At 38.3% G+C, this 144,179-nt stretch overlaps 4 protein-coding genes and 1 long non-coding RNA gene across 7 annotated transcripts; 2 read left to right on the forward strand and 3 right to left on the reverse strand.

Annotated features, from left to right (window-relative positions):
• The first annotated feature begins 5,273 nt into the window (after positions 1-5,273).
• Positions 5,274-60,588, forward strand: DAPP1 (dual adaptor of phosphotyrosine and 3-phosphoinositides 1). Of its 2 annotated transcripts, none has more exons than XM_070452169.1 (9): positions 5,274-5,519; positions 27,442-27,564; positions 29,929-30,062; positions 46,957-47,087; positions 51,823-51,870; positions 53,449-53,511; positions 54,221-54,306; positions 57,428-57,515; positions 59,028-60,588. In XM_070452169.1, the coding sequence occupies exons 1-9, from the start codon at positions 5,419-5,421 to the stop codon at positions 59,082-59,084; spliced, it is 831 nt and encodes a 276-aa protein (XP_070308270.1). In that variant the 5' UTR covers positions 5,274-5,418; the 3' UTR covers positions 59,085-60,588. The 2 variants fall into 2 exon arrangements, with proteins under 2 accessions (XP_070308270.1, XP_020739890.1); XM_020884231.2 differs by having other exon boundaries at positions 5,275-5,519; positions 58,848-60,588.
• Positions 60,589-64,501: 3,913 nt separating this feature from the next.
• On the reverse strand, positions 64,502-76,046 carry LAMTOR3 (late endosomal/lysosomal adaptor, MAPK and MTOR activator 3). Its single transcript, XM_020884232.2, has 7 exons — positions 75,937-76,046; positions 75,581-75,626; positions 72,666-72,700; positions 70,354-70,412; positions 68,712-68,845; positions 67,245-67,308; positions 64,502-65,507 (listed from the first exon to the last, which is right to left on the reverse strand). The coding sequence occupies exons 2-7, from the start codon at positions 75,587-75,589 to the stop codon at positions 65,434-65,436; spliced, it is 375 nt and encodes a 124-aa protein (XP_020739891.1). The 5' UTR covers positions 75,590-75,626; positions 75,937-76,046; the 3' UTR covers positions 64,502-65,433.
• A 56-nt stretch (positions 76,047-76,102) lies between these two features.
• Positions 76,103-78,163, forward strand: LOC139030229 (uncharacterized). The gene is made up of 2 exons (XR_011482522.1): positions 76,103-77,120; positions 77,317-78,163. It is a non-coding gene; the product is annotated as an uncharacterized lncRNA (long non-coding RNA).
• A 3,259-nt stretch (positions 78,164-81,422) lies between these two features.
• On the reverse strand, positions 81,423-123,683 carry DNAJB14 (DnaJ heat shock protein family (Hsp40) member B14). 2 transcript variants are annotated; one of them, XM_020884239.2, is made up of 8 exons: positions 123,249-123,681; positions 107,623-107,794; positions 102,467-102,612; positions 95,039-95,224; positions 93,407-93,501; positions 91,707-91,816; positions 90,699-90,871; positions 81,423-86,332 (listed from the first exon to the last, which is right to left on the reverse strand). In XM_020884239.2, exons 1-8 carry the CDS (start codon positions 123,379-123,381, stop codon positions 86,208-86,210), a joined length of 1,140 nt encoding a protein of 379 aa, XP_020739898.1. In that variant the 5' UTR covers positions 123,382-123,681; the 3' UTR covers positions 81,423-86,207. The 2 variants fall into 2 exon arrangements, with proteins under 2 accessions (XP_020739898.1, XP_020739899.1); XM_020884240.2 differs by lacking the exon at positions 107,623-107,794 and having other exon boundaries at positions 123,249-123,683.
• Positions 123,684-124,985: 1,302 nt separating this feature from the next.
• On the reverse strand, positions 124,986-127,235 carry H2AZ1 (H2A.Z variant histone 1). The gene is made up of 5 exons (XM_020884226.2): positions 127,078-127,235; positions 126,549-126,626; positions 126,157-126,270; positions 125,676-125,805; positions 124,986-125,422 (listed from the first exon to the last, which is right to left on the reverse strand). Exons 1-5 carry the CDS (start codon positions 127,078-127,080, stop codon positions 125,361-125,363), a joined length of 387 nt encoding a protein of 128 aa, XP_020739885.1. The 5' UTR covers positions 127,081-127,235; the 3' UTR covers positions 124,986-125,360.
• Positions 127,236-144,179: the final 16,944 nt, after the last annotated feature.

Consider the following 144,179-nt stretch of genomic DNA (forward strand, 5'->3'; position numbering starts at 1 on the left):
TTGTGAAACCAAACCATCTCTAGATGCTGCCAAACTGGATGGCAAAATTGCCCCTGTTGAGAACCATAGTTTTAAGGCCTATGGACACTGTATTAGGATTCTCCAGAGAAACAGAGTCAATAGCATACGTATGTATATATCTATATATCTCTCTATATCTGTGTCTATTTATCTATCTACCTATCTATATTTATAAAGGGATTTATTTTAAGTAGTTGGCTCACCTGATATTGGAGGCTGGAAAATCAAAAGTCTGTAGGATGAGCTGGCAGGCTGGAGACAGGAAAATTGATGTTCCAGTTTGAGTTTGAAGTTTGTCTGCTGTGGAGTCAGGGAGAATGCTGTTATGGATGAAGTCTAAGGGCAATCTGCTGGAGAATTGTCTTGCTTTTGTTCTGTTCAGAACTTCAACTGACTAGATGAAGCCTGCCAAATTCGAAAAAGCATTTTACTTTACTCAAAATCCACCAATTTAAATGTTAATCTCACTAAAAAAAAAATGCACTCACTAAAACACTCAGAATAATATTTGACCAAATATCTGAGCAACTTATTGCCCATTCATGCTGACGCATGAAATTAACCATCATAGATGTATAGCTCACATGCATATGAAGACAGAGATCACATTCTGGGCAGTGACCCAGAGGGTAAACAAGTGTTTCAGTTATTGATCCCTGGGTAACACATCACCCCAAACTCGGGGGCTTAAAACAGCAGCCTTCTTATCATGTGTGTGTGTTCCTTAGATCTGAAATTCAAACAGGGAGTAGAGGGGAGGGTTTATCTCTGCTCTTCAGCATCTGGGACTCAGTTAGTGAGACACAGATCCCTGGGACTGACAGTTGGATGGAGGCTGGGGTCATCTGGAGGTTCTTCAGTACTGTTTGGAACTGGGACTGAGATAGCTTGAGCTGGGTCTCCTGGGACTGTAAACAGACCACAGTCAGGAAGAATTTGGGCTTCCTGACTCACGTTTCTCCCAGTGTTACTGCTGGGTTCCACAAGGGAACACTCTGGGAAGGATGTCTGGAGAATGGGTGTTCGAGAGACCAGGCTGAAGCTGCAAGGCTTCTGATGATCGCCCCTCGAAAGTCATGCAGTGTCACCCTCACCACATGCCTAGCTAACATCTTCACTTGCCTGCTTTGTAACTCGCAACAACTAAAATTTATCTCTATGTAATATTTCCTAAGCAACTTGGAGCCCACACCAAGGGCCTGCTGATCTTATTTTTTCAGAATGTTAAGTTACCCAGGAAAGCATGTTTTCTCTAGGAGTACACTAGGAAAGTAAAATCCAACATGTTTATATTCTTCCTTTCCCTTTCAAGAGAAAGCTCTTTTTATTTGTTTCATTTCCTGCTCTCCTGAGAAAGGAAAGGGATAGAGTGAATTTTATACCTTGATGTTGGTGAGTTATGGCCACAGGTGTGTGCTCAGTCGTGTCAGTTGTATCTGACTCTTTGTGATCCCATGGACTATATATAGCCTGCCAGGCTCCTATGTCCATGGGGATTCTCCAGGCAAGACTACTGAATGAGGTTGCCATGCCCTCCTCCAGGGGATCTTCCTGACCCAGGGATCAAATCCACGTCTCCTATGCCTCATGCATTGATGTGGTGCTGAGCCAGCAGGGAACCCCAAGTTAAAGCCACTTACAGACAGCTTTATCCAACAAAGAAGCTAGTACTGCTTATCTAGACAAGAGAAGAAAATGAAAAGGTCCCAGTTAATTCACATGACCTTTGATATTGTATTAAGTGATCACATAATTGTGGCAGAGGACACAGAGATGGTGGCTTGAAATAAAACTCCAACTGACATAGTTTTAAAAGCAATATGGCAGCACTGAGCTTGCCACAGAGTTAGAAAGAGAGTGAGAAGCCTTCCCTGTTGGAAAGCTGGCCAGCAGCCGAAAAACCAGTGGTTAGTTCTTTCTTCCTCTACTGTTCCTCTCTTCCAATCTTATATGAAATGATCATTTGTTCTTTCTCATGAGTGGGAAGAACAGCCAGCAAGAAATAGAGTTAGGGTTCCCCAAGCCCAAGCTATGGTAACCTCAGTCCATGGTAATCCCATATATTGTTTCCTTTTCCAGAATGTGTTATTTATTTCCCACCGACATAAATGATGGAGATCATGCTTATGTAACAGTTAATCAACCAAAGGAACCAAAGGACCATTCCCCTTGCACTCTGAAGAGCATGGGTAAGGTTGCTATTGCCAGGTAACTAGGTGCAAAGCAGCATTGTGACATTTGAGCTTTCCGTAGAGAAAAATAAATTCGGAAAAGATTTAAGTTTCTTCAACCACATGGAGTCATTTCTTTTTTAAAACTTCTTAAGGGTAGTCCCAACTGTTAGAAAGCTATTTTTCTAATAAATAAATTCAAATCTGGACAAAATAACTCTCCCTGAATCCTCTTAATGAGAATATAGACGATTTGAATGTGATAGTCATCCTGATGAAGGTTGATAAAGAAAATAACTTTCCATCAAAGAATAAGATGTTCCAAAATCGTCAAAACAGCTCAAGACTTTTGTGCCCATTTCTATGTCCAATACAGTGTGGAAAGAATTCACTTCTATGGACCAGCATCATTGAAAAGAGAATAATGAAATAAATACGAAATGAGCTATGTGCTTTTAAAAAATATTCTTTGTGCCTGTTTGGAAGGTGTTTGAAAGCAAAAGTTGCAGTTTCTTTGATAAATATATATGCGTGTTCTTGCTATTATTTAGTTACTAAATCGTATCTAACTGTTTTGTGACCCTATGGACTGTAGCCCGTCAGGCTCCTCTGTCCATGGGATTTCCCAGGCAAGAGTCCTGGAGTGGGTTGCCATTTTCTTCTCCAGGAGATCTTCCCAACCCAGGGAGTGAGCCCATGTCTCCTGCATTGGCAGGCTGATTCTTTACCACTGAGCTACCAGGGAAGCCCAAATATATATTATATATTATTAATATATATAAATATACAAATATATGTAAGCCTATATATATGGCATGTGACCAATTTAATATAAAAAATTACAAATATTTTATGACTGTTCAGCATTTTGTTGAAACCAACTAGTGATGTTGGGGGAACTGGTCTCCCTACAATGCTTAATGCCATCTCAGTGGAGCATGGGTACGGTAAGGATGAGAGGGGTCTTGGAGAACATGGGATACGTGACCAAAAAAAGTATGACATCAAAGGCAAGAGCAATGGATGGGACAGTAAGATCAGAAAGGGAGAGGGGAAGAGAGAGTGAAAAGAGGAAGACAGTCATCTTAGTGAATGCTGCTACTTTCCTAAAAATTAAAAAAAAAAAAAGATTAAGCGAAAGGAAAACCAGAATTTGCTAAAATGGGGTCAGAATAGATACTAAAACCCTGAACAAAGAGCAGTCGAAAGGGAATAGGAACTCTGCCCGACTGTCCCCCATCTCTGCGGTGTTCACGTCCAGCGCCTCCCTGGCCAGGGCTGGCCTCTGTTCCAAGCGGACACTGTGCTTCTCTCTGAACAAACTGTAGCTAAAGGAATTTTAAATATAGATGTACCACTCACTCCTGTGTGTTATCAGAGCTTAGTCTCCCCCAGGCTATCTCAAGACACACAGGAATCCCTCCGCGGCAGGCAGGGTAAGTCAAGATCTCAGACAACAGGGATGAGCAGAGGCCAGAGGGAAGGCCTGCGGGGGAAAGCTAGAACAATGTCAGGTGCAGACTGACCTCTTCTTGCTGGTGGTGGTGGTTTAGTCCCTCCGTCGTGTCTGACTCTACGACTCATGGACTCTAGCCTTTCAGGCTCCTCTGTCCACGGAGTTTTCCAGGAAAGAATACTGGAGTGGGTTGTCATGCCCTTCTCCAGGGGATCTTTTCAACCCAGGGATGGAACCTGGGTCTCTTGCATTGCAGGCAGATTTTTTTTTAATAATTTAATTAATTGATTTATGGCTGTGCAGGGTCTTCGTCGCTGCACGGGCTTCCTCTAGCTGTAGTGAGTGGGGGCTACTCTGGTTGTGGTGCGCTGGCTTCTCACAGCAGTGGCTTCTCTTGATGAGCACCACAGGCTGTAGGATGCTAGGGCTTCAGTAGTTGCGGTGTATGGGCTTCGTTGTTCTGCAGCATGTGGCTTTTCCTGGATCAGGGGTTGAACCTGCGTCTCCTACAATTGGCAAGTGGATTCTTTATCACTGAGCCACCAGGAAAGCCCCTGCAGGCAGATTCTTTACCAATGGAGCACCAGGGAAGCCCTTCTTGCTATCTTGGTTTCCTATAAAGCAGTCTCCTCAAACTTTAAGGCACTCCCGTCAGCTTAGGGATATTGTTCAAATGTCGATACTGGTTCGGTAGCGCTGGGATGAACCCAGATGCTACATTCTAACAAGCTTCTGGTGATGCTGCTGGTCTTCAGACAGCACTGGGAGGAGTGATTTATAGAGCACCCTGACGAACCTGGATTGAGTCTGGTGTCACAAGAGGAAGGGAGAGAAAGAGAGACTCTTTCCTGCAGGTTCCTATAGAGAGTATGCGGGGAGCAACATATGTTTTTCTTTGTTCCCTTATTACAGTACTTCGTCCACTTCCCCAGGATTCAGAGTGATGACAGTTTCCCTTTAGAACTTTCAGGCAACTGTCATTCTCTGCCAGTGAGACTGGACACAGAGCAATACCAGATGTGAGTCACCCAGGGAAGGAATCGGAACTCAGAGATTCTGGGAGCTCTAACCTGCCCTCTTAGATGGGCACCTGGCTGGCCCCTGCAGCTTTTCTATTTTGTCCTCACTTAATCCTTCTTCCATGGAGGAACAATAATTATCTGAATCACGCTCAACCTGAACATCAGGTGTATGTTGGAAAGCCTGAACAATGGAAGCAGAAATATTGAGAAAGTGATAAAAATCAGACTTCAGGACAGAGGCTAGTGGTTTGAGTCTGATTCCTTTAACCGCTTGAAAGATGTTTCTGATCTAGAAGCTACCTCCATGCTCCTTGTGCGTGAGACAGAAGGCAGGGGTGATGGAATGCATCCTCTACAAACCAGAGGCAAACAGCATTAAGAAAAACGATGGTTTGGCCTCCCGAGGAGAGTCAGAGTTACTAGTCAATCTCAGTTGGAGTACTTTCATCTTTATTTCCTTTGACAGAAACTGCATGCTTCCTGAGGCAGTGTGGGTGTCCTCGGGGTGGCTACCTAGCTTTGCATGTTTCCTGACTGACACAACACTCCTGCCGTGCCTCAGGGCCGGGGTGGTGAGTGTCAGTGGGAGGAGTAACCAAGTTTCACTTCCTTGCTGGTTGGAGACTTGCAGCTACAGCCGGCTTGGGTCTCACCAAGGAGGGGAGACTGTGAGGAACAGCAGAGCCGTCCCTCTCTGCCTCTTACCCAGAGCACCTTGGCAGGGGCTTCGTGGACGTGAGGGGCGTGAATGGGCAGAGCAGAATCTCCAGAAGGGAAGATGAGCACCCAGGATCCTTCAGATCTGTGGAACAGGTCGTATGGAGAAGCGGAGCTGCTCCAGGACTTGGGGTAAGAGGGCAGGTCCCCATCTCCAAGTGTTTCTTGGGTGACCCTTAACTCACTGCTTCTACCTGAATGCTCAACTTGATGAGTGATTATCCTTAGTACTGTCTCTCTCTGCCTCCCCAGTCTTCTATCCTTTTTACTTAAAAGACAGTAGATACTCATCTCTGTGTGGGGCCAATTCCACTGTGAAAGCATGTATCATCTTTGCAGATCTAAAAATAAGTAGGTGGAGAAAATGGGACAAAAATAAAATATTGGACATTCTTTGAGATTACGGACAGAACTGGGGTGTGGTCACTGATGTTGCTGGGTTTCCTTGCTGTTATTGATCTGGTTTATAAATAAATGTGCTGTTAAACAGTTCTGAGCTCCAAGCTGTGAAATAAACAGAAAGCCTAGACCCTGCTGTAAGGGACAGGGACTTTTTCAAAAGAGAAAGAATGAGGAAGTGTGTGCAGCCGTGTCCCATATGTGTTTCTTTCTCCCGACAATGCACTTGTGACCTCTTGTATGCATGCATGTCTGGAAGGGCAACTTTGAGCCTTTCAAATACTAACAAGTCAAGAAGGGGATAAACTTTCTGCTCCAAACAGGCTGTACATTTAAGTAGGTGAAGTCATCATAGTCCCATCTTTAGAAAGGGACCAGATGAGACAGTTCATCAGGATACTTAATAAAAGAAGCTAGTATTGCACAAGAGAAGGGTGGGGGATTTCCTAGAGAAACTGCCCCTTTCCCCGGATGCACCAGGAATAGACTGGCGAGGCTGGTTTTGACACCTGTGATTCCAGAGAGGCAAGCCCTGCACCTGCTGTGCTACTAAACAGCTCTAATCTTCACAAACACCCAAGGACAGAGGGCCTTCACTAGTCTCCATCTTACAAAGGCAGATAAGTTCCAGTGGTCACCCATCAATTACAAGTCAGTTTTCCAATCTGCCAGGTCTATGTTCTTAATCAGAGAAAAACTAAAGTAGGGATGAATTCTCTCTCCATGAAGACTGCAGAGATTGTATCTTTTGGAGTTGTATTACTAGAAGAGTTCTCAACAAGTCCTGTCTTTATTAATAGATTTTAAATTTGAGGTCTCAGAATGGAACTCTACCTTCACAAGGTAGATCAGACATAACAGCTAGACTTTTCAGTAAAGTGGAATGGAGTCAGAGCTCCAGGACACTTCTAGCCTCCTGGACCAAATCCCCAAACAGCAGAGGTAAAATGCCCCCTGAGCATCCAAAACAGTCATCACAAAGCCAAGGCACGAAAGCTGGAAGCTGAGCTCTCACTTAGACCTTTATTAACTTATTAAACTATCATTCTTTATGTGATGGGTTATCTAGATTCCCAGCCCACGATTGGTAGGAAGCCCCAAAGGAGAAGAGACAAAGGAAATACTCCGCTCTGCTCCCTTAATTCAACAATCCTTGAACCTAGGCTCTGTGACTGAGTACCCTTGGCACTCACTTCAATGACAAAGATGAGCTAATGCTGTCTCTCTCCCCACCTTAGTGCCCATAGCAGGAAATGACTGCAGGTAAAACCCACAAGGAAACAGGTGTCTTTCCTCTACGTGTGGAGATGGACATCCACTACAACCCACAATTACCCCCAAAAGTCCAGACCTTTTATTTCCAGACCTCTCTATTTCAGGAGGCCTGGAAATGTCTTAAATACTGGAGGATGGTTTCTGTAACAACAGGCCAGCTACAGTTGTCTAGGGAAATCGCTCTACAGTTGCGTTTCTTAACCTTGGCCATGAACTAGAATAACCTAAGGAGTTTAAAAAAATTCCCTGCCCAGGTCACCCATCAGACAAATGACATCAGTGTCTTGGGAGGTGAGCGTTTTCTTTGTAAAGTTTCCAAGTGATTCCAGAGGGAGACTGAAGTTGAGAATCACTGCACAGAAAAGAAACCCGTCAGAAGCACTGAGTCAGTGTGCCCTTGTTTTTCATTTGTTGAGTATGTACATTAGGAATCTTAAAGCCATGAATAAATAGATACTGACATTTCATTTGTGGGTTTGGGAGCATTTTGTTTATCAGTTGTTTACAGATGTATTTAACAGATCATAGAGTTCACTCATTACTAGTGTACAGTTCAATAATTTGTAGTGGCTTTAAAGAGTGCTACAACCATCACCATAAACCAATTTTATAACATTTTCATCATCCTGATAAGAAACCACAAGAGCATTTTTTTTTTAATACTCAGTGTTGGGTTAATATATAACCTGGCTGATGGATGGTCCTTTTTCCCAGGTATAAATACTCTGATCATGGGCATTTTCTTTTTTTTTTTTTCATTTATTTTTATTAGTTGGAGGCTAATTACTTTACAATATTGTAGTGGTTTTTGTCATACATTGACATGAATTAGCCATGGATTTACATGTATTCCCCATCCCGATCCCCCCTCCCACCTCCCTCTCCACCCGATGATCATGGGCATTTTCAAGCTGCCGATGGTTTAACAACAAGCTTACAAAATTCCTGAGAATTTAATAATGGACTTGAGCTCTTGTCCCTCTAGGACAATCCTGATACACTTCTCGTAGGTCATAGGATCTGAGACAACTTGAAAATAACTTGTTGTCTCTGGCGGAATTCTGAATAAAACGAAACTTCTTCTTTGAACCTATAAGCTACTGGTTAGGTAGAATCCACCGCTCAAGTGGAATGTGGAGGCTCAGTGATGTCTGATTCTTTGCAACTCCATGGACTGTAGCCCACCAGACTCTTCTGTCCTTGGAATTTTCCAGGCAAGAATACTGGAGGAGTTGCCATATATTACTCTAAGGGATCTTCCTGACTCAAGGATTGATCTAACCTGTATCTCTTGCATCACCTACATTGGCATGCATATTCTTTACTACTGTGCCACCTGAGAATCAAGCTACCCCTAAACTTCTAATTAATTCAGTTTTTCAAATGCTCCCTAAAAACAAAATGATTTAATGCACTTGATAGATTAAAAAAAAGGGTGATTTTATTGCCTTCATTTAAAAGTTGTTTTTAAAAGGATTATTTGAGTAGTTAGGTAGATTCTTAATGTTTGTATTTTTGATATAGACAAACAGATAAGGTGATGGTTAAATGGAAGAGATGTCATGCAGCTTTGTTCTTCGGTCCCTATTTTCCTCCGGGCTCTGGAATCTGTCAGTTTTGCAAATTAAACCTTGAACTGCAGCAGCTCCATCCCCTGCCTTCCTAGGACACACATGACTTGTACACAAGACATGTTTATTCTCTCTAAAGTACCTAAATCAAGCCACTTGGATACAGTTCTGCGTCTCATTTGTCGAGTGTCAGCCTAAAAGCAATTTTTTTTTTCATCCTAAACACGTTCACACAGCCAGAAGCAAAGGGGAAATAACACAAGCTGCAAAGGTTGCTCACTTCACTTACACACCAGCTGAAAGGGGGTGGGGGGAGGTGGGAAGGGAGGGGCAAGGCCCTGGAGGATAGTCCGTGTGAAGGGGAAGGCGGACAGGGAGCAGAGGGCAGGCTGTGTGAGGCTTTCAAAATTAAATGATGGGGAAAGGAAACAAATAATGACTGTTTGAGATACCACCTAAGGACCAAACTAGGCTAGAATTACTAATCGGTTTTGTGTTGTCCCACTCTTTGGGACCCCATGGACTGTAGGCCCCCGCCAAGCGCCTCTGTCTGTGGAATTTTCCAGGCAAGAATACAAGAGTGAGTATTCCCTTCTCCAGGGGATCTTGCCCATTTAAAGGCTTCCCTGGTGGCTTAGACGGTAAAGAATCTGCCTTCAGTGCCTGAAACCCAGGATCGATCCCTGGGTCGGGAAGATGCCCTGGAGAAGGGAATGGCAGCTCACTCCAATATTCTTGCCTGGAGAATTCCAAGGACAGAGGAGGAGCCTGGTGGACTACAGTCCATGGGGTGGAAATGAGTCAGACAAACAAAGTGATTAACAGTTTCACTTTCATTTTAACCATTTAAAATTCCTACAATTCTTTTATTATAACAGAAGTTCCTACAAAACAATGTAGAAATGGTGTAAGTGTATAGTTTGTTTAAGGATGCACCCTTGCAAACAGTATAACTACAGACACAAAAGGGATACAATGAAATAAAACTATTTTAGGATATTTTAAAACTAAATATTCATGGGGACTTCCCTGGTGGTCCAGAGATTACAAAGGATGTGGGCTTAATCCCTGGTTGCAGAACTAAAATCCCACATGCTATGGGGCCAAAATGTAAAAAGAAAAGAAAAAATTATTCAAATTACCTAGTCATACATATTCCTTCAAGTGAGAAATATAGTAAATATTCCTTTAAAAATATTCTTTTCTTACATATACTTTCCCAATTCTAAAATCTGTAAGAAAGTATCTGTGTGTGGCTGTGTTGGTCAATGTCAAGAAAGTAGATTCTAAGCTCTGGATATTAAAATAAATTCATTAAAAAGTCTCTCACTTCTCACCTCTAAGAGAAGTTTAGACCAGATGAAGGGTCAGTAAACATTTTTGTCAAAACGCAGGTTATAAATATTTTAGACTTTGCAGGCTTTATGACTTATGCTTCGGCTACTCACATCTGGCCCTGTGGGGTAAAAACAGCCATAGATAACACAAAAACAAATGATTGTGCTCGTGTGCAAACACAATGTTATTTAAGGACCTACCCTAAAATTTGAATTTCATATAATTTTCATGAGTCACAAAATATTCTTTTTTTCCCCCTTAACTGTTTAAGTATAAAACTCCACTTGGCTCACAGTCGAAACAAAATCTTGTACCTTGGCAGGAATTGGCCCTCGGATGATGACTTGCTGACTTAGGGAATGAGTAATAACAACTAAAGCAAGTTCTTACGGCAAGGCAGGCATTTTACATACATTCGCTCTGGTCTTTGAATGATACTGATGTTCCAGCTCTACATCCAAGGAGACTCATCAGCAGAGCAATCAGACTGCCTGGCGTCCTAGAGAATCTGGGTCCCCAGTCCATGCTTATCCCAAGGAACCAGGTTGCTCTCCTGTTCTAAGGGTCATGTGCCAACCCCAGGCCATTCACATCATTTGACCTTCACAATACCACCATCAGCACAGTGTGGTTGTGCTCATTTCATAAATGCAGGAGGTGACTTCAAGTCAGTCAAGTGAACTGTCTCTAGGTCACAGACCTCATGGCATGTGCCCTGACAGTGCCTAGGAACTTGCTCCAAAGCTGCTAGTCCTTCACGAGATGAAAGAAGGTAAATGTTCTAAGAATGGCAATTAGTCATTGCTGGATGCTCACCATATACCAGGCATTATTTTAAGCCCTTTGTTTGTGTGACTTATTAAACTCACACATCACTGTGAGATAGATACTACCACTCATGTCATTCTTATTTGCAAACGGAGAAATGAAGGACAGAGCTTTTATTAATATCACATGCCCAAGTTTACAAGGTCACAGAACTTCGAATCCAGGAGTTTGGCTCCAGAGCACACATTTTTCTCCACTAATATCACTTCCTAATTTCTGTCAAACTTCTCTCTTCTTATACCTGCACTATTAGTGCTAGTGAGAACTGAGAGAAAAAAAAAAAGTTCTGTGATGACTACCACCAAAACATTTTTGTTTTTTACTAAAAGACATTATTCTTTCACATTCTTCATATAATAAATATGTACACAAAGCCAGATCAATACCCTAATTCATCAGAACTTTTAAAAATTGAGGGTAGATTCCTTTCTTCTAGGCTAGACAAATTGAGTAGGCTAAGAAAAATATGGTCGAGTCAAAGCTTTAAAGGAACCTGTTTACTTGATACCAAGTAGAGCAATGAAGCTTGTTCCTCTTCTGGCACAATTCTGTAATTTCTTGGGCTCTAAAAATGAGGGTGATTCTCTTGTGGCTGAGCAAGAGTATGTAACTTGTAGTGCACAGTTCGATCTCTGCTTGAAGCAATCGAATTTCCTCTTCAGTTGTTGTGTTTCTGTTCCTCTGTGGGTAACGGTGACTTCCTCCTACTTACATGTGGAAGTCTGGCCACACAGGTTCTCCACACTGAGTGGGGTCACTTTGTTTCACTCATTCTCCCTTCTATTTCTTCATAGATCCGTCTGTTGAATGATGATATTATGCAAGGCACTGTGGGAGATGCTGGCATTAAGAAGTGGCTATTCCCTGGAGGAGTTTGCAGCGCAGAGGACAGGGAGTGCTGGTGTGGGTGGAGTTAGAAGGCAGGGTAGCGGGCCGGGGGTTATCACTGTGTCTACGTAAGGCATGCAGCAGATGGCCTGAAGGAAGGAGATCCATAGGATTTCTGTCAGTTGAAGGCAGAGAGACAATTTCTAAAGAGAAAATGTCATGAATAACACAGTAGAAGTGGAAAAACATGTGAATATTCAGAAAATGAAAACCGTCCACATGGACTCAGACCCTCCCAGCCCCTGGGACCCAGTCATGACTCAGCGTTCAGCCTGACTCTGGTCTCCTCCTCTGAGAGACCCCACCTTCAGCTACTTTCTATGAGAACACTTAACCTGGCTGTCCTCCTCTGGTTTCTAGTGTCACAACCTTACCCTTTTTTTTTTTTTTTTTTCAAACCTGGGTTAATTTCTTGTTCCCACCAACTCCCTCCCCACAACTGTCCCATCAGCTAGGATAAAGTCCTGGTCTGATCCCACACAGTCTGGCTCCTGCTCCCTGATGCGAGCCGTATCTGAACCCACCGCGGCCGGGTCGCTGAGTCTTAGCTGTCGCTTCCTCACCTCTAGGCTCTCTGTGGTCCTGTCCTCCCAACTCCCTGCCCACGAGGGTCTGCTCCCATTGTCTCTTGTTAGAACTGCTTTGTTTAAAATCCTTAAAGTTTAAAAAGCATAAAGGCAAGAGTTCAATTTGTTTTAAGAAAAATATAGCTATGTCAGACAAGGTTACTTTTTGGTGGCACGTGCCGAATTACTTCAGATTAAAGTCCTGTGATTTCTGTAATTTACTTTTAAATGGTCACCCAAAACCATCAGAAGAAAATATGGCAAAAAGATAAAAATTATTTTACCTAAAATATGGATATTATTTAAATATGTGGGTATTATTTATACTATTTTTCTACTTTCTTATATATCTGATATTATTCATCACAGTTTAAAATAATAATAAATGCATTAATTATTGAAAATTTGGGGAACAAAGAAAAGCACCCAAAATGACCCCCAAAATGACATATTATTCAACTCCTCTCCAGTCTTTTAAAAGCAGTTTTCTGTAAACACACACAGATGGAATTGTGGTCATACCAGGTATATAATTTTGCTCTGGCTTTCTGCTACCGTATATCTTCTTCATCTACTTGTTCTTTCTCAAAGTGGATTCTGGGTCTGGTCTTTCCTCAGGCAACCTGTTTCTCTATTTTAAAATCTGAATATTTAGACTGGTCCAAATTCCAGAAAGCCTTAAATAGATTAGGAGTTTGGACTTCAGTCAAACTTCATTTGACAGTATGGAAATATTGAACATTTACAGGAACATGGAATTGTGTGGCCACCATGCTTCGTTTTGGGATAGATTAACCCGGGAGTTGAGCATGATGCATAACATTGAGTTCAGAGCCAAGAAAGCTAACAAGTGAGGGAGTTTACAGATCTGTGAATAAGAAACTAGAGTGAGGACCTGGGAATAGTAAGGAAGGAACAGGAGTGGAAGCCAGTAATTCCACTAAGCTAAAAACATAAGGGATTCATGTCCAAATAAGAATGAGTTCTGCTTTTGTATAGTTTTTCAAAATGACATCAAAAAATTTTTGACAGCCTTAATGTCATGAATGTCTTCTAATTCATCCATTGTTTGCTCTATCATTAGAAAAATCTAAAGTTGCCTGGGTCTCATTTTACTACTCATAGGATTCTGACTCACCACCAGTTTTGTCTATGTTTTGGATAATTCTCCACATAGTCTTAGAACCTTTTCCAGATGTCAGTCCTAAGGCCCTAAGAGGTTTAGACAGCTGCTCCAGGGCTGAACGCTGAGTACTCTTTTTGACAATGAGCACCCTAGGGGCAGGGCTGTAGGTTACACATCTTTGTCTATTCCATCCAAGCCCAGCACTTGACAAAGAGCAGATACCTAAATATCTGAATTGTCTCAAGTTGGGTCAGAACCAAGACAAGAACTCAAGGTCCCTGACTTCAGTTTTCCACACCAACACTGGTCATGTACTTGTATGTCAGACTCACTCAGTGCTCTTAACAAATGATTTATCTGCTGGGAAAAATTGACCTCAGTTGGAGGCATCATCTAAACAATGAAACAGACAGGAGATAATGAAACAAGGATCTTTCTTTTTTACATTCCCCCAAAGTTTGGGACTTTTTCCCTATAGATATAGCTTCCTGAAAGTGGCCGTCTCTGTCTCCTGTCCCAGCCCACAATGGTAGGTTGTCAATGGCAACTACAGTGTGAGGACAATTACCCATCCTGAAGCAGCATTTCATGATGTTTAGGTTGTTAAGGGTAACCAGACTAAGTGCAGAGTCAAGCTTGCTTCCACTCAGATATGAGCCTTCTTGGGAGAGCCTCTGGTTTGGGATGTCTGCCCAGTCATTCAAGTCCCCCTCAAGCTCTTATCCATGAAATAGTTTTTCTAGTCAGTCCCTGAAATTTGGTTCCAGGTCCAAATCACACATTCCCTGATCCCCAGCCACGGGGAGAACAATGATGCTCTTTCAGTTTTACAGCCATTTGTGCACACTGCAGGCGGACCTGGGGACTGGGCAGGATCTCCGCTGGGGTGAGATGCACTTTCCTCTCATCCCCCACCCTCCCCACGCCTGGTGGCTCTGCCCTAGGGTCTCACATGCCTCTGACCTTCCTGGGTCCGCTGACCCACGTCGGGCTCTGTGGGTCTGCGTCCTTCTGGCACTTGGGGTTCTCTACTTCTGTGTCCTGGATCACTCCTGTGTCCAGATCACTCTGGGTGGGTCTCTGTTAGTCCCTATGTGTTTCTGGCTACCTGTGTGAGCCTCTAATGTGCCTTTCTTGGTTTCCAGGTCCTGTATCTCTCGTTCTACAGTTCTTGGCTTTTATGTCTCTGACCCTTTGTGTCCCTCTGTGTCTCTGGATTTCTGAGTCTCTGTCTCTCTTTCTGTGTTTCCACCTCTCAGGACTTCTTGTCTCACTCCTCGGGCTCCTTCAAGAACAGGTTTAGCCTGGTTTCCAACTCCCACAGAATTATCACACCCCTTCAGTCTGTTTCCTTTCAGCTGGGCCTTGACTCCACAAAAAAACACTGAGGCCCCACGTTTAGTGCGTTGTGTGACAGATACCTACTCTGGCTCTGTCATCACTCAGGTATGCTTCCTCAAGCCTGGGGCAGCTGGCTGCCCCATTTAGCCCTGCTAGTATCATTTGTAAATGTGGACATTTAGAATGGCAATGGCCAGTGCCTCGAACCAGCTGGTTCCATCACAGAAAACTCCTGATTGGAAAGACAGTGTTGAGTCTTTCTACAACTGCCCCCTGTATCACACTATGATACACAGAACTTTCAAACTTCTTTGCCAAGCCTCTGCTTGGTTCTTTTTATTTGGATGGGATCCTTTGCTATGATCAATGGAAAGATGAGCGCATGTCTGTGCACAGTGGACTTAACATGCTTATGTGGACAATACCACATTGTTACATAAAATATGCCACGGCCTGACTATGGTACCAGTTTCACTACTGACATCTTCTGAGCTGATCAGACATTTCCTTCTCCTTAACCCATGATTTCTAATGGCCAAGTGCTTCATTTTTTCAGGAAATCAAAGTATCTAGCACTAACCCTATGAAAAAATGAATACAAAAACAATCCCATGGAGTGACTCAAGCACTGAGGATGAAATAGCCTGAGTTAAGATGGCTTAGATTGAGATTGCCCAATAGATTCATTTTTTTTGTTGTTCTATCATCACTGTGTTCAGAAGGATTCTGAGGCCAAGCATAAGCTTAGCAAGGAAGAAGACAGATTAATGAGCTATGTTATCCGTGGACGTAAGAAAAGGAGAGTGCAGAGATTTCCATGGTGGTCCCGTGTCTAAGACTCCGTGCTCCCAATGCAGGGGGCTGGCTCTATTCCTGGTCAGGGAATTAGATCCCACAGGCTACAACTAAGAGTTTGTGTGCTTCACTAAAGATTTCAGATGCTGCAACGAAGAATGAAGATCCTGAGGGCCTCAGCTAAGACCTGCACAGCCAAATAAATTTTAAAAAAGAAAGAAAGAAGAGGGGAGTGCATCATATGTTATAAATGTGCAATCTTTGGTCTAGAGAGTTCAGAAAGCATGTCAGGGCCATTCAAAAGTGAGAATAATTTCCAGAACTGTTTCTTTTGCATTCTAAAGCTTCTCAAATATAATATATTTAAGTTTTTGATTAAGAAGGCTTGCCATCTTACTTTTTGTCTAAAAAAAAAGAATTCTTGTCATGAACACACAAAAAAAGTGAGCGTAATTTTGAAAATGAATAAAAAGTGAAAATTCTCTAAAGAAGAGTGCTTTTGTTGGCTGTTCAACTCCAGAGCCTATAAGCTGTTTTCATACAAAGAGGAATTTCTGTTATTGTTTTGGGTTAACATATAGGTCCTCATAAGTCTGAAGGGACAGAATCTTATTTCTATGTCACTTCTTTTTGGCAGGAAGGGGGAAAATAGGTATTTAAATATGTGAATAATCTGTAGACGTGAGTTAGGAAGAAATTTTCTCCCCAAGATGTATATAATCAAAACCGGATGTATGGCTCATGTTTTAACACGCAAGACTGGTTTCTGTGTCCACTTGTTCTTCCCCTGTTATTTTGCATTTCCCTCAATATAGACCCTCTGTTCTAGGTAAGCATTGTGTTTTCTGTAGACCCATGCATATTTCAACCCCAGTGCTTTTGCTTATGCTACTGACCCTGTTGGCATGCTGTTTTCTCTTACACTTAATGAATTCTGTGTCTATTCTTCAAGTTCCAACTCATGGTCTTCCTCCTCCATGAAGCTTTCCTTGATCAATTCATTTCCTCAGGAGCTCCCCCTTCTATATCATTTACTGTCCATATCACTAAGATAGCAGCTATCTGGGATTTTTTTTTTTTAATTAAATTAGCCACAGACCCTTCTCTTTTCTTCTAAGTACTGTGAAGCCACTTAGCATGTTCTTTGCTCTCTTTGTCTCCCTCTTTAATACTACATACAGTACACTCAAACCATCAAGATTGTTGAAGTGAATTACAGTTTTTATGACCAAGAGTCCTTCAATGTGCTTCTCAAACTCTAAACTCATACCAATCATGTAGAGCTTGTGATGAAAACAGATTATAATTCAATGGGTCTAGGAATGTGAATGTGCTACTGTGAATTCCTAACTAAATCTCAGGGTTCTGAATGACAAAAGACTTCACATTGTTTTTCAAACATCAGGTACAACCAAAGCATGTCTTTAAAGTTAATTTAGTGGATCACAATCAATATTTGTTAAAAAAAAATTTGACAAGAAAATAGTAAATAGCATTTATAAGGATTGTATTGTTTCCTATAACACTTCTGGGGGATTTTTTGGTATGTATGTTAATAAAGTACCTGTGTATACACACACACACACACACACACACACACACACACAGATACAAAATATATTTTATGTTGTTGGTTAATTCAAAGAGCTTGAAAGCTTCTCTTTCAAAGGACAGAGCAGAATGAGAAATAATTGTATCAACAAATAATTAAGACAATTAAACTCAAAGGGATAAGAAACCATGAAGACTCCAGTATGGTGGGACAGGTTCCCAGAAGGTTCTGGCACAAAGGGCGTGGAATGAAAGAAGGGGCAGAGCTGAGGACGGTGTTTCTGGATGGAGCTCATCTGTTTTGTCTGTGGTTGAGCTTATTTCCTGTATCTCACTGAGAGGCAGCTATGAAAAGTCTTTAGTGGGTGGATGTTTCCTAATTTGTTAATGTATCATGGAAGGGATAACGCCACAGTTTCCTTCAAGGCCAGCTGCGGGTTTGACAAGCTAGTAAGCCCAGTACAAATATTCTTTGGAAGTTTGATAAGCTTTTGTTGACTCTTTTACCCTTGAGCTATTTATGATAATGTGGGGACCTTGGGAAAAAAGAAAATACAACATTGCTTCAAATGTGTTGTTGTAAAGAATAGTTTCTGGCTCTTTTTCACTTCTTCAGGGACAATGAGACAAAACTTTTTTTTTTTAAGTTTCTGGAAAATGAACCTTATCCCAAACAGCAGAGGAGTTGTATTCCCAGCAACCAACACAATGTCTAGAATATTCATAACTGCTGTTGTTCAGTAGCTCAGTTGTGTCTGACTTTTTGCAACCCAATGGACTGTAGCCCTCCAGGCTCCTGTGTCCATGGGATTTCCTAGGCAAGAATACTGGAGTAGGTTATGATTTTCTTCTCCAGGAGATCTGGACCCAGGTATCTAAACATGCGCCTCCTGCATTGGCAGGTGGATTCTTTACCACTAAGCAACCAAGGAAGCCCCAATGTATGTTGTATAAATTGCAGAGATTGTATCTTGCTCTCTTCCGCAAAAGTTAAAGAATCAAATAAGAGGATTTTTATAGAAGTCAGTGTTCCAGCATGAAAATAAGAGAGTTTTCCTACCAGGTGTTATTATTAGTCACCTTGACAGATGAGAAAGATGGAGGTTGCTACTTGCATGGGGTCACAACCAATGTGTCAGAAGTCACTGGGGCAGATGGACTTATCACTGAGGAAGTGATTGGAGATAAAGGCCTGTTCTTGCTTCACAAAATTTTCACAGATACTGCATGGGTGTTTGTGAGCCAGGTTGACTGCTTATTAGCATTCTTTTTCACTTGGCAGTTCCCAGCAGTAAAAAGGTCTTTTATTGCCCTTAATTCTAAAAACGTCATCTAATGCAGCTGGCAGAGATGTGGGAGAGCCACAGAGGAACATGACTTACTTTGGGGTTTTAATCAGCAGCAGGTCCAGCGTGAATCAGCAGTGTGATGCAACTACTAAGAAACAAATGCAATCTTGGGTTGCCTTGCAATGTACCTGACAGCCAGAATAGGGAGATCCTCTGGGCTTTGGGTTTTGCACATCAAGTCTTACCTTGACGATAGATTTTAAATATTTGGAAAGTATTCAGAGGAGATAAGTTCTCTGGGTGATCAAAGGACTGAAAATCTGTCATAAAAGGAGAAGTTGAAGATGATGAAAACAAAAGCGAGAACATTTTAAATACTTTTAACTATTTGTATAAGTAACATCTATATAACTCCGAGAAGTAGCTTTGAAACCATCTGTTGAAAGCTGTACAGCTGGAAACAGTAAACTGATGTAGGCGAGGGTTTTCTGGCCGTAAATCATAGAAGTGTGTACAGGTTTGCCTGTACAAGTAGTGAGTTCCATGTTACTAGCAATATGTAAACAAAGATTGGATAAGAATCTTATTAGGGTTTAGACTTTACTCACATATTGTACAAAAATTAGAAATATAAACCAAGCTGTTGGTGATTACGGATTAAATGTAGCTTTTATTTACTAAGTCGAACATTTTAAATGTTTACTCAAAAAAAAAAAAGCAGATGTGACTTTTATAATCACCAGAAGTGAGTTTGCTGTGAAGCCAATGAAGCTTCAGCTTCAGGGCCTCTGTCTTGCACAGACCCTAGTGATGTAGTTAAAATAAATGCATCAATTGGAAAAATATTTAAGATTAGTCCCTGAGCATTAAAATTTTAAATACCCTTACAGCTCATTTATGAAAGAAATTTGACAGAGGTTCTCAAATTTTCCAACAATCCTAAAAACTTCATTATTAACATCACATTTTGAAGTTGAAAATAACTTTTCTCTGCTATCAATAATTTAAAAAATTATAGGTGAAAGACTGAATTATTCTGTTCTCTCTATAGAAAATTATAGTAAAACATTGTTTTACATGAAAAAATAACTAGAGATGATTTGGCCAGAAGTGTAGAGAAAAAAGTAGGGGGGGTGTGTTAGACAGGTATTTAATGAATATAAGTTGTTTTCTCACTTTGTCAGCTTTTTATTTTTTTAATTTGTGACATAATTGACATATAACATTATATTTGTTTCAGGGGTACAACATAATGATTTGATATTTATGTATATTGCAAAATGACCACCACAATAAGTTCAGTTAACATCCATCACCACATAGGTAACAAAACATTTTTTCTCGTAATGAGAATTTTCAAGAGGAAATTTGTACCTTTTGATTTTCTTTATTCATTTTACTACCCCCTCAACATGCATCTTCAGCATTCACCAATCTGTTCTCTATATCTGTGAACTTGGTGTTTTGTTTGTTTGTTTTTTGTTATTTTATTTTTTCTTATTTTTCATAGTTAAATGTTGGTGTATTTCATTCTTTTTTAATTGAAATATAGGTGGCACAGTGCTAAAGAATCCGCCTGCCAGTGCTCAATCCCCAGGTCAGGAAGATCCCCTGGAGTAGGAAATGGCATCCTTTATTCTCCACTATTGTTGCCTGGAAGATCCCATGGACAGAAGAGCCTGGAAGAGTCCATGGACAAAGGAGCTTGGAAGATTTCATGGACAGAGGAGCTTGGCGGGCTATGGTCCATGGGGTCACAAAGAGTTGGACATGACTAAGTGGCTGAACACACACACACATAGCTGACAAACACTGTTAGGTTAGTTTCAGGAGTACTACATAGTGACTTGATATTTGTATACATTATGAAATGATCACCACAATAAGTCTAGTAACCATCTGTCCCCTACAAAGTTCTTACAATATTATCACCCATATTCCTTATGCTGTATACATCCCTGCAGCTTATTAATTTTATAACCAGAGGTTAGTACCCTTTAATCGCCTACACCTGATTCACACACAATCCTTTCCTTTCCGGAAACTATACATTTGTTTTCTGGATCTGTGAATCTGTTTTGTTCTGTTTGGTTGGTTGTTTTGTATTTTAGATTTCCCATATAGGTGATATCATATAGTGTTTGTCTTTTTTCTGTCTGACATTTTGTTTAGCACAAGACCCTCAAGGTCCACTCACGTTGAAAATGGCCAGATTTAACTCTTTATGGCTTAATAACATTTCCCTTATCCATTTATCCATCAATGGACATTTAGGTTATTTTTGCATCTTGTCTACTGTAAATAATGAAGCAATGAACATTTTTTTTTAACATATATGTTTTCTAATTAGTGCTTTAATTTTCTTCAGATAAGTACCCAAGAGTAGAATTGCTGGGTCATATATAGCAGTCCTATTTTTAATTTTTTGAGAAAACTCCAATCTGTTTTATATAGTGGTTGCATCAATTTACATTCCCACCACCTTTTTTTCCACATCCTCACCAACACTGGTTAGTTCTTGTCTGTTTGATGACAGCCATTCTAACAGGTGTGAGGTGATATCTCATTGTGGTTTTGATTTGCATTTCCCTGATGATTAGTGATGTTGAGCATCTTTTCATATGTCTTTGGCCATCTGTCTTTCTGGAAAATGTGTATTCAGATCTTCAGTCCGTTTTAATATTGGATTGCTTTGGATTTATTTATTTATTTTTTTTGTTATTGAGTTCTTTATCTAGTCTGAATATTAACCCCTTATTGGATATATGATTTGCAAATATTTTCTCCCATTCAGCAGGTTGCCTTTTCATTTTGTTGATGTCAGCTTTTAAAATTTGCAATCTATTATGATCTCTTACTCTAAATAATTTTTCTCTTTTGATAATTTAATATTAATTTTTCTTAAAGAGACTCCCAAATTTTACAAGCTTCAAGTCCCTTAAAATCTGAATCTTCCATCTGAAGTCAGAATAACAAAATGAAAACACTTTAAACACAGCCCCAGTTACAGGAATTTTGGCCCAGGCAATTAGTACTCTATGTAATGAGCTGTTGTGTATGCATTTTAAGCCATAAAAAACTCTGTAGACATTAGCCAAGAAACAGTCAGCCTCCAGAGCCAAGCATAAGATAGCATCAATATCCCCCCAGCTTCATCTCACCACGCCTGGCTGCTGCCCTTGGGCACTCACCTGGATCATTCCCGCCCCTCTATGCAGGGCTCTGACCTGGTACATACCTGGGTTCTGCTTGCTTCCTGGCCTTTGCTCCTGTTACTCTCTTTGCACAGAGAGGTCCCTGAACAATTGTCACTCCAAATTCCATCAGACTTTAAATAGAGAAAAAGTCTCTCTCCCCCTCTCCATCCAAGTACTAAATCACTTTCAGAATTCAATAAACAGTAGTTGAATAGGTAAATAAAATAAAATAATTAAATACAATAAGCATTAACAGGGCCCTGAAAGTTGGATTAAGATAGAAATACTGTTTTCTCTTTTTCAAATTTCAGTTACTCAATTAATATATGTATGTATTTTTTTATTCAGTTCAGTTCAGTTCAGTTTAATCACACAGTCGTGTCCGACTCTTTGCGACCCCATGGACTGTAGCCTACCAGACTCCTCCATCCATGGGATTTTCCAGGCAATAAAGCTAAATTAGGAAAATGTAATCAAACTAAGGACTCTTAACAATACTCTCAATCATGGTTCTTTCCATTAAGGACCATTCTTATCAGTTTGGAGTATATTTTATCAGCTTCCTATTTTGTGCTTTTATGCACTTTTATATGTGTATGTGTTGTATTATTTGGAGGAGATGGAGAGATTTTTCTCTGGGTGGTTTCATACTGTACCTGATAGAACGTTCTGGGATCTGTCAGCTCTGCCACGTGTGGACATAAGCAATCTGTGTTTTCCCGTGGGGTGCCACTGGCATTCTGAGTGTGACATTTCTCAGTTGTTGAGAACTACATCAGTCTTCACAGGCTGGTAAGCATTTTGACATTGCCTCCTGAAGTGCTGGGTGCACCTGACCTTCCCCAAGCATTTGGTGACCAACACTCTCTCACCTCTTCAAATTCTGATTATTTTTTTCCATAGCTTAAAAAAAAACTGGTAGATAATTGCTTTATAATGTTGTGCTAGTTTCCTCTGTACAACAGTGAGAAACAGTTATAAGGATGCGTATATCCCCTCTCTCTCGAGCCTTCCACCCCAATCCCACCCCTCTAGGTCATCACAGGGCACCAGGCTGAGATCCCTGTGCTATAGAGCCGCTTCCCACCAGCTGTCTGTTGTATACATGATGGTGTATATGTCAGGGCTACTCTTTCAGTTTATCCCACCCTTCCCTTCCCCACTGTGCCACCAGTTCCTTCTCTATGTCTGCATCTCTATTCCTGCCCTATAAATAGGTTCATCAGTACCATTTTTCTAGATTTCATACATATGTGTTAACATTAGATTTCTGCTTTTCTCTTTCTGACTTACTTCATTCCATGTGACAGACTCTAGATTCATCCACATCACTGCAAATGACCCAGTTTCATTCCTTATCTGATTAACTTTTAACAAAATCTCATCCTCTGAGCACTTAACTTTATCATCTCACTGTTAGTGGAAAATTAGGATGGCTCCTAATTTTTATTCTCATAAATGCTCTACAGTAAACATCTTCATTCACACTTCCTTCTGCGTACTTGTGAATGTTTCACTAATTAGACATCAGAAATGGAGTCACTGGTCATGTGGGCATGTCCAGTTACACTAGATATGTAAGTTTCCCTCCAACTTAAACACCTGCCAACAGTAGATGATAATATCCATTGCCCTTAAATTCTCCATTACTTCATACTAACCAGTCTGGTGGTTAAAAAATACTACATTATTGTTTTAGTTTGCATTTCTCTGATTGTGAGACTATTTATTTGAAATACATATTTTCTCTTCCGTGAATGACTTTCATTTCCTCCTCTGTATATGTACATATTTTAATTCTTACTACATATGCTTTGTTACCAGAAAAAAAGCACAGTTTTAAAATAACTTGTGTGTTCTTTAAGGCCTGCTTAGATGTTGGGCCTTTCAAAAAATGGCCTTGATCTTTACTCTCTCTTGGGTGTAGTTCACGAAATACTTCTCTTATCCTCTTGACTAATGGTTTCTTGAAGCCCAGCCTGGGTTTTTATTCCCTCTGACTGCCTAGTACAATGCCTTGCACAGATTTGTACTCAATAGATAAAGATTTATAAAGTCGAATGATAGAAAGTAGAAAAGGTTAACTATGGGAAAACTACCGACTGACCAAGACTATATTTTCAATCTTTTGATCTTTTTTTTAAAAAAATTGTTATTTATTTACTTGTTGGTTTGTTTTTGGCCGTGCTGGGTCTTCATTGCTGTACATGGGATTTCTCTATCTGTGACGAGCAGGAGCTGCTCTCTAATTGCAGTGCACAGGCTTCTCTTTGCAGTGGTCTCTCTTGCTGTGGGGATCAGGCTCCAGGGTGTAGGGGCTTTAGTAGCTACAGCGCACAGCCTTAGTTGCCCTACAGCATGTGGAATCTCCCTGGACCAAGGACCAAACCCACATCCCCTGTGTTGGCAGGTGGATTCTTAACCACTGGACACCAGGAAAGTCCCCAACCTTTCACTCTTTATGAACACAATCTTGAACCATCCTTACCAAAGATGGACATATTCCTACAAAGGATATGTAATGCTGTTTGGCTTTATAGTCACTTCCCTGAAAGATAACCTGATCTAAAGTTTCTGGGAAATGATGCTTAGCTCAATGAGGAGAGGAAGTTTAGGCATTTGTGGAAGAGTTGTTTGGGGAATGAAGAGCCTCGTTGCCATGCAGACATGGTGAAGTATAGGTGGTTGCCTGGCAGGCTCTGTCTTAAATTTGCCCGGGTCCAGAACTCCATGAAACCTGTGATGGTTGTGCTGACTCTACCAAGCTGCTACCAGGAAATTAACTACCCTACCAAGAAATTAACAACCTCTGAGATGTTCCAAATTAGAGCACAGTGTAATGCTTTATATTCAAGGATTTCTTATGTGCTTATGATATATAGTTACTGTTTAAAAGATTACCATAAAAAGCTCTAAGCTGGGACTTCTCTGGTGGTCAAGTGGTTGAGTCTATGTTGTCAATGCAGGGGATGCAGGTTGGACTCTTGGTCAGGGAACTGAGATCCCGCATGCTTTGCAGCACAACCAAGAAATTAAAAAAAAAATTCTCAATAAAAAGTGCTGTCAAGCTGTAATTATCAGAATTCTATAAATGCTTTAAAGAGACATCATTAGATCTTGTTGAAAAGAATTCCAGTGTCCAAATTCTTTACATTTTAGAATTTTGTTGCTTCAGATAAGTAATCTATTGACTTAAACTGAAATGTCCATTCAAAATATAATTATTGGCAACATACATTTAAGAACTTGTGACCTCATAAAGATTTCATTTATCAAAAAAATTAGTATTCTGCCTGTAACCAAACCTGAAGTTTTTGATAGCCTCTCTTTTAGCTCCTCCAATTTCCCTTTGTTTTTTTTTTTTAATTCAAATATCATTGACATACAGGATATTAGTGTTCAGTTCAGTTCAGTTCAGTCGGTCAGTCGTGTCTGACTCTTTGTGACCCCATGAACTGCAGCACACCAGGCCTCCCTGTCCATCACCAACTCCTGAAGTTTGCTCAAACTCATGTCCATCCAGTCGGTGATGCCATCCAGCCATCTCATCCTCTGTCGTAGATTCCAATATTTAAAGAATTTGGTGCTGAGAAGATTTGAGCACATTTGGGAATTAGTTCAATGAAGGGGTAAATAACTCAATCGGATTTCTTATAAAGATGTTTTTCCTTGCCATTGTTTTTAGTTAGCAAGTGCATTTCTAACTCAGGATGGAGGCATCTCTGCCCCAAAGAGGAAACGTGCTAAAGAAGCAGACATTAGGACATGCTGGTTTAGAAAACAGATAGCTCAGAGACCTATGTAGAAACTCCCTCTGCCTTTGGTCTTATGTTTAATTTTTATTATCAGGCTAAAATATCATTGCACAGGACATCCCAGCGGATCCATCACTCTCAGAGCAGGACACTTCCTTATACACCGTGCACACCTCTGTGATAGTACTGAGTTCACTGACATGATCGACAATATTTGTGTAGCTGCTCCTGTCTCCTTCCCCTTCGCTGCCCTGCACTGTAGCTCTTAATAGCAACTGCTACCCACCACGACCTAGCTTCCCATATCTGAAAGAAGCTGACAGTAATCAACAAGTATATTTGAGCAACAAGAAAATCACACCTCAGAGGCAACATCACAAGTTATGGCTTTGGGGATCTCAATGGCTTCATGACAACTAATGTGTTTTGAGCTCAACTGTTTGCCAAGACTGCTTTGACTATTTTGTGTGTGTTACAGCAAGCAGAACTGACTGCTGGCCCATGAGGTACCGCTGTTATTAATTCTATTTTAGAGGTGAGAAAACTGAGGCTTAGGTTGGTTATACAACTTGCCCAAGGTGTTAGAGCTGTAAGGGGTTTCACGTGGATTAGGACTCTGGCAAACTGACGCCAGAGACCACAGTCCTAATCACCACACTGAACTGTCTCTATTGACTCATTAAAAAGAACGGGAAAGGAAAAAGGAATGAGGCACAGAACAGGGTGCCTGGGATGCTCATGTCTCCATAGAGCTGGGACTGGGCACATGCCTGGATGCCTCTGGACACAAAGGATTCCTCTCAGGAGGAAGCACAGAAAATGGGTAACATTTGGGCCCCCCGAGGAAAGGAACAGGGTGATGTGGATTAAAGGGGGAGAAAAAAGCTTCATTTTAATCATGTCTTCTTTTGAACTATGTAGATTTTTTTTCTACCATAGATATATGTTACCTTTTCTAATGTGTTTTTGGAGTTTATTTATTTTTTTAAACACATACATTAGTCTGAATATCCTTGGGACTTCCCCAACTCTGCAGGTATTTTTGAGTTTTAAACAATATTGAATGGGGCTTGCGACTCTGTATAAAACGTCTGAATTCCTTGTTTTCAACTTCATGTCCCTCATGACAATGGACTCTGATATAACAACTCAGTGGTTTTACACATTACTAAACATGGTGCCACACTTTTAAAAGAGAGTGTGATAAAGAAAGGAAAAAATTGGCCCAAGCCTATTCTTATGGTTATTTTTGACTTGAAATTTTTAAAATATTTCTGTCTACAAAGTAATGTGTGTTTGTTTGCTAGGACTTGCATGAGTAAGTACCACAAAATGGCAGCTTAAACAGATGAAACTGATTGTCTCATGTTCTGGAGATGAGAAGCCCCAAATCAAGGTGTCAACCCCAAGTAGGGTTGGTTCCTTCTGAGTGCTGTGAAGGGGGATCTGCTCCAGCTCACCCTTCTTGACTTACAGATGGCCATTTTTAGGGAGGGTGTCCACAAGGCATGCTCCCTGAGCGCAAGGCTATCTCCAAAAGTCCCCTTTTTATGAGAGGACACTGGTCCTATTGAATTAGGACCCACCTTGAAAACGGAAGTGTTAGCCACTCAGTCGTGTGTGACTCTTTATGACCCCATGGACTATAGCCCACCAGGCTCCTCTGTCCAAGGGATTCTCCAGGCAAGAATACTGGAGTGGGTTGCCATTCACTTCTCCAGGGTGATCTTCCCAACCTAGGGATCGAACCCAGGTCTCCTGAACTGCAGGCAGATTCTTTACCATCTGAGCCACCAAGGGAGACCCCTAGGACCCACCTTAAGAACCTCACTATGACTTGCTAAAGACCCTGTCTCCAAATAAGGAAGCATTCTGAGGTACTAGGGCTAAGCACTTCAACATAAGAGTGTTCAGGATACAATTCAACCCATAGCACTCTGGGATAAGGCAAATCCCTCCTTTCCCCTTCAGCCTCACCCAGCGATTTCGTTTTATTGACGTCTTGGCTCAGGGTTTGGTCTCAGGGCTACCAGGGTGGAGAATATTGCTGAGGTAACCTCTGAGAGGAAAACCCAGTGCAGGAAGAGTCCCCCCATAGTTCACTCTGAGTGAAAGTGCTGTTCCCTCCGCCCCAGGTGGTACCACGGCAACCTCACCCGCCACGCAGCTGAGGCGCTGCTCCTCTCCAACGGATGTGATGGGAGCTACCTTCTGCGCGACAGCAATGAGAGGATTGGGCTCTACTCTCTCTCTGTGAGGTAGGATTCATAAGAACTCTGTGAATCTAGTGGGGTCCCAACTCTTACTTATATGGGCACTGACTTCAGCATCACATGCAGATTGCCAGAAAATAGAATTCTCTTGATTCTTGTTAGACCAGCAGGTCGAAGGATGCCAAGCTCTGAGTGGAGAGACTGCAGAAAACATGCCTGCTCCTTCCATTAACAGAGGAAGAATTATTAGAGCTGGGACCAAAAAAAAAAAAAATGTTAAAGCTGAAGGAGATTTTATGAATTATTTAATCCAAAACTCTTGCTTGACTGATGAAGAAACTGAAGCCTGAAGTGGTAAAGTGTCTTCCACCCAATAAAACAGTGCTAGAAACAGCACCAGAATCCTCATCCCTGGAGCCTGGCCCAGTACCCTTTTCACTGTTCTTTGCTTCCTCTGGAAAATCAAAATGACTTATGGCTATGCAATTTCATAACCACAAACTCAAGCAGGCAACATGCAACTTTTAATTTTTTTCTATAAACAGAATTTCTCAAAGTTCCATTTCCCCCAACTGTTAAGAAAGTTAATCTAGTCCCCACCAGATATGCCTGGCTCAAAAGAGTGATTGGCCAGCCCTTTCAGGGTTTCTCTCCCACACTTTCCCCTGGCTGACTTCCCTTTCAGAGAAGGTGACCTAGCCACCTGATAATCAGGGGCAGTCATTGGTTATCTGTTAGCATCTGTCACCTTGGCTTCCACTGACCTACAGCAAGTCTCACTGGGTTCATAGGCAGTTGCTAGGATATGAGGACTCCATGAAACTGCCTCATTAACCTCAAACCATTACTGTTTTATTTCGCTTATAAATTTTCTAAACAACATCTTTGGGGAAATTATTAATCAAAAGTGGAATTCTGCTTGATGTAGGAATTCAATTCTGGGCTGAAGCAGGAATTTTGCTTTCTTGAATCAACAGCAAATGTTAAAATTATATTAAAGGTTGGATTGTTGATCCTTGATTGCATGGATCACTCCAAAATCTCAGACAAACCTGTGGAATTGTTGGCTCAAAGAAAGTTAACTTTTCACTTTTACATGTGTCATAAACCTTACAAAGAGATAATACATACATTACATCTACATACAAATTTAAAATATAAATTGTTAATTTCCATTACAAGCACTTGGAAATGTTTTAAAAAGTAATAACCACCACAAAATTGAGAAGAACCACAGACCAGCTCAGGAGAATGGTTGTTTTCATTCATTTGTTCATTCACTTCCTTAATAATATTTCAGAGCATCCACTCTGTGCCTCCCACTTTGGTAAGTGTTGTAGGAGATTCAAAGACCTTGTCTTCTGGAAGTCTAACCTCACAGGGGCAATAAGGCCATATATAAATACCTTACTACAAAGGAGAGTGCTGTAAATGACATGAAAGACAACAAGGTAAGTGTGTGGATTGTTGAGAAGAGAAAAAACAAGTCACTCAAGCTGGAATATCATGCAATATTTGATAGTAAGTGGCATTTGAACTGACACAATCAAAAACAAAGTGGAAGAAGTCACAGGTGAAAGGAACAGTACAGGCTAAGGGACAAAGGCAGAAGCTCCTAGGAGAATAGTACAGCTGGTTGGCCTATGGCAGTTGCCAAGACGTGGTCCCCAGACCAGTAGCATCACTTCAGAGCATGTTAGGAATACAGGTCTTGGGCTCAACCCCGGACCTACTAAATCAGGAATTCAGGGGGTAAGGCCCAGAAGTCTGCACCCTCCAGGTGATTCTGACTTCTGATTTTTGCTAAAGGTGGAAAGTTACCTGAAAGAGAAGAATAGTGGAAGTGAGGTCATGTGTGTATGTGTGTGTATATGGTTACAGATATAGATAAAATTTAATTTTCTGCCTTATTCCAAAGACAGCAGTGTAGGAAAGTTGGTATTTTGTTCAGCAGGGAGTGGAGCAGGGGTGGGAGGCAAAGGACTGGGTTCACATAACTGATTAGGTGAAAAGAGGCAGAATTTGTACTGACTCCCAAGTAAGGGAGGAGGTCCAGGCACAGAGGAGAATATGGGGAGAGGGTGACTGCGGTTTCTATCACCTCTCTTCCTGTCTCTCTTACACTTATGCCTCAAGCAAAATACAAACAATCCAGTTGAAAAATGAGCAGAAGACCTTAATAAATGTTTCCCCAAAAAAGACATACAGATAAGCACATGAAAAGATGCTCAACATTACTAATTATTAGAGGAATGCTATTCTTTAAATGCCAGTGGTTTTGGTGATTGTGTCATAACTGTTTTGAGAAAGGCTTCATGGTGATACTAATGCCTAAGGTTATATTTCCCTTCAAAAAAGATACTTGTTTCTTTAATAGCATTGCATTTTTTCCCCCTTTTTTTCTTTTAGAGCCAAAGACTCTGTCAAACACTTTCATGTTGAATATACTGGATATTCATTTAAATTTGGCTTTAATGAATTCTCATCTTTGAAGGATTTTGTCAAGCATTTTGCAAATCAGCCTTTGATTGGAAGTGAGACAGGTAAGCTAGGCACATATAGTTGACCTGAGAGATATTGTTTCAGAAGGGAGGTGGGACAAAATGGATTTCAAGTAAATTGTTGTCACTTCTATTGGATTATGTGCATACTATATACAATTGGGTATGTTTAGAAACATATTTTTCAATTACTGTGCCATATGCTACATAAATAAATTACATATATATGTGTGTATGTGTGTGTGTGTATATATATATATTTCAGTATTATCTTTAGGAGAAAACAAAGTGCTTTGTACAAAATAGGTATTTTTCTCAGGATATATTATTTAATGGATTGGCTAAAAGTACACATTTTTTTAATGGTCTAATGATGTATACAATAAACAAAGAAAGAACAGAGGAAAGAACAACTTTTTGATTCATCAGAAGTTTAGGTATGGGCAGTTTGCATATCTGGGAGGCACAAAATGGTCATTTTGAACAGTTTTTGAGCATTTTTAAAGATGAAATTTACACTTAAATTTCCCAAAGGTCATGGAACAATGAAAATACTGACTAAAAATTGTTCTCCCAAGTCTTGGTTTCGTGTAAATTTTTAAATGGGGCTTAAGTATGCCTGAAAAAGTTTGAAATTTCCTTTTTAGGTGGTTAGAATGAAACCAGAACATTCAAATTAAAAACAAAGCATACTATCTTGATTTTTTAATTATCTAACTCATTTGTCTGTACTATTTAAAGTAAGTAAAATATTTCCCTTTGTATTTGTCTTAATAGAATCACAATTTTATGTGTCCTAAATGATGATAATTCTCAGTTAATCAAAAGTTGGACAATTCCAAGAACCAAGCACAAAAGGAATTCAAGTGTTAATAACACAGTCAGTTGCTGAGAATTTGTACACCCTCATGTTCATGGTAAACTTGGTTAGCGGGCTTTTTGTTAACCACTCTGGGGAGAGATACGATTGCCTTTTCCTCTTCTGCTATTTCTGTGGCCCGAACAGACCCTGATATGAATCATACAGTGTTGAGCAGAGACGGAAACCACAAAATATTTGCCTTACCTTATACTGACCGTACAAGGTCTGTAATAGAATATTCCAAACTGTAAGACTGAAGTGATCATCTTTTTTTTTCTTTTTTCTGGTGGAAATTCTCCTAATCAACCCTGAAAATTACCATTTAACCAGCAGTAGCTCTCATAAATAAAGGGCAAGTAGGGATGAATTTATTTCCATTGCTACCTTGGCCCTGTTGTTGTTCACTGTCTAAGTTGTTTCTGACTCTGCGATCTCATGGACTGCAGCATGCCAGGCTTCCCTGTCTTTCACTGTCTCCCAGAATTAGCTCAAATTCATGTCCACCGAGTCGGTGATGCTATCTAATCACCTCATCATCTGTGGTCCCTTTCTCCTTTTGCCTTCGATCTTTCCCAGGATCAGGGTCTTTTCCAATGAGTTGGCTCTTCCCATCAGGTGGCCAAAGTATTGGAGTTTCAGCTTCAGCATCAGTCCCTCCAATGTATATTCAGGGTTGATTTCCTTTAAGACTGACTGGTTTGATCTCCTTGCAGTCCAAGAGACTCTCAAGAATCTTCTCCAGCACACTACAGTTCAAAAGCATCAATTCTTTGGTGCTCAGCCATCTTTATGGGCCAACTCTCACATCCCTACATGACTACAAACCATAGCTTTGACTAGATGGACCTTTGTCAACAAAGTGATGTGTCTACCTTTTAATATGCTGTCTAGGTTTGTCATAACTTTCCTTCCAAGAAGCAAGAGTCTTTTAATTTCATGGCTGTAGTCACCATCTGCAGTGATTTTGGAGCCCAAGAAAATAAAATCTTTCACTGTTTCCACTTATTTCCCCTTCTATTTGCCATGAAGTAATGGGACTGGATGCCATGATCTTAGCTTTTTGAATGTTGAGTTTTAAGCCAGCCTTTTCACTCTCCTCTTTCACCCTCTTCAAGAGGCTCTTTAGTTCCTCTTTAATTTCTGCCGTTAGAGTAGTATCATCTCCATATCTGAGGTTGTTGATATTTCTCCTGGCAATCATGATTTCAACTTGTGATTCATCCAGCCCAGCATTTCTCATGATGTACTCTGCTTATAAGTTAAATACAGCCTTGATGTAATCCTTTCCCAATTTGGAACCAGTCCATTGTTCCATGTCTGGTTCTTACTGTTGCTTCTTGTCCTGCATATAGGTTTCTCAGGTATAGTGGTCTGGTATTCCCATTTCTTTAAGAATTGTCTACAGTTTGTTGTGATCCACACAGTCAAAGGCTTTAGTATAGTCAATGAAGCAGAAGTTATTTTGGAATTCCCTTGCTTTTTCTATGATCCAATGGATGTTGGCAATTTGATCTCTGGTTCATTTGCCTTTTCTAAATTCCAGCTTGTACATCTGGAAGTTCTTGGTTCATGTACTGCTGAAGCCTAGCTGGAGGATTTTGAGCATTACCTTGCTAGCTTGTGAAATGAGCACAATTGTGTGGTAATTTGAACATTCTTTGACATTGCCTTTCTTTGGGATTGGAATTGAAAACTGAACTTTTCCAGCTCTGTGGCCACTGCTAAGTTTTCCAAATTTGCTGGCATGTTGAGGGCAGCACTTTCACAGCATCATCTTTTAGGATTTGAAATAACTCAGCTGAAACTCCATCACCTCTGGTAGCTTTGTTAGTAGTGATGCTTCTTAAATCCCATTTGATTTGACTTCACACTCCAGGATGTCCAGCTCTAGGTGAGTGACCACTCTATGGTGGTTATCAGGGTCATTAGGACATTTTTTGTACAGTTCTTCTGTGTATTCTTGCCATCTCTTCTTAATCTCTTCTGCTTCTTAGGTCCTTACCATTTCTTTTCTTTATCATGCCCATCCTTGCATGAAATGTTCCCTTAATATCTGTAATTTTCTTGAAGAGATTTCTAGTCTTTCCCATTTCCTCATTCAATTGTTTTCCTCTATTTATTTGCATTGTTCACTTAAGAAGGTCTTCTTATCTCTCCTTGCTATTCTTTGAAACTCTGCATTCAGATGGGTTTATCTTTCCCTTTCTTCCTTGCTTTTTGCTTCTCTTCTTTTCTCAGCTATTTGTAAATCCTCCTTAGACGACCACTTTGACTTCTTGCATTTCTTTTTGGGGGGATGGTTTTGGTCACCACCACCTTTACAATGTTACAAACCTCTATTCAAAGTTCTGCAGGCACTCTATCAGATCTAGTCCCTTGAATCTATTTGTCACTTCCACTGTAGAATCATAAGGGATTTGATTTAGGTCATACCTGAATGATCTAGTGGTTTTCCCTACTTCCTTCAATTTAAGTCTAAATTTGACAATAAGGAGTTCATGATCTGAGACACAGTCACCTTCCAGTCTTATTTTTGCTGACTAGGTAGAGCTTCTTCATCTTTGGCTGCAAATAATATAATCAATCTGATTTTGGTATTGGCCATTTGGTACTATACCTGAGTGGAGTTGTCTCTTGTGTTATTGAAAGAGGGCGTTTGCTATGACCACTGCATTCTCTTGGCAAAACTGTTAGCCTTTGTCCTGCTTCATTTTGTACTCCAAGGCCAACCTTGCCTGTAACTGCAGGTATCTCTTGACTTCCTACTTTTGCATTCCAATCCCCTATGTTGAAAAGGACATCTTTTTTTTTTTGTCTCTCTCTCTTCTTATATTAGTTCTAGAAGGCCTTGGAGGTCTTCATAAAACCGTTTAACTTCAATTTCTTTGGCACTAGTGATTGGAACACAGACTTGGATTGCAGTGATGTTGAATGGTTTGCATTGGAAACAAACTGAGATCATTCTGTCAGTTTTGAGATTGTACCCAAGTACTGCATTTTGGACTCTTGTTGACTGTGAGGGCTACTCCATTTCTTCTAAGGGATTCTTGCCCACAGTAGTAGATATAATGGTCATCTGAATTAAATTTGCCCATTCCTGTCCATTTTAGTTCACTGATTTCTAAGATGTTGGTGTTCACTCTTGCCATCTCCTGGAAAGTTTTAAAATTTCTTAAATCTCTTCCCTTCAGGCTTATTTCCTACTTGTGTCCCAGCCTACACTTATTTTTGTCAATTCTTGGGCACTGGCAATGGACAGTAGATGTTGAAGCTAAGGACTCTGTTTCACCTACTTTGATTTTTGTCCTTCTCTTTGTCTCCCAGGTGCTGGGACTGTGAGTGAATGAGTGAATGAGTGACTGAATGAATGATGACTATGAGCTGCAGCTCTTTGTGTCCTTCAAAGCCAGTATCATTCTTACTTTCAGCCTTCTTTTCTCTCTCCAAGCAAAGCTGACTTCCTTCTTTTAAACTATCCCTCTAGATTCTATTTTCAATCTCTTTGGTCATTCTCCATGCTCCTGTCTGGATTTTCTCCAAGTTAGGAAAAGGTACATATTCTGCATACCAGCAGATTTCAAAAATCATTTTTTTAAAGGTTTTTTAAAACTGAAGTGTAGTTGATGGATAATACTTTATGTGTGCATATAGTGATTCATAATTTTAAAGTTTTACTCCATTTATAGTATTATAAAATATTGGTTATATCCCCTGTTCTATACAATTATCCATGAAGCTTATTTTTATACATATAATTTATACCTCTTAATCACCTACCCCTCTGCTGCCCCTCCCCTTTCCCTCTCTCCACTGATAACCACTAGTTTGTTCTCAATAACTGTGAGCCTGCTTCTTTTTTATTTTATCCACTGTGGTGGCGGTTTAGTCTCTGAGTCGTGTCCAACTCTTGCGACCCCATGGACTGTAGCCCACCTGGCTCCTCTGTCTATAGTATTTTCCAGGCAAGAATACTGGAGTGGATTGCCATTTCCTTCTCCAGGGGATCTTCCCAACCCAGGAATCAAACCTGGGTCTCCTGCATTGCAGGCAGATTCACCAGTTTGTTCTATTTTATAGATTCCACAGATAAGTAATATACAATATTTATCTTTCTCAGTCTGACTTACTTCACTTAGCATTATGCCCTCCAGCCATATTGCTGCAAATGACAAGATTTCATTTTTTATGGCTAAGTAGTATTTCATTGTATGCATATATGTGTGTCTTATTGAAATGGATATATTGCAGTACTTTCTGGCTGAACCTTTCTGGTACTGATCCAGTCACTAGGTGCCTGGGACAATGTTGGGACAAACTTGGGACAATGTTAAGTTTTTCCAGCAAATACAGTCATCTGAATAAATGTCTGTAGCTAATACAATAGGGATTATAAAAGTTTGTAACCCAGACTCCTATAGTAGATTTCTCCAAATCTAAAGCTTGCTATATCTCTTATCATTAGTATAACATTTATTTTATTTATTGCAATAAAATGGGAAACTGAGATTTTCATCCTCTCCATTGTCTCTGCTCTCTTCTATTTATTACCAAGTTGGGAATTTGCTGCTATTTAAACCTCTGCTATAGACTCCAGGTGGTGATAGAAATGCACTTGACAGTCTGGCTTCCAACCCTTGAGTTATAGTCCAGTAACTATAAAAATTCCTTTTATCTGTCCCTGCCAGCTGAAGGCAAAGCACCAAATCCGGGAACAAGAGGCAAAACCTATAACTTAGGAGTGTTCCTGTTTTGTCCTCTGGGAGTAATAGGCCTCAGGAAACAAGATAACATGCCCGATGTGCTAAAGCTGTGATGGCTGTTAAACCCAGATGGTCCTTGGAAGTCACAGAGGCCTATGAACAACAGTGAACGGAAACTGGGATTCCATCTCCTAAAAACCAAACTCTTGTTGTTCATTTAAGAGTTGGCTCCTGCAAAATTGTAATTCAAGAGGATACATGTACCCCATATTCATAGCAGCACTATTCACAATAACCAAAACGTGGAAACAGCCTAAATGTCCATTGACAGATGAATGGATAAAGATGTGATATACATGTATATATCTCACACACACACACACACACACACAATGGCATACTACTAAGCCACAAAAAATGAAATGAAGCCATTTGCAGCGACAAAGATGTAACTAGAGATCATTATACTAAGTTAAATAAGTCAAAAAAAGAAAGACAAATACCATGTGATATCACTTACGCATGGAGTCTAAAATATGGCACAAATGAACCTATCTATGAAACAGAAACTGACTCACATAGGGAACAGACTTGTGGTTGCCACAGGCAGAGGGCAGTGGAAGAAGGGTAAATTGGGAATTTGGGGTTAGCAGATGAAAGCTATCATATATGGAATGGATGGGTAAAAAGGTTCTACTCTAAAGCACAGGGAACTGTGCTGTGATGAACCATAATGTCTTGTGATGAACCATAATGGAAAAGAATATAAAAAGAATATAGAACCATAATGGAAAAGAATATAAACAAGAATATATATGGCTGAATATATATGGCTGAATCTCTTTGCTGTGCAGCAAAAACTAATACAAATTGTAAATCAACTATACTTCAATAAAAAATTTTAAGATTTTTTTTAAATTTCAAGATTAATAAGAAAGAATTGGCTTCCAGTGATCAGGAGACCTCTAGCTAATGATTCCTTGCTCACTATCAGATGAAGTGCAAATTTTAATTAAAATTTTTGCTTGGTTAAGGATCACCTGGGGAAGCATTTTCCTGCCTCATGAATGAGACCCTGTCAGGGTCCTGACATCCAGATCTCTGGAATGGGAAGGACTAGAGCTGGGTATTTCAGGCCTCTCAGTCCAGAGCCCACTCAGGCCAGCCTCACTCGGTAGGGCCTGGGAGTGAGTTTATTTAAGAGAGACTTTATCTTTGAGGGCAATGGGAAAGATAATCAAATAACCAGCAACTGTAAGCTTTTGCTTTACAGCTTTCTGTCTATATAATGTCTTCAGTAGAGTGAAACCAGAATGCTTGGTTCTGGGTCATCAGAAAATATTTGCATTCAAGGTAGGTAAAAGTGTTAACCTATAGGGATATATAGTCTTTTAAGATTATTTCCCCTATTTTATTCTTATTTTATTTTATTTAAACTCCCAGGATTTCTGTTTCCTTAATAAAGAATGACAGTTCTTGTGAACAAGATCTAACCCTCCTCATAACTTCAGGATTCTATTATTCTTTTCTTTTCCTATTATTCTTAATTCTCCTTTTCCCTTGTTGTAATCTCTCTAATCACCATTAAAGTTTCTGTTCACTGTAATTTCTTCTTATTTCACTTTTAAGATACTTCTCCTTCCCAAAACCCAATCATCTCCCAAGTATATCATAGAGATATACAATGTACCCATTTGCTTTTACTGTATTCAATAGCCCTTTTACCTTTTTAAACATATTTTTAGAAGATATTTTAATTGTTTGATGTGGACCATTTTTTAAGTCTTTATTGCATTTGCTACAGTATCATTTCTGTTTTATGTTTTGGCCACGAGGCATGTGGGATCTTAGCTTCCCAACCAAGGATTGAACCCTCACCCCCTGCATTGAAAGGTGAAGTGTTAATCACTGGACTGCAAGGGAAGCTCCTACCCACTATTTTTTTTTTAACCCACTTATTTTTTAAACATCTTCACACTCATATATAAACTCTATGAGAAGAAGGATTCTTGTCGTTTTCTTTCCCTGTTATGTCCCATTGCCTAAAAGAATAAATGCTAATCATGACCCATAGCATTCCGTAGAGAGTATACCAATACCAACGTCCACACTGCAGCTTTTGGGGCAACGTAACAACTAGCAAGTTGCTGGCAATTTTTACTTCCAAAATATGTACAAAGCATAATTTGAAAATGATTTGTGTTGTATGTATGCTCAGTAGTTATTAAATTCAGACTCTACCTTTCATTTGTAATAGTAAAGTGAAGTGGCTCAGTCATGTCCGATTCTTTGCAACCCTATGGCCTGTAGCCCACCAGGCTCCTCCGTCCATGGGATTTTCCAGGCAAGAATTCTGGAGTGGGTTGCCATTTCCTTCTCCAGGGGATCTTCCCAATCCAGGGATTGAACCTGGGTCTCCCGTGCTGCAGGTAGACTCCTTACCATCTGAGCCACCAGGGAAGCCCTATAATAGTAAGATATTATGTGAATCTTCTACTCACATTTGTACATGGCTTCTAAATTAAACTCAAATAGATTTGAAAATATGAGGGTTTTTTTTTTAGTATGGACATGTTTGGTTCATTATTAATTTTTAATGAATCCTCTTGTATTTGATTCCGGAGAAGGTGATGGCACCCCACTCCAGTACTCTTGCCTGGAAAATCCCGTGGACAGAGGAGCCTGGTAGGCTGCAGTCTATGGGGTTGCACAGAGTCGGACACGACTGAAGCGACTTAGCAGCAGCAGCAGTTTATATTTGACTAAGATTTGTCTTGGAAAATGTACCCAGCATTTATCTTTATGCTTACGTGTCCAGATAGTATTAAAATAAAAATTTCCTTTTCCATGACCTTTTATCTGTATTGCAATACTTTTGTACATGAAATTGTCACGTACAATTTATTATAGAAATTACTGTGTTGTGACCTTAATCACCTAACTAGCATGAAAAAAAATAATAAGTGCTGTGTTTATGCTTACCCTTTATAGTGATTGGTTCTCAGTTTTGAAGATCCTATCTGGTTCTTTGTTAAATGTCAAATTTCCACTTCTCTTTTTGTTCTGATGTGGGGATTCCCAACCTTTTGATAACTGCTACAGTTATTATTATTTTATTTTGTGACTCTAGCCATTTCATCTAGGTGATATTTTAAAATAATTAAGTTAAAATTAATTTTAATTTGAGAATTATGTGACACTTCTGAAAATAATTGGTGATAGCTTGGAATGTTTTCAAATCACAACCGGGAGTCACTTTTTTAAAAAAATACTTTTATTTATGTATTTATCTTTGGCTGTGCTGGGTCTGCATTGCTGCTTGGGCTCCTCTCTAGCTGCAGGGCACAGGCTTCTCACTGCAGTGGTTTCTCCTGTTGCAGAGAACAGGCTCCAGGGCATATGGGCTTTCATAGCTGCAGCACATGGGCTCAGCAGTTGCTTACTCCGAGCTCTCGTGCACAAGCTCAATAGTCGTGTGCACAGACTTAGCTGCTCCAGGGATGTAGGATCTTCTTGGATCATGGATAAAACTGGTATCTCTTGCATTGACATGTGAATTCTTTACCACAGAGCCACCAGGGAAGCCCATGAGTCACTTCTTCAGTTTATGTTTGCCAGAAATAAAAATCTTCATTCATAGATGAGGCATGTTTGGAAAAGTAAAAAGCAGGCAAGGAAGAGAATGAAACAAATCTTTGCGGAGTTTTACTAAGTTCAGGCATGCTATTAGATATTTTCACACATACCAAGTTATTTAATCTTCTGGACCACCCACAATCATGGGTAAAGTGGTCCTATTTTCACGTTAGGAAATTAAAAACTCAGAGATTTTCATTTATTTGCCCAAGTTTCAAACATAGAGGACATTAGTGCTGAGACTGGAACCCAGGCTAACCTGGTTTTAAAGTCTGGTGCTTTCCATTCACTTTGTGTCCTAACACTGGTGTTCCAGCGACACTACAGGCAATATTGTCACAGCACAACATGGCTTTGAATGGATTAGGATGGAGACAGTCCATGCCAATTGATGCAAAAAATGCTTGTAGGATACGGCAGGCCTATAGCACATGGTTTAGTCCTCAGTCTCCTTAAAGCCTATAATATTTTTGATATGATATAAAACCCTTGTTCTAAAGAATGTGACTCAATTTGAACTTTGTGTTTACTGTTATTCTTAATTTACTAACATGAATTTTTACTGGAGAAATTATTCTAGAAAATCATAAAACACAAAAAAAGTTGACTAGGGCTTCCCTGGTGGTCCACTGGTCAAGAATACACTTTGCAAAGCATGGGACATGGATTCGATCCCTGGCCAGGGAACTAAAATCTCACATGCCTTGGGGAAACTAAGTCCGCATGCCACAACTACCGAGCCCACACACCTTAGAGCGCATGCTCCGCAACAAGAGATGCCACTGCAAGGAGAAGCTCGCCCTAGCAACTGGAGAATCAGCAATAAAGACCCAGTGCAGCCAAAAATAAAATAATCAAATAATTTTTTTAAAAAGTTGACTAGAACAGATCCCTCAAATACTTAGCCCCATCTCATGCATACCTCTCCAGAAAGGATATAAAACAGCCTATGTAACTACAATAAAGTAAAATAAAATTTAAAGTTTGAAGAGAAGAGGGAGGAAAAGAAACATGAGAGGCAAAAATAAAATGACATCAGGACTGAAGTGTATCAGATGAATGTTGCACATTTATTGAGACAGGATAAACATTTGGTTACTACGCATCCTAATATTTCTTCACCTTCAGTTGGGCTTATGCAGTGTACTAGATTTACGCAATGTTGGAATTGGAAGGGAGCTCAGAGACCATTTAATTACTCCTTTACAAATGAAGAAACTGAAGTCTGGTGAGAAATGTTGAAGTAAAAACTCTCATTTTGTTTCCTTAAGCTGCTTCTTCAAGAATCCATTTCATCAAATTTTGATTGATACACGTGATTCTCTTGCCCACAATAGCCAAAGCACATTTCACATGCCATAGAGCGTTTCCATGGTGGTGATTATCACCAAGGCTAAGAAAAACAGATGGTATGATGTGTAAACATATGAACCTCAGGTCTAACTCCAGCCTTTGCTATGTACCAGTTGTGTGTCTTCAAGCAAATTACGTAACCTCTCTGAGCTTCAGTATCATCTTATAAAATTGAGCTGATGGTACTAGTTGATACCTTAATGACTTGCTATGAAGACTGAATGAGATTAGGTATGTAAGATAGTGATATTTATAATAATTCTTAGCATGGCAGAACTAATCATTATTGATGTTACTTTAAGAAGCCCTTTTTATGGTAATTCATTCCAATAATTATATGCTAGAGCTATATATTTTTGACATATCATGAAGAGTTGGTTTAGGGACAATTGGATTAATGTTTTCATTAAATCTTTGTGATGTCTTCTTCAAATTTTAAGTCAGTTCCATATTGCACTCATATGAAAGGTAGAGCCAAGTACTCCCAAAAAAGTGACCTGATTTGACTTGGATATTATAACAGAATCTTCTCTTGCCCTGACTGTCAGGTCTGCTTTTCTTAACTCAGTGTATTTCTCCCTATAAGACTAGAAATCAAATATTAAAACTCCTTCATGTGTAAACAAATGTGATTTTACTAGCACCATTTTATGATGAGTTCAAGTCCATTTGCAGAGCAAAGAAGAAAGCAGAAAGATCTTCAATATTCTTGTAACTCCCCTAGAAAGTAACCCTGTATTAGCAGGAGGAAATGGAGGAATCTACCATGCATATGCAGTAGGAAAGCTTGTTTTTCTGAACCTGAGGGCAATAATAAAACATAGATGGGTATGATCTTATTTTCATTTAATTCATAACTAATAATCTGCTGGCCACTGATAATATAGTGATGAAATGGGCATCATCCTTGCCCTCCAGCCATCTTACAGCCTAGGTGGGGAACCTGGTGGCAGCACTCACTTCAGTGCAAAAAAGAAATATTCTAAACAAAGTTTCCTTTTTAGGAGCTATGTGTGCCCTGTCTAGTTTAGATATCAAACCAGTGCCTGAGGCTTGAGACTGTCCTTACTTATTTTCTGAATTCCTGCTGGAATATAAGATAAGGAGTCTTTCAATACAATCTCATAGTACTATATGCTGAGTAGGTGTCTGTAAGTTACAGTTCAAAAATATTCCCCCACCAAGACTTTCTGATACCAGGTTTCATGTCAAAGGCAGGAAACAACAATCTCCTTCATATAGTTCAGAAACTGAAGTGAAACACAGCTAGGGTTCCAACGTGTAGTTGCAGATCTTTCTTCTCTCTCTACCAGCCCCCCTCCTGTTTGTTGCCTTTTGTCAGAATCTTCTAGCCAAGTCCTGGAGTTTTGTTTGGTGTGAATATCACTAACCCAGAGTTCTTTCTTATGGAGTCAGCATACTGTCATAAACCTTGAACCTTCTAACTTAATAATAAGTCTGTGGTGTCTACATTAGATAAGTTTCTTTCAATTGCCAATGACAGAAACTAACCCTAGCTAGCTGAACTTTTCAAAAACAAGATGTGGGGAGAAAAGTGGGAATTTTTTGGAAAGATATTCGTATTCCCATTCAGAATTTAAGGGCAAGAGAAACAGAAAGAGACAACAAGGAATCAGCCAGGTGATCATGAGGCTACTCTGAAGCTTGCAGCACATTGAAATACCTGCTTTTCTCATGCTCTGATCAACTCAAAACTGTGCCTTCATGGAGTTGTTTCTGAAACCAGCTTTCATGTCAAAGGCAGGAAACAACTGTCTCCTTCGTGAACTCAGAAACTGAAGTTAGTGAACCGTCTCTCCAGAGAAGTGACTAAGCAGATCCCTGGGTCAGTCCAATGAGTGAGTCCAGCTTAGGTGTTTGTGGGGGAGGGCTAGGATCTCTGGGGTCTACCTCTGTGTAAGGGGATGGGATGGTGTTTAGAAAAGAGGAAATCATTGTAAGCCTAGCAGCCATGCCAAGAAGTCCATATATTGGCCCTTTCTTGGGCAGAATGGTTGGCTCAGGAGACACGTCTCTCAGGAGACCAGATTTTTATCAGTGGAAGTTAGCATTTTATAAGTAGCTTGCTATTTTCTTCATGACACCATTCACATTAGCCTCATTCATGGTCTTAGTAGTTAAAATTAATATGTCAGTTCTACTTTCCTGGTTGACTCAGTATCATTTACCTTAGTTTAGCTATTCATTGATTAAACTTCAGAGGAAGTTTTCAAAATAGAATTGGAGTGCTCCCAGTGGAGATATGGGGCTTCCCTGGTAGCTCAGCTGATAAAGAATCGCCTGCAATGCAGGAGACACCAGTTTGATTCCTGGGTTGGAAAGATCCCCTGGAGAAGGGATAATCCACCCACTCCAGTGTTCCTGGGCTTCCCCGGTGGCTCAGTTGGTAAAAGAATCTGCCTGTAATGCTGGAGACCTGGGTTCAGTCCCTGGGTTGGGAAGATCCCCTGGAGGAGGGCATGGCACCCCACTCCAGTATTCTTGCCTGGAGAATCCCCATGGACAGAGGAGCCTGGCGGACTACAGTCCCTGGGGTCACAAAGAGTAAGACATGACTGAGCAGCTAAGCACAGCACAGTGGAGATCTGGAGAGCTGAACTTGGGTTTGTTATCCTGTCCTGTCCTTGCCTTGGCCAAGGAAACTGTGGACCTGGAAGCCTGGTTCATTCATGTTCTTCCCTGCCTTACACCTGGATTACTGTGGCGTTTGTTCATTCATTCATTCACTCATTAAGCTTTCCCTATGTCTGAAACTCTATCAGGAGGTAGGAATACAAAGATAAATTTGACACCATACCTGCTCTGAAAGGACTCACAGGGCTTGGAAATGTGTTGAAAAGGCAACGGCTTTATGGTCCCAAGTGATTATAGTGCTGCAGGCTCAGGCAGCAACCCTGGCCCAGAGATCTTTATACTGCAGCACAACGGGCCCCTGTGGCTAAGCTTACCACCCAGAAACTGATACTGTAGTAAACGGAATAATGACCCCTCCCCACTTCAAAGGTGTCCATATCCCTCCCTGGAAGTGTAAGTGCTGTGTTACTGGCAAAAAGGAATTAAGTTTGCTGATAGAATTAAGGCTACTGCTTATCTGACTTGGAGATGCAGAGCTTATCCTGGATTGCCCAGGAGCATCCACTATGATCACGATGGTCCGTATAAGATGGAAGCAGGGGAAGGAGACCGAGAGAGACAGCAGCATGAGAGGGACCTGACCCACTGCTGCTGGCTTTAAAGACGGAGGAACGGAGCTGCCGATCAGGGAATGCGGGCAGCCTACAGAAGCCAGAAAAGGCAAGGGAATGGGTGGTCTCTGAGAGCCTCCGAAAGGAAAGCAGTTCTGCCAATACCTTCCCTTTAGATTCATGAGAGCCACTTCAGACTTCTGACCTCCAGAACTGTAGGATAATCAAATCAAGTTACGTCTCTATGTTTGTGATGATTTGTTACAGCAGCAGTCACTTCAGTTCAGTTCAGTCGCTCAGTCGTGTCTGACTCTTTGTGACCCCATGAACTGCAGCACATCAGGCCTCCCTGTCCATCACCAACTCCTGGAGTCCACCCAAACCCATGTCCATTGTGTCAGTGATGCCATCCAACCATCTCATCCTTTGTCATCCCCTTCTCCTGCCCTCAATCTTTCCCAGCATCAGGGTCTTTTCAAATGAGTCAGCTCTTCGCATCAGGTGGCCAAAGTATTGGAGTTTCAGCTTCAACATTATAGGAGACTAGTATAGGCAAGTATATACCTGGGTGATGCTTGGTTCTATGCAAAAGGACAGAGGATTGACCAGGGGCATCTTTCTAGGGCATCATTTAAAATATTATTTCACATTAAGCATATGAATAGGATGATAATTTAGCATCAACTTTGAATTTGAATGGCAACCCACTCCAGTATTCTTGCCTGGAAAATCCCATGGACAGAGGAGCTTGGCAGTCTACAGTCCCTGGGGTTGCCAAAAGTCAGATACAACTGAGTGACTAACACTTCACTTCACTTCAAGATGAAGCGCAAGATTTCACATTTTTTTTTTTCTAATTTGTGAGCTGCATTGAGCCCTGAGCTCCGGTCTTCTCTACTGTCAGACGGAAGTGTTAAGAGGCACTTGTCTGTCTGAGTGCGATAGTCAGTGACTATCCAGACTACTGCCATTGTTATTCTTAGCACATAGTTACATTTAGGTCTTTTTTACCTAATTTTAAAATCCATGTTTGCAAAGATGGCACTCACTAGCATTTCACTTAAGAATTTAAAAATATAAGAACGTAAAAACATCTAACATTTTTATAATCCTTTCACAAGCCCTTCTTTATTTGGTGCTTAAAACAGCTTCATGAAGAAAGGGTAATCATTCCCACTTGTCAGAGGAAGAAAGAGATGCTTGGAGTAGAATGTCCAAAGTAACAGGGGCTGAGTGGCCACGGTGGCTCTTTCCACAAAGCCAGGGTGGCTGCCAGAAAGTGCTTCTCTGGCGTAGGTCACTGAGAAACTGGTCCCAAATTCACCAAGCATCTGCCATGTCGCAGCTGCATCCATGCGGCCCCTGGGCCTGCACAACGGCTGCTCTTGGTTTAGGTGTTGCTGTTTTCATTATGACTGTAAGCCTGTAAGCGGCCCCTTGTCCCAATATGACTGGATCTGTCCTCATGAAAGAATTGCTTCAACAAAAGCGAGTGCAGGCCGTGTGCAAGAGCAGGACTGGGCCTTCTGAGAACAGCAAAAGCCAATTTTCACTGTGATCCCAGTGCTCCTGAGATGAGCTGGGTGCAGAGCGAGGAGCAGGCCACGGTTTGGGGGCCAAGATGAGAGCCCCTTTTCCGCAGTGCCCCTCTTCACTTTCCAGCAGGGCGTTACTGGGCCCTGTGTCAGAAGGCACTGTTCGTTTTTGCAGTCAGTTCATTGTCTATACTCAAACCTCACAGAAAGATTTTGCTTTGTTTGTGGGTTTATCATTATTATTACAGGTCTTTTTTTAAACTGCAGAGGAGGTATTTTCCTTTCCTTATTGCCTCTTTTTCACTCCAATTCAAAGTCTATACTTTCTATGAGCTTTCTGTCACCCCATCAAAGAAGATTTCCCTGACCTGATATAAATACCACGCTACCCAGACCCCTTTCTCTTTTCACTCTTCATTCCTTCACCTTGCTTTGTTAGGGTTTTCACAACAATTCTCTCACCTGACTTTTCTTTTTTTCCAAAATGTTTCTGTCTCTGCAGCCATGAGAGTGAATGCTACATCTCCTTGGTCTGCTGCTATATCCCCTGGACCTAGGCAAATGCCTGGCACTCAGGAGAGCTCAGGAAATATGTGTTGAATCAACTACTGAAATCTTTGCATCTCCCCCAGTGTCTGATACAATCCTGGACCTTCCAAATGAAAGACCCAAGTGAAATTAAAAAAAACAAAAACAAGAAGCCAGAGCAAAGGGGAGAAAACCCTTAACTTACTCTTTTTGGAGTCACTTTCTAGTTTCTGATTGACTGATCAGGGGAAGGGAAGGATGCAGAAGGGGGAAATATCAGTGTTGAGTTGAAAGCTCTCAGCCCCCAATACCTGGCCCACCCAGACCGGGGGTGGGGTGGGCTTTTTCTGCCTGGACCACCTCCTTCACTTGGAAGTGAAGGTAATTACACTGTGGCCTCAGCCTATTCACTTCATATCCACCAAAGAAAAGCAGAGCCTTCTTTTCCTTCAGCTGTCAATGGGGTGGTAGGAGACAGCAGGGAAAATGCTATGAGCTCATATTTTTTAGGTTCATGGATCTGTTACAAGTTTTTCTGAAAATAGTACAAAGTAGAACAGTGGAATAAATCCTCCTATACCTGGTACATTATATGGTTTTGTTTGCACAACTTTTGTAAACCCACTTGGAAAACCAACAGCTATTGCTAAGGTCTAATGGAGGCTAATGGTGTCGCCTCCCCTAGGAAAACATTTCTAAAGCATTGCATAGAACTGCACTTCTCATGCATGATCTTTTTGTCTTTGCGGTACTTTTTATACCCTGCCACCCTAAAGACATCTCTCCTAGAAAGCAGAGCTACCACATGCACAGCCAGCATGTTTGGTTCACACTGCCGACAGTGGTCTCATCACCCTGTTCAGTTAAATGACTGTATTCATGGCTAATTCTGTCCCAGACTAGGACGGCAGAAGTTATCTCACAACACTTTATATCTCCAGTGTCCAGTTTAAGAGCCTGGAATGTAGTTTGTACTCGATAAATGTTGAGACAATGAGTCAGTGAATCCATGAAAAACAAGAAACTTTATGGTCCAGGCACAGTGATCTGGTGTTAGCATTTGGACTCCTTTCTGGGACTTATATTTGACTTTTTTTTTTTTTTGTCTACATTCAGGCACTCTGATTGTTCTGAAACACCCCTATCCCAAAAAAGTGGAAGAACCGTCCATTTATGAATCCGTCCGGGTTCACACAGCAATGCAGACGGGAAGAACAGAAAACGACCTGGTGCCCACCGCCCCTTCTGTAAGTGGCCACATACCTGCCCACCGGGCTCACTGCCTAAAAGCAAGAACATGCAATAAGTTACACACATTCTATAGTACATCTGTTCACATAAAATTCTACCTTGGGATATAAAACTGTAAAAGGAATGTAAAATTCTAAGTCTATGGCTCATCTGATCCAGGGTAAATTGTAAAAAATAAAATTACAATGCGATGATAGTGATAGGATTTTAAAGACTTCAGAAATGGCACTTAAATCCTGTCCTTACTTCACCAAACAAGTTCATGGTAGAATGTGCCAAAGATGTTTATGGTCACACAGTTGTCTAAACGGTTATTCTACAAATTAATTAAATTAAAAAAAAAAAAGTTATTTTACATTTCAACTTTCTCTGGAAGAAAAAGATTCTCCACCTTTACTAGGTGGAGAATAAATTCTCAGGATATTATTTTTTTCCCTGGCCTTGTTATTTATGTTTTTCCTTCACTGAATGAGGGGTCCAGACAGAAGACATTTGGACTCCTTTGCAGCGTGTGAGCCGCTGTTTACTCAGCAATGGGGGCTTTCATTGCTCTCCTTGGAGTCCACTGACGTTTGTTCTGTGAGGGGTGACCCTGCAAAGATTCCTCTCCAGCACCTTCTTCCCTTCGTTGTGCCCAGGGCACCCTGATTCTTTTCCTCTTTCTCACTGGCTGCATGCTCTCCTATAAGGTATCTGGCCTCATGATGAAGAGGATCACACCTAAGTGAAATGTCAAGCGCTAGTTCTAGATAGCAATCATTATACTTGAAGATATTTCACTACAGATTAAATAAAAACATACATGACCTTTTTGTCTCTGCGGCCATACTTTTTCTACCCTGCCACCAGAGACATCTCTCCTGAAAAGCAGATTTACCGTGACTTACAGCTTTACAGCTTTCGGCGGATGCCCACTGTCTTCATCCGCCTGGATCCTGCTCCCCTCCCTGGCCTGACCGTATGCCTCTCCCACATTCACGCTGGAGGACCCCGCGTTTCTGATTGCTCCTCCTCTCCTCCCTGCATCTGAAACCCTGCCAATATCTCTACTGTTCCCTCATCCTTGGAGCCTTGCATCTGGGATCAGTCTCTTCCAGGAAGCCTTCCTGACCCCTTCTAGCTTCCTCTAACACCCCCATCCTCAGTGCATGCTCTGCTCGCCTTTGTCCTGGAATCATCGGACAGGAGGCTGGCTACCTGCACAGAGTCCGCCCTTCCCAGGAGCCTGGGACTTTTCCCGGGACTGGAATCATAATCAGTAGCTTTATAGGCTAATCAGGGTCACGACACATTACACTGTTACTACGCTACGTCCACTCAAAATAAAAATCCTGGAAATTGGCTGAGGACGATGTTTTAGCTTTGTTACAGGGGGAAGTAGAAGACCTCTGAACTAGAGAAACTCAGGAACGCAAGACAGTAAATAATCTCAAGTCAAAAGAGACCAGAGAACACATCAAGAGCTAACCAAGCCTTTGTTTTCCGGTCGACTATACTCTTCCTGTCCTTCCACTTTACCATCCTACCCCACCACCAATCACTTCACCATCATTTTCATTTGTATTCTCAGTTTTGCTTTATATTCTTCTCTGTTACCGTCCCCTAAAGATCTCCACTCAAGGTCGATCAAACCAGACCCTACTGCGTGTGTCCTTTTTCAATAGTAGAATGTGGATAAGACCGAACTTGTGGAGTTGGTGCAAGCATGAGACACAGGCGTACTTAGATGGAAACAGCTTTCTTGGGATCAAATTCTGCAAGCTTTATTGCTTACCTTCTTTGCCCACTCCAGGCGTCAGATGGATTCACTTGTCCAAGGATCCAGCAATACATATGCAGAAGGTTCTGCATAAAGGCATTTTAAAAACAAAGGTGGAATTCCCTGGGGGTCCAGCAGCTTGGGGGTTCAGTAGTTAGGACTCAGCCATTTTCACTGCCCAGGCTGGGTTCAGTCCCTGATCAAGAAACTAAGATTCTGCAACCCAGGGACAAGGCCAAAATTAACTAATTAAAAACAATGAAACAATGATGAGTAGATAAGTCGAAAATGTCTTAACTCACACTGTATAATGAGGAGTCCATGATATTTCTTGTGCATTGATATGGACAGAAAACTAGAAAGGTTTTCCAGTGGATTCTTGTGTCACAGTACTCCTCACTACAGAATGGATGGACCAGCCAGCTGGGGAACAGTTACCCTCTTATCAGGGCCTGTCCTCCCCTGGCTGAACACAGGTGTTCACAGCTTTGATTGAGGGCTTCTGGGCTTCTGCCGTCTCTTGTGGAGATGCCCTTCTTGCACAGGCACTGGCAGTGTAAATAAGTATAGACTATTTACAGGAAAAAGAACCTCTTGCTTGAAGTGAAAATGAAAATAGGTGTCCTATTGCCCAGAAATGTAGGTGCTTCTGTAAAACTGTTTACCATCCTTTGGCAACTGCATTTGGGGAAATGATTGTTTATATATTTCATACACAACATAGGATTGGGCTTCTGAGATAGGTGAATTTAATTAATTCATTTGTTTAGAAAACTTTTTTTTAAAAGTGCCTACAATGCACCAAGGACTGTTTTAAGCACTGGTGGGTTGGCAATAAATTAGGCAAATACTCTACCCTCACTGAACTCATCCTGTAGTAGGAGGATCATGACAATCATCAACAGAAGAAGAAAAACCCAGATTCTAATAGGGCATTTGCTGCAGGACCACCCAGAGACATTCAAATTAGGAAATTAACATTGATGCAGCACCACGCTCCCATCCACAGATCTCATTTAGGCATCAGTCATCAGTTTTCTTAGTAAGGCTCCTTAGAGCAAAAGGATGCAATCCAAAATCACAAGTTGCCTTTGTCTGTCCTGCCTCTTGAGTAGTCTTCATTCTGAAACACTTCCTCAGTTTATCCCACCTGATGGCTTTCGACTAAAATTAAGGCAGGCAGGGCTTCCCAGGTGGTGCTAGTGGTAAAGAACATGCCTGACAATGCAGAAGACACAGGAGATGCTGGTTCGTTCCCTAAATCAGGGAAGATCCCCCAGAGTAGGAAATGGCTACCCACGCCAGTATTCTTGCCTGGAAAGTTCCATGGACAGAGGAGCCTGGAGGGCTGCCAAGAGTTGGACATGACGGGCATGAGCACACACAAGACAGGCAGATAGAAAGGATGATAGGCAGGCTAATGCTTTAATTTTAAAATATCTGGGTTGTTTCCAATTTGGGGCTATTAACTCTCTTCTTCTAGATGAGGAGATTTAAAAAATAAATCTGCTGCTGTATAGATATTTCCATTCTTACCTCCTGAGACCATGAATAAAATTGGTATTCTCAGCCCTTTTCTCTGCAGCCTTCCACTTATCTATAAAAACCTTAGAAAAATACTAGACTCATCATGTATTGTTTGGATGCAGGTAAGATGGAGTCAGTAGCATGATTCCTTAGTGTGATTTCAATTCTTATCAGTATCTTCTACAAAATAACTTACCTTTATTTTATTTTGTCTCTGTAGACTCAGTAATCCAAAATTGTAATTTTTTTCTGTTTCCATAATATAAAATCCAAACTCAATTCAGCCAGTTCAATTTCTTTTAATGTCAAAATGAATCAAATTGATTATTCAATATCAAATTCACCAATGTTATTAAACATTATTTAAATGAATACCTGGGAATCTCATTGTTGTTTCAATGCCCTAAGAATTTTAAAGGAAGTGGTCATAGTCATATGTTATTTCTGCTTTAAGTATTTATTTTGCTGGTTGCTGTTCCTCTTTTTATTTGGTAGGGAGAATTCATCTCAGGAACAAATACTGTGGAAATTCCCATGAAAAAACATTGACATCAACCAAATCATTTCCCGGTTTTTATTCATTTTTTTCTTACTAATAGAAGATGTATTATGACATTATAGAACAAAATAGCCTACCACAAATCTAATTTCTTCAGGAATGTATGAATTTTGAAATTTTTTCACCTGAGGGTCCTGGTTTTATGCAAATTGCTATTCATACTCTTCCCCACCATTTCTTATACTTCATAGGTGCCAGCTATGTGTCATATTGTTACTGTTGAATTATCAATGGGTGAGATAAAAGAAATGACTGATTCTCACTTTAAATCCCTTCCGGATGAATCAAGTCTAAATAGATATGCACTCTTGAGAGTCTATCCCATGGAATATAGGTCTCAAGAGACAGTCTGTGAAAAAACAAAGGGGTGGAGTTGGAGAATTATATGATAAATTGTAGAAAATGCGATTTCTAATTCACAAAGCAGTTTAGCAGAATGCAGACTCTGGGAAGTACAGAAATCCCTCTTCTTTGCTTTATCCAAAGTTGCCCATGTATTGACCTTATGGCAGTGTATGTGGCCATGTCTATGAACATAACACCCCAAAAACAGCCCGAGCAGCTGGGATGCACATTCGCCCTCTGCCCAATGCAGGCTCTTATAAGTGGCATAACTTACGTAACCTGACTGACTGCAAAGTGCTAACTCACGTTAGAGGAGAGTCTGTGCACTGTTGTCTGTTGCTGCAAAATCACACCGGACAATCTGGTCTGAAAACAGTCTCCACCACTTGGGAAGGATTTTCAAGTGCCTCAATGAAGAAGGAAAGGCAATTACTTACAGATCAAGGGCAAATTCTTGTTTCATTTTAAAATAGGACAGAAATAGAAAAAATTCAAGTTGTGATAGTTCTGGGCTTCACTCGAGTGTTTCTTTCTTTTTCAGCTGGGCACTAAAGAAGGCTACCTCACCAAACAGGGTGGTCTGGTCAAGGTAAGGAAGCGCTGGCCTCCAGCATCAGCCACAAAGAGAGAGAGCGCATCCTGGGGGCTCAGTCCTCATTTCGACTTTTAAAAAGCAGAACTGCCTACTCATTTTGACCCAGTTGTAGCATTTACAGAGTTCATCTTGATGGCTAATGTTAGTCAAAATTCTATAAAATATCTTGACTATTCTTTGGCAAAGTGACATGTATGAAAATAGCCTACCTAACATTAATACTCAAAACTTAAAATCCTTTTGATGCAATAATTGAGGATTAAAGTAGCAAATTAACTCTAGCCCATATCTTTTTTTAATGCAGTAATTTTTTACCATCTTAATCATTTTTTAAACCTTTAATTTTATATTGGGATATAGCCAATTAACAATGTTATGGTAGTCTCAGGTGGACAGTGAAGGAACTCAACCAATCATATACATGTATCCATTCTCCCCCAAACTCCCCTCCCATCCAGGCTGTCATATAACATTGAGCAGAGTTCCATGTCTAGTACATACCTTTGCTTTTTAAGATTTGTTTTTAGTAAAATAAAGTCAAAATTTTATGAAATGTTTACCTAAAAGTAGACAAAAAAAAGAAAAAATCCAACCATCTCACTGGTACCAATGTAACTATCTTATAAAATCCTGAAGAAAACAAAATTTAGGACTTTACTAGTTGGGAGGTGTCCAACTGTTTCCTGTCTATGTGTCTGTACCTTTAAAGTTACTCAATTTCATATTCATGGGCTTAGAAGACCTTCATGGAGTGTCTGTTCTTTCTCATTTAAAGTGTCAGGGCACTGAATCTCTCAAGGGCACTGGCCTGCTTGAATTTAACCTAAATATTTAGTTATTTTGTCCCGACTCAAGTGGATTATTCCTGGGAAGAGAAAGTATTCATGTTCATAGCATTATTTTTAAATCCATTGTTACTTCATTTAATTGGGAACATTGCCACCAAAGATGATGAGCATTTAGTTAGTACAGAAGAAGGAGATCAAAAAAAAAAAAAGGAGACAGTTGGTAACAAGACAGTGGGTAACATTTTTCCACCAATGCCCTGGAATTTCTAGGCAAGGTTTAGAATAGCATGTGGTTTGAGGTTCCTAAACCTCAGTTTGTCTGTAAAACAAGAACAATAATATTTGGCATTGAATGAGGACTGTCTATAATGTATATAAACCTCCAAGGATAGTATGAAGTTTTCAATAGGTGCTCAAAAATTATATCTATTCTTACCATAGTTTTATTAAGATTATTAAGTCTTAGTAAGATGGAAATTTTAGTGCTTTATTGTAATGCAAATCACCTTGAATATTTATGATAGGTTATTTCTTTTTACTTGCTTACAAATGTTAGTGATATCTTTGCCTCTGTTATGAGCTTAAGGCATGGAATCATTTTAATTTTTTAAACTTTAAAATTTTAAGGTTCACTTTGAAAGTTTTTCTTCTCAGAAATAACACCACAAGAATATTTCATTGTATCTAATCTTTTAGGTACTTTTACAACAAAAGGAAATTATCCAGTCCAAATATTTTAGTTGTGTATGCAAAGCCTACATGTTTCATTTTTTTTTTTTTTCAGACCTGGAAAACGCGGTGGTTTACTTTGCACAGGAATGAACTGAAATACTTCAAAGACCAGATGGTAAGAAACATGATCATATATTTTCCCTTTAAAAATGAGCTCTCTAAACGAAAGGAATATCTGCCTTTAAAATCCCTGAAATTTATAGGAAACATCTATAACTAACCAGAGTTCTTGATTCCTGATATGAGCAGAGAGCTTTCTGGCATAAATGAGACCTGTATAGCAGACACTGTTCTCAGTCTGGCTAACCTCTAGCTCTCTGGGGCATGCCACCCCCTATGTTTAGAGCAGTGGGATTGTTCTCTTACCATGTTGGGTGGACTGTCTCTGCAGCAGCATTCTCCTCTATTAAAAATATGTCCATTTATCAGGTCTAACTCACTAAGCAAATTTAAAATTATTTCATCTCTTCTCATTTTTCCTACACAAAATTTCTGAGAAAGTGGATGTCTAAAAACACGGGAGAAAAATATGACTCCCCTCTATGTGTTAAAAATCCATCTCCACCAAATTTGAATTGACAATGAAAGTATCTTCCTAATGTCCAATTTCATGAAAAGCCAATCCCCAGACAAGCATATGGCTTCCCTTAGGAAGTTTTTCTATTATCAATTCCTGTAGTGGAAGTAAAGTTAACAGTCACTCATAGTGGAAACTTGTTTGGGGAATAAGTGATGAACAGGTGTGTGTGTGTGTGTGTGTGTGTGTGTGTGTGTGTGTGTGTGTGTGTGTGTTATGATGACTTAGTTTGTCCTTTTGTTTTAAGTCACCAGAACCAATTCGGATCCTAGATTTGACTGAATGTTCAGCTGTACAATTTGATTATTCACAGGAAAGGGTGAACTGCTTTTGGTAAGTGGTTTTATAGAGGAAATATTTTTTTTTATTTTCTTGCCAGATACTTACTTTAGCAGAATAAAAAATTGTATGTCTAATGTATACAGATGTTTTGATCTGAGGCGGTATATGCATATTAGGAGTCCTTTCAGCCAAATGTGACATAAAATCTCGTTTGTTGTTGTTTAGTCTCTAAGTTGGGCTTCCCAGGTGGCACAGTGGTAAAGAATCTCCCTGCCATGCAGGAAACATAAGAGACAGGGGTTTGATCCCTGGGTTGGGAAAATCACCAAGTCGTATCTGACTCTTTTGTAACCCCATGGATTGTACCCAGCAGACTCCTCTCTCCATGGGATTTCCCAAGCAAGAATACTGGAGGGGGTTGCCATTCCCTTTTCCAGGAGATCGTCCCAACCCAGGGATCAAACCCACATCTCCTGTATTGGCAGGCACATTCTTTACTACTGAGTCACATGGAAGCTCTATACTCATTTAAAGAGGTATAAACAAATAAGCAGTTCTGCTGGGTTTGATTCTTTACTTTGTACACTGCAACAAGTATGATGCCCATGACAGGATGCTAGTCACACGTTAGGCAGCTTTCATTCCTTTGAGATGTTTTATTTAAGTTTAACTATAACTTCGTTGGCTCCAAGAATGAGTGCTTTGTGCAATTATGACAATTCTTGCAGATGGCACAAAAGTGTTTTGTTCTAACACAGTCAGTCAGTGTATCATGATAATTTTCTAACTGGGAGGAGTAAAGTGTCTTGAGAAAAAAGTGTTTTATTTCCCACAAACAATTATTTTAAAGTTTCTAAACATATAAAATTTGAAAGACTTACATGGACCGCTGCTCAGTGTTATGTGCCAGCCTGGATGGGAGAGGGGTTTGGGGGAGAATGGATATATGTACATGTATGACTGAGTCTCTTTGCTCTTCATCTGAAACTATTATAAAGTTGCTAATCAGCTATACTCCAATACAAAATACAAAGTTTGAAAAAAAAAGAATAAAAAAAGTTGAAAGACTTATATACCCATAAACCCTTCACCTAGATGCATCAATCATTAACATTTTGCATATTTGCTTTATCTCTATTCACTTTCTTTTGTTGAACCAATTGAAAGTAAGTTGCAGACATCATGGCACTTTCCCTGTGAATATTTAAATTTGTATCTACTAAGAATAAAAATATCACCTATAGAACAATATCATTGTCCCACCTATGAAAATTAACCTCAACTATTGTTAATTAATGATTGGATAGTATCAGCCAATGATGGAAATCTTTTTAAAATTCACATAAAGTTTCCGTACACACTAACAGGGGTTTATATTTCTCTTATAACAAGCAATTGGTAGGCAGGCAGCTACATTGACAAGGTCATGTCCAATGTCTATACAGTTCTTTTGGTCTTTTTCTCATGCTTACTACTTCAGGGTCCAAGAGATCTAGTCCAGCTGTAGTTCTCATATTTTCATGTAAGCCATGAAGAAAGATGTTGGGCTGGGATAAGCCAGGTCTGCCCATTTTATCAGGAAAGCAGACGTTTCCTCAGAAACTCTTCTATCAGATTTTCCCTCCTATCTCATTGGCCAAGACTGTGTTCCATAGCCATCGGCAGCAGGAAGGGAAGCTAGAAAAGGGTATTAGTATGATCATGATTGGGCTTCCCAGGTGGCTCAAGTGGTAAAGACTCTGCCTGCCAATGCCGGAGACACGGGTTCAATTCCTGGGTGGGGATGATTCCCTGGAGGAGGGCACAGCAACGCTTTCCAGTATTCCTGCCTGGAGAATCCCATGACAGAGGAGCCCCGCAGGCTGCAGTCCATGGGGGTCACAAAGAGTCGGACACGACTGAGTGATTGAGCGTGCACACATGCTTATAATTGGCTCCAACTAATCGTAATTTATTGCCTGGGGTTCTGTTAGCAAGAAGAAAGGAAAAATGATCTGTATTAACAGGCAATTAATCATGTTTCTCACAAGGAGTACCAAGCAATGACAATTCCAGCAATCAGTTTTGTACAGTCTGTGCACAATATCACACCCCTTCCCCAACTTCGCCTCTGTCTAATTGCCCAACCAGACTTCACATCAAGGTTTACCTTTCATACACAGAGACTTACCTCTTGTCTATTCAATATTATTTACTGGTGTAGACAAGATACGTCACTTTGGTTTTAGGGTGTAGAAACACTATGGTTTCAGTTCAAGGCTTTTTTTTTTTCACGAAAAGAACAAAAAACATTTTTTAGAGTTTTGTATCTCAACTGTTAGCACAGGAAGTATGGGCAAGATATAAATCAGATGATTTTTTAAGTTAATTAATTAATTAGACTGCATTAGGTCCTATTTGTGGCATGTGGGATCTTTTAGCCGCAGTGTTCAAACTCTTAGTTATAGCATGTGGGATTGAACCTGGGCCCCCCTGCATGGGAGCTGGGAGTTTTAGCCACTGGACCACCAGGGAAGTCCATAAGTCAAATGATTTTGACTCTGTAACCCAAGACACAGTCAAAGGAGGAGTTAGTCCTATTCCTAGAGCAGTCTTTCATGCCAGTAGGCAAGTTTGTCTTCCCTTCAGCAAGTATTAACTCATGGCAAGAAGGAGGCAAAGTGAATAGTTGAAGCGATTTATTGTCTCCTTTGCCTGCTCTGAGAAGTTAAAACTGCCTTCATCCACAGAAGCCACTGTCTTCCTTGTTGCAGCCAGCTAACACAAATGAATTCCTTCAGCAAACTCTTTTATTTGTGTTGCTTGTTCTTTGAATCGTAGCACAAGTTCTGAGTCATTTAACAAATCAGTGGAATAAACACATGTGTGTATTCAGCCTAGATCATGAACAATAAAAGGATATGGGTTTGCCCTGGACCTCTTCCCCACCCCATCCCACCCTTTGGACTTATTAAAATATACAAATCTGCCTGTAAAAATAATAATGTGAATCTACAACATCCTCAACATTTCTGCAGTTTGCCAGCAGGACTAGCTCTATATATACCAACACCTGAGTTCTTACCCAGGTTAGATGTCAATTCTTTTTCCACTTGGAATACTTTAATGAGTGCTCAACTAATAGATGTTCAACTGTCTAGAATATCTTACATTCTTTCTTTTGTCTTACCAGCTTAGTATTTCCATTCAGGACATTTTACCTCTGTGCAAAGACAGGAGTAGAAGCTGATGAATGGATCAAGATATTACGCTGGAAGTTGGTGAGTTATTCGTGTCTCTGAATGCCTAGTACTCACAAATCACATGTTGATGATTTCAAACTTATTTCTATTGGAAGATTCAGGGAACCCCTGAAAACCAATGGGAAGTCAACATGCAGGCTTGTGGATGAGTCTGTTCATTCTTCTTGAACATGGAAGGGTTGAAGAAAGGAGTAAAGGCAGAAGAATGAGGCTGCACTGGGGTCTCATCGTCAGAGCCTAGCCTAGTGTCTATCAGACCTCTGATATCTATCAGACTTCCTGTTAGTGTGTGGGTGGTCTAAGTCGGCCTGGAGGAGGATGTGTGGTACCAGAAGGACAGATAGAGGAACACTGATATAACTCTATGGTAAAAAGTCCTTTTATATTGTCAGAGAAGGTGGACTTGCCAGAAAGACTTAGCTTAGTGTCCTGTATAATCATTACTTTGTGCAGGTCAAGGACAAAAGTATTTTAATTTATCTACTTTCCATATACCTCCCGGGAGGAAGACAAAGTGCTTCTAAAAACATACTAGTCTCATGCAATTTTTGTGCATGTGTGTGTTTGCAAGTTAGTGAGTTGTTAACCAAGAACTTGTCAAAGCTTTCTCAAATTTTATATAAATACCATCTTTTGAATCCCTTGATGTTTTCAGCTATAGACAGTAATCTCCAATTTTCAAAAGGAAATTAGTTTATATTTAGAATCTTACTAAATAGTCCTTTCTAAATACTGGGATTTTTGCTTTTGGTTGTCTTTTCAGTTTTAGATCCAAAGAACTATAGCCCTCCTTTTGAGATAGTTCCAATGTATTTGGTATTCAGTGGAGAAATACTTTGCCATATGAAGTCTTTGCTTGAATATGAATTATTTTTTATTGTTTGTTTCATAACTTTGAAAGTGACACATAATCATTGTAGAAAATTTAAAGTAAAAACAGCAAATGAATATTTCAGATTTCTCCCTTTGCATATAAACATTTAAAAAAAATTTAATCATTCTGTAGTGTTCTTTATCTGCTTACTTCAGTTAATGTATCATGAACATTTTTCCATATCAATAAATTTAGATTTATATCTTCATTTTGATTCATTAAATAGTGTTGCTATTACTAAAAGTGCTAGGCCAGTTCCCAATTTGTGCATGTTTTAGCAACCACTTTATAGTATTTCTCCTGAGAAAAAAACAGAAAGCAAGAATAAAACTTGGGGAAGTGGGGACATGATAATTACTTGTTGTTGCATAGTTTTCTTACCAGTCAGGATTTCATATTTAATATTTGTTAAAAGTCAAAGTTTGTTATCTTAAAGTTGCTCAATAGTCCATACAGGTGGGTGTGCTTTCTTACAGTCTCAAATAAGAAAACAGCTCGATCAAGGGGATGGCACAGTCCGATCTCGGTCATTCATCTTTCAATAGATGGATCTCCCTTGGTGAGGGAGACCCTGACTCAGGAGCAGGGTGGAATGCTCCCATTGCTGGGATCCACGGCACACTTCACATGAAAACTGACTGAGGGTTTTTCTGTAGAAACAAATCAAAAGCAGATGCAGATTTGGACCATTCAGAAGACACCACATTTGCTGACTCGTGGAAAACTGCTGCCCTGCCCTTCAGGATCCTTCCATCTCCCTGAGAATACTGAAGCATCCTCGTTCTGATGGGAACGGACAGACCACTGCAACCAGGCATGCTGGGTCTTAGAACACACAGTAGGAGATGGTTCTGTATTCTCTCATTGTTGTCCCCAAGCTGGTTGACATTAGTCCCACTCTGCAACATAGTCAGCTCATCTGAGTTCCAGATTGCGCTATTAACCAGGAGGGAAATGGCTATATATGTAGCCTGAAGCTTAAGACTGCTTCTTCAGAAGGTATATTGGAATAGCAAACGTCCAAGATTGGTGGGAGGGCAGTGTTTTGTTTTGTTTAATTTTTCCCTCATTTATACAAAAAACAAAGCAATTTCCAAAACACAAATGGAAAATATTTGTAATATTTATTTTCTCTTTGTAAACAGCTCAGATATCTACTGGGTCCTGTCTTCCCTTCTAATGATAAACCTGTGAGAACTAAATCTCCTGTGGGCTATGAGGCAGAATGATAAAGATAACAGGAGGTACAATCTTAAAAAAATCACCTCTTTTAGTCATTTTGGGGGAAATTTTATAAAGAATGAAAAAGCAAATAGAGGAAGAGTGAGAAAGTCATAGGTAATTCTTAGTTTAATAATAATCATCATGATAATTATTATTGTAACAATAAGAGAGGACTTGTAAGCACTAAGTTATCTTCATCCCACTCTTCTCAAACAGCCTGAAAGAGACTTCTCAAGGAAAGTGTTTTGTAACAATGCCTTCCAAAATGTGAGTGGTAGGTACTGGCCCAAGAGAATACGATGTATCCTGCACTGCAAGGAGCATCCTACGCCTTATTCAAGGGCAACTTCTTTTGCCTACTGAGGGAGCAACACTAATCCACACACGGAGTGTAATGATGTGTTCATTACACAGCATTTTCAAGCCAGGTTAAGGGGGTTGAGATTGGGAGATAAGATACCATCATCCCGAGCTCCTAAGTAGATTCTAACTCCTTCTAGAATCTTCATTAATAATGCTTTAATAGGCTGAAGTTTGAAGGGAGTCCGAAAGTGTAGGAAGAAACCAAATAAAAATGTTGTGGGGCAAAGCTATATTATGACATTGCTCTTGCAGTCCAAAGGGCAGCTTTGTTGATTGAATACATTTCTTGTTATTTGAACATCTAAGGCTCAAAAATACATTTTATATGTTTCAACAAGGTTTTTAATGTATTTTGTAATGTTTGTATCATATGAGATAAAGCAAATGTCAAGTTAAAATGTATTGTGTCAAGTTTGCAAAGTAAGAAGTTAGATATAAATGTTCACCCAGATGTAGTTTCATGTTTTGTTTTTTTTAGATCCAGAGGTGTTTGTGTAGGTAGCATTGTTTCTATGTTTTGTAAAATATGTTGTTTATTTATATCCTTCGGTTGTATCAAAAAGAGCATGATTTTGCTGTGTCTGTAATATTTTGCTATTAAAGTGTTTTTAGTATCTAATTTAAAAGAAATACAGTTGATTAATATCATAAATAGCAATGAAGAATCCACTTTGGTTACACTATGAGTTACTAAGGATTGAAGGATTCAGAGTTGAAGAAATAGTTCCTGTCCTCAAGGAGTTTTTAGTTGAATATGGGCTAGATAAGAAATACATGCATAATAATGCATAAAAGTAAACATGATACATGCTGAGAGTGAGGCAAAGCTAGATGATGGGGTGTCCTTTAGCAGGATGATTGTTCTTGTTTAGTCACTAAGTCTTGTCTGATTGTTTGAGACCCCATGGACTGCAGCACGTCAGGCTTCCCTGTACCTCACCATCTTCAGGAGCTTGCTCAAACTCCTGTCCACTGAGTCGGTGATGCCATCCAACCATCTCATCCTCTGTGGTCCCCTCCTCCTGTCCTCAATTTTTCCCAGCATCAGGGTCTTTTCCAAAGAGTCAGCTCTTTGCATCAGGTGTTCAAATTATTAGAGCTTTAGCTTTAGCATCAGTCCTTCCAATGAATATTCAGGATCGATTTCCTTTTGGATTCAGCATGGAGGAAATCATTCTTTGGGAAGTTTTTGACATAAAAAGGGCAGTCTAACACATGCTATGTCCTACCCCAGACGCTTTACCTGCTCTCAACAACCCTGGAAAGTGGTTGTGATTTCACCTCCTGAGAGACATCAGGAAAAGGGCCTCAAACAAGGGAGGATGTTTTGTGCCAATGGCAGACAAGTGGGGTTGTTTGAGATTATGGCTGTCTGTGTCAAGCTCTGTCACGAACAGTACGAGCTCGTTGTGAAGGAAGTACCTTAAGACCAGGCCGAAGGATCAGCAGTTGTTCTCAGAATTCCTCCGGGGAAAACCTCGCCCCACGCAGCACTGTTGCCTCTGGATGAGGGAAGGCCCCCTCAACGATGGGAATGGCTGTAACTGCCTCCAGGGAAACCTGCCCTTATTCCAGGGCCGCTGGGCAGAACACTTAGCGCTCAGAGTCCTCCCATCCATCCCCAGGTGGCACCCACGACTGGGCTCTGATCCTCTCCTCTCACTCACGCTGGGAGTGCAGCTTAGGGAGTTACACTGTCGACTTCAGGAAGGAGCAAGAGAATTATTACAGGGTGAATATAAATTCTGCCCCTTCCTCCCCTGCTACTTCAGGTCAGCTGCAGCAAACCTGTACTTCTGCCTGTCTTTCCAGCCACATCCAGCCTTACACACTGCTTACCACGGATTCAGGAGTTTCTTAAATTAGCTGTGGAAAAGGGCCAGATTTTTTTTTTTTTTTTATGATCACTGGAATTTTGTAAAATGTAGTTAAGTTAGTTGAAAACTGAAGGAAAAAAACACAACTATCACAATCCTATTTTTTAAATTAAATTCAATAGACTTGGGACTTCCCTGATGGTCCAGTGGCTAAGACACTGAGCGCCCAGTGCAAGCGGCCCAGGTTCAATCCCTGATCAGGGAACTAGATCCTACATGCCGCAACTAAGATGGACGATTCCGTGGGTTGCACCTAAGACCCAGTGCAGCCAAAAAAATAGATAAAATATTTTTAAAAATTAAATAGACATAGTATATGTTTTTTATACCCTTGACTCTCAACTTCCGTAACTTGTCATGTACTAACAAACAGAACAGCAGTGGACTGCCAAGGAAAAGAGACCAGAGCCTTCTTGAGGAAGAATTCATCTCAATGTTGGTATGAATATGCTTAATAACATCTACAGTCCCCTGAATTTATATTAAAGAGGTTATCCTCCATAACATGGATGGGTCTCATTCAAGCAGTTGAAAGACCTTAAGAGCAAAACTGGGGTTTCCACACAGAAAAAATTCCCCCTTTAGATGGCGGGCTCAGCTCCTGCCTGAGATTTTCCAGCTTTCTGGCCTGTCCTACAGATTTGAGTTTTGCCAATTTCCAAACTAGGGTAACCAGCTCCTTGAAATTAATCTAGTTCATATATATCCTACTGGTTGTTTTTTTGGTGAACCCTGAGTGATACAGCTTCCTTTCCCAAGTACCTCATCATCATTTTATTATAGATTGTTATTATTTGCTAAAGTATTTTATTATTTTTGAATAAAAATCTAAGAAGTGCAATAAAATTTACAGTGAAAAGGGTCATTTCTGGGATCTCTGTTCCCCAAGTACCCAGTTCCACTCCAGGGAGGTTATCAATGACATCCCACTCTGTGTATCTCCACGGACACCATCATATCAATACAAGCAAGTATCAACATGCACACGTATTTTTTCTTCCTATACATAAATTGCAGCATTGCACAGTTTCACTGAACACTATTTTTCATTGAATATTATGTTTAGGAGGTCATTCCATCTCAGTAACTAATGTCTTCATTCTTTTTTTCCATTGAGCCAATGCTGAAATTTCTCTAACCAATCAAGTGGGACACTTGAGAGTTGAAAGGAGCACTAATGATTGCACCAAGAACAGCAGGTATAAACTGACAGTGTTTAAAAAAAAAAAAGTCACCTTATTTGATAGATACTTCAGCTGTTTCTAACCTTTAATATTACTAAATTGCAATGAATATACTTGTAATTATGTACTTCTCACATGTCCATATGGGCTGGCAACACAAATATCTAAAAGTGGAATTGGGGGCTTTTGTGTCAACTTCACCAGTTATGGGGTGCCCAAATTAAACATTTTGTGCCCGTGGGTTCTGTTTCTCTGGAGAATCTTAATACAATGTGCATTTGAGCTTGATATAGATTGCCAAATTGTCCGATTTAAAACGGCATAATAATTCACATTTCCATCAGTGGGGAATAAAAAATGTCTGTGCTTTTTGAATCTTTCCCCATTGACTTATGATGTCATCTTTACAATTTTTTATGTCTTATATGTATGTACTAAAGTCTGTTTCTGGGTTATTCTGTTCTACTGATCTGTCTAGTCATACATCTGATGTAGGTTTATACTATCTTTAAAAATAATCTAGTTTTATATTACCTTTTCAAAAATTCCTTAAGTGTTTTACCTTCCAGATGAACTATAGAATAATTTATCTATTATACCTCTTAAAATGGAAATTTTAATGGTAGTACTATTCACTATGCAAAGGTTAAGTATCTCCATTTATTAGTTCTCTCTCCTGGGGGGTATGTATGTATGCACATTGTGTGTGTGTGTGTGTGTGTGTGTGTGTGTGTGTATGTGTGTGTGTGTATAAAATATATAACATATAGATAAAATCACAGTTTTGGTCACCTCATTTATAAAAGACTTTCTTGTTTCATGCATCACTGCACTGGCAAAAACTTCCTGGACACTATTAAATACAAATCGGGATAATGGGAATTCTAGATTTTTATTGATATGTCTAATGCTTCATTAGGTTGTAACAACTGTTTATAGCTTGTTGCAGGTAAAACATTTCTCTTGTCCTTATTCCTTTGTAAAGACTGTTGTCCTTGTTAAATTTTAATGCCTCATACTGTGTTTTCTATAGCATCCTGTACACAGCTTCATCGCAACACTTCCTATGCCTGTTTCATTTACTGAGCTGTACGTTCTTTAACGACAGGTACCACAATTTAGTCTCTTATTTGTAGAGGATGGGAGGAGAATGGAAGGAAGAAGGGAAGGAGGGAGGAAGAAGGAAGGAGGCAGGCCCAGCGCCCAGCCAATCTCACCGCACAACATGAGGGACCGCATTCACTCTTGTGCCATGTAAAATGCATCTTTGGAGCACAGAAATATGATGTACACTTGTGCTCCTTAGAATTCTGCAGTGTGGCACTTCTAGTGGACAGCACACATTTGCTACTCAATGCCAAGTACCAGTGATGAACTCTGTCAAAGAACCCAGGAGGAAATTAAAGCCTTGAATGATGGACTGCATTCCTAAAAATGAAAAGCACATGCTAGAACTGTGATACCAATTACACAGAGATTAAATTAGGCTCCTGGATGAGGTTTATTTTCCAACTGACAACTTATATTAGGTAAAACAGTCTCCAAACTAGACAAGAAACATGTATGTGGTTGAAGGAGTGAATTAAATTACAGAGTTTAAACACTTGAAAACAGTCTGGGGGGAAAAACCTATATAGTGCTCAAACTGTACCTTTAAAAATACTATTTTATTTATCCTCATGTAATGAAAAAGGGGTATACTACCATGTGTACATACATACCAATCCTGGAAACAGAGTTCAATAATGAATCACACATAAATTTTACAAAGAATAAACAAACATTAAAAAAACACTGATTGGTTATAGAAAGCAGAGTGGAAGAAAAAAACCATTAGCTGTCATCTTCATTTCCATTAAAGAGCAGCACCCTCTGAGAAGAAACAAATTAGTAAGACTCACCTATAGTGCACAATAATATATACAAACCGAAGTTAGTGATTGTACTGGTTTTATTCACTTTTCCTAAGCCACTTTATCTTCCTCACGCTCAATGCAAAGAAAATAATATGAAGAAAAATATGTCCTCATTATTCACAATAAAAAGAGTCTGCCTCATTCTGCAGGCCTGGCATATGGTATAAAAGGGAGCACTTCATGGCTCAAGGGGATCAAAGTATCATTTTGATTCTGAGCCACCAAATAGGATCTCATGCATATTTGGTGACTGGACTAACTCCACAGGAGCTGTGATAGACTGAACCATTTCTGTGGTATCCCCATATCGCACTAAATAAGAAACAGCCCTACACAAAAAAACAATAACCATCAACCTGTCCATAAATTCTATCTGTAAGGCTCTTTTTCTAGAGTAAGGTGGATAAAGGGGTCCTTGAGTACATGGATACAAGTGTCGCTGTGGCCTAAAGATTGCTGGATTGATATTGTGTCTGATATGATGAAGAAAATTCCAGATTAAGAAACTTCTACAACTTGTCTCAATTCTTCAAATAATGGAGCAAGTTCCTTTTCCAGGCTGACAATTAGTCCTAAAGCAAAGAGATTAAGAAATTTGAACATTAGAAAAATGTTTATCAAAATTTGTATACTAAAAAGTATATGAGACAGAGTTCATTCTCTATAACTACACTTAAAATACTGTAATTCTGAACAAAACAATTGAAAACCCACACTTATGATGAAGTTTACTTTCATCATCTATTATTAATGTAAATAAAACTATTTATATGTATTAGAAGATGTAAAGTGAATTATATATGTGCTATAATTTTGCTGGAGTTTTATGAAAAACTTTAATTCATTTAAACCTCATTTCAAAATTTGCACCAATTCAGGAATAATACACATGATTTTTACTAAAAAAAACAAAAAGACTTTTTTCCTGAGACAATTTTAATGAACTTTATCAAAAGATAGGTAGATAGCAAAGGAATAATCAGATACTTATTATATAAATTCAGTAAAGCTAAGGCACAAATGGATATTTCAAAGGCAAAAAAGTTTTAAAGATGCCTCATAGGAGTATAAAACACACACGGAAAGAAGCAAGCTAATCTAGTAATCAGTACATCCAGCTTGTTAGTTTCCTAGGGTAGAAGGCTATATATCTTCAATACTGCTTGTTTTTTGCTCAACTAAAGATATTCCTGTCTCACACAGCATTCAAAGCACCTGGGATTCACAAGGAAATGTTCTACTACTAATGTTCTACTGTTCTATTAAATGCTCTACTAAATGTTCTACTACTAATACAATTCTGGAGATTATCATAATTTATAACAACTGATGATTTTATAGTATGATAGTGATTTACCACAACTGAGGTTTAACATATTTAAAATACCGACATCACTACTATCCTATACAATTTACAAAGAGTCTTCACATACAATATTTTATGGCTTGAAAACATTTAGAAATGAAAGACACCCAACAGTTCATTAAATCTTTGAGCAATCTAAATATAGGCTTCAGTGACACAGTTGGAAACAAAACTGGCTCAAATATCTTGGAAAGAAAAAAACAGAAAAGGAGAGAGAAGCAGTTCTAACAGTGGTGAAATCTGGAGACAGACCTTTAAAAAATTCCATCTAAACTAAAACAGAGTAAAAAAATTGTAATTCAACTGAATACTGAATACTGTTACGATTTTACACAAAAATATCCAGTGAAGACCACTGGATATAATGAGATCTTACAATGCTCTCTAGAAAGTACCGCTTCCAAGTGTCTGTCCTCAAATTCTTCCACTTTGAAAAAGAATTGAGTATATTCATCCTAGTCACACTCTTTATATTCCCAAACACATTTACTTTGCCCACTATTGTTCAAGATTTTATAGATTCGTCCTTATGGAACTGAATTCATCCATGATCATTTTTATGTTTTGTTTGGTTATATTCTCTGGTTTTTTTTTTTGCTTTCTGAAACTGTTGTAATGTGAACAAGATACTGTACTAAAGAGGTGAAAATAACATTTAATTTTCCTTTCTATCTTAAATGATCACTTACCTATACATCATCTCATCTGAACTAAAAAATAATAGCACAAGATCAAGATCAAGAAAGCAGTTCTTAGCGCCATTATACAGATATGTATATATACAATTCAGAGAAGTTTTATTTCCAGAAAACAAGGAATAGATGGTAGAGCTGGGCCATGCATTAAGGTTTTCTTACTCTGAATCTGTATTTTTATCATATTGGACTGTTCAGATCCGGTATTATAAAGATTAAAAGCTGTATTTAAGGTAATTAAAACATACCTGTATTAGCACTGCTGCTGGCTATGAAACTCACTACCAAAGGCAAACGATTGAATTGAACCACCTAAAAAGAGAACAAAATCTAAAGTATACTGTTGTATAGTGAAAAGGCGGTAGAATCAAATCAAATATCTTAATCTTTCTAAAAACTTTAAATGTGTAAGATACTAGCTTGACATCATGGTATTACGTCATGAAAGGTGAAAGAGCTGAAAATAATTATTTCCGTAAAACAGACGTACTAATTATCTCTTAGAGACATTACTACCACTTAGCCTGGAAAGTTTCTAAGGTGGGGCTGTGTCTTCCTCATCTTTTTTATCTTCTAAAGCCCTGCAGAGTGTCAATTACATAGTAGGGCTCAATAAATATTTGATAATTAAGGAGCTAAAGGCATTATTTCTCAGTCATTCAAGTGGTTATAACGTCACAATCTTTTGCCTCCTCTGTGCCACTGTAATTTAAATTAATTTACATTTAAGTTAACTTTAAATCAGCTATCTTTTTAAAAAATGTAGCTTAAACCTAACCTTTACCGACTAAATTAAAGGTTAGATGAGCTAGTTATCTTCTGCCTAATGGACACTATGTAACATTTAAAATATGTAACTTTTAAATTTTATATTTTATAAATATATAACTGTTAAAATACAAGTATCACATAGGTATATATTTACATATTTTATAAATACATATTGTGTATATAATATATATTTATATATTTTATAAAAATATAACTTTTAAAATAAAAAATATCAATATGTATCACTGGTGGTGGATGACTTACACCCTGGGAAACACTGCTCTGAAGCAGTGCGTGCTCAGTTGCTCAGTGCTGGAGTGGGTTGCCATGTCCTACTCCAGGGGATCTTCTGGACCCCGGGATCGAAACAGTGTCTCTTGTGTCTCCTGCATTGGCAGGCAGATTCTTTACTACTGTGAACAAGTTACTGATTTATTCTAAAGAAAATACAGCTGGAGATCAAGAGATCTGTAGCAACTAATTTCTTTCCCACAAATAATAACCTCATTTATTTTATATATTTGTATATTTCAAGCCAAATGATGGGATTAGTAGCAATAACAAATAACTATCACTTGACTTTAAGGAAAATCCTGTATCTGTCACAACAACAACAGTGCGTCATTTGAGAAATCACAGCTGTTAAATACGCTAAGGGCACCATCTACTGGAGGTATTAATAACAGTGACCTGACTTACCCTTTTCAGGATAACATATATTTTACTATTTAATCTTTTAATCTAATTATTCATATTAATTAATTCCTGAAGTAAAATGTGAAAAAAAATCACTACAGTTTAACATAACCAATTTGAAGGTTAAGGTGTTAAAATTCCATCACTTTGGAAACCAAAATTTAGAATTATAAAAACAAACTATTCTATACAGAAGAGATACTAATAGTTGAAATCATCAGCAAACCATTTGATAATTATGAACCAACCTGGTAGGTGTTATAGTAACAGATGATACTTTTATTTTTTGAAAGTCCGAGTTTGCTCCCTTGGTCTGTTGCAAGGGCAAAAGTTGATAAGAAACCAGGTCTCAAAGCATGCTCTGGAGCGTTATCATTGGCCACTGGAAATATAAGTGATTTAAGTAAAAATTATGCAGGATATACAATGGGAAGAGATTAAAAAAATAACAAACTTGTAGGGAAAAAAGCCAGCACAAGAGTTACGCTTCACAGCACTGAAGTTCATAACACTAATTGGGTCTCGTCAACTTAGGTAAGAAAAACCATTCAATCAGAAGTTGAGTAATCACAACTAAGGGAATAAATGTTGGTTCTCACAATTTTTCAAAAAATTTCAAATGAATACTAAATGTTTCTATTTTCTTAATATCTAACTTAAAACAGGTCATGATTATCAGCACAATTAATAAATTGAATATTCTGATTAACTAGGAGCAAAGTGAGAATACTGAAAAAAAGCTTCAAAAACCTTTGCTATTACAAAACCCACAGAAACATGATTTGTAGATGATGATAATTCTACACCTGACCACTGACCTAAGTTTTTTACACTCACTGAAAGGGCTAGGTGGAGCTGGTTGTACCATATGTGCTGAGCTTAAGGTTTTAAACACAGAGATCCTCAAAAAGAACACTGGAGCTGGAAAATCTGAGATTATTTTGTTCAAAGTCCTCATTATGGGACTGAGAAAAGGAAGTGATTTGCCCATGGCAACCTATGTTCTGTGCTGGGTTAGGAAGCACACTGGATCACATATCAGAAGATGATGGGTTCTATGACTATCTTGTCACTGACTCATGAGCAACTTGGAGCTGACAATGTACTCTTTGCATCTGACCATTTTCATTAATAAAATGAAAGAACTACATGAGCTAATTTCTAAACTTTGGTTGAATTCTAAAGTCTGAAATTATCTGACATATATGATAACCCCAGGTGGAGAATATATTGTAAACAAAATATGCAGAACGTTATTTAACCTTTCTGTCATATCACACATACTTTAAAAAAAAAAGAGCTAAACCTTAGGCAAAAGGAAATCTTTTCTTTCCTTTTTTTTTTAGGTTAGCCAACTTTTCTTTAGGCAAAAATTCTTGCTAGATTCTGGTTAACTAAAGTAACTGTGAGGTTAAAAGTTTTTCAAAATCTTATTTCCAATAAGGAAGAACAAGAAAGAGTAAACAAAACAATAAATTTATGTTAATTCAAATGTATGGCTGGCTATCCTAAAACCACCAGCAACATTGATGAAAAATATATGCTGGGGGAGTCCGTGGGTATAATATGTCTAGCTGCATATATGCTCATTCTCATCACTCAGATTTACTAATCATTTATATTATACATAAAATGTCTTTAATGGGAAACTGGGCCTTCCATAATCCTTGCTTACACTCTGCATGCTACCATGATGTAGTTGATATATAATAAGTTAAGATTCCAACCTAACCTTCAACACACAAAATCAAACATTTTCTTCCAAACTAAGACTATGTCCTTAATGTATTGAAATGGGTTATTTTTTGCTTGCTTTCTGTATTACTCAGATATAAATATATTTTTATTCAAAAGCAAACATGGCACTGACATGTAATTGCGGCATTTTACCTTTAATGACAGGCACTCCATCTCTATCTGACACAACAATAGCATGGAGCCCCTCAACACTAGAAAGAAAAAGTTAATATATTATAAAACATTGTCTCAAAATATGTACCTTCAAAATCATAATGATAATTCTCATGTATATTTCTGAAAAACCATGACATAAGCTCCTGACATAAGCTGACATAAGTTTATCACTTATAAGCTGACATAAGCTCCTATAACATGTTTGCAAAACTCTTCCACCATAGGAAGCAAAAAGAGACCCAGTTGCTGCCTTCACACAACTTACAATCTAAAAGGAGAGTGGCTATCATTCAGATTACCTCACACAAATGTAAAACTACACCTGTGAGAACTGCCATTAAGAGGTGTGTGAGGCTACGAGAGCTTATAAAAGGAGGGGTAGATTCAGATAGGTGGGTCAGGGAAAGCTTCCCGGAGGAAGTGGTACCTCAGCTGAGACGTTATGGTGATAAAAAAAGTGGAGTGGGGAGATCACTGTAAGCTGAGAGAACAGGACAGAAAGAATGGAGGTCACGGGGCAACCCTTTCAACCACGCCTGCACAAGAAGTAAACAGAATGGTCAAGACCACAGCTCTGAAGTCAGACAGGCCTGGGTTCCTGTTCAGGCTCTGCTGCTTACTGTTTATGCTACCTTGCGTCAGTGACAAAACCTCGCTAAGCCTCAGTTGATATGAAAACGGGGATACTTGTACTCATTTGTGTGTGTAAGTCGTTTCAGGCGTGTTTACCTCTCTGTGATCCCATGGATTGTAGCCCGCCAGGCTCCTCTGTCCATGGGATTCTCCAGGCAGGAATACTGGAGGGGGTTGCCATGCCCTCCTCCAGGGGATCCTCCTGACCCAGGGTCTCCTGCATTGCAGGCAGATTCTTTACTGCTGAGCCTTTGACTACTGTGAAATTTAATACAATGATGCATGCAAAGTGGAGGGCGGCTGGTACACAATTACTATTCAAAAATATGAATTAATCAATGTTGTCATCTGTATACACTGAGAATAACATAATTTGTCCCTGCAATTTATATATGAAATTATTAGTGAGAATTCCTAGAGCCCCAAAATGTTAAAAATTATAATGGGGAAAGATTCAAATCATCATCATTTACACCGGGCTTCCACATGGTGGAAGAATCCGCCTGCTATTGCAAGAGACGTTGCCACAGTCACCCCAGTCTTTAGCAACCACTTCCCAGACTGGTCAGCAGCCATCATTACTGAGGCAAGATCCTCCACCAGCCAAACCATTAAGACTCATTAAAGGCTCAGATGATGGTTAGCACTTTTTAGCAATAAAGTATTTTTTACCTAACAATGTACATTGTTTTTTAAGACACCATGTTATTACACACTTAACAAACTACAATAGAGTGTAAACATAACTTTTATATGCAACAGGAAACAAAAAAAATTGTGACTCACTTTATCTCAATATTCACTTTACTGCAGTGGTCTGGAACCAAACCCACAATCTCTCTGAGGCATGCCTGTATCTTAAAATATCTGCAAACTGCAACGTTTGCTGTTCCTACTATATCCCCGAATAAATCGATGATTGTTACTAGCTTAAGAAAGAGAAGTATTAACTTAATATTTTAGCTTAGGAATGAGGAGTATTACTATTAACTTAATGTGCAGGTGCATAAAATATCTCTGAAGGTAACAGTGGGTGTCTCTGAGACAGGGATTGTGTGACTGGAGGACAGGGATAAGAAGCTCCTCACTCTGTGTCCTTCAATTAACTTTTGAATCTTGAACTTTATAAATATATTGCCTACTCAAAACGTGGTAGTGTATCCAACTTTCTGTGACTCCATGGACTGTAGCCACGGAGTGGGTAGGCATTTCCTTCTCCAAAGGAACTTTCTGACCCAGGGATTGAACTTGGGTCTCCTGCATTGCAAAAACCTGTGAATCACTATACTGTATATCCCCATGCAGATGCAGCAATTAGGTCTTAAAAGCAGTATTAAAAATAAAGGCAAGTTCTTAGGTTTTTTAATCCAGTAAACTGCTATGAAAGAACTCTAAAGTGGCAAGAAACTGGGTTCCAGCCCTTCACATTCACTAGCTATTTAATTTAGACAAGTCATATAATTTCTCTGGGGTTCATGTTGTTTATCTGCAAACTCAAACTGCATCACTTGTGCTACCTAAGATTATGTTAGGTATTTGAAAGTGCTAAATAACAGCATAACATAATATTAGTCTAAGATAAACAGAAACAAAATACTAAACAAAACCAACACGTTAAGCAGAATTTATTTAATAACAAATGAGTTATTTTTTACCTTGGTAATTTTTTATACAGGAATCGTTTTAGATCCTGAAAGAGAGTATAAAAATTATATTATAATAATATGCCTGGAACTGGTTCTCTAGACACTGTCCTATCCACATCTCAGGTACCTTAAGTATTCATTCACAACCATTCTTGCTTATGCTTTCTCATTTTGCTTTTGATGCTTTAAGGAGTGGAGTAACTTGCAACAACTAATTTTTTTCTCTAAGCCTCAGTTTCATTATGTGTTGAGTAAGCATAATTAAAGAACCTACATTATAAGACTGTTACTAAAGTTTATTGAGAACACTCATGTCAACTGATTAGCATATCCAGCAGCAGAAACACAAATAAATATTAGCTATAATATTAGATCATACTTCTCATACTACTGTACATCTTGTTGCTAACTTTGAGTTCACTTGAGAATATATTATATTTTTCCACATCCACACTTTTTAGATCTGAGGTAAGTTGACTAACTTCGCGAAACTCGGTTTTCTTACATGACTAAAGACAAATGACAATGTGTGTCAAGTATTCAGCATGGAACATAATTATAACTTAAAAAAAAAATAGAAGACTACTTAGTCTCATTACACTCTCTCATCTGGGGAATCTCACTGACAATCCAGGTAGCAATCATGAGCTCTACATAGACAAATCAGATACACATTGTTTTGACGCTCTAATTCCTACTACTCTCCAAACCTGAATGCTCATTTTATTTCATGGTATCACCACCAGCTTACCTTTGCTTTCATCTTAAACACAAAATCACAAAACTCAGCTCATCGTTTTTCATCCAAAATCTAGATTTCCCCAATCTCTTCCTGTGTCCACTAATGGCACCACTATTCCCTGTTACTTAGCTTTGAAATTTAAGGTAATATAATAACCCTAAACTCATATGTGTCACTTTAAAAACCATTTGTGAAGTCAAGTATTTTTAAACTGATGTTCTTCTCTCCTTTTCAGATGACATTACAATTTAGGTTCATTTTAATACTTATGACTTATACCAGCCTCCTTATGACAGTCTACCACTTCTATCTCACACATTTCTACACAATGCTAATAATCATATAATTCTCCTTCTCTAAATGGACAGTTGCAGTGACGCTCAACCCCGGCTATGGAAAACACCAGCAGAGTATAAAAAGAACTCTGACGCCTGTATTGGAAATGCTCCCCAGAGGATTCCCCATGCAGCCAAGATCAAGAACCAATGTTTGAATGGCTCTCCACTGTTCACCGAATTATGCACAAATCCTGTAGATATCTGAGGCTCTCTACAATATGGATGGTCTACAACTCATTTTATAGTCCTGCTTCCTACCACTCCCTCATACATTTCCTCAGCCCCAGATGAAATGGACTGTTCACAGCTCTGCAACACACATCTTTCTGTTTCCTATCTTTAACTTTGCTAGTGCTTTCATTCCAACTATTAATAGTAATACCCTCTGGATCTTACTTAAAAAAAATTGCTACTCATCAATTAGAGCTAATCTCAACCACCAAATACTCCAAACAGGCTTCCCTGATAAAGACAAACTGATGTAATCCCTCTCTTCTCTGAATTTTCATGCAATAATGTATGCATATCTATGATCACTTGCCTACTGTACTTTTTTTTTTAACCTTTAAAAATCCTTAAGGGGAGAAATTATACCTTAGTTATCTTTATTTCTACCACAGCCCTTATTAGAACAATCTTTTCAAGCGAGATGCTCAAAAGAATTTAGTGATTTGATTATGCCTGGAGAATAAGGCCTCAAAAATATACTGGAAGACATCCAAAAATGGAGGGAAAAAGACATAAAAAATTGCTAAATGTTGAAACACATAATCCTGCAACCTAAAAGAAAAATCAGATTCATACTGTTGAATAATCATTTAGTGTAGTTAAGAGCATGGATTCTGGAGTCTGCCTCGGTTGGTATCCTGACTCAGCAACAAACTAGCTGTGTAATCTGAGGAAGTTACTTGATCCTTCTGTGACTTAGCATCATCTATTAACACAGTGATAAAAATAACAGTGCATATCTCATGAAAGTTATTGTAATAATTAAATGAGTATACGTTCAATGTTCCAAAGAATATTTAGCATGTATGTAAGCAAAATGTGCGTGTGTTAGTTGCTTAGTTGTGTCTGACTCTCTGCAACCCCACAGACTGCAGCCCACCAGGTTCCTCTGTTCATGGGGTTCTCCAGGCAAGAACACTCGAGTGGGTTGCCATTTGCTTCTCCAAAAGGAACTATAGGAAGAAAGTGAAGTCGCTCAGTCGTGTCTGACTCTTTGTGACCCCATGGACTGTAGCCTATCAGGCTCCCCCACCCATGGAATTTTTCAGGCAAGAATACTGGAGCGGGTTGCCATTTCCTTCTCCAATATAAGCAAAATAACACTATGTAAAAATATAACAGCATGTAAAATATAAACAAATATTAATAATATTAATTCCCTGTTGTTTTCAGAAACTAGTACAATTAAGTTTCCTAAATGTAGAATTTTGGTTGTATTGCTGTGTTAAAAAGGCAATGGTTATAAATCATCTGAAATTGCTACAGTGAACCAAAGAGACATAATTGGAAAAAGATTCAGAGCAGCAAACCATCATTTAGAAACTGAAATGGTAAATATGCAGAACCTGTCTTATGCCCACAGAACTGGGGCGTGGGAAAAATAAAACTGTCTCAACCTCAGGCACCTTTAGTGGCTTCTACCCCCATTCCAGGCAGAAACTCAGGGCCCCGAAAATCACTGCTTTAGTCTCTGACTTCAGATCCTAGACAGAGTAACTGGAGGGAGGCGGTAAGACGAAACGGGTTTCTGTTTGGGAAGCGCTACTGCTCCCCACCCAGGAGTCTCAACCTGCTCTCCACTCTCCCCTTCCTGTTATGTGGGGGTGTTAACTCACATCCGCCATGATGAACCCCTTTCTCCCGCAGGATCAATCTCCACGCCTGAAAGAGAAACTCCAGGTGACTCTCCCCTCAATACTTCTCTCCCTCCCCACCCCCCAACCTAATAAGCAATGTCAGCTCTCCGCTGGGTCAGGCAAGGATCCACGGCTCCAGGGCTCCAGCCAGGGAGGCTGATTAGAGTCGGAGTTCCCAAATACTCAGGCGGGTAACCGAGATGCCTGACAGCCCACTCCACCCTCTAACCCCCCAAATCCGAGCTCAACCAGGAGGCGAAAGCGGCGTCTTTTCTTCCGTTTCACCGCCCGCACCACTTGCGGCCTAAGCCACCGGGCAAAGTGGCTGCAGTTACCTGGGTTTCTGGGCTGCCTGGTTCTCTGAACTGTCACTTCAGGGACAACTTTTGGGACAGGTTCCTCTAAAAGCCGCAGTCACATGATTTGTGACCTCTTCTGTGCTCCCGGAAGCACTTCCCAAGACTCCGACGCTAGGTGACGCGAGATTTCCGGGGAGGTACTTCGACAAGGGAGCGCGCATTTGCGCAATCAGCCCCGGCTCACGCCCCGCGGGTGCTTTTTGCTTCTGTGCGGAGTTCCGGCTGTCCTGGACCTCTGAATAGAGATTGCTTTGAGATCGCGGAACCCTAAAGATTCCCAGAATACGCAAGCAAGAAAACGTATTTGTTTGTGGAAGGTGCATAAATTTCATTTTTTTTTTTAAGGGCCCGTTATCTTAAAACCTCTTCTTGTAGATGAATAAATTTAAAGGGAGTGGTGTTACATACTGAACAGCAAGCTCCAGATTGCCCGTGGTGAGAAGCCCCAGGTCCGTCGGTCTCTGATCGTAATTTAATAATCTTTCGGCTTTCCCATGCGAGCTACCCTCGGACTGTGACTTGTCTGGATTGAATCAAGGATCCTTGAGCTTTCTGGAGATCTCATTAATGTGTGTACATCAAGCTTCTACATATGCAGACATGGAGCAACCTTCTTTTATTGGCTCTTGATTCAGAAGACCGTACTTTTAAGGACTGTCTATAATTTTTTATTTGGTGCATTGCTTGTTTGCACGTTGAAGGAAAACCTACAGTAAGTGGTAGGAGAATGAGGTCTCGGGGAACTTCTCTTCCACAGATCACCAAGTTCAGTTCAATTGCTCAGTCTTGTCCCAGTTTTTGCGACCCCATGGACTGCAGCACGCCAGGCTTCCCTGTCCTTCACCAATTCCCAGAACTTGCTCAAACTCTTGTCTATCTTATCCTCTGTCGTCGCCTTCTCCTCCTGCTTTCAGTCTTTCCCAGCATCAGAGTCTTTTCTAATAAGTCACCTTCGCATCAGGTGGCCAAATATTGGAGCTTCAGCAACAGCGTCAACCTTTCCAATGAAAATTCAGGGTTGATTTCCTTTAGGATTGACTGGTTTGAGCTCCTTGAAATCCAAGGGATCCTTGAAAATAGAAGTGCAAAAGGAACCAGCTACAGACCAAGGTGTGGTGGAAAGATACTAATTTGCTAGTTACCCTTAGGAGGATGAAATGGTAAGTTACAAAGCACCTTTGTCATGATCTTTGTCATTATAAGAGAACTTGACAGTTCCATAGCAACTGACATCATTGAATACCACTTTCTTTTCCTTCCTTTGATTTCTTAGCCTCTAGAACACTGCACTTATTTTACTCACCCAGTCTCCTCACTCTTAAAGGTCTGATTCTTCTGCTGTTTTTCTTTCCACAGTATCCTGAGAATGTGATTCCTAAATCTGCACCTTTCCTGTGAGTTCGAGGTTCACATTTTCAGCTGCTTGTTGGATATTGTATATTTCTACATACCTCTGTCAGTTCTAACTCAAAGGTACTAAAAACTCCAGTAAACTGTTTGCTGATCTTTGTCCTTTTTGGTTCCATGATTCTGTCAGGTATCATGTTTGCTCTTTCCTTTCTCATGTCCTTTTCTCACTTAACAAAGATTTTTTACGTCTATATTTTTTTCAGCTCTTCATTCAACCTTTAGTGTATTCAGAAAGACTATATCAATAGACACTTAAGGAAGCCCAGTTAAACCTTTCTAAAACACTGTACGTTACCGCTGACCAAACAAATCTTTAGTGACATACCATTGCAGACAATAGTTGACATAGTCTTTAATCATTTTATTTTACTTGCAAATGCGATCTAATGTGAATCCTGTTTTTCAGCCAAATTGATTATCTCACCCTTCCATCAAAATGACTCATTATCCCAGGCAGTTGTGGAGGTTCCTGAATTTGAAATGTTTATTTTCCCTGTAGGAGAGGAAAAACTTCCTTATGCCTTATTAGATTTTGTGGCTGGGGCTAACAATGAAATTAACAGACAGATTGACAGGAGCAAAACATACAAATTCATTTACTATTTTTACATGTACATGAGAGTCTTCAGAAGAAATGAAGATCCAAAACTTCGTTAGGCCCGAAAATTTATATGTCATTTTACACAAAGAACAATAAACTGTGAGGATGAGACAAAACAAGGGGCTTAGGCTAAGAGCAGTAAATTGTATGATGGTGACTATTAAACATATGGAATAAACTAATGGAAAATAAGGGTTATTTTAGTAGGTTTGTTTATACAGGTCCATTTCAGTGTCAGTCCCATCTCTGGTGATAAGAATGTTCTTCTCTTCCTGCTAGAAGGAGGGCACATTTCTCATGGGAAGTTTTACGACAAACCTTTAAGTGAAGGTGGGAGGTCAGAGAGTCTTTCATGTATTTGCTGTGGCATATTTCAGGGTGGCATGTTCTAAACCCCTTCATTTTCTACCTTAGCTATTTAAATCTTGTTTCCTTATAACACCTTCTCATCCATCACATTCTCTTGAATGCTCCTATATATTACCAAGAATAACTGACATTTATTTGTGCATAATTATGTGTCATAGCTTTAATTTGCTTACCCAGTGAGACCATAGGAGGGGTCATGGTTTCAATTTTTTTTTCAGTTTCTTACAATGCCTGTTTCTTGCACTCTGTAGGTACGCATTCAACATTTGTAGAATGAAAGTGATTATGAGAAGTCATGAGTCTTGACCCTGACTAAAACTCATTTCTCATTTCCCCCCCATTTCTCCCCTCCATTTGCCCCTAAGTTTGGAGGCAAATAAAAATATGAACTCTAGCAAGACTTCTAATTTCTGGAAGCATTACTTTTCATTTTAACAAAATCATCCATCTTAATGACATTATTACATAGTAGTTGACCTGGAAAACATTGCTGATTTCTTTCTTCCTCTTGAGTGGCAAGAAGGGAGAGCACAGCTTTCCAAGATCTTCAGATACCAGATACTACCACTAATGTCTGCAAATTGAAATACCTAGGAAGATTTTTAATTTCCAAGCATGGTGGTTTCTAAATTATGGCACGTCAGTAGAGTTCCTTATGTACTCAGACTGATCTGTTTGCATTTACCCACCAGTAACACTGCTGTTGGTCCAGGACTAAGGGAAATATTTACTGTCCTAAAAGATTATCAGCACGATGTGTCAGTTCTCCAAAGTGGGATGTAACAGATGATTGCTGAGGTTCCGAAAGAAAGACATTGTATGCGTGCCTATGCACATAAAATTTTTATCTCATTATACAAATTTGCTGTTTTGCATAATAGTACATTATATAGTTAACAAACATACACATGCTCTGACTTTGTTATATCAGAGCCTTTGTTTCTGCTTCTCTTTAGCGTAAATTTCTCTCAGCTGTTGAAGACAGCTTAAAAAAAATTTTTGTTTAATTTCAATTTTTAAAAAAATTCTGGTTTCCTATCAGAAAATAAACAGTCATCTGAATTAAGGCTGGTTCCACTGTCTGTGTAAAAATTTTAGCTGGTATGCAAACTCAAATGGGAAGGAGAGGCTTGCCGATTCTCCAACATACAAAAATGAAAATTTTATAACTTACACTGGCCAAGTTGTAAAATGTCTTATAAATTTTGATTCTGCCTGTGGTTTGGAATTTGGTCCGTGGAAAATACAATTTAAGATCTATACAATTACTTTCTCTTCTTCTCTACTATCATCCATTGTTATCACACACCACTCACTTCAGAAATCACTAATTCCCTTGATCTCTGGCTTCCATCTAATACTGAAATTACTCACTTGTCAACATCTTAGACACCCCTGCCATCTTTCCTGCCTGACATAACCTCAAATTTGGATGAACTAAATAAGTGTACTCTCCATGTCTATGCCAAGGCTGCTGAGTTAAGCTGGAAAAAATAGACAACATTTAACGGACTGTAAATTCTGTCAATAGTGTGGTAGCCACAGAAATCCTCCTTTTCACTAGTCAGCTGACTCAGTGAGAATGATTCCTTCAAACTGTCTTCATTCTAAGCATCTGCTTATCATCCTTTCCATTCCCCAATTTTACATAAATTGCTTATTTCATTAAGAAAATACAAGCCATAATACTGAGCCACTAATGCTACAAATCTGCTTTTGTACTCATCCTCTGTATATTCCTTTCTGAAAGAATGCTGGTGGTGTCACATAGCTAAAGTAATCATTCCATCTTTGCAATGGCTCCAACATCCTCTGGACTATCAAGTGCTTAATGCTATTCTTCTTCTTTTTCTCTATCTTTATTCTTTCACTTTATACTTGCCCCTTTCCATCAGAATACAAAGAATTAGTAAGGTCGATCATGTAATAGTAAGTCTTCATGTAATAAATAGTAATTGAAAAAATAAAAGCCTTCTTAGAAACCACATCTTCTTCCAGCTACCACCCTTTTTCTCTACTTCTGTTCACAGCCAGATTTTTACAAAGTTTTTTAATTGCTGCCTCCATTTATCCCAAATCTAATCAATCAAATAATTCTCTTGATTCTACATCCTATCTCAAAATCAATCACTATATCTATTTCTACTCTGGTGCAAGCCATCGTCATCTCTCCCTGACAATACTTCCTATCATTCCTACATTAATTTTTGCCCTCCAGTCTTTGCACAGCAACTAAAATGTTATTTTAAAAACGCAAATCTCATCAGATTAACTCCTTCATTAGAAGTCTCAAAGAGAAAAAAAAAAGTCTCAAAGATTTTCTTTGAACACACATCCTCATATATATATATATATATATATATATAGTTGCTCTGGTAGCTCAGATGGTAAAGCATCTGCCTGCAATGCAGGAGAACCAGGTTCAATCCCTGGGTTGGGAAGATCCCCTGGAGAAGGAAATAGCAATCCACTCCAGTACTCTTGCCCGGAAAATTCCAAGGACAGAGGAACCTGGTAGGCTACAGTCCATGGGGTTGCAAAGAGTCGACACAACTGAGCGACTTCACTTTCTTTTATATATATATATATACATATATATATATATATATGACCTCATGGGATTTGGCCCTGAATTCTCTAACTTGGTCTTGCTCCCCATATCATAATCTTACAAGTTTGTTTTCACTTCTGTAAAGTTGCTATGACCTTATCGACTTACACACTCTGCCTGAAATACTTATCTAGCATTCACCTCACTCTGACTTATCTCATCTTATGGGTTTCAGCTTCAACTCACTTTCTCAGAGCAAACTTCCCTAACCTCCCAGAGTAAAGTTTTCTAGATACATGCTTTCATTGTACCTTGTAATTTTCTTTGTAGCATTTATCATAAGCAGTTATTTACTTGACATTTATTTCCCTTGCTAGATGTAAACTTCATGAGGATTTTTGTCTTGTTCAGTGATTATTTCCCACATTACTTCCTGGGTCATAGCAAATATTCATACGTTTGTTTGTTGACTAGTTGAATGAATGAAAGAAAAGTCATAGTAAGAATATAAAACATGATAAGAACAAATCCTTTACAGTGAGAACAGATCTTCTTTTTATTCATATATTGAGATAAACTGCAAAGACTGAAAGACAAAAATTCATCATAAATCATTCAGCAGAACATTCATTAAAAATCAAATGCATTTTCTTTAATGGAGTTCTCACAGAAAATTTCATTTTATGTAAGTCTGATACAACATTAAATATTTTACAAATCAGACATTTTGTTTTTAAATCTAACTGTATAATCTTGAATGCACTATAGACAAATAAAATAAGATCTTTACCAATTTCACTTCATTTAACTTATACAAGGCTTCCATTCCATTAAAATTTCATCACACCTTGAAAATTACCTGCAGCTTTTAAAAAACACATGATCTAAACTTTATATGGAAAGAAGTCTTATGTAGCAATCCAAAAACTGAAGAAAAAAAAAAAAAAAAAAAAACGGTAAGAAGCATTTCTTAATACAAATAAATTACAAAAATACCATTTATGTGTGAGTTTCTTTCTTTTCACTGATACAGTCATCCATCCAGAGTGCAAAACAATTCATTTTAAAGTCAATGCTTAAAATACTCCAATGTCACTGAAAAATCTATATTTTAGTGGTACAATTAAATGGCAAGTCGAATATCAGATTAGAATGTCCCAACTCCTGTACTGAAGTGAATGAGACATTCACATTCATGCCAGATGTCATCTGTTATGCATTACCAGACAGTTTGGCAATCAATAATCCCAATTTTTAATGAAAACTTATTAAAACATTGCAAGAAACACTTCTTACCCCTACATATTTCCAGACTGCTGTAGAAAATACAATTATATTTGAAGTATGGGCCTTATAGTAGGAATCTCTGTTAAAATATGAAAAAGATCAACAAAAAGAACCCACACCAATGAAATTCTATGGACTGATTTTCAAAGTTAGAAATAAGAAAATCCACTGCTAATGGAAGCCCTGCACTGTGCAAATATAGTGTGGTATATATTAAACAATCACACATTTGAGGTATTAGCTGGAAAATATATATGTCTTTATCTATATATATACACCTATACATGGACACATCCACAGAATATTCACAAATCTATTGGCCCCCAAACCAGCAGATAATAAAATTAAATGAAAAGAAATGACATACCAACAGGAAAGTTACACACAAGGAATTTACAAAAGATGTGGTTACATAATCCTTAATATAAGGAATATGTTCTGAACTAGTGTTTTGAGGGAAAATGTTTCCATTTATATGAAACTGTCTATTTAATAGTAATAAAACCAAAAAGGAAGCCTGAATTCAAGGACTGTATTGCCTGCCAGATTATTAAAGGGCTGTACAAGAGTTCTTGAAGATGCTCATTCTATGCACTTTTTCTTTAAAAATTAAATGAAAAAACCAAACAAACCAAAAACCTTTGAAGTTATTATGAGACTATATAGAGAATTTTATGAACTTCAAGCAGTAGTCCAATGTGGCCAAGAGAAAAGGTCTTTCAGCTATTTAGTACAGATTAAAATTAAGATCTATTGTTCATTTTCAGAAGGTTTTCTGTTAAAAAAGATTATAAATGCCCTTTCAGTTGGTTCACTCAGTACGAAGACAAGAGTATAGTCTTCAACAACAGTAATATATTACAACAGTATAGTAATACTGAACACAAGCTATGGGTAAGCTAAGTAAGTACACAAATTCTCCTTTTGAATCTTTTGGTCTTTTGACATAATTCTTACTTAACTAAAAAGACGACTTATTGGTCCTCAGGCCAACATCATGGAATATTTCACTGCCTTCACACAGGTGGGAGATTTTTTTTTTAATGAAATCTGTTGAATGCATTATTAAGTAATATTAACATGTCACATCTGTTAAATAACACCAGCATTTAAAAATATTACAGACCAACAAAGGGAAGTCAAGAGGTTAATCATTTCTCTCAGTATCTATTTTACATACTAATGTAACTAAAGATGCAACAGGAAGAACACTTAAGCATGAAAGTGCAATTAAAATAAAGGGCTGGAATTCTCTCTTCCTGTTCTTAACAATAAAAGCTGAGGTGACATACAAGCAGAGAGGCCTAATGCACAGGCACACATGTACCTTAAAGATTCACTTTTCTCTACCAAATCTTTGTAGATCATAAATGAGAATGGAATGATTATGAAAGAAATACTTATCTAACCATTCAAATGCAGTCTGTTCCCAAAACATAGTTTCACTTATTATTTCTCATTGTTGAGAATTAAATTCTCAGATTTGCTCACAATAAATCCCAAAACTTACAAAGGACTAGCACTTATTGGGAAACAAAAAAATCAGAGGAGGAGCAGAAAAGGTACTATTTACTCTCCCCTAAAATCCTGCAAGAACACTGATGTTTGTGTGTGTTTAAGAGGGATAAAAATGTAAAGCATTAATAAATATAACTGCTTCCAAACTTCTAAAATACCAGTCAGAGAAGCTAGTAAAGCAATATTCAAAGACTGACAGCATTCATGCAATGATTAAAATGAAGAGGACAAGTTATCACATTACTGGAGAGCTCAGGTAGCTAAAAATATGATGGCAAAACATTGGGATTTTTGTTAGAAGAGCAGAAAAAGAATCTTACATTTCAAGATAGCTGACACTGAAAATCAACTATCCTTCGATTACAGAAACAAACAAACATAGATTAGGTCATTTTAGTTCGTAGAATTAACCCAAAATTCTAAGACACTTACTTGGACCGTTACATCATGACATATGTGACATTAAGGACTTACTCTTTACTTGCATACTTTACATGTAGCTTAAATTGTCAGGCACTCGATCAGTCCTTTACCAAAGTCATTTGAACATTTTATCAAACACATTTTATGAAATTTAATGTAATGCAACTGAAATATAATACTGTCCAAAAGTCATGTATGACTTCATAATATATAACTTCACTTAACATGATAACTTCACCTGTTCCTTTAAAATCAGGATTAAGGGAAAAACAATCAGTCAACAAGAGTTCAATTCACATAAACATCAATCACAATACTGTAAATTTCCCATTAAAGCCAGAAAATTAATGGATGGAATTTTTTCATTTAAATTTTTCTAAGTTCTTTGGTGCATATAAACTTTCAGTTAGTTAGAATGATATTATTTTATCTTTTTAGAAACTCATTCTATAGGCTGAAGAAAACATTTTAGATTATATTTTCTTTTAGGCACGGTAATTTAAGGTTACATTTCCAAAGAAAGTTGGTTAAGCTGTCCAGTTTTTCTAGGACAGTATCTTGCTTAGTTAAACGACTAATTCAATCAAGGCATTTCTATTGATAAGAGAACACTTAAAGAAGAATGGTCTTTTCAGAAGCTCTATTCAACAGATGCTATATAAATTATACTCAGGAAAAAAACTTTAAATAAAAGAGCACCACACTCTAACTAGCATTCTCCCACACACAAAAAAACCAAAGATGTGTTTATGTTCTGTTAAATGAGTATGAAAGCAAAATCATAAGACTAGGAATCAAATAGCTTAATATCCAATATATAGGCATCAAAAACTTCAATTTCCAGCTGATTTTTCTAATTTACATTTTTGGATGTAACTGTAAGGAGCTTATTCCTATAGGATTAATTGAATTACTAATGGTGAATAAATTTGAGCTCAAATTTTTGTAAAGATAACCTGCTATAAATCACTATTCTACCTGCTGCTATATTTCTGCTCACTGTTGCGTATGGCCAAACAGATCATGCTCTGATCAAGTAAGTGTGCTGTAATCTACGTATATGTTTAAGAGTTGGCAATCAGGTTAAAAGGCACAAGCTTCATTTTAGTAGTAATTTTTCTTATTACTTAGACAATAGTAAAAACCCATTTACTATGGATCCTGCTTAAATGATCACTAAGGAGAAACTGCAGATTTCCAGGGGGCAAGGGGTAAAACAGGTAGGTCCTTTTCTTCATAAAGTTTAACAGCCTTCAAAGATGTACATATGAACATTTGGGGGCCTTTTAGTTATTGGAATTGCAAATGACGTAACTGCAATTTACTGTTGAAGACCCTTTTTGGTTAATATTTATGTAGCCATTTCCTCATATTTTCTTTAAAATCTATCAGTATAGCATTTCATGTCTATGCATGGCTTAGCAATTCATAAAACTAAATAAATAGCAAACTGATACTTTACACCAGTTCATTTATCTCAATATATACTTTAGAATATAATGGCAATATTAAAAATACCAATTTTCTCTAAGCTGATAATGCTACAAGATTTTACACAAGTTAAACAGCTTTTGTTTTTTTCTTCTTTTTGATAAAAGTTTCATTGTAAACTCCACACATTTGACATCTGACAAGAAAAATGTAATTTTGTCATAAAACATTTATTCCATCAATTTAAACTAAGTGTCTCATGGAGTTAAACCCAAAAGAATTTAAATAAAAAGGCAATAAACTGTATATACACAAAATGATCATTCCATAAATATTTACATGACAAGGGAAAAAAATGGAGGATCTAAAAACCAGAAATTGCTACAGGTAAGATAATCCTTTCTCAAGACATTTTTAGTTAGGAATCATATAAGCTTTTAAAGTAAAAATAATTACAGAAGCATAACTAAAATAATAATTTTAATTTTCAGTTTCTTACTATTTAAAGGAGCCAGTAGACCATAAACAGTCCAAGATTTCAGGATCAACTATTCAGTTTAGTTTTCAATATCAAATCTTTTTCTTTAGCTCTCATGATGAAACTAAACTTACAGAAAAAATAGAAAGTACTCTAAAAGGTATAAATAAAATTCCCATTCATCCTCCTTTATAAATACTGGTCAGTCGCTCCAACTCTTTACAGTTGTCCATGCTTAAGGCTTCTGCCTTCCTTCGGAGTCGTTCATCATGGTAAACTTTTGCTGCATACTGCATATCTGTTTCTGTTAACAAACAAAAATATTTTGCTAGGTAAATAATTTAGATCAACTAGTTGTTTAAACTCATGATGCTTCATAGAAGCCCTTCAATATATTTCTATTAATTGTTTTTTATTTTAAAATTTATTTGGCTAGGCCAGGTCTTAGTTGCAGCACACAGGATCTTCAACCTTCACTGTAGCATGTAGAATCTTTAATTTTGGCATGTGAACTCTTAGTTGCTGCATGTAGGATCGAACTGGAGACCCCTGCATTAGGACCTCAGAGTCCCAGCCACTGGACCACCAGGTAAGTCTCTTATTATCTGGTTTTTGTTTGTTTGTTTGTTTGTTTTTTTAAAGAAACCCAAGTACTAGACCTAAAAGCCATGTGGAGTCCTACCATGTAAAATAAATACAAGTTGCTCTAGAAAAGAAATAAGGATAGTATCGTATCAACCCTTTCCCTCCTCCACTCCTGTCCCCAAAGGTTTAAAAACAACTGCCCTAAAGCATCCTCTTGATCTCTTTCCCCAAAGATATCATATGCTATTCAATACTGTCAGTGGTTGTTTTTGCTGTGACCTTTATTGAAGTTCCAGATTAATTAATTATGCTGAGATCTGAGAAGAAAAATTTACAATCTTGTTCTGAGTTTATTTGAATTAATGCAGGGGCCCAGGTTCGATCCTTTCATGCCACAGCTAAAGATCCAAGTGCTACAACTAAGATCTGGCACAGCCAAATAAACCAATAATTTTTAAAAACCATATATACTAAATTTATTGAAGGAACACAAAAAAGAAAAAAACCTTGCTATACAATCAGAGTAGTGGTATTTAGCAAATAAGTACTTTTGAGCCTTCCTTCAATATGTAGGTAACATTAGTAAAGAAATATAGACTAGAAATCAAACATTCTTCAGGGAACATATTCCTTGTCATTTTCCTGGTGGTCTCAGCTATTTTACTATTAACACTTCTAAAGGGTGGGAGCAGTTTAGATAAGATGTAACCAAAAACAGTGACTAAATTAGAAGACATCAATCAGGACCATAGTCAAAATAAACTCATAGATAAGAGTGTAATCTATTTGTAAAAATCTTCAGAAACAGAAATGATCAGTTAGGTTAGGATTTAACCAATCAATAGAAATCATTCCACTGCTTTTATAAGTGAGGCACTTGTAAAATCCATCTGCAGATGATTCTTTTCAAGTGAGGTAGATAAACCAAAGTTCACAGAGCTAGTAAATGGCAGAGTCTAGATGCCAATTCAAATCTTTACATCCTAGCCTAATATTCTTTCCATTACCTCAAATTACTGCTTGTATTTTATAAAACACCCATTTTACCAATCTAGACCTCTGACAGTATTAGAAGTGACTTCAAAACAGAAAAATGCTAGCAAAAGAGTATCCAAGCCTTTAACCTATAGATATTAATTTTATTTTAAAAATTTCAAATATATACAAGTTAAAGAGTACCACAATAAACACTCTAAAGCCCTTTACCTTGACTGACTAATTTTTCACATTCTGTCAAATCTGCTTTAGCATTCTACACTAAAGGCTGCCATTACTGTTGTGGTGGCAATTATTTGGAAGAACTTTTTGAGAGTAAGTTACAGGCATCATGACCTTTCATTCCTAATACTTCAGCAAGTTTCTCCTAAGAACAAGGGCATTCTCTTATATAACCACATTACAATTTTCAAATCCATAAATTTAACAATGACATAATACTATTAGACATAATACTATTATCTAATACATAGTCCATATTCAAATTTCACCAATTGTCCCAATGATGTCCTTTATAACTGTTTCCTCTCACCCAGGATTCAATTTAGGATCACATACTATATTCAGTTGTCATGTCTCTTTGTCTTTAAGAGCTTTGTCTTGTTTCATTGATATTTTTTAACACAAGCAAGTTGTTTTACAAATGACTTAAAACAGATTTACCAAAAAAAAAACCAAAAACAGATTTAGCTAAAACTTCTGATAGTAACTTTAAAAGACACATGTAAATGTGTACAGTATAGCTATAGACAATGTGATATAGTGGACAGAAGATGGACTGAAGGGTCCATGAAACCAATTGATAGCAATCTTGTTGAACTGTTGAGAGATTAAATTATGCCAAGAAAAACGACATGGCTCATGCTAGGGAAGGAGTAAAACAAAATGATAATAAATAATAATATAGAATACATATGGGTACAAGGCATTATGCTAAGTGTTAACAAATATTATCTGTTCTGGTCCATATTTTAATGATGAGATAACTGAGATTTAGAGAGGTTAAGTAACTTGGCCTAGGTAACTGTGTTGCTGAAGCCAGGATCTCACAAGGGATTCCCAGAGTCAACACTTTAAACATAACATTACACTTTCATCCATAAATGTGAGTATCTTTCCTCCTTTCTATTTTTGCAGTCACTTCCCTATTATTTAAGGTAATAGAATATAAGCATGCAAAACTCAAAAATCACCCGTTTTTAGCTGGGGACTAGAACTTGTATTTGAAAGTGATATATCTAATGTGCTCATCATTCTTTTAGCACAAAATACGTAGGCCTTTCATTCATTCATTCATTCATTCATTCATGTGTGTGTGAGTATTAGTTGCTCAGCTGTGTCTGACTCTTTGCAACCCTATGGACTGTAGCTCACCAGGCTCCTCTGTCCATGGAATTCTCTGGGCAAGAATACTGGAGTGGGTTGCCATTCCCTTCTTCAGGGGATCATTCTAACCCAGAGAGTGAACCTGGGTCTCCCACATTGCAGGGAGATTCTTTACCATCCGAGACACCAGAGCCCTGTCATTCATTCATACGAATCCATTACTCATTCATTCAATAATTGTGTGTGGTACTACAGATAAAAAAATTAAGTAAAATAAAATTAAATAAATAAAATTTGATAAATACTTCTCTTAAGACATTTGGCTAATGCACAGTTTCTCAACCTCAACAATACTGGCATTTAGGGCCAGATAATTTTTGTTGTGGAGGCTGTCCTGTGCACTGCAGAATGTTTCAGCAGCATCCCTGGCCTTAACCCATTTAGATGCTAGAAGCAATTTCTTCTACTCCCACCCCATGCTGATGCACATTGTTTCCATACATTATCAAATGTCCACTGGGAGGTGGGAGCAAATCATTCCCAGTTGAAAACCACTAGTCTAAGGTAACCTTCTCCACATTGGAAACATACTGATTCACAGACTCAGAAACCACGGAGGTTTCTACTCTATCAGTATATAGATGAAGAAACCAAGGCTAGAGAGAAGAACTCTTTGAGAAGTATATAAAGGTAATGTTTTATCAAATTTTCCCCAGTAGATAAGAGATAATGTTAACTGCTACCATTTTCTGAGTATTTACTACATGTGAAACACTTCAGCTATTCCCTGATTTAATTTTCATAACAAACCCATAAAGTTAGGTATTAATGAGAAGACTATAGAGCACACTACCTAGATTCTGAAAGGAAATAGGTTTTGAATCACAGATTACCTTAATGACCTTGGCAAGTTATTAATTAATCTCGCTTTGGCACAGTTTCCTCATATGCAAATTGGGTATAATAACCTCACAGTGTTGTTGTAGATTTATTTCTCTTCCCACTCATCATTATCATCCATCTTATACATGAGGTTAGAATATTTGGTACTAATCGCTCAGCTAAAAATTTCAGAGCTAGGATTCAATTTCAGTCTATTTAATCCCAAAGTCTATACTATATAATCTATGTTATGACTTGGAACAGCAAGAAAAATAAAAAACTATAATAAACAGTTCACAAGGAACATCTCAGCATATTCTTATGGTCAATCTTTTTATAGATACAACTACTTAAATTAAGGAAGCTGAGGCTGGATGATGCTAAACAATTAGGTGTTCACAAGAACTTCTCTACATACAAAATAAGTAAAGGAAAATGAATTGTCAACAAAACTCATTGTACACTAACACTGCTACCTGTTGAAGCTAAATTAATGAGTTTCAAAGTTAATTCTGAAACAGGATGCATATTAAAACTGATGATACATTGTTTATGCCAGGACTTTCTTTCTTAGTGGTCATAAAATAATGATGCATATTACAACCATCAACATCTTAAATACAATGAAATTTGACACTATCTACTTATTCCACCTATAGTTACTAAGAACAACAATAACACAAATACCATTGTCTTTGCCATGTGCCAAATATTGTTATAAGGCTGCAAGTACATTAGAACACATTGTCTCACTTAAGTACCGGGCTCCGGGTAGGTGCCAGGCAATTTTAGAACACCTCTTGAGTAAGGAAATCTTCAGTAATCAATTCCAAGAGTCTGAATAAGTTTTTAAATGTTAAACATTTAAAATGTAAACTTACTTTGTTGTCTTTCTTTCCAGCAATTATTTCGAATATTAGTCACATAATCTTCTTCCACACTCTTTTCTACTTTTTGTAGTAACATTCCTTTATATTCATTTTTAAAGTCCTTATTGACATAATAAACGACACCCAAGTTTTCTGTCTGCATTTTAATTGTTTGTCCTGATCCACTGTAAAAGAAATGTTTGATCATTATTTTTTAATTAAAAGTGTACATTTTGATCTGCTTCTACAAACCAAGCTAACAAAAACAATTAAAAATAATTTAAAAATTACTATTGGTAATCAAGTAGTTATATAATTTCAAATTGCCTAAAGCTACTTTTTAATGTCATAAAAAAGTAATCATATTTTAATACATTATGTTCTTATAAGTTCTCTCAATTTTTAGTTAGCAAAAATCTTATTTGGAAGAAATAAATTATTTGTAGACCAATCATTGTAATACTATAAAAGAACTAGTAATATGGTTTTACAAGGTTTCCTTTATCTTCATTGTATTATACTAAAGTTTTTTAGAATGTATACTGCATTAAATTTGCTTTGTCCTGATCGCTTATAGAGTATAATATATTGTGGAAAAATACATAAAGTAATATTTGCTTTTATTTAATCAATATTTTATAAACAGAAGAGTAACATCATTTCCACTTTAATGACACACATCTATATAGCATCAATCACAATTCTACTTTTGTCTTTAAAGTATTTTTGTCTTCTGAAGGTTTTTGTCTTTGATGTCAACCCATTACCTATTATATAAAATTGCTATCAGGTTTGAATATAGCACTTCTGTCCTTATCCACAATAGAACAGAAATGTAAACTAACATAATACAAACTTACTGCTTAGGTAAATTCTTTAAAATTAAAGATTTTTAAATGGTACACATGAAGTAACAGAAGATTTGTCACTTAAAAGTTTAAAAGTGCACAGGGCCCTTTAAAGTTATCCAAGTAAAAAACAATTTTGGGGGGGGGGGTAGAACTTCACTTAGCTACTTACGATCTGGGATATAAGGAATAAGGAGGATTAGAGACCATCAACTGGCTTAATAATGAAACGAGGATCAATACGATAATAGGCATCAGCTGGATAAACACAGAAAAACCTCCCTGTAAAAAATCATCAAAAAATAACAAATTGCAATATAACTGTAGTTGTCAATAATCCAACAGTTGTCAAATATTTTTAGAGGCAAAAATGACATTTGAGATCATCTGATTCAGTGCTTCCAAATCTGCCTGATCAAACCAACTTCCTGAGATGATTCTTAAAAATACAACTTTTTAGGTGCTTCACCTAGAGATCCTGACACTGATCTGGAAAACACTAATATATCCTGTTCATGGGGTTCTCAAGGCAAGAGTACTGAAGTGGTTTGCCATTCCCTTCTCCAGTGGACCACGTTTTATCAGAACTCTCCACATGACCCGTCCATCTTGGGGGGCTGTACATGGCATGGCTCATAGTTTCATTGAATTAGACAAAGCTGTGGTCCATGTGATCAGTTCAGTTAGTTTTCCATAATTGTGGTTTTCATTTTGTTTTTTCTTCCTTGGAAGAAAAGCTATGACCAACCTAGACAGCATATTAAAATGCAGGGACATTACTTTGCCAACAAAGGTCTGTCTAGTCAAAGCTATGGTTTTTCCAGTAGTCATGTATGTATGTGAGAGTTGGGCTATAAAGAAAGCTGAGTGCCAAAGAACTGATGCTTTTGAACTGTGGTATTGGAGAAGACTCTTGAGAGTCCCTTGGACTGCAAAGAGATCCAACCAGTCAATCCTAAAGGAAATCAACCCTGAGTATTCATTGGAAGGACTGATGCTGAAGCTGAAACTCCAGTACTTTGGCCACCTGACATGAAGAACTAGCTCATTTGAAAAGACCCTGATGCTGGGAAAGATTGAAGGCGGGAGGAGAAGGGGACAATAGAGGATGAGATGGTTGAATGGCATCACTGACTCGATGGACATGAGTTTGACTAAGCTCTGGGAGCTGGTGATGGACAGGGAAGCCTGGCATGCTGTAGTCCATGGTGTCACAGAGTTGGACACAAATGAGTGACTGAACTGATATAATTTTACAGATTGAGTGACTGAACTGAACTGATCTCATTTTACAGATGAGGAAGTTCTCCATCTCCCTCTTTTTTTTTTTTCCATACATAGACTCTATCAATACACAGCAGGTTGCAAAACTATTTTTACCTTGGATTTGAGGGTGGAACGTGGACTCTGATGAAAATGGCAGAGCTGGGACCCAGACCTTTTAATTTCTAGTCTAGAGCTCTTTCCATTTACCTTTCTCCTTCATGTAATTTAACTGCTATACGTAATGAAGTATAACTGCATTAGAACAAGGAAAGTTACTTCTAATTTAAGTTGTTCAGTATTAATCCTAAATTCTTTGACCCAACAATAAGAATTTGCCTTAGGGACATGGACATTTGAGGTTTATCTTCATTCAGACCATAGAATATCAAATGTGAAGGTGTCATATTGCCCAACAGCCTGCCACCCTGACTTCTTCTCCTGGCCCCCAATATCCCTAGGGGATTCTCTGGTCTATACTGAACACCTCTGGCAAAAGAAAATTCATTACTTCCTTTTAAAACAACATGATCTATTTTCAGACAACTCTATCCTTTCCCTGAGCTGAAATTTGCCGTTTTCTGATTTCTAATCATATCATAAACATACATCTCCTCTTTCTTCTTCTCTTTCATGTCCACTATGTCGATGCTGATGTTGATTGCTATAACCAGCTCGTCCATTTGAAAATGAATGTACACTACCTAGAAAATTAAAAGCAAGGTTAAATTAGGGAGAAAAGTTATGATCAGAAAAATTATATTTTCCTTTATATTTTTATTTTTTTAATTACTAAAATAATGCACATATGACTAATGAACTTTTATTGCCCTCCTGTGTATGAAGAGTGGACAAAACCTGGAATGATTCTTCTTTGTTTCCCTTAAAGTAAAGGAGAAACTCTCCCTTGATGAAAACTTGAGTAAGAATTCCTCTCTAATACTGCATACAAACAGGACTTTTGTTGTGGCTGGTTGATTTTACAAACCTGGGATCATTAATCTGAAACTCTGCCTTCTGCATTTATCAATGAAACACAAGTACCTCTAGAAATCAAATGATACTACTTTCATTCATTAAAAAAAAAAACAGCTGCATAATATACTATGGTACAGGTGGACTACAACTTTCCAACATTTTCTTGTTGATGACATTCAAGTTGTTTTCAAAAAAAGGTGACCAATGAGCAATGGCTATCACTGATAAAGTAAACTATGTTAAGACAAGAAAAAAACTGAAGATCAACTATCAGAAAGTCACTATTTCCTAAAAGATTTCTAATTGTTCCTAGCATATTTTTAATCAAAATTATTAGCCTGAATAATTTTTCTATGAGAGGGAATTATATATCCTAATATGTCAAGGTTATATTTTCAGTCATTAATTTGTTTTACATATCCTCTTTCTTTCAAGGATGTTTTACAAAATACCTTATCAATGACCACAATGTGTCTCAATAATATTCAGACAGTGCTACCACGCCAAATTATACTGCTACATTCATAAAGACTCTCCTAATTTTGAATGGGATGTTTAACTCAGCACCTTTTTATTTTTTAAACTGTGGTAAACAAGACTAGAGCTATAATTTTAAACACCTGAGAGAAGCTACTCTTAGAAAAAATTAATTTCCACACAAGCAACTCACAGTAAATGTAAGTAAAACTCAATACTACATATGCTGTCTATTTATTTAGTAATACTTCTACAGTACTTTACTTTGATAGCCTAGTTCAAGTAATTATTTCTATCTTAATGTAATGTAAGTTGTTAAAACCCACTTACTTTATATAGAACCAGATATTCAGATATTTTAATATTTCAATGGAAAGTATCTCCACATGTATTCATAATATATCTATAATGCTATTAATGAATTATCTATGAAGATCTTCAAAGAACCCATGTCAAATAGCCCTCCAAGAGACAGATTACTTCCTATAGTTGTAATAGCATTTAACTAAGACATTGTCACTGGATTTCCTACTTATAGATCCTTTCTTAAGCTTTATGTAAAATACAGAACATCTTTTTAAAATTAAAATATATTCTGGGAAAAAGACAGACTTACAATAAAGTTAATAAGTCTACATTTTTCTCCTATTTTTATGAAGAACTATCACAGGATCATAATACTATAAGAAATGTCAGAGAGAGGCACATAAATCTCTAAACAGCCTAATTGGTGGTGAGGATCTCTAGCTTCATAAAATATAATATTTATAATTAATACTAAAATACCTGAAGGAAATCCTCCACCAAAGAATATATTAAACAAATCTTCTGGAGTTATATCAGCTTCACAACCTCTATGGAAATTAAATCTACCATTGTTCTGCTGATTACATGCTTGTTCTTCATTGCCTGTGAGGTCATACTGCTTTCGTTTTTCTGGATTGCTTAAAACAGCATAAGCATTTCCAATCTCTGAAAAAGTAATGAGAAGTTGATAAGCAAAGTTTTTATGTTAAAAAAGACTGTACCATATAAAAGCTACTTGTCAAACAACAACAAAAAATACTTGAGGCTAATCAGAAAACAAAACAAAAAGTAACAATTTCTTTTAAAGGTATTATATACATTGCTTGTAATTATATGTATTACCTTCCAATACAATTTTTTATACTGTACAGTCTCCCTACTGCCTTGAACATAAAGGAATGCCCATCTTGCTCTCTTGCTATTGTGCTCTATCCCCTAATAGCCTGCTATTATTTCCTGTTTGAGTATCCTAATCTAGTCACTCACTAGTGCCCTTCAAACCAATAATAACAGCAATAGCTACCAACTGCCAGGCTCTGAACCCAAATATCTTATTACATTATCCATTACTATTCCCACTTTACAGATGAAGTTCCCAAGTTTCAAAAAGGTTACAAAACTTGTTCAAGATCAAATTTATTTTAGCATAGTAAGCTAACTCTCTGCAACCTACACCATAAAACTTTTTTTTGCACATGCCAGCCCAGAGTGAGCTATTCTTCATTCTAATCCTGAACAATTTATTTCTCTTAAACTGTCAACTCCATGAAGGTAGGAATTGTGTGTTTCATTGCAATATCCCCATAGTCTAGCACAAAGTCTGAATTTTTAAAAAATGAATCCATATAGTCTCTAGTTTTCCTATCTTACTTTGCTACTTTGTGATAGTCATAAAAAGTTTGATTTCCTATCTCACATTTCCATGTCCAAATGAGCACATTAATTACCAAAATGTCTTCTTGAGGTAATTCACAAAAACTGTACTGCTTTAATCTAACAGCAGGAATTACCCTATTCTTATTCTGAAACTTCTAATAACTAATCATTTCATAAATACAACTTGCTTCTCAAACTAGATCATAAGCCTCTTGCATATGGGATTATTTTTAAAATACTTTATGGATCCCATGTGGTGGTTGTCATAGGTACTGAGCAAGCAAATACATGCTCATTAGGTAGTTGTTTCTGGATGACTACATATCACATTGAAATTAATTATATGCAGATACTCTGGAACTTTTTTATGATTCAGAGATAGCTTTCCAGTCATCTGTGAACACTATGGAATGAAAATTTAGGTGAATAGTCCATTTATCTTGAGGAGATGGCCCAAAACTTTCCTTAGATTTCCAAACAGAACTATGACTCAGAAATATAGCAATCATTTATAATGTTGATCCAATGGGAAACCATAATCAGAGATCCAAGTAATGTACTTATAAACACCACCAAGGTACATACCCAAAAAAGAAGCATATCTATCAATATCTGCCAAAGTTGTGCTTCCAGTATTAGTAACAGTTTTAGGATTCTTAACCTCTATACACTGAGCCTATTTCAGGTTCATAATGCTATTACTTTTTAAACTATTAATATATTGGCAACTCAATTCTACTTCTAAGGCCTTGCTATAAAAATAACTTCCAAATGCTATGATATTTTAAAAGATATTTGTGAACAATTGTCATAATTCATAATTGTATATGTAAGACAATTTATCTACTGTGACTAATTTTCTATTTATTTACCTTGTGCTATACCTATAATCAAGATTTTTTTCAGTTCTTTATTATCTTAATAATTAAAATCAAAATTCATTTTGGTATTCAAAGCCTCACAAAATATATTTCCATCTCAGTGTTGTTTACTTCACAAAAAGATACATTCTACTTTATTCTTTTTCCTTTAGTTACACTGTTTATTTTGAGGTTAACTTTAGATTCATATGAAGTTGTAAAGAATAATATAGGTAGACTCTTCTACCCATTACATAATTTCCCCCATGGTAATACCTTACAAAATTATTATATCAAGGATACTGACATTGATAACCATCACCATCTCAGGCTGCCCTTTTATACACACACCTACTTCCTTCTCCTCCTTCCCCCTTTAACTCCCCACAACTACTGACTTGTCTTCTCTATAATTTTGACATTACAAGAACGTTAAATCAATGAAATAACACAGTATATAAATGGAATGAAATCTCCTGGACTGACTTTTTTCAATCAGCTTAATTTTTTGGAGACTGAACCAAGCTGTTATGTAAGTCATTCATTCCTTTTATTGCTGATTAGTTCGCCACAGTATGGATGTATCACTGTTTCACTACTCACCCAATGAACAACATCTGGGTTGTTTCTAGGTTTCGGTTATTACAAATAAAACTGCTATGTACATTCATGAACAGGCTTGTGTGTAAATATATATTTTTATTTCTAGGATGAATTCCTAGAAACGCAATTGCTGGGTTGTCTATTAGTTAAATACTTAGTTTTGTGAGAAACTGCGAAACTGTTTTACAGAGTGACTGTGTCATCTCATAACCCATCAGCAATGTGTAAGTGATCCAATTACTCTGCATCTGTACCAGTATTTGGTATTCCTACTTTTTAAAATTTTAACCATTCTGATAGGTGTGCAGTAGAATCTCATTTTGGTCTTACTTTGCAATATCTCTAATGGCTAATGAATGATGTTAAAAATGTTTTCACATGCATACTTGTCATGTGTATAAAATCTTTAGCAGGATGTCTCTTCATGTCTCATATCCATTTTCTAATAGGGTTGTCTATTTTTTAAACTGGGAGTTTGGGGGAGTTCTTTATATATTCTGGACACTAGTCCTTTGTCAGATAGGTATGTGCTTGGAAAATATTTTCTCCTTCCTTGTTACTTATCTTTTCTTCTACTTTATAACATCTTTGCAAAGCAAACAAAAAAAGTTTTTTATCAAGTCCAACTTATCTATTTTTGTGTTATAAACTGTCTAGTGTTAAGTCTTAAGAAGTCATTGCATAGCCTAAGATCCTAAAAATTTGCTCCCATGATTTTTTGCTAAAAGTTGAAGTGTTGTTTTGGACTTTATAAGATTCATGTTGAACTCATTCTTATATAAAGCATGAGACTTATTTCAAGGTTAAATTTTGTTGTTTGTTTTGCCTATGAATGTCCAGCTGCTCTAAAACTATTTTGTTGAAAAGGCTATCTTTCCTCCACTGAATTCATTTTGCATCTCTGTCCTATCTTTATGGGTTCCCATCCTGTTCCACTGATCTGTGTGTCTCTTCTTCTGCCAATTCTATACTATTTTGCTAACCACAGCTATAAAGTAAGTCCTGAAATCAGGTACACTTATTACTCCTACTCCTTTAATGAATCATTTATTCAGGTTCTTTGTATTTTCCATATGACTTTTAGAATAAACTTCCTTTTATCTACAAAGAAGTCTGTTAAGACTTTGACAGGAACTGTATTAAATGTGTGTGTCAACTTGGGGAGTCTTGACATCTTTACTATTATGGCTTTCAATCTATGAACATGATATATGATTCCATTTATTTAGATCCTCTCTGATTTCTTTCATTAATATTATATAGTTTTCAGCATACAAATCTTATACAAGTTTTGTTAAATTTACACCAAAGTATTTCTTGTGTGTGAGTATAAATAGTAATGCATTTTTAAATTTCAGTGTCTACATGTTAGTGTGCAGAAATATACTAAATAGTATATATTAGTATGCAGAAATATACTAAATAGTAATTGATCTTTTTATGTTTATCTTATACCCTGAAATCTTGCAGGATTCACTTATTGGTTCTAGGATTTTTTTTCTTTTTGGTACATTCCTTAGGTATTTTATACATGATCATATTATTTGCAAATAGGGACAGTTCGTGTGCCTTTCATTTCTTTCTCTCACCTAAATGTACTGATTAGAATTTTCAACACTATGTTGAATAACTTATATTTGATTTGTTTTATAACTAATTTTCATTTGTACTTTAGTGTGAATAACAGGGAAAAGTCTTCCTGAAAGTGGAAGTCCTCATTGACTTTTAAATCACTTCCCTCATTCTCATACCCAAGTTTCTGCCATCTTCTCTAACCAAAGAAATCATACTCATCTTGAAAATACATAATTCTCACCTACAATATGAAGGCTTCTTCAATTACTCTGATTATAACTCTACTGTATCTTTCTGGCTTTCCTTTGGATATCTTTATTCTGTTTTGAACTTTAATTACATTCAGTCTTCTGGGAGATCCTGGGTAAATCAGTTAATCTATTTGAGACTCAAATTTTCTTACTTGCAAAGGGATGACACTGGTCCCTGTTTACTTCAGAAGATTTTTAATAGCATTAAAGTTTTAAAAATGGGAATGATCAGAAGTGGGATTGCTGGGTCATATGGCTATTATTACAAATGTTCTATGTGAGATTTGTCTCCTCTTCATAAATTACAAATTCATTTAATAAGATGATATCTCATATTTTCTTCTTGTATTTCTCTAGAAGAACTAGCCCATAAGGTAGACTGACTTCTCTATTCTTAGAAATTCACTCTAGATGTTAAGAATACTGAGGGGCTTCCCTTGTGGCTCAGTGGTAAAGAATCTGCCTGCCAATGCAGATGACACAGGTTCAATCCCTGGTCCAGGAAGATCCCACCACATGCCTCGTATTAACTAAGCCCAGGAGCCACAACTACTGAGCCTGTGCTCGAGAGCCTGGGAACCACAACTACTGAAGCTCATGTGCCCTAGAGCCTGGCTCTGCAATGGGAGAAGCTACCGCAATGAGAAGCCTACTAGAGAGGAGCCCTTGCTTGCCACAACTAGAGAAAAGCCCATGCAACAATGAAGACCTAGCACAGTCAAAAAGAAAGAAAGAAAAAAAAGAATACTGAACTACCAGACCTGACATAGACAGTAGCATCTGATCCATTATTATTTAACAAGCAAACATACAAACAGCTAATCAATGCCCTTTGTAATCAGATTCACGCGTATGTCAACAGGCACATGTATTATTCAAACAGTCTATGAAATACTTGGAGTCTTTGAAGATAATGCAGACAGGGCATGTTTTGAAAATATCCACATCAGAGAGAAGGAAAGGGATCCATTTCAAATATTTTTAAAGGTGTGTTTATATATATTATGCAAGTTATTGTCTAGATGTAAATAAAATATTCCCTGCCTTGAGAAATTCACAAACCTAGTTAAAGGACAGAGTTACATGAACTTAAGAGTTCATTTAATCTACCCTCTTTGATGGTAAGCTTTTGTTTTTAAAGTTTTACAAAACACACAATGAAAATATCTCTTCTATCTAATCTCATTCCTTAACTAATTGTCTCTTTTTCTATTCTAGAAGGGAATTTTTAAAAAAATGGTTTCCATCTTCTGTAAAAAAGTATTTTAGCAATCACAGAGCAATAAATCTATACTTATCTCTTATGCAAACAAAAAACTATTAGACTGAATAGCTTGGTATCTCAGGCACAGAAGTTAAGATCAATTGATTAAAGAGAAAATAAGATGATTCAGAAGGTCATGAAAAGATCCTATGTGCTTAATGAAGGAAACTTGCCACTTCTCTGTGATGAAACACTAGCAATGATACTGTCTAATTAACTACCTTTGTTCACCAATCTTCTGCAGCTTACAGTCTGGGTTTTCTTTATTTCTTTATAGCTATACCATGTGGCATGCAGGATTCCCCATCCAGGGACTGAACCTATGCCCCTTGAAATGGAAGCACAGAGTCATAACCACTGGATCACCAGGGAAGTTCCAACAATCAGGGTTTTCTGTGTAGTTTTACTCAATGAAAAATGGGCTCATCAACCCCCACCCTATTATGATCCTCTTTGGGATTAATATATCAGCATTCTGATTTACAAATAACCTTCTGTGTATTGAATAATGTGCACCTCTCCTCTACAGATGAGTCACCACCCAGCATGTTGATAAATATTGCTTCTAGTTTTGCAAATTAGAGCATTAGACTCTGAAATGTACCACATCAAAGTAGCATCACCTTTGTAAAACTTCTCTGAGTGTCTGTGTGGGGTGACATTTATGTTGCTCATCTCTTCAAAACACAACACAAGCTGTAAAAATATTGGTAGATCCACTCACTGTTATTCCGAGACCAACAATGCTATTAATAACACAACTTCAATACAGAAATGGGAGAAAAAAGCATGTTCTTAGCATTAATGAAGAATTAATACTGAAATCATCTAACAGATCACAGACATGCAAATAATTCACTGCCAAACATTTTAAACATCTTAAAAACACAACAAAATTTAAATTAAATGATTTTAATTCAGAATGTGAAAAAAAGTTTTTTAACTTTGTGGGGGGAATATGTGGTAAAAGTGTTTTTGAGTAAAGAAGCTTTTTCTGTACTTTCAATATGCTACTTTTAATTTAAGGAAACAATCAGAGAAGGTTCTTATTGTCACAGTGATATTTTAATTTCACCAGTACCACTTTGGCAGCTGCTTTTATTGAACTATATTAATAATCCTCAAATGTATGTTGATTGGCAACTTCCTTTAAGAAATAAAGCCGTTCTGGAAACAATTTTAATGGGATTTTGTTGAATCACCAATTGAGTCATCTATTTTTTTAGGAAAATTTAAAAAATTAGTATCTCCTTTCTGTTATTCCAAGACCCCAGCACTTCACCGTAAACATCATACATTGGCTCTATGAATGCCAAATTCGCAAAAACAAATAATTGCAAATTTAAGGATTTTCTTATTAACCAGAAAATAACTCTTATGAATAAATTATAATAAACATGAAATTATAAAATCAGTTCTCTCACGCTTGTTTACTAAATTGACAAAAAAACTGAAATAACAAAGAAAAATGAATAGTAGTCAAGAGGAAAGAAACATTCTTGGGAAAAAAAAAGTCATGTTAGAACTACATATGAAAAATGCAAAAAATTGTCTGGAGTTAACAGAAATAGAAGAACAATGGACAGTGATCCTAAGTAATTTTCCAATTCTAGATAGTCTCTAATATTTTAAAAACTCACAGAAAGTATATTTTGCTTTTAATTCTTTTAGAACCAGCTGGTAATATGCTAGAAGCTCATGCATAGTCATCATACTACTTGTGTGGTAAACAAGAAAGCATGCTTGTGTATCTAGAAAAGTTACTTTGAAATTTGCCAAAACTGACATGATGCTTTTGCGAAGCCAAACATTATCTGTTTGGCTCTTGGTGTAACAAGTTAAGTTTTAAAGGCTTTTGAGGACCCATGCTTATGCTGGTCTTAAATGCATCAGTCTAAAGGTAGGACTTAGTATCTGAAATACTGTAAAGTGAATTCTAAAAAGAGCTTAGAAAATTGCTTTAAAAGGTTTACTTTACTTTTAAAAGCATCTGTTGCTCCAGGTGCATGGTTTTTGTCTGGATGAAACTTCAAAGCAAGCTTTCTATAAGCTTTTTTCAAATCTTCATCACCAGCATCTTTGGTTACTCCAAGTACTTCATAGTAATTTTTACATTTGTTTATGCTGTGAACAAGAGAGTGTGTTATAAGTAAATTTCAAGGAAGAACTTTGAGTAATACTAATTTTTTATTGATTAGAATAGTATAAAGAACTATTTGTGGATTCTTTCCTCAATATCAAATGATCATTTATCCATCAAGGGTTATTGCTCCATTCTCTTCAACCACAGACCATCTTTCCAACCTTTCTCTAACTCTAAGAAGAATTGGCCATGAGAATGTCCTTGTACAATTTATCACAACCACAGGGAAGTAAAGCAGAGCTCATAACAAATATGGATGGAGGACAGAGCACATACTAAAAATAAGAGAGTAACAACAATTTCATAGTACTCTTAAATACCTAAGAAATCCCAAAACTCCTCTCAAGATGTCACACCTAAGGATTAACAGACATTGCATTTCAAGAGTTTTGTTGTTGCATAATGCAAACCTAACCAAATATCAAAGCAACAGATTGGTGCATGTAAAACAACTACTGTATCCTATGGCTTAAATGTCAAAGCAAGTGAATTCAGCTAGGCAATGTTAAAGAGAGTTCACGTGTATCACTCTCTATGAAAGATAAAATCTCATAATAAAATACATATGGGACTCAAAAACATTTGTTACACCTGATTTTCATTTTGATGAACACACTCTTAAAAGACTACTTACATAGTTTATAACCCTAAATATGCAACATTTAAGCCCAGAGTCTCTGAAGTAGGTTAGAAAGGAAGTACTGTGAATGGAGCAAAGAACACTAATCCTTTTGGATGCTTACATTTTCTCATGACCTAATAATTTTCCTTCACTAAAACACAGATATATTTTACATATTTTTTGGTGTGTACTTTATGACTTTAAATGTGTTCCATGTATGAGTGGCTTGATGACAGGTAGTAAGAGGTTAATGGATCTGAGGCACAATTGTTCACTGACAGCTAGAGGACTGCAAAGACTGACTCTAAGTGTTCAAAGAAAAGAGAAAAGATTGACCTTCTTTCGCTACTAAACCTATCAGTCATCACTGTGCTTGGTAAATATTTATGGAGTAAATGAACTTCAGCTTTCCTTTCATAATGATAGCATTCGTCATTTGTTATATGAACAAGGGTAAAAAGAGAACACACTGAAAAGATTATAGAATTCTTTTATAATCACATCAACAAAAATCTGTTAGGCAGTCTTCTTCATAGTAATAATAATGAAAATTAGACTTTTCTACTTTTGATAATAAATACTGACACAAGTCAATTTTATTTCATAAGCATGGCATTTCCTTTATTTAGGAAATAATATTTATTGAGCAATAAATAATTAATATTTATCAACTCATTATTGAGTCAATAATATTTATATCCCAGGGCTTTTGAGATCAGTTAGTGAACAAAACAGAAAATGATTACTCTACCTTTGTAGAGACTCATTTTCCTAGATATGTTAAGAAAGTATGTGACAGAAATAAAGGGAAGAAGGACGTGTACAGAACACCTACTGTGTGTCCGGAAGAGGAGAAATTCTTTGAGAGGTATAAAGCCAATGTCAACAATGGACAAACTGTAGACTACATATTTCAAGTAATGCTAAAAATATATTCATTTACTTAAATTTTCACACCTAAATAAGAAATTACCATTCACGTATTACTTTTAATTCACATATTGTTTATCATACTCTTTTTCACCAGCTAAATGCATTTGTCACACTTTTTATAGTTTGCTCCTTCTTCGCCATCCTCATTGAAGAATTAAAAAAGAAGCAAAGGAAGAATGGAAAAAGAAAATAAATTAAAAAGAGGTAAACTGTTACCTGCACTGGAAGGAAATATTGTGGACAAAGGCCACAAAGATTTGTCTAGGAGCTCAACAAGGGCTCAAGGGCTGCATGGCTCAACTTTTATGTCTTCCTTTACGTGCTAGAAAGCATATTGGCTGGGGCAGGGAGGCCTTGTTCTATTCTTTTTTCATATGTTATAGATGACTTTTTGTTATTGTTATTATAGATGATTTTTAAATATACTCCAAATTTAATTGGTATTTAGGAAAATAATTCTTTATTCCTGAGACAAAAGATTACTGATTTTATAAATTTAGCAAAATGACTCATTTCCATTCAAAGAACTATAGCTTAAAAATCAATCCTAATGAAATCCCCATAATTCAAATAATTTTAACAGTTATACGTAAGTGTTCCTAACTGATAAATATAATGATGGCCAATTAATGATTTCACACTGATCTTATATTTTTAAAACAAAAAGATGGGCTTTTTTCACAATGAGATATTAAAAATCTCTTCAAAGAAGATCTATGACACCTTTTGCACTGTGATTTTTCAACACATTTCAATACTCAGAGACAATAAACAGTGCTTAGTTTCACAGAATATGAATTTTACAAAGTTACACACTTTTTGTTCAGTCTTACTGTATGCTAGCTCTTACTTATGCAATGGATACAGTATTATTGCATGGCTTCTCCCTTTGAGCCAAAATGTCACTGAGCAACTTGTTTGCATAATCATGCTAACCAACAAGATAACATGGCTTTCTTCAGAAAAATCCCCTGTGTACAGGTAAAACAAAAACACACAGCATGTGTTTGCTGGTGATCTGTTACCTCACTAAAGCAACACTTATGAAGGCTAATATGATAAGTGTTACATGATTAGCTAAAGCTAAGCAACTCTTATATAAAGCAGCAAATGAAACACTCTTAATAACTCAGGGATTCTATTAAAGAATGTTCTGATCATATTAATCCCCCCAAAAACTACATTTATGTAATACAATAAAAAGACATGCTAAAATTGACCAGAGAAACAATCTCTAAACACAGGCATAAAACTACGCTAATTCTTGTAACTTACTAAGAATTCATTCTGAAACTTGGCTGGCTCCTCAGTGCTAGCCAGCAATCCTCCCTTCCTGTCTGCCTTTCTGTCTGCAAGTATTCCATACTTTCACCATTCTTCTCAAGCTTTCAAACTCATCTCTTTCTTCTAACCTCAGAGGATAACTTCATCTCCAATTTCAAAGAGAATACAGACCCAACAGACAGGATCTCTCTCAACATTTTATTTCCATCTGCCCAATACTGGCCATATACAAAAGTGGATCTGCACCCATCATCATCTTTCATTCTTCCATTCTCAAAATGTCCCCCTGCCTAGCTACTAAAAAAGAGAGGAAAACAAAACATCGCTCTTCTTTCTTTATTTCTATCATACCTTGAGCTACTCCTTTTTTCCTTTCAAGGCTAGAGTAGAAGAAATGAAGAAAAGAGATTTTTAAAAAATAATATCAGATTTAGGAGATTCCTATTCTCCAAAATTTCAATTACTTGGGGAAGGGGGTATATTTTTCAATATATAGGTGATTCTATAGTCTTTCTTTAAAAACAAATTATAAAATAATTCTAAATAAAAATCACATATAACAAAATTCACTCTAGGTCTTTTACTGAGAATATGTCCTCCTGGTAAAAAGTAATTTCTACCAGAAAATACAATTTGGTTTTTGGAGAGATACGGCTTCCTGGAACACATTTCAGCACACTGTTTAGTAGAAGCTTTTTCTTAAAGGAATTCAAAAGCAAGTCTCTCATTTATTCACTTATCTCACTTATTCAGCCTGTGACACAACACTACAGTTATAAAAGTGGTCACCAACATTATTTATAATTCTTAAAGGACTTCACTACCATTCAGGCCAATCGAATACCCTTTACATGACTTCATCATAATTAGGGAGTCTCTGTTCTTATTGTGGTCACATACAGATAAAATGTTACATTTAAACTTTAGCATAGGTATGAAAAAAAGTAAAAATACATTGATACTTAATTAAAAAATAACTTCCATTCCAAATAATGCTGAGTTAAAAAGAACTAACTAAAAATAAGAATGGAGTAAAAAAGGAAAAAAAAAAAAAGGAAGTCAGGTTAAAAGAGGATAAGAAAGGGCAAAAGAGAAAGAAAACTAGCTTTACCTACTCTTCACTTAAGCTAGTTCACTGCTATTCACTCTCCAAGTTGAACTGTCTGATTAATCACTGTCCAGAGTCCTTCACCCTTATACTTTAGATTTCCTAGAGAGCAATTTCAGTACAACATCAATACAGCCTCCTTAAGCTGTAGAAGGGAATAATAACAGTATTTTTTCTAGTGTTTCATAGTCAGTTCATTTTCTTTCCAGAAAACATTTTCTTAATTACAAAATTAATAAAAGTTAAATCTCCAAAACTCAGTTCATAATTTACCAATTCTACCTAGTTTTTTTGCTTTAAGTAGAGGTGTACCATGAAGTAAAAATAAAACACTGAAGCAGAATAATGAGAGTAAGAAAAAATATTAAAAGGAGAAGACATAGTATTTGCTATATATAAAGACAGCCTTAAAGAATATAAATAGAAAAAAAAATTATCCTTCATTTATATAAGTAGAAAATTGAAAATGCTTTGCAATTGCGCACAATATGCTCCTCATATGAAATTATCCTTCATACACATATATACACATTTGTTGTTGTTGTTTGGTTTTTTGTTTGTTTGTTTAGTTGCTAAGTCGTGTCCGTCTCTTTTGAGACCCCCTGGACTATAGCCCACCAGGCTCCTCTGTCCATGGGATTTCCCAGGCAAGAATACTGGAGTTGAGTTGCCATTCCCTTCTCCAGGGGCTCTTCAGACCCAGGGATAAAACCCACGTATCTTGCATTGGCAAGGGGATTCTTTACCACTGAGCCATCAGGAAAGGTTTCACTGTACTGTGTCAAAAAATTGAAGCAATTTACCTAAAAAAATTTTTTTTTGTAATTGGTTTTGTGCCTTATATTTAAAATATGGAAATTTCAATAGAATTGGTAATTTACAGTACTTTATAAAGAATATAAAGCATAAGACACCAAGAGTTCAACTCCTCAATGTCTGTTCTTCTATTGAATTGTAATTAAAACCCATTTTTTAGGTGTTACAACATTAAATTTACATTAGTATCAACTACAGCTGACACATATAAATCATATTCATTCCTACCTGAGAACACCATCTACTTGGTCTTTGGTGTAGCCTTTTCCACTTTCACCACTACCAGATGAGCTGTCCTTTGTGCAATTAGGTTTGCTTTGATCACCACTACCTGATGGTTTTCGGCAACGAGGGCTATTTCCAGCAGTGCTTCCATTTTTCATGATTATTTCCAACAGTGCTGTAGAAAGATATGGAAAGCATACTCCATCTGTTTACATCAAGGTACATACACATAGTCTTAAGAAGAAAGTTATAAAGCTGACAAAATGTGTACTCCAGGAAGATACACCACAGGGCATTTTTAAATAGATAGTAAGCATTCCCTTATGTACTTAGCTGTTCACAGATCACTAATCACTATTTAGAAGTAGAATAGTAAGTTTAATGTTAATAACTCAAAATTACTATCACCTAATTTCTTATGACATACTTTATTTGTAATAAAATGGTGAAACTGCCAAATACCAAGGAAAACAATAATCCTTAAAGTAGCTGATGAGATAATCTACAAAGAAACTGCCAAATACCAAGGAAAACAATAATCCTTAAAGTAGCCGATGAGATTATCTACAAAGAAACAAAGTCTATAAGTAGACTTCCTACTTATTTCCCAACAGCAACAACGGCAGCTAAATTGAGAAATAGCTTCAAAATGCTCAGGGAGAATAACTGTCAATTTGAGTTCTGCACTGCTGTTGCTGCTGCTGCTGCTAAGTCACTCAGTCGTGTCCGACTCTGTGCGATCCCATAGACCGCAGCCCACCAGGCTCCCCCGTCCCTGGGATTCTCCAGGCAAGAACACTGGAGTGGGTTGCCATTTCCTTCTCCAATGCATGAAAGTGAAAAGGGAAAGTGAAGTCACTCAGTCGTGTCTGACTCTTCACAACCCCATGGACTGCAGCCTACCAGGCTCCTCTGTCCATGGGATTTTCCAGGCAAGAGTACTGGAGTGGGTTGCCATTGCCTTCTCCGGAGTTCTGCACTAATTTTCTGGAAATTATATAAGATTAAAAACATTTTCAAACAAACAAAGACTGAGAAAATTATCACTAAGATTTCACTAGAAGATATTTACTACCTTGAGATGCCACTGTACATCCACTAGGATGACTATAATCAACAAGGTGGACAATAACGTGTTGGCAAGGATGTATTACTAGGAAAATTACTAGGAACACTCATATATTGCTAGTGGTAACAGGAAATGGGGTGCTTGCTTTGAAAAAAGATTTGGTAGTTCTTTAAAAGATTAAACATATAGTTATTATCTGACCCAATAATCCTATCTCTCGGTGTATATCCATGAGAAATGAAAACATACACGTATACAAAAACTGGTTCACAGATGTTCATAACAGTATTCTTCATAATAGGAAAAAAGTGGAAACAACTGAAATGTCCATCAACTGATGAGTAGATGAATAAAATGTGAAATGTCCATACAATGGAGTACTATGACAATAAAAAATAATGAAGTATTATATGCTACAATATGGCTGAACCTTGAAAACATACTAAGTGAAAAGTCAGTCACAAGAGACAATATACTGTATGATACCATCTATACAAAATGAACAGAATAGGCAAATCTAGAGACAGAAAGATCAGTTGTTGCTAAGGGCTACAGGGGAGGAAAGGATGAAATTTGGGAGAAGTAAGAAGTGATTGCTAGTGAGTATGAGGTTTCTTTCTGTGATGAAGAAAATGTTCTAGAATTAATGGCTGCAATGGCTGCACAACTCTGTGAACCCACTGAATGGTATACTCTGAATGAGCTGTGAGATATGTGAATTACATCTCAAGAAAGCTGCTGTACATCTTCCCTTGTAGCTCAGTTGATAAAGAGTCTGCCTGCAATGCTGGAGACCCGGGCTCAATCCCTGGGTCGGGAAGATCCCCTGGAGGAGGAAATGGCAACCCACTCCAGTATTCTTGCCTGGAGAATCCCACAGACAGAGGACCCTGGCAGGCTACAGTCCATGGGGTTGCAAGGGTTGGACACGACTTAGCGACTAAACCACCACCACCAAAGCTGCTATATAGATATTTTTAAAAATCCAGCAGTCATTGCCACATAGCCTGTGGGATCTCAGTTCCCTGACCAGGTACTGAACCCAGGTCATGGTAATGAAAGTGCTGAATCCTAACCAGTAGATCACCAGAGAACTGTCAGTAATTATTTTTAATATTTCAGAAAAACATCTGCTTCATTGAATACACTAAAGGCTTTGACTGTGTAGATCACAGCAAACTTCAGAGAATTCTTAAACAGATGGGAATACTAAACCACCTTACCTGCCTTCTGAGAAATCTGTATGCAGGACAATAAGCAACAGTTAGAACTAGACATGGAAAAACGGACTGGTTCCAAATTGGCAAAGGAGTATGTCAAGGCTGTATACTGTCACCCTGCTTATTTACCTTCTATGCAGAGTACATCATGTGAAATGCCACGCTGGATGAAGCAGAAGCTGGAATCAAGATTACTGGGAGAAATACCAATAACCTCATATACACAAATGACACCACCCTTATGGCAGAAAGTGAAGAAGAACTAAAGAGCCTCTTGATGAAAGTGAAAGAGGAGAGTGAAAAAGTTGGCTTAAAACTCAACATTCAGAAAATTAAGATCATGGCATCTGGTCCCATCACTTCATGGCAAAGAGATGGGGAAACAATGGAACCAGTGACAGACTTTTATTTTCTTGGGCTCCAAAATCACTGCAGATGGTGACTGCAGCCATGAAATTAAAAGATGCTTGATCCTTGGAAGAAAAGCTATGACCAACCTAGACAGCATATTAAAAAGCCAGAGACATTACTTTACCAACAAAGGTCTGTCTAGCCAAAGCTATGGCTTTTTCAGTAGTCATGTAGGGATGTGAGGGCTGGACTATAAAGAAAGCTGAGTGCCGAAGAATTGGTGGTACTGGAGAAGACTCGTGAGAGTTCCTTGGACTGCAAAGAGTCCAACCAGGCAATCCTTGAGGAAATCAGTCCTGAATATTCATTGGAAGGACTGTTGCTGAAACTGAAACTCCAATACTTTGGCCAGCTGATGAGAACTGACTCACTGGAAAAGATTCTGATGCTGGGAAAGATTGAAGGCAGGAGAGAAGGGCACAACAGAGGATGAGATGGTTGGATGGCATCACTGACTCGATGGACATGAGTTTGAGCAAGCTCCCAGAGTTGGTGAAGGACAGGAAAGCCTGGCATGCTGCAGTTCATGAGGTTGCAAAGAGTTGGACACAACTGAGTGACTGAACTGAACTGAACATATAAGAGAAATTTCTTCCAAATCTTTTTCATAGCTCATGCATTCAAGAGGTCACCAAATACATAAGATATTTAGTTTTTATAACAATTTAGTTGTAGATGGTATAGAAAGGCTCTTAATTAGCTAGCTACCTAGTAGTTAAACAAGATAATAACATATAGTTTATTTTTAACTATAGTTCACATTTAATGCAATCACATTGACCTTGAGAGTAGAAGCCATCATAGTTTAGGGGGTAGTGGTTCACAACTTACTACTATGAAAAGTTCTGTGGAAATTCTGGGAAGGCAGAAGCTTAAATTTTAAATCTCATAAAACCAGAGCAGTTAGGTAACAAAATCAAAACATCATGTACAAAATCCCAAAATACAAGAAGCTGGGACAAACCACCAACAGTTGCAAGATCTATATGGGTATTAGTATTTGTGTGGGAAAATACAGATAGTAACAGGGCATTTTATCAGCCCATAGAACAAAATAACTCCAAAAGAGCCAGCAAGGACTCTCTATGAAACACAGCAGGCAAAAATGAGAAAAGGGAATAAAAAGAAATGGGTTTTGCTCACTACAATAGCATGTGATTGAAAGGATCTATAATAAAGTCTTAAGAGCACACAGTACTCCAGTCACTAGAAGTCTTAAAACGAATCAGTCAAAGCTCTTCTCTAGAGCAAAGCCACATAAAGAAGAAATTTCTAGGAACAGGATCCAAACTGAAGAGGATAGGGGAATGGAGAAAAGAAAATAGAAAATTCAGGTCACATGAGGAAGGAGAGCGTGAAGAGATCTTATATATCAAGGTGACATATTTTCAAACACTACACAGAAACTGGAGATCTCTGTGTATTTTGACAGACTAACTTCATATAAAAATAAATAAAATGATAAAAGTTAAATCTGATACAAAGTCACAAAAGATAAAAGAAAACAGGACAGATCTCCAAACACAATGAAAGCACACCACAAAGACTTGCAAACAAAATAGGTAACACTACAACCTACTATTTCAAAACAAGCTGAAAAGACTTTTTAAAATTATGCACTATACAAAAGAACAACATAAATTTGAACAAAAACAACCCCCCAAATTATCTACCCATTACTTAAGTGATAAAACTCGGGGTGGGGGGTGGTAATAAAAGGAAGAATCAATTCAAAAAAGAATTAAACTAGAAGAAACAAAGAGTTAATAAACACAACAGATAATGTTGTCTAGGTAAAAGAGAACATAAAAAGGAAGGAAAACTTTTTAATTAAATGAAAAAGACAAAAAATTAGAAAGAAATGGCAAATATTGAAGTCAGTTAGAGAAGATCCAACATACACAGGAGTCCTGAAAAAGAAAATTAAAGGAAATAAAACCAACAATAACTAGAGAAAACTTTTCTGATATAAAAATAAAAATATCTGAAACCAAATAATGAAAGGGCAAATTACATATCTAAGAATACTGACCCCAAAAAACCAACATCAAGATATATTCTAGTAAAATTAATTGGGCATCTAGTCAAAAAGATTAAATGGCTTATAAAGGAAAGAGTATTAGATTGTCAGTCTTTGCTCATCAGTAGTACTTGTATAAAACAATAGAATAATATACTTATATATCCAAAGAAAGAAAATTTGAGCCAAAGATTTTGTATCCATCACTAACTTCAAGTATTAAGACCCACAGATGAACTGTTTTCAACATTCCCCAAAACTTAGGGAACACAGTTCCCACAAGGCCTTCCTAGAAATCTACTATAGGCTTTAGGAATCCAAAATAAATAGATATACAATGACAAAAGGACCAATGGTAAGCATTAAATGTACAGTGACTTACTGAATTAAGACTGAATGAAAACTAAAAGAGAGTACCTAGTATATAGTGATAATGCGCTCTGACACTGTAGATAGGTTCAATAATTTTTAAATGGCAGGCTTCCTCTGACTTTCCTTCTGTGCTCAGGGGCGGGGCAGGGGGGAGGCCAGAAACTGTCTTCTCTTCCTTTTAAATTTGGCAGCTGAGGCCTGGACCAAGACAACTTATTGGGACCAACGTAATACTCAAAGCCTAAAGCATGACTGAGCTTGATAGGGAATGTACCACTGAGGTCAAAAAAGGCAACTCATTACATATAGGGGAAAATGAACAAATAAGTAAACTGATGGTAACAAGAGCCACATTTCTTGGCTGTCAGAGAATGGAATTACAAATACGAAAATGCAGAAGGCAAGAAAGAATCCTATGGACTTCAGAGGGAGGTGTGTGAATCTGCACAGACTGTGAAATTAATATAGAGTAAATTACTATAGGTATGTGTATATCCACAAACGCATATAACACACAGATACACATAACATACATTCATGCATCATGCATACATATATCTCTTAGCTCTGCTACTAAGAGGGTCTAGCTACAAGAGGGTCTTGTAGCAATGAGCTTATCAAGTGTCTATATCTTAGTTTCCAAGTATCATTATCCACTAAAAAGAATCAGAACTCCTGGGGAAAGAATTGATTCCCAGGGCAGAGACTATGAGCTTGAAAACTTTTTTGTGTTTGAAAGTAAAGAAATTCAAAGAATGATGAGGACATGTCATAAGACATAGAAGCTTGAAGGGGCTTGAAGGGGCTCCTACTGATTAAATCTGAGGCAATCTGAGCATCAAAATGAACGGTGATGATAATGGGTTAAATAGGAATCCATGAATTCATATTAATAAATAAGGTTGAATGTCAACTAATAAACTGTAGAAGGAATAATGGAATAAGAAAACCAACATTTGGCAACCATTAGAAATTTATAATGGAAAGAATCATCAATGGATGCTAAAAGGAGCTGGTGGAAGTTTGTTGTAGAATAGGAATTCAGAGTTTAAAAGTATTTTCCCACAAAATACTTATTAATTACAAGAGGGGAAAAAAAGTAAGGTTAGGGTAGACAAACCTGATAATACCAATTTCACCAAGTGATCAAAGTTAACCTCACCAGTAAGGACCAAATCAACATGTTCCCTGATATGTTACACTAAGAATGCAACATCACTTCTATAGTATGCCTGCCAAAAATTCATAAGGAAATGTCAGCCAAACCTAAATTGAGGGAAAATCTATAAAATAGCTGGCCTGCATTCATCAAAAACACAAAGATCAAGAAAGAAAAGAGACTGAATGCAAATTGGTACAGCCACTATGACAAATCGTATGGAGGTTCCTTAAGAAACTAAAAAGAGCTACCAGCAATTCCACTCTTGAGCATATATCCAAAGAAAAAATGGTTCAAAATGATATGTACACCCTAGTGTTCCCTGAAACATGGTTTACAATAGCCAAGACATGGAAACAAACTAGTCCATCAACAGATGAGTGGATAAAGAAGATGTGGCACATATACACAATGGAATATTACTAAGTCATTAAAAAGAATGAAATAATGCCATTTGCAGCAACATGAATGGACCTTGAGATTATACTAAGTGAAGTAAGTCAGACAAAGGCAAATATCTTATGATATCACTTATAAGTGGAATCTTAAAAAAATGATACAACTATATTTATTTACAAACAGAAAGACTTGCAGACTTAGAGAAGGAACGAGGTGGGGGGAAGTATAGGGGAGAGGGATAAATTGGGAGTTTGAGACTGACAAACTGCTGTATTTAAAACAGATAATCAACAGGGATCTCTCTGGGCAAATGGGAAAATAATTTAATAAATAGATACATGTATAACTGAATCACCTTGCTGTACACCTAAAACCAACACAATATTGTTAATCAACTATACTCCAATACAAAATAAAAATTAAAAAAAGGAGAAGAGAAAAGATGGTATCTAGATAACAAAATATGCCAAAAAATGCAACGTAACAGGGAGAACCAGCAGAATCTGAATGAGGTACCTGCATTAATTTCATGACTCTGACAGCTATACTGAGTTATGTATGAGTGTCCGTATCTTAAAAAACATATACTGAATTACTTAGGTGTAATAGGATATCAAGTCTACAACTTACTCTTGATTGGTTCTGGAAAAAATATAAGAACAAACTGTACACCTGTGGGGGTGGAAGAGAGATAGCAGGAAGAAAGAAAGGGCATGATAAAGCAAATGCAGTAAAATTTTATCAAATAGGAAGCACTGAGTGAAATGTATATAAGAAGTGTACACTGTTTTTAAGACTTTTCTATAAGCTTCAAAGTACTTCAGAATTTTTAAAAAGCTAAAATGAAGAGGGAAAATGGAGAAAGTGTATGCAAAGAAAATTTAACTGTTTTCAGTAATTTTATCAGTGAGGTAGTACTGGTAATGTTACACTGAAACTATTACATATATCATGTGGCATAAAGCAAATAAATAATCATGACATATTCTACCATTTGCCATGGCCTTGAAAACCAGGACTACTACTGTAGAAGGAAAAAGATAGAAATATATGCAAGAAAAGTTTAAAGACCCCAAAGTGCTTAACTTAAATTTCACTTACTAGTATAAATGTATAAGCTGTTTTAACTTCAAAAAAAAAAAAAAAAATTCCCTAGTCTGTAGACTGAAAAGGCCCAGAAACAATGAACAATCTATTAACCACAGTACCGTTATTATCAGACTATGATACTAAAACACAATTTTCCACTAAAAGAAACCATGGCTTATTGGAGATACAGTTGATTCAAGATCTAGTACAGGGAATGTATAAGAGAAACCTGAAACTTTCTGTTATACCAAAGAGAAAGAAAATTATTAAAGACTGTTAGGAATGTGCCTATGAGACTCAGGAGGTAACCTGAAGAGGTTCCACTGGCCACGTCTAAAAAATAATATTATCTGCTTTTGGAAAACAGGAGTCAATTCCTTTTATTGAAAACTGATAAAAGCAGTCAAGCACTTATCATATCTTGCCTTTCCTATATGAACTGTACCACTGTGTAACCCTAAGAGAGGTGAGGGGAAAGTGTCTCTTTATAGAAGTATTTCAGTCAATAAAAGAAGAAATTCTTTTGAAAAAATTGGTAAACCAGATGGGAAAGTGGTTATATGTATTTAAATTTACAGGTAGCCACAAAGTCCCTATGCATGCTAGTTAGACGTTATCTGTACATTCCCTTTCATTCTTTGCACAAACACATTTTCTCAGTTTTTCTGGACATTTTCCATGCTAACAGCTAGATGCTGGATATTGCTAAAGCAAGATCATATAGTTGTTTTAAAATTTTCAAGTTATGATGATACTGAAAATCTTTCTACAGTGCCTAGGGGTTCTGCTTAACAATGGCTATGTATATTCATGCACTCACATCAAGCACTTTGGCTCCAAACAGTGAAAATGTGAACAAGCTCTATTACCTCTGTGTCTCAATATCCAGTTTTATCATCTTAAAAATGGAATCAGCAAGGTTTTCTTGCTGATTTCTTCCACAATCACTGGAACCAATGCCTGAGAAGGTAATGTGGTTCAGTTCAAGTACTGCCAGAATTTGGAACTCACAAGCTTTTTCTGATTTATTAAATGTCTTAGCTATTATATGAGATCACATTTACAATAATGCACAGTATTACAAACATTAGTTGGACAGATATAAGATATCTGTTTATAAACTGGATTACTTTTGGTTTTAAAACTATCCAACCTTATTTTGTATGTTCACTTTTCAGACATACAACTTTGCTTGTATGTCTTAATGCAATCTGTATGGTTTTAACGTAATCTGTACTTAATTTACATATATCCCATATGAAGGACCAGTGAAAAAGTAAACGTAGTATTAAAAATGTTTATGTGGATAATCCAAAAGTGAATAACCAAGATCTACTTTTATTTCATTAGGTTCTGCTGCACACCTATTATATGTAATACCCATCACTAACAAAACCTAAGAATATATGATTTGGAAAATAGATTTTTTCACTCCAGGCAAACAGAAAATAGCTTTTATTTGTGCAATTATAAAAGTAATGTTGTTCAGTTCATTAAAAAAAGATATAACAAAGTAAAGATCTCCTATAAATCACACACAAGAAAATCACTCAACCATTGTGGTATATTTAACTCTAGTTACTCTAGTTGGCTAGCTGTTTAGCTTTTTAAATATTTTGAAACAAAACTAGAATAATCTATATATGTTCGTAGCCTACCCTTAATAGGTTTATAATTCAATGTATATATCATTTTATAGCAATAAATCTAGGTGCATATCATCTTTATTTTCTAAGATCTTATTTAGGACTATTGCAACAGGGGAGTGACAGCAGGCTGAACTCTGAATTCAGTAAAGAAAACTGGAAACTTATAGTCAATGAGCAGGGTAAGGTGGGTCACTGAATGGAAAATTACTGAGGCACATCATCGTTTTTAAGTGCACAGTATATGTAGGCAATTCAATTTATTTGACCAGTTCCCAGTGATGGACTCTTTCCAAATTTCTGCTACGATGACAACCCTTATATACATTTTTCCATACTTGTCTATTGTGGGAAAATTTCATTTGTGAATATATTATCATGAAAAGCCTTACAGCTATAACTTTTTCATTTATTTATGAACAAATTGTCTTCACTGATAAGAGATAAAACTACCTAAACAGGTATCATTCCAGAAAACCAGGATTTACAGATGCCACAAGTACATGCAAAAGACTGGTAGACACCACAAGAGTAGAAAAGATGGTAACATTAAAATAGTTCCTGACAGCAGAGGAATTTTTAATCTAGGAGAGGAAGAGCTATATACATAAATAATACAAGGAATAAATGCAAAGCAGGGAGAACTACATATTAACTAAGAATGGAATGAGTACCTGAATTCACATGGAGATTAATCCTAATTTAAGGCATTTTTTTATGATAAAAAATGACAGAAAAGAGACAAATATTATATAAGTAACTCCAAGGAATCATCCAAATACTTTTGCCATTGTACTAATACATGAAATTCTTATAGCACTTAATAAAATAATCTCATAATAATCCTGTGAAGACTACAGATGAGAAAACTGTAGCTCAGGAAAGGAAAAGCGAATGATAGGATCTGAGCCATTTTTGTGTCTAGCAGAGATTTCCTATTCCATTCCTCTAAAATGTAAGCTCCAAGAGGACAAGAACTGTCTTATTGATCACTGACTCGCTAGTTCTGAGAACAGTGCCTGCCACAAAGAAGCATGGATTCAGTAAATATTGCTGAATAAATATATCCCCATCCTACAGATGTCAAAATTGAGGCTCAGAAAGACAGTTGTGGATATAAACACATAAAACCATTAAACTGAAGTTCAAAACTAAGTTTAGTATTCTTTCTTCAACTATAATGCTTGAGACAGTTTGGTTATTAGCTGAAATGTGGAAATCATTTTATAATATTTAACTAGTGCTACCAAAATAACTGTTTTGAATGTATTATTTACACTCATCACTAAATTTTGATTAAGTTAGAAACAGAGGAAAAATGGCATTGTCTTCATAGGAATAGGCTGGATAATACTGCAGATGTGAAATGACAGTTTTAAATGTTTTATTTTATCATTTTAAGTGAGACTAAAGGGAACAGAACTTTGAACTTTTTATTAGGTTTAAATTTTAAAATAAAGTAGCAAAAAAAGGGAAGAAAAATCTATACATATAGCTCTCACCTGAGGGGAAATAATAAAAAGAGGACTATTTTAATTTGCTATTGTACAGATAGAGGCTGCAAATTATATGAGTTATCTATTCATTAGAGTAGACACAGGATGGCCTTTTTTGAAGCTGTAGACTGCCATTTGGTTCAAATTACTATGAAACTCTTGAAAATAATTAAAATGTTTTTCTCTGAAAAAAATCTATACTTCAAACTGCCTGACAATTAGAATTAAACACTAATGTATTAAGATAGCAATGTAAATCATTAAAACTCTGAGGCTGTATCTCTCTGTAAAAATATAAAACATATCAATAATCCAGTAAACATAAAGTTTAAGAAATCAAAATGCAATTTACTTCCTCTTGCTGATATTTTCCCAGCTTATATTTCCTATGCAGCATCATATACATATATTAATTCTTTCAAACATAAACCAAACTCATAATATGAAAATATTTGAAAGTTATAAATCCAATTTGCTTACAAGTCCATTTAAATAAACTGTAAAATAATATTCTCAACTAAATACTTAGAAAGCAACAATGTCCTAGATTCTTTTGAGGATGCAGTTTTTCCCTAAGGAAAACTCTTGCCAATTTTTTAAAGTGGTTTATCAATCAGATTCCTTACCTAGCAAGAATAAAATGTAAAGGGGACAAAAACTCTGGAATTTAGCTAGAATTTAGTCTCACATTTTTGCATTCACTATATAAAAATAAGAGAAATCAAAATGCAATGTTTTATTTTGCCTAACTTAGCATGAAAATACATCCAAGAGGAATATTTTTAACCAAAGCTCTAAGTTATAAAGATGTAAAAGTGGTCTAGAATACATGAAATTCAGGGATAAAAATTTTAAATTTCATTTTAAACAATAGCTTCAATTCCCTTCTACACTAAATATTTTATGAGGAGCTTATACAAATGTTCTAGATCTTTTCCTCCTCCTCTGGATTCTTAAATTATTCCAGTATACATCTGAGAACATTCTATGTAAAATAAACTTTGTTAAGTATTTGCACATGATCTGGTTCACCTAGCATCAACCCTGTGATGAAATCCTCATGTTATATATAACTAAACAAGGCTTGGCAATAAGTAACTCATCCTTGTCAGAGTAACTCAAATCTGTCAGAGGCAAAGTCCATATCTGAATAAGGTCTTCAGACTACACCACAACTGTAGCTAATCACTTTATGTTGTAATCACGTGTTGCCTTACAATACATTGTACTATTAACTTTCACTGTTACTGTCTTAATTTTCCCTATGTTCATGTCTTTAAAAGCAACAGCTGTATTGTGCTTTGATATTTTACAGTATCTTTAGCAGATTGATTCAAGTTGCTTGTTTCATAGAAGAATTACAGCCTATAGATTTAAAAACTCTGTCTCACACTTGTTAAATGGAAATGACACCAAAATAATCAAGTGCTATTAAATGCTTCCCATGTATTAATTCATTTAATCCTCATGCCACCGCTATGAAATCGGTACATTGTTGTCCTATTTTGCAGACAGAAAAGCTACAAGCTAGATAGGTTATCTAACCTGCCCAAGATTAAGGTTACAAGCTAGTTACAGGTGAGGCTTCAAAAGCTAAGGTATTCCGTCTGGAGTGGTTACATGCTTAAAGTTAAAACTGTCCCTCAAGTCTGTGCGTGCATGTGTGCTAAGACACTTCAGTCATGTCCAATTCTTTGCAACCCTATAAATAGTAGCCTGCCAGGCCTCTGTCCACAAGATTCTCCAGGCAAGAAGACTGGAATGGGTTGCCTTGCCCTCCTCCACAGAATCTTCCCAAACCAGGGACCGAACCTGTATCCCTTTCATTTCCAGCATTGGCACGTGGGTTCTTTACCACTAGCGCCACCTGGGAAGCACCCCCTAAGACTACATAATGACTAAATGAAATCATGCATTCATACAGTACAAAAATTAAAAAAGTTTTAACTCTTGGCAATGATTTCTTGAATATGAAACCAAAGTGAAGTGAAGTTGCTCAGTCGTGTCTGACTTTTTGCAACCCCATGGACTGTAGCCTGCCAGGCTCCTCCATCCATGGAATTTTCCAGGCAAGAGTACTGGAGTGGGTTGCCATTTCCTTCTCCAGGAGGATTTTCCCAATCCAGAGATCAAACCCGGGTCTACAGCATTGCAGGCAGACGCTTTACCATCTGAGCCACCAGGGAAGTTCTAATGAAACCAAAAGCATAGGCAATAAAAGCAAAAATTGACAAATGGGCCCATATCAAAAGGAAAAAACTCCCGTGTATCAAAAGAAACAGCAGAATAAAAAACAACCTACAGAATGGGAGAAAAAAAAATCTTCAAATCAGACATCTTGTAAGAGTTTCCTAGCATGAGTGGCAAGAGTGGTTTAAAAAAAAAAAAAAACCTGCCTGCTAATAATGCAGATGTAAGAGATGTGGGTTCAATCTCTGGGTTGGGAAGAGTCCCTGGAGGAGGGCATGGCAACCCACTCCAGTAATCTTACCTGCAGAATCTCATGGACAGAGGAGCCTGGCAGGCTATGGTCCATAGGGTCACAAAGAGTCAGACAAGACTGAAGCAATTTAGTACACAGGAATAGCTCAACAACTAAAAATAACCTAATTTAAAAATGGGTAAAGGACTTGAATATTTCTCAAAAAATGATACAAAAATGGCCAACGAGCAAATAAAAAGATCCTCAACATCACTAATCTTGAGAGAAATGCAAATCAAAACCATAATAAGGTATCACCTCACACTTGCCAGGATGCGTAAGTCAAAAACCAACAACGAGTCAAACAGAAAATAAGTGTTGATAAGGATGTGGAGAAACAAGAACTCTTGCCCACTGTTAGTAGGAATGTAAAATTGTATAACTCTTACGGAAAACAGTATGGCAATTCCTCAAAAAATGTGAAAATAAAATTACCAATATGATCCAGTAATCCCATTTCTGGGTATATATCAAAAACAATTAAAGCAGGATCACAAAGAGGTATTTGTACACCCATGTTCTTAGTAGCCTTATTTACAATATAGACTGTGATGGTTTCCAAGATATAGAACTATCAATACAGTCTAGTCATACATAGATGGTGAATGGATATTGAAAATGTGGTATATGTACACAATGAAATACTATGAAGCCTTCAAAAAGGAAATATCATATTTATGCTATAACATGAATAAACTTCAGGGATATTATGCTAAATTAAATAAGCCAGTGAAAAAAGGCAAATACTAAATAATTCCACTTACTATATAATAAGTATCCAAAGTAGCCAGGTACTACTTAAAAGAGTAGTACTCTTTAGAGTACAGTGGTGGTTTTTTTAAAAAGAGAGTACAGTGGTGGTTTTTTTTAAAATAGAGTACAGTGGTGGTTACCAGGGGCTGGGTGGAAAGGGAAAACAGGGAATTGTTTAATTGGCATAAAGTTTTAGTTTTGTTAAGAGAAAAAATTCTGTAGATCTGTTGTACCACAGTGTGAAAATGTTTAACGTTATGGAATTGTACACTTAAAAATGGTTAAGTTGGTAAGCTTCTGTTTTTGCCACATTAAGAAAATAAATCATTCACTTATTTTCTTTCATTTCCCTCAACAGCAGGGAAATAAAAAGGACAAAGAAAAGAAATTCAAGGACTTCAGTAAGTAGAAAAAAACTAAGAAAACAATAAAATGAAACAGGTAACCCCACACTCTTACTGACTTATTGATAATTTTCTTCCTAATATGGAAATATCCTGAACTTCAAGTGAAACTGTATCCTATGGACCAGATAATGGAATGTCGTGGGTAAAGGGCTTTTGGAGCTGGAGAGCTCAAATACTATTCTGACTTTGCTACAAATTACTGTGTGACCTTGGGTAAGATATTTTCATTCATTCACTCATTCATTCATTCACTCATCAAAAGGTCTGTTTCCATATGAGTGAGCCTGGTCAAATGAATCCTAGGATCGATTTGAGGAATAAATGAAATAAGTCATATAAAACAGTAGGTATTTCACAAGCACTCACTAAGTGCTGGCTATAATTACTTTGGAGCCTAGAGAGCAAGCGAAGAGCAGCATTTCGACTAAAGGAAATCTAATGCTCTGTTCCTAAAGATGTGCCTCATTTGTCGATAATTATGGTGCTATCAAATCGGATACTATTTAGTAAACCCTCACTGACTCTTACAATTCTTGTGGTCCTCTCTTCTAAAGAACTCTTTCCGAGGGAAAAGCAATGTCATCTCAGGTGTTAGAAAATGTTTGCTTTGGGAACAGCGTTTTCTACCCCAGAGGCGGTGGAACCAGGGACCTATACATTAACCACTGAGTTCCCTGTTCCTCTCACTTCACTAGGGACCTAGGCCTTAATCGCGGATGAGGATGAGGAGGGAGGGGGTCACACAACCACACATCCAGATATAAAGCCCCATCTGGTAAGACAGGACCAGATGAATCTCCTGGGAGAATGACAGCTGGATATTCATGAAAACCGATAGGGGAACCGGCAACTCCAGCCGGTGCCTCAGAGCCTGCATCTCGCAGGTAGGCCGGTGAGGAGGGAGTCTCGCGGAGCCCACCGCCGGCCCGGCCCGGATGTTCAGGGCCCGAGTGGGGGTGTGTCGGCGAGGAGCGTTCCGGGGGTCCGACCGGAAGGGTCGGGCGGGTGGGGGGCTCCGCGGCTCCCTAAGGGGCGACGGTGGGGGCGGGGCGGGCTGCGCGGCGGCCCGGGGACACGGCGGGGAGGAAAGGGACAGAGGGCCTCACCGCGGGCCGAGGGCAGTGGGTAGAGCTTCTCGGCCTTCTGAAGGAAGCGCTGGGCCTTCTCGCGGTTGCCGGCGTTCAGGGCCTCCCGGGCGATCTCCACACATTTCTCCGCCTCATCCCGGTTCCCCTCCATGGCTTGCGCCTTCTTCCGTTTCCTGCGGGAGCTCAGCAACGAGGGGCGGAAGCCGCCGCCGCCGCTGAGGAGGCAAGGCCGGCCGGGGCTGGGGGCGTGCGAAGGCGAGCGGGGAGGAGCGCAGGCGACCGCGGCGGCGGGGCCCGAGCGCACTGGCGGGCTCGCAGCTCCGCCTCCTCACGGCGGCCTCCCCGCCCCCCGCGGGTCGCTACGGCGGGAGCCGCGTCCCTCTGGTCCCCCGGACTGGGCTCCACAGCCGGGCCGTCAGAACCCGCTCGTTGGTCCTTGCCGGCGCGGACAGGCTCGGGGCCGACCGACCTGGAGGGTGAAGGGGTTGTGCGGGCGATACCAGGCCGGCTGGCCGCCGGAGGGGCTCCCCTGAAGGGGTTCCGTCGCGGCGTGGACCCAGCCGCCTGCCTCAACAACGCGGTGCCCTCCAACTCCTAGTGCGGCCCGAGAACGTGGCAGCCCCCCTTCCTAGCGACCGGGCAACGAGTGAGGGTGGGAACATTTCGTTTTCAAGAAAATTCCCAGGCATCAAATGCCCCGCCCCTCGGCCCCCCTCAGCCTAGGTCAGCCTAGGGAGAATTCGGTCAGGTGTGGACCCGGCTGCCAGTCCCCGGGACACCGCTTCCGGCACAGCTGTTCAGGAACCCAGTAGAGCGTCTTTTGACCCCAATTCCTGTTTCATTGCCTTATTTCATTCATACTCCCATTTTTCTGACTCAGTGCCATTAAACTGTTAGTACATCCCAAGAGGTACAAAGCGAACACTTCAGATAATTTGTAGTTCGCACTTATTCTGGTGAAAACCAAAACGCTAGTAACCATGACCAGAACAGGGCAGGAATCAGCTCCTTGGCAATGTATTACCTCTATAGGTAAACTTGGTTTTCTCCCTTCTCCCATTTTAATCATCACCCTTGTGAAATACTCGCCATGTTGGTATCCTCAGTGAAGGCAAAGGGCCCACCTTTTGCTTGGTATTAAGAAACTAAGTGTCAAAATGATCCACTTAACCTAATTACAAAGTAACTATTTTCACACATTGTTCGGTAAAGATAGTCTGCCATAGCCGCAAATATGGTAACTCAGGCTTTCAAAGAGATCTTGATTCTTCTCTGTTAAATGTAAATAGTATGTTCCCTAAAGATGTTACCATATACTGAACAGTTTAATACAAGTAACCTTCAAAACAGCGTGTAGCACACTGAAAACATTATCAGTCTAAACTGAGAAGTGCCTTCTGTGTAGGTAGCTACATACAGGACTTTCCTACCTGGCCTCTGCTCCCCACCCTCACCCAAGTGCCCACAGTACTCTGGTGCAGTGCTAGCTAACACAAACAGCAAACAAAGCTAAAGAACTGAGATGGTTAAACTTAGCCTAAAAAACATCAACTTGTGCTGAAGTTTTAAAATCTTTTAATAGTTCATTACACAGTATTTAAAAAAAAATACTTGGGCCTTTTAACTTTGTTGATCTACAGACAGAATTAACAGTGATTTCAAGGGAAGAAATGTGCTTAAGTTATTGCTAGGTAAGATACCTATTCAAAACAAAGCTGTTCCTACTATAATCAAGCAAATTTTATACACAACTAGTTTGGGATATGACCTTTATTGAGCTTATCCACCAGAGTGGAAATAATGTCTGTACAAAACCAAATGTTTGTTACTATAACTTCTGCATCACAATTAAAATCCAAACAGTTTTTTTAAAAACAGTCAACTCAATCAAAACCCACTACTTCAGAATCAATAGCTTCTTTGAAGCCACAGTAACACTTAAATATGGTTAAGACTCAAATGCAGAAATTTGGTTGGTTGGAAAGCTAATTAAACTTCCAACTTGCTCAAATAGAATTACAAAAAGGCAAAATTGTGTTTTTCACAGAGATACAGTCCACTGGAATCACCAACACTGGACAGCTGTTAGAGTGTTTAGAGTCCTGAGATAATAAGGAATCCAGGCGTCCTTTAGACAGTCTTCTGTTGTCCTTTCTTCCCAATCAGAGATTTGTGGATGTGTGGAATAACACCTAGAAGAGGGATAAAAGAACACAGTACTTTAAAACCCAGAGTTTAATGTTCAGCTTGGAAGATGTCTTTCAATGTGAGGCTAAGTGCAGAGTAAAAATTCAGAAATACATAGAGAAATCAAATTGGTCATGAAACCATGCTACAGATCAGTGAAAATATACTGTGTCCTCTTCTAGACTGAAAATTACTAGAGGGAAATGTAAAAGCCAATTCTTTTCTCTAGAGAAATTTATAAGTTAAATATTTACATACCACCACCAGCAATTGTAGCCTTGATGAGAGAGTCCAATTCTTCATCTCCACGAATAGCAAGTTGCAAGTGACGAGGGGTAATACGCTTTACCTTCAAGTCTTTCGATGCGTTTCCTGCCAATTCAAGTACCTAGAAGGCAGAATGAAATCAATCTCCTTCCAACTTTCATTAATGTCAAGATCCAGACAAGAATCAAATCTTCATGATGAACGCATATCTACCAACTGTCATCTCCCCCACTACCTGAATGGCAAGATAAGCAAAAGCCATAAAGAGGGCACGCAATTTTATTTCCTAAGGCCGCAAACTCGAGCTCCGGAGGATCCCCATCAAGATCACCAGCCCCCCCTAGCGTTGTCGGAAGCTTCTCGCCGCGTTCAGAGCCTGGGAGTTTTCTTGCATCACTTTCCTCCTTCCCTCTAGCCGCCTCCCCCCACCCCCTCCCAACCTTTTCCAGATTATAGGCGTACACCCATTTACCTCTGCGGTGAGGTACTCCAGGATGGCTGCGCTGTACACAGCGGCAGTCGCGCCCACACGTCCATGGCTGGTCGTCCTAGATTTCAGGTGTCGATGAATACGGCCCACCGGGAACTTCGTTTTTAGCATACACAAACAAAAATGCACAAAGATAGACGAGTCAAAGATGGTAAAATTATACGCGCGCCAAAGGCAGGGGCATGGAAGCTGGTGCAGCAACGCGCCCCAGCACAGACACACGTGATCGCCCCCCCCATATTTATTGCATCGGTAAACCAAGTCGCGACACTATCACCCACGCAAAGACGAAACGCTCATCCAGAGCGATGATAAACGAGAAGAAAAGGAAAGAAAAACGCCACGATTTCCAGAATGCACGAACCACCACTGACCTGCAAACCGGCTCTCTGCGAGCGGGAAACCGCCTTTGTCTTGGCCTTTCCGGAGTCCTTCCCAGCCTTACCGCCAGCCTGCGGCGCGCACACGCCCGCGAGCGAAGGAGCAACGCAGAATATAGGATTACCAGAGCAGCGCGCCCTTCCCCCACCGCTCCGCGGCTCGGGCGCGAGCGCGGCCCCGAGCCCAGCCGGGGTCTCCGGCCCGCCGCGCACCGCAAGGGCGACCCCGCCCGCCCGCCCGCCCGCCCCCCGCGGCGCGCCCGCCGCGGCCGCGCGCCTCGGTCCGCCCGCTCGCCGCCCGCCGGCCCCCAGCGGCGCCGCGCGCGCCACCCAACCGTCACCGCCCGCCGCGAGATCCGAGGCTGCTCCGCTCGCCGCCGACAAAACACCTCCCCCTGCTCTTCCAAATCCTGTCTCCGCGCGTTCCCAACCGTCGCCGCTTCACCCCCATCTCCGTGTGTAACGGGTTTTTCTCCCGCCGGCAAAAACCCGCGGAGTCTTCGAGCGTCTCCACCAAGTTTACCATTTCGAATTCTGCTGAAGCTCTAACAAGCAAGGCAGAGAAAGGACTAGTCAGACACCCAGCGAGAACCCGCCGCCTACTCCTCCGTCGCACCGCGATTCAAACTGCGCTGTCTCCCGCCTTCCCCGCTCCCTTTATACTGCAGAATGTTCCCTCATCCGGGAACTCGGATTGCTCATCCCACCAATGGCTGCCACCCGCCCTCGGGACGCGTCCTTGAAGCTTCAGCCAATGAGAAAGCGAAGAAAAGGGCGGAGGGGCGGGCGCTTCGCAGCTCGAATCCCTATTGGAGCGTGCGGAAGGAGGTGGGGGAGGGCGGAGGGATTGGAACTGGGGAGAAGAAGGGCACGGCGGCGGGAGGGGAGAAACAGAGCGAGCTCTGCTGCGGGAGCTAGGGGACCCCCCGCCCCGGCTTTGGTCACGTGTCCGAGAGGCGGAGCTGAGAGGCTCAGGGGAGGTGCACGCAGTATCGCGCACCCCACCATCACCCGTTCGCCTTCGTCTCGTAGCCTGATTCCGGAGACCACGTGAAGTCTCCGCGGGGTCTAGCGCGCCCCACTTCCCGCCCTCCCCTTCCAAATGAGCACTTCGAAAGCAGAGACCCACCAGTCCACAGTCTTCTTCCGAGGCCCAGGGTACCTTTTCCCCTGGTACCCTCAGCATCCCCCAGCTTTTTCAGTCTGACAGGTGGCGCGAACGCGTCCAGTGAGAGGAGCCCCAACTCCTTCCCTAACCACAGCCTTGATAGCGATTCCAGCCTTCTAACCCCGCTGGGCGAGTCTCGAGCCACCGACTCATCATGATCCGCTGCTCCCACGTCATCTTCAGTTCTAACTCCCCCTTCTTTCCTCACGAGTTTTGAATGCCCAACCTCCCCCCCCCCCCCACCCCATTGGGATACTTTCACGGAGAAAACGGTGATGAAAGCCCCCTTGCTGGTCTGAAAAGACACTTTGGACTACCCCCAGAGGGCTTGGCGTGAGACGGTATTCTTTAATCAAATCATAAGCCGTATTTTTCTGGAGATTACACATCAATGGGTTGTACCTATAACCTGGTGACTAAAGTTGATTTAATGAAACCTCAAAGTTATTCTGTCAACTTTTCTATGCTAAACAGTTTGCTACATGACAAATGTTCGGTAAATGTCAGTGGGGTAACTTCTAACGTGAGTCAAAGACACGTGGTCCATGTAATCAATTCCAAATGGTGGGCTTAAAAAATAGTGCTGTACACACAGTACTATCATAATGCCAGCTACTTAGTCTTCCAACTATCAGATTAATAACACCTGTGTAAATGTCCAGCTGCTTGAAGACAGTAATGATCTAAATCTTTTATATTTATAGCATTTAATGTATTACATTTTAAATATAATTCAGTATTTCTGACGTCAAAAAATTTTAATATATGTATTCTTAAGTACTGTAGTTTGAGTTTCAGTTTGAAAGATTTTATCAAATTCGAGGACCCTTCCATATCTGATAGATAAGTTCCAGAGAAGAAGTTCCCAACAATTTGACAGAAAGTTTTGTTATTTTCTTCCCCTTACAAATGAGGAATTTTTACACTGTAATCAGTAGGAACAGTTAATCAGTTCTCCCACTGAATTGTTACAATGACATTTTAAAACTGTGAAACCTGATGTAATAGTTAATCTGAGCTCTGCTGAGGCTTCCTGATATGTAACTAGAAGCCAACATTAATACCTTTTCCAGTTTGGACAATATGTACTGTTTGCTATGAGGTCCTGCTAAAGGAATTCACTGATGCCTCACTAAACAGTGGTTAGGAGAATGTGCTCTGGAGCAAGTAGACAAGAACTCTGCTCTGCTTTCTTCTCAATGTGTCATCTTAGTTACTTTTTGGAGCTTCAAGTTTCTCTTCTATGAAAAGAACACAGCAACACCTATTCTCAGGTAGCTGTTGAAAGATTAAAGGAGAAGGTATGCAATGTATGCTCCATCATGTGTTTATCACATAACAGATGATAATGATGGTGTCCTCTACATTGGATGCTGGAGAAGGATGAAATAAAGTATCTTTGATTCCTAAATCTTTTCCCTGGTCTAGCATACTGTCTTCCTTTGATGTGAAAGTAAAAAGTTGCAACGCAAGCCTGAAACCTACCTAGGCCCCCTGCATTGGGAGAGCACAGTCTTAGCCACTGTATTGCCAGGGAAGTCCCCACTTTAATTTTAGATCGCCTATCAATTGCTGAAATGGATCTTAACCGTTATAGTAAGTCAACACCCTAAATCTTGGGAAAAGAAAGCACACTTTACCCTGAAGCACTGAGAAACCCATCAGTATTTCTGAGAAGGGGAGAATACAGTGTTTCTCAATTTTAAGGTACTAATCTAGCATGGGGTAGAAGCTAAATCATAGAAGAGAAAATTTTTGTGAGAAGACTGGTAAAGCTAATGTATGTCATTTAGGTACAAACCCTAAAACCATTAACACTGAAACCAAGACAAGGATGTAAAATCTTGAAGGAAGCCTCAGTAATATTTAGTAACTGGGTGTGGCATTTAAGAAAGTGTAGGAAGGATATGGATAAATGAGAGAGGGCATACAAGAAGATACTCAGGTTTTTTAGATTGATGGTTTAGGATATGAAGTAGCATCTATAGAAATGAAAATGCCAAAAGGGTAGACATGGATGAGCAGAGGAGAGAAGAAAGTCAGGAATATTATGAAAAGTTCAAGCTGACATTCGGGGAATTCAAGTGGAATTTTCTAGTAAGTATGTTGGCATTGAGGGCAAGAGTTTGTGAAAGAAAAACTTTCAAAAATATATCCTAAGATGCATCCCTAATAAAAACACTTTAGGTGATGATGTCAGCACTGTTACAAGATAGCATGAGGCATATTTAGCAGTTTATGTGAGCAAAAATTGGTTGGATCCACTTTTAAATTAAGTGAGACTTTTAAAAATGTGTAATTCAATAAAGTGGTGGCTCAGATGGCAAAAAAAAACTGCCTGCAGTGCAGGAGACCCAGGTTTGATCCCTGGGTCAGGAAGATGCCCTGGAGAATCCCTTGGACAAAGGAACCTGTGTCCATGGGGTCACAAAGAGTTGGACATGACTAAGTAACTAACATTTACTTAAAGTTTCTTGTTATTAAACATGTAAAAAAAATCATTGATTAAATGTGTAAAAAAGGCAATCAATTGGAATTGGCAGTGCCAAACGGTAAGGAGTTAGAGGCACTCCACCAACAGGAGCTGGGGGAGAAGACTTCCTTAGGGATGGTCTGGAAGCAAAGAAAGGAAATTATTTGATTGGCTTAAAAAGATTTGATTAACTGAAAGCAATTGGTCATCTCTAGGTTTTGATTGGAGAAGGCAATGGCACCCCACTCCAGTACTCTTGCCTGGAAAATCCCATGGACGGAGGAGCCTGGTGGGCTGCAGTCCATGGGGTCGCTAAGAATCAGACACGACTGAGCGACTTCACTTTCACTTTTCACTTTCATGCATTGGAGAAGGACATGGCAACCCACTCCAGTGTTCTTGCCTGGAGAATCCCAGGGATGGGGGAGCCTGGTGGGCTGCCGTCTATGGGGTCGCACAGAGTCGGACACGACTGAAGTGACTTAGCGGCAGCAGCAGCAGCAGGTTTTGATTTCACAGCCTTGAGGCATTCACAGGTGTAGATTTTAGGCCATTTTCATAGTATTAGAGCCACCTCAGTCTAATAACCTCCTTGTTTAATTAATTTGACACCACAGATGATAATACCAAAGAAAAGAGTGAATGCAACTGAAAGCTGAAGAGCAGTCAATAAGATCTAGAGAAGTACAGTGTAGTGTCTCACTAGACGTAGTGATTCCATACTAAATTAGAAAACTGCAGTTACTACATCTAGTAAGATGATGTTCACCACATGTATATTGCTCACTCTAGGTAAAGAACAATTTGTATTTGGTCTTTACTACTCTCTTCTGTTTACTCTCCTGATGATGTTGCCATTAATTCTGAGACTAAATGGTTTTATCAAAAGTCTTGGTTATCAAGTAAATATTTTATGCCCAATGTTATAAGGTAATGAGAAAAGTCCATTTGGTAAATTTTGTAAATCAGAAATTCCACAAGGCTATCTTAGTACTGTTGGGAACCCAAATGCCACTTTCATCATGAGAAGTTAAGGGAGCACCAGAAAAAAAGGCAAGAGTCTAAAGCCATTCAGTTTATATTGCACAGTCTTCTACAGACTTGGAGAAGGCACTGGCACCCCACTACAGTACTCTTGCCTGGAAAATCCCATGGGTGGAGGAGCCTGGTGGGCTGCAGTCCATGGGGTCGCTAGGAGTCAGACACGACTGAGCGACTTCACTTTCGTTTTTCACTTTTATGCATTGGAGAAGGACATGGCAACCCACTCCAGTGTTCTTGCCTGGAGAATCCCAAGGACAGGGGATCCTGGTGGGCTGCCGTCTATGGGGTCACATGGAGTCGGACACTACTGAAGTGACTTAGTAGCAGCAGCTACAGACTCAGCCCCAGGGGAAAATCATATAAAACGTGTGACCATAACACCTATTGTTAAAGCCTTGCACAGATAAGTGTGACTCCCTAGGCCTCTCAATAGGATAGACAGGGCTCAGAGAAGAAGCTGAAGGTTTTTGCATACCCTAAGACTTTCTCAGCTTTGTTTTGTGTAGGTGCTATGTGTGTGTGTGTGTGTGTGTGTGAGTGTGTAGGAATGGGAGTGGTTGCTTGGAATTATTTGTCAGCATAGAGTAACCTAGTGAAAGCTAACTAATCCAACCAACAATCTATCTGAGAATCATCTTGTTTACTTTTGTAACTGCTTTAGGTTTTCCCCAGTTTGCTATAGAATTACTTTCATTGAGATTTCGCACTGTCTGGGCCCAGGCAGAGAATGAAAGAGCAATGCTTTTGTTCATAGGAACATTTAAGGCTATCAGATCATGATTAATGAGCTAATGCTGCTGCTGCTGCTGCTAAGTCACTTCAGTCGTGTCTGACTCTGTGCGACCCCATAGACTAGGTTTAGGATATTTGAGGCATGATATTATGCAAGATCAATTGCTCAAAATACTTTTTGAGCCTTGTAAATTCTGTACATTTACAAGGCATTTTATGAGTTTTCTATGGAATTTGACCTAGAGGTCAAATTTCAACCTAAACATGTCTGACATAGACATGATCATGGCTTATCTTCATTTTAAAAGATGAAGAAATAGACTTGGGGACATCCAGGGATAAAAGAGACCCGATGTACGTTCTCTGTGCTCTTTTATAGTTTCGTACTTCCGAGTTAAAAACCTTGGAAGAGGATTTGATTAGTGCCCATGACCATATATACCTGTGATCTTCTCTGTCTTAAATGAAAGAGATGCAGTCTCTCATGGAACAATTTTGAAGACATCAATGTTATTATTTCTAGGTGAATACCATTTTCATTATCTTCTAGTGTCCTGATGTTTTGTGAAATAAGTTATTAATTTCTTTGATAAGCCTTTTCTACTGCTCAGAACCTCAGCAGGAAGCAGCCTGAGATGAACTCTTCCTCCATTAATAGATTATTCCAACAAGTCTAGGCAAGAGCTGGCCAGGTCGTTTATCATATTTCACCACAGGATATGGAAATTTACATGCTGGCTCTTTGTTTAGATTTTTATTTCCTGTTTTTAAAGTAAAACAGTGTACTCATTTTAATTCTCAAAAATGAAACAAGTCACTTTTTCTCCAAACTTCACTGAAAATTTAGGAATTTTATAAAAATCTGAAGAAGAGAGAGAAGAGTTACTATATATTATTATAATGTAGAACCTGTTTCACAAACCTGTTTCACTGATTTTGTAATAAAACTTTAATTTTACAGAAAGTGCTGTTTCAAATTAATGAATATTATAAATTACAGAGCACTTGATAAATATATATATGATATGTATAAAAATAAACATATAGCAAATGTATAATACTTTTACATATGGATATATATAAAACTCCAAGTGACCAGTAAATAGTTTCGCCAAGAGCAAATATAGTCATCTCCGACTCTTTGCAACTCTGCACTGTAGCCCGCCAGGCTCCTCTGTCCATGGAATTCCCCAGGCAAGAATACTGGAGTGGGTTGCAGTTTCCTTCTGCAGGGGATCTTTGTGACCCAGGAATTGAACCCGTGTCTCTTACATCTCCTGCTTTGGCAGGTGGATTCTTTACCATTAGCGCCACCTAGGAAGATCATATATAACACTCCAAGTGACCAGAAAATAGTTTTGCTAAGAGCAATACTAGTAGATTTGCTTTAAAAAAGAATTTGTAAGAAAATAGAATAAAATTAATACCAAAAAAAATAAATAAAAAATAAAAAAGAATTTGTAAGAGCATTAATGATTTATAAATGTATCAAAGATCAAGAACTTTTATAATATACATTTGGAAATTTCTGTATTTTGTGTTCTCTATTAGGTAGGTTTACAAACATTCTTTGTGGCTGATTTAAACCATAGTTCAGTGTTCATTTCCAAAGACATATTTAAAATCCTCAAAGAATAGGATCCGAAATATTGAGGCTCTACTCTTGGTTGTCTGTGGCAATCCAATTGCCTCCCAAAAGTGGGGGACATGACTTGAGACTGCATTTACAAAGCATCACATTTTTATTCAGACTGCTTATTTTGGGGGTAGGTCAAATCTCAAGTCACTCCTAGGTGCTGAAACTTTGTGCCGAATGATAGCGCAGGTAAAAATACAGACACATAGAAAGCTGCACCTGCCATGGCTCTTTTGTTCCATTTGCTTCACACACATCCAAAGGCTACTTTGCAAGTGGGACACAGCACCTTTTCACTGACATGATCTTTTTATGGGTTACAGATTTCTACAGAAACATTGGAGCAAATATATTGAAGAATATGAAGCAGATAACCAGAGCCTTAAATGACCAAGACTGGCTTGCTGTTCATCAAACTCATTTTTTTCTTCCTGAGCTTTCCACCAGAACTCCTGTTCCATGCAGAAGGGGTAGCCCTGTGACTGTTTCTTGTCAAGATGTGTCATTTCCATATCGAGGCTTTCGAAAAGTAAGTGTGCCTTCTCCACCCTCTTGTTCTCTATTGAGAGTTGGGGGCAAAGCAGGAGACTTTCAAGTAAGATAGGAGATTAAAACCATGAGATCAATCTCACAAAAGCCACCCGCCAAGAAAAAACACAAGACAAATACTTGTATTGTTTAGTCCCAACAATTTTGTTGTTTGTTACAGCAGTTAGCCTTCCCTAACTATTTACCTAGCTTACAGACAGAAAACACTGAAGGCAGAGGTGTTTTTGAGAGACCTACGTATGTGTAATCTATTATTATTAGTATGCTGGTTTCGTTTGCCAATACTGTAAAATAGAAGGATAAGTTTTGGCAAACATTCCCTACTAAAGAATCCTTGTTTACATTATACCTTACTTTTAAAAAATTAATTAATTAATTTGGCTGCACTGGGTCTTATTGCCGCATGTAGGACCTTTGATCTTTGTAGAAAAATGCAGGATCTTTATTTTCAGCATGCAGGTTCTTTAGCTGAGAATGTGAACTCTTAGTTGCAGCATGTGAAATCTAGTTTCCAGGGATCCAGTCTAGGCCCCTGGCATTGTGAGTACAGAGTCTTAGCCACTGGACATCAGGGAAGTCCCCATTATTCTGTACTTTTAAAAAGAATGTTCTTTGTTAAAATATAAAGTAACCAGAAAAAGCCTTTGACAAAATTCAACATCCATTTATGATTAAAACTCTCCAGAAAGCAGGAATAGAAGGAACATACCTCAACATAATAAAAGCTATATATGACAAACCCATAGCAAGCATCACCCTCAATGGTGAAAAATTGAAAGCATTTCCCCTGAAATCAGGAACAAGACAAGGGTGCCCACTCTCACCACTACTATTCAACATAGTTTTGGAAGTGTTGGCCACAGCAATCAGGGCAGAAAAAGAAGTAAAAGGAATCCAGATAGGAAAAGAAGAAGTGAAACTCTCTCTGTTTGCAGATGACATGATCCTCTACATAGAAAACCCTAAAGACTCTACCAGAAAATTACTAGAGCTAATCAATGGATACAGTAAAGTTGCAGGATATAAAATTAACACACAGAAATCTCTTGCTTTCCTATACACTAACAATGAGAAAACAGAAAGAGAAATTAAGGAAACGATACCATTCACCATTGCAACAAAAAGAATAAAATACTTAGGAGTATATCTACCTAAAGAAACAAAAGACCTATACATAGAAAACTATAAAACACTGATGAAAGAAATCAAAGAGGACACAAACAGATGGAGAAATATACCGTGTTCATGGATTGGAAGAATCAATATTGTCAAAATGGCTATACTACCCAAAGCAATCTATAGATTCAATGCAATCCCTATCAAGCTACCAATGGTATTTTTCACAGAACTAGAACAAATAATCTCACAATTTGTATGGAAATACAAGAAACCTCGAATAGCCAAAGTAACCTTGAGAAAGAAGAATGGAACTGGAGGAATCAATCTGCCTGACTTCAGACTATACTACAAAGCCACAGTCATCAAGACAGTATGGTACTGGCACAAAGACAGAAGTATAGATCAATGGAACAGAATAGAAAGCCCAGAGATAAATCCACGAACCTATGGTCACCTTATCTTCGACAAAGGAGGCAAGGATATACAATGGAAAAAAGACAACCTCTTTAACAAGTGGTGCTGGGAAAACTGGTCAACCACCTGTAAAAGAATGAAACTAGAACACTTTCTAACACCATACACAAAAATAAACTCAAAATGGATTAAAGATCTAAATGTAAGACCAGAAACTATAAAACTCCTAGAGGAGAACATAGGCAAAACACTCTCCGACATAAATCACAGCAGGATCCTCTATGACCCACATCCCAGAATTTTAGAAACAAAAGCAAAAATAAACAAATGGGACCTAATGAAACTTAAAAGCTTTTGTACAACAAAGGAAACTATAAGCAAGGTGAAAAGACAGCCCTCAGATTGGGAGAAAATAATAGCAAATGAAGCAACAGACAAAGGATTAATTTCAAAAATATACAAGCAACTCCTCCAGCTCAACTCCAGAAAAATAAATGACCCAATCAAAAAATGGGCCAAAGAACTAAACAGACATTTCTCCAAGGAAGACATACGGATGGCTAAAAAACACATGAAAAGATGCTCAACATCACTCATTATCAGAGAAATGCAAATCAAAACCACAATGAAATACCATTACACGCCAGTCAGGATGGCTGCTATCCAAGAGTCTACAAGCAATAAATGCTGGAGAGGGTGTGGAGAAAAGGGAACCCTCTTACACTGTTGGTGGGAATGCAAACTAGTACAGCCACTATGGAAAACAGTGTGGAGATTTCTTAAAAAACTGGAAATAGAACTGCCATATGACCCAGCAATACCACTTCTAGGCATATACACCAAGGAAACCAGATCTGAAAGAGACACGTGCACCCCAATGTTCATCGCAGCACTGTTTATAATTGCCAGGACATGGAAGCAACCTAGATGCCCATCAGCAGATGAATGGATGAGGAAGCTGTGGTACATATACACCATGGAATATTACTCAGCCGTTAAAAAGAATTCATTTGAATCAGTTCTAATGAGATGGGTGAAACTGGAGCCCATTATACAGAGCGAAGTAAGCCAGAAAGATAAAGACCATTACAGTATACTAACACATATATATGGAATTTAGAAAGATGGTAACGATAACCCTATATGCAAAAAAAGAAAAAGAGACTCAGATGTATAGAACAGACTTGTGGACTCTATGGGAGAACCCGGGGGTGGGATGTTTCAAGAGAACAGCATCGAAACATGTATATCTAGGGTGAAACAGATCACCAGCCCAGGTTGGATACATGAGACAAGTGCTCAGGCCTGGTGCACGGGGAGGACACAGAGGGATGGGGTGGAGAGGGAGGTGGGAGGGGGGACCGGGATGGGAATTACATGTAAATCCATGGCTAATTCAATGTATGACAAAAACCACTGCAATGCTGTAAAGTAATTAGCCTCCAACTAATAAAAATAAATGGGGAAAAAAAAAAATAAAATATAAAGTAACTTATGCACAGGTTTACTTTCCATGGCAGTATTTGTAAGAGCAAAAGACTGAAAATAACCCAGATGATCATTGATAAATTCAGATCACTCACTCAGTCATGGCCAGCTCTGAGATCCCATGGACTGCAACACGCCAGCCTTCACTGTCCATCACCAACTCGTGGAGCTTGCTCAAACTCATGTCCATCCAGTGCATGATGCCATTCAACCATCTCTCCTCTGTCATCCCCTTCTCCTCCTGCCTTCAATCTTTCCTATCATTAAGGTCTTTTCAAATGAGTCAGCTCTTTGCATCAGGTCACCAAAGTATTGGCGTTTCAGCTTCAACATCAGTTTTTCCAATGAGTATTCAGGACTGATTTCCTTTAGGATGGACTAGTTGGATTTCCTTGCAGTCCAAGGGACTCTCAAGAGTCTTCCCCAACACCACAATTCAAAAGCATCAGTTCTTCCCCTCTCACCTTTCTTTATAGTCCAACTCTCACATCCATACATGACTACTGGAAAAACCATAGCTTTAACTGGACGGACTTTTGTTGGCAAAGTAGTGTCTCTGCTTTTTAATATGCTGTCTAGGTTGGTCATAGCTCTTCTTCCAAGGAGTGAGTGGCTTTTAATTTCATGCCTGCAGTCACCATCTGCAGTGATTTTAGAGCCCCCCAAAATAAAGTCTGCACTGTTTCCCCATCTATTTGCCATGAAGTGATGGGACCAGATGCCATGATCTTAGTTTTCTGAATGTTGAGTTTTAAGCCAACTTTTGCACTCTCCTCTTTCACTTTCATCAAGAGGCTCTTTAGTTCTTCTTTGCTTTCTGCCATAAGGGTGGTGTCATCTGTGTATATGAGGTTATTGATATTTCTCCCAGCAATCTTGATTCCAGCTTGTGTTTCATCCAGCCTGACATTTCGCATGATGTACTCTGCATTTAAGTTAAATAAGCAGGGTGACAATATACAGCCTTGATGTACTCCTTCCCTATTTGGAACCAGTCTGTTGTTCCATGTCCAGTTCTAACTTATGCATCTTGACCTGCATACAGTTTTCTCAGGAGGCAAGTAAAGTGGTCAAGTGTCTCTTTAAGAAGTTTCCATGGTTTGTTGTCATCCAGCAGTCAGAAGGGTTTGGCATAGTCAATGAAGCAGATGTTTTTCTGGAACTCTCTTGCTTTTTCTGTGATCCAACAGAAGTTGGCAGTTTGATCTCTGGTTCCTCTGCCTTTTCTAAATCCAGCTTGAACATCTGGAAGTTCACATACTGTGGAAGCCTGGCTTGGAGAATTTTGAGCATTACTTTGCTAACATGTGAGATGAGTACCATTGTGTGGTAGTTTGAACATTCTTTGGCATTGCCTTTACTTGGGATTGGAATGAAAATGGACCTTTTCCAGTCCTGTGGCCACTAGTAAGTTTACCAAATTTGCTGGCATATTGAGTGCAGCACTTTCATAGCATCATCTTTCAGGATTTGAAATAGCTCAGCTAGAATTCGATCACCTCCACTAGCTTTGTTCGTGGTAATGCTTCCTAAGGCCCACTTGAGTTTGCATTCCAGGATGTCTGGCTCTAGGTGAGTGATCACACCATCAAAGTTATCTGGGTTGTGAGATCCTTTTTTGTATAGTTCTTTTGTGTAGTCTTATCACCTCTTCTTAATATCTTCTGCTTCTGTTAGGTCCATACCATTTCTGTCCTTTATTGTGCCCATCTTTGCATGAAATGCTCCCTTGGTATCTCTAATTTTCTTGAAGTGATATCTAGTCTTTCCCATTCATTGTTTCCATTTATTTCTTTGCATTAATCACTGAGGAAGGCTTTTTTATCTCTCCTTGCTATTCTGTGAAACTCTTCATTCAAATGGGTATATCTTTCCTTTTATCCTTTGCCTTTAGCTTCTCTTCTTTTCTCAGCTATTTGTAAGGTCTCTTAGACAAGCATTTTGTCTTTTTGCATTTCTTTTTCTTGAACACTGCCTCCTGGACAATATCATGGATATCCATCCATAGTTCTTCAGGCACTCTCTCTATCAGACCTAATCCCTTGAATCTATTTATAACTTCTACTGTATAATTGTAAGGGATTTGATTTAGGTCATACCTGAGTGGTCTAGTGATTTTCCCTACTTTCTTCAATTTAATCCTGAATTTGGCAATCAGGATTTCATGATCATCATAAAAGCAAGAGAGTTCCAGAAAAACATCTATTTCTGCTTTATTGACTATGCCAAAACCTTTGACTGTGTGGATCATAATAAACTGTGAAAAATTCTGAAAGAGATGGGAATACCAGACCACCTAACCTGCCTCTTGAGAAATCTGTATGCAGGTCAGGAAGCAACAGTTAGAACTGGACATGGAACAACAGACTGGTTCCAAATAGGAAAAGGAGTACGTCAAGGCTGTATATTGTCACCCTGCTTATTTAGCTTATATGCAGAATACATTATGAGAAACGCTGGGCTGGATGAAGCATAAGCTGGAATCAATGTTTCTGGGAGAAATATCAATAACCTCTGATATGCAAATGATACCACCCTTATGTCAGAAAGTGAAGAAGAACTAAAGAGCTAAATGAAAGTGAAAGAGGAGAGTGAAAAAATTGGCTTAAAGCTCAACATTCAGAAAACTAAGATCTTGGCATCTGGTCCCATCACTTCATGGCAAATAGATGGGGAAACAGTAGAAACAGTGGCTGGCTTTATTTTGGGGGGCTCCAAAATCACTGCAGATGGTGATTGCAGCCATGAAATTAAAAGATGCTTGCTCCTTGGAAGGAAAGTTATGACCAACCTAGACAGCATACTAAAAAGCAGAGACATTACTTTGCCAATAAAGGTCCATCTAGTCAAGGCTATGGTTTTTCCAGTAGTCATGTATGGATGTGAGAGTTGGACTATAAAGAAAGGTGAGAGGGGAAGAACTGATGCTTTTGAACTGTGGTGTTGGGGAAGACTCTTGAGAGTTCCTTGGATTGCAAGGAGATCCAACCAGTCCATCCTAAAGGAAATCAGTCCTGATTATTCATTGGAGGAACTGATGTTGAAGCTGAAACACCAATACTTTGGTGACCTGATGCAAAGAGCTGACTCATTTGAAAAGACCTTAATGATGGGACAGATTCAAGACAGGAGGAGAAGGGGATGACAGAGGATGAGATGGTTGGATGGCATCACTGACTCAATGGTCATGAGTTTGAGTAAACTCTGGGAATTGGTGATGGACAGGGAAGCCTGGTGTGCTGCAGTCCATGGGGTTGCAAAGAGTCAGACATGATTGAGTGACTGAACTGAAGTTCATGATCTGAGCCACAGTCAGCTCCTGGTCTTGTTTTTGCTGACTCTACAGAGCTTCTTCATCTTTGGCTGCAAAGAATATAATCAATCTGATTTCAGTATTGACCATCTGGTGATGTCCATGTGTAGAATCTTCTCTTGTCTTGTTGGAAGAGGGTGTTTGCTATGACCAGTGTGTTATCTTGGTAAAACTCTGTTAGCCTTTACCCTACTTCATTTTGTACTCCAAGGCCAAATTTGCCTGTTACTTCAAGTATCTCTTGACTTCCTAATTTTGCATTCCAGACCCCTACAATGAAAAGGATATCTTTTTTGGGCATTAGTTCTAGAAGGTCTTGTAGGTTTCCATAGAAACTTTCAACTTCAGCTTCTTCAGCATTACTGGTCAGAGCATAGACTTGGATTACTCTGGTATTGAATGGTTTGCCTTGGAAATGAACAAAGAGCATCCTGTCATTTTGAGATTGCACCCAAATACTGCATTTCAGACTCTTTTGTTGACTATGATGGCTACTCCATTTCTTCTAAGGGATTCTTGCCCACAGTAGTAGATATAATGGTCATCTGAGATAAATTCACCCATTCCAATCCATTTTAGCTCACTGATTCCTCAAATATCAATGTTCAGTCTTGCCAGCTCCTTTTTGACCTCTTCCAATTTACCTTGATTAATGGACTTAACATTCTAGGTCCCTATGCAATATTGCTCTTTACAGCATCAGACTTTGCTTCCATCACTGTCACATCCACAACTGGGTGTTGTTTTTGCTTGGCTCCGTTTCTTCATTCTTTCTGGAGTTATTTCTCTACTCTTCTCCAGTAGTCTCTTGGACACCTACTGACCTGGGGAGTTAATATTTCAGTGTCATATCTTTTTGCCTTTTCATGGGGTTCTCAAGGCAAAAGTACTGAAGAGGTTTGCCATCCCCTTCTCCAGTGGACCACGTTTTTTAGAACTCTCCACCATGACCCCATCTGTCTTAGCTGGCCCTACATGGTGTGGCTCAATTTCATTGAGTTAGACAAGGCTGTGGTCCATGTGATCAGTTTGATTAGTTTTCTGTGACTGGTTTTCGTTTTGTCTGTCCTCTGATGGAGATGGATAAGAGACTTATGGAAGCTTCCTGATGGGAAAGTCTGTGGGGGAAACTGGGTCTTGTTCTGATGGGTGGGGCCATGCTCAGTAAATCTTTGATCCAATTTTCTATTGAAGGAGATTGCCATTATCTTCATTACCTCCACCAGAGTTTGGTCTCAGGTCAAACAACAAGGAGGGAACACAGCCCCACCCATCAACAGAAAATTGGATTAAAGATTTATTGAGCATGGCCCCTTCCATCAGAAGAAGATCATTAATAGAGAAATGTGAAAAGTGAAAGTGAAGTCAATCAGTCTTGTCTTTGTGACTTCCAGGCTCCTCTATCCATGGGATTTTCCAGGCAAGATTACTGGAGTGGGTTGCCATTTCCTTCTCCAGGGGATCTTCCCAACCCAGGGATTGAACCCTGGGTCTCCTGCATTGCAGGCAGACTCTTTATCATCTGAGCCACAAGGAGTCTTCATTAATAGAGAACTTATTAATAAACTATGGGTCATCAATGTAATGAGATAAGATAGAGCTGTAATAGGAAATTATATGAAAGAAAGAAAGTATGTAATAGGTTATCTAGCATGTTGTGTATTTTGTATAAGTTGCATATTTGGTAATATTTGCAAAAATAAACAATAGTGGATTGATAAGCCAAAATTAATAAAAAAGTTATGTTAGTAAGAGGGAGGGTAAAGAGAACAGGGATGGAAGCAAAACTTGTTTCACAGGTTTCACCTTGGTGTGTTTTAAATTTTTTTACATAATTAAGAAACAAAACTTAATAAGTAGTCTGTAAACATTAAAAGCAAACTGAACTAAATAAATCTGCCTGGATATCAAGTTAATGCCATTTTCTAACAGAGAGAAGAAAGTATATCCAAGTAAACTTAGAAGTAGTATTACTCTTAATCTTCAGTGGAATATATTATTGTTATTGTTAAGTCGCTAAGTGGTGTCTGACTCTTTGTGACCCCATGGACTGCAGCACAGCAGGCTCCTCTGTCCTCCACTATCTCCTGGAGCTTGCTCAAATTCATGTCCATTGAGTTGGTGATGCTGTCTAACCATCTTATCCTCTGCTGCTCCCTTCTCCTTTTGCCTTCAATCTTTCCCAGCATCAGGGTCTTTTCCAATGAGTTGGAATATACTATAAAGACAAACAAACAAACAAAAATACCAAGAAGTCTTATAATTCTTTAAATAGTCAATGCTGGGAATAATATCAGTATTGTTACTTTTAAAATTATTACAGGTATATAATAGGATAAAGAAGTATGTTAATTTTCTTAAATATCAGTAATTTAGCATAAGGGGGAAAAGAGATATGAATATAAAACCAAAAAAAAAGACCCTTTAATCTTATATTTGAGTGGGAATATGAGTGAAAACATATAAATTTTCCTTGGCTCTTTAAAAAACAAAAAAGCAAAGCTCTGTATCTTAATTCTTTCTAAGGAAAAACCTTAGAAGCAATGACAAGCTACTAGCAGTAAATAACGGCAAGATCCCTGTCTCTAAATACCATTTCCTACTAAAAGCAGTCTTTGGAGAAGTGACTGACTCCAGGGCTGGGGCAAAAAATGTACATGATAGGCTTGTGATATTATAATATTATATTGTCCCATAAAGCAAGGACACTATCAAAGATTGTGGAATCTTGCAAAAGGGACATAGAAAAAAGTTTGAAGATTCTCCCACTGGCCAAAATGGGGTAATTTGAACATTGAAATAATACCTGTAAGTGTAGGTCCAACACATTGAAATGAGAAAAAGCAATGAGTTCAAATTAGAGAAGAGGGGGAGGAAATGGGACAGTGGAGAGGAAAGGGAGAGTAAGGAAGGAAAGGATAGGAGGAAAGAAGGAGAAAGAGAAGCAGAAAAGAAAATCCACCCAATGCCATTGGAAGTGTCCACAGTCCAACTCATTACTCTAAAAACTGACAGTTATAGGGGGAGAAGTGAACAGGACATCTTATCTCTATGCAATGAACTGTATTTCATTTTGAAGTGAAAAGTGAATGTGTTAGTTGCTCATTCATGTATGACTCTGCCCCTACCATGGACTGTAACCCACTAGGCTCCTCTGTCCATGGGATTCTCCAGGCAAAAATACTGGAATGGGTTGCCATTCCTTTCTCTGGAGTATCTTGCTGACCCAGGGATCGAACCTAGGTCTCCCACAATGCAGGCAGTTTCTTTACCATCTGAGCCACCAAGGAAGCCCATATTTCAGTTTATACTGAATTAATTAATGAGGAAATTTTCATCTAAATGAAAGAATTCCAGTTAATAAATATAGAAGAAATAATAAAATTAGAAAAAAAAATCCCATTTTGCAACCTTCACATGAATCACTTAAAGTTCATAAATCTATGGTAAAACCACTTTTTCTTTATAGTATATTCCACTGAAGATCGAAAGAATAATATGTCTAAGTATTACATGGAATTTTTTAAAAGAATATTTATAGATGGGGCTGTGTAGCTTACTCCGTATCTATTTGAGTCTTTAGGACTAACTTCTTGGCCATTGGAAATCAAAGGACACCAGACAGGCAATGCAAAGGACCATATTATCAGCCACATATATAAAGTGGGAAACTGACCTGTTTTTCCCAA

This window comes from Odocoileus virginianus, chromosome 21, assembly GCF_023699985.2.
Source record: "Odocoileus virginianus isolate 20LAN1187 ecotype Illinois chromosome 21, Ovbor_1.2, whole genome shotgun sequence".
NCBI classification, from domain to species: Eukaryota; Metazoa; Chordata; class Mammalia; order Artiodactyla; family Cervidae; genus Odocoileus; species Odocoileus virginianus.

Bases quoted from the DNA above. Each gene is read 5' to 3' on its own strand.
- DAPP1 (XM_020884231.2), top strand. From the start codon at position 5,419: ATGGGCAGAGCAGAATCTCCAGAAGGGAAGATGAGCACCCAGGATCCT. The intron at 30,063-46,956 runs GTAAGCTAGGCA...GTCTACATTCAG, and splicing joins TTTGATTGGAAGTGAGACAG to GCACTCTGATTGTTCTGAAA. The intron at 57,516-58,847 runs GTGAGTTATTCG...GCTTTCTTACAG, and splicing joins AGATATTACGCTGGAAGTTG to TCTCAAATAAGAAAACAGCT.
- LAMTOR3 (XM_020884232.2), bottom strand. The intron at 68,846-70,353 runs GTAAAATGCCGC...TTATATTTCCAG, and splicing joins TGGAGTGCCTGTCATTAAAG to TGGCCAATGATAACGCTCCA. The intron at 65,508-67,244 runs GTATGTTTTAAT...TCTTTGCTTTAG, and splicing joins CAGCAGCAGTGCTAATACAG to GACTAATTGTCAGCCTGGAA.
- DNAJB14 (XM_020884239.2), bottom strand. From the start codon at position 123,381: ATGGAGGGGAACCGGGATGAGGCGGAGAAATGTGTGGAGATCGCCCGG. The intron at 107,795-123,248 runs GTGAGGCCCTCT...ATCTTTCTACAG, and splicing joins CCCACTGCCCTCGGCCCGCG to CACTGTTGGAAATAATCATG. The intron at 102,613-107,622 runs GTAGGAATGAAT...TCTTGTTCACAG, and splicing joins CAAGTAGATGGTGTTCTCAG to CATAAACAAATGTAAAAATT.
- H2AZ1 (XM_020884226.2), bottom strand. The intron at 126,271-126,548 runs GTCAGTGGTGGT...CTAAAAACGAAG, and splicing joins CGCAGAGAGCCGGTTTGCAG to TTCCCGGTGGGCCGTATTCA. The intron at 125,806-126,156 runs GTAAATGGGTGT...TCTGCCTTCTAG, and splicing joins TGGAGTACCTCACCGCAGAG to GTACTTGAATTGGCAGGAAA.